Source organism: Lontra canadensis, unplaced genomic scaffold, assembly GCF_010015895.1.
Source record: "Lontra canadensis isolate GAN:19392208 unplaced genomic scaffold, GSC_riverotter_1.0 scaffold1, whole genome shotgun sequence".
NCBI classification, from domain to species: domain Eukaryota; kingdom Metazoa; phylum Chordata; class Mammalia; order Carnivora; family Mustelidae; genus Lontra; species Lontra canadensis.
Genome location: NW_022630995.1, coordinates 164,629 through 308,370, shown reverse-complemented (window position 1 = coordinate 308,370; position 143,742 = coordinate 164,629). Strand labels below are relative to the sequence as shown.

General features: G+C 42.6%; 4 protein-coding genes and 1 pseudogene across 18 annotated transcripts; 1 reads left to right on the top strand and 4 right to left on the bottom strand.

The window, feature by feature from the left end:
* Positions 1 to 47, bottom strand: part of LOC116871442 — a 663-nt pseudogene extending 616 nt beyond the window's left edge.
* A 2,639-nt stretch (positions 48 to 2,686) lies between these two features.
* HPSE (heparanase) lies at positions 2,687 to 30,529 on the bottom strand. The gene is made up of 12 exons (XM_032877414.1): positions 30,252 to 30,529; positions 23,901 to 24,046; positions 22,016 to 22,141; positions 17,282 to 17,455; positions 15,113 to 15,281; positions 14,766 to 14,813; positions 13,964 to 14,057; positions 12,999 to 13,105; positions 11,762 to 11,876; positions 9,078 to 9,196; positions 8,324 to 8,470; positions 2,687 to 3,426 (listed from the first exon to the last, which is right to left on the bottom strand). The coding sequence occupies exons 1-12, from the start codon at positions 30,479 to 30,481 to the stop codon at positions 3,267 to 3,269; spliced, it is 1,635 nt and encodes a 544-aa protein (XP_032733305.1). The 5' UTR covers positions 30,482 to 30,529; the 3' UTR covers positions 2,687 to 3,266.
* Positions 30,530 to 71,550: 41,021 nt separating this feature from the next.
* HELQ (helicase, POLQ like) lies at positions 71,551 to 117,093 on the bottom strand. Of its 13 annotated transcripts, XM_032876420.1 has the most exons (18): positions 116,887 to 117,093; positions 115,397 to 116,090; positions 110,708 to 110,886; positions 109,942 to 110,142; positions 109,439 to 109,511; positions 107,198 to 107,295; positions 105,807 to 105,905; positions 104,168 to 104,313; positions 100,072 to 100,311; positions 97,392 to 97,533; positions 96,914 to 97,018; positions 89,061 to 89,283; positions 87,174 to 87,331; positions 85,912 to 86,010; positions 81,656 to 81,829; positions 79,178 to 79,291; positions 78,130 to 78,264; positions 71,551 to 71,763 (listed from the first exon to the last, which is right to left on the bottom strand). In XM_032876420.1, the coding sequence occupies exons 1-18, from the start codon at positions 117,058 to 117,060 to the stop codon at positions 71,656 to 71,658; spliced, it is 3,162 nt and encodes a 1,053-aa protein (XP_032732311.1). In that variant the 5' UTR covers positions 117,061 to 117,093; the 3' UTR covers positions 71,551 to 71,655. The 13 variants fall into 13 exon arrangements, 12 of the variants coding, with proteins under 12 accessions (XP_032732311.1, XP_032732435.1, XP_032732393.1 ...); XM_032876544.1 differs by lacking the exon at positions 85,912 to 86,010; XM_032876502.1 differs by lacking the exon at positions 105,807 to 105,905.
* Positions 117,094 to 117,407: 314 nt separating this feature from the next.
* MRPS18C (mitochondrial ribosomal protein S18C) lies at positions 117,408 to 122,059 on the top strand. The gene is made up of 6 exons (XM_032876297.1): positions 117,408 to 117,561; positions 118,885 to 118,937; positions 120,114 to 120,197; positions 121,217 to 121,274; positions 121,798 to 121,857; positions 121,941 to 122,059. Exons 1-6 carry the CDS (start codon positions 117,462 to 117,464, stop codon positions 122,015 to 122,017), a joined length of 432 nt encoding a protein of 143 aa, XP_032732188.1. The 5' UTR covers positions 117,408 to 117,461; the 3' UTR covers positions 122,018 to 122,059.
* An 890-nt stretch (positions 122,060 to 122,949) lies between these two features.
* ABRAXAS1 (abraxas 1, BRCA1 A complex subunit) lies at positions 122,950 to 141,877 on the bottom strand. 3 transcript variants are annotated; one of them, XM_032876103.1, is made up of 10 exons: positions 141,743 to 141,877; positions 139,952 to 140,042; positions 135,898 to 135,934; positions 132,532 to 132,598; positions 130,940 to 131,133; positions 130,097 to 130,216; positions 128,837 to 128,921; positions 126,381 to 126,495; positions 125,596 to 125,998; positions 122,950 to 123,660 (listed from the first exon to the last, which is right to left on the bottom strand). In XM_032876103.1, the coding sequence occupies exons 1-10, from the start codon at positions 141,827 to 141,829 to the stop codon at positions 123,657 to 123,659; spliced, it is 1,203 nt and encodes a 400-aa protein (XP_032731994.1). In that variant the 5' UTR covers positions 141,830 to 141,877; the 3' UTR covers positions 122,950 to 123,656. The 3 variants fall into 3 exon arrangements, with proteins under 3 accessions (XP_032731994.1, XP_032731906.1, XP_032732069.1); XM_032876015.1 differs by lacking the exon at positions 122,950 to 123,660 and having other exon boundaries at positions 125,463 to 125,998; XM_032876178.1 differs by lacking the exons at positions 122,950 to 123,660; positions 135,898 to 135,934; positions 141,743 to 141,877 and having other exon boundaries at positions 125,463 to 125,998; positions 139,952 to 140,039.
* Between the last annotated feature and the right edge of the window lie 1,865 nt (positions 141,878 to 143,742).

Here is a 143,742-nt window from a genome sequence, read left to right as displayed (position 1 = left end):
ACAAGCGAAATGGGGTTGGTCGCTGTGATTGCAGTAAAACGAGGTTTAAGTTAGTCCATATTTCTATAGGAAGTGACCTGTGGATGGGGAGCATGAGATGACACGGTCTCACTCTTTTCTCGGGAGAAATGTACAATAAATGCCTGCCATCGTGGCTGAAATCATGTGTACCTGGGTAGAATCTGGATCAAATACACCATTCAGCTTTTCCTCGCAGTTTGAGTAAGCAGCAGAGTACATTGCTCTGGAAGGAGCCACCCCCACTAAATTGGGACCTAATCCTCTGAACAAGGAACAAGGCCTTTCTTTCTCCAAGATCACTTTTAGACAGTGGAGAGGTCCAGGAGACACTACATGGTTGACACTGACTCCAGCCATGGTGTTCAACTGAACTTCAGGATATAAAGATATCTTCAAGATATCTTTAAGATAACTTCAAGATATAAAGTGTCACAGAAGATGACTGCAGCCGTGTTTTTACAACTTCTATTGGATATGTCCGAATAGCTCCTTCTGTACCACCACATCCCCCAGCAAACAGATGCACCAGCGTGTCCCTCTGGGTCACTCTCTCTTCTGCATGTCCTTACCCTCCCTGTGGTGCTGCAGCCAAGCAGCCTCCAGCTCCAGCTGGGTGCCCTCAACCTCAGCTGGAGAGCCTCATTAGAGATAATTTCTAAAAGACCCTTTAAAGGTAACAGACAATACCTTCTGAGGTTCAAATATCATTAACTTATTCTGCGTATTAAAAATCAAAATACCTAAGCTAGTTTCAAATGTGTTCTTTGCTGTCATTAAGGAAACATCTGAGGGATTATTGCTGCTGTGTGCCAGACAGGACTCGAAGCACGGGGAATACTAAGATGACTTAAGCTATGGTACCTCTTTCTTATGCGCCTAGAGTCAAGTTAGAAAGATAAAAGGATACAATTAAAATGCTCCGGAAGCGCCATCGTCAATGTACAACTGCTAAAGGAACAAAGAAATGGGACTAAAACTCCTTAAAGGATAGGGGAATTGTGGAAACTGATGTTCGAGGAGGTCTTAATAAATGTGAAACTTTGCCACCAAGAACGGAGAGTTAGTCTGGGTGAGGAACAGAAGACGGAGCATCACCAAAGGTACAGGGGCCTGGAAGTTCAGACCCCAACCAGTGTGGAGGCAGAAGAACAGATACTTCTTTTTTTTTTTTTTTTTAAGGTTTTATTTTATTTATTTGACAGAGAGAGAACATGAGCTGGGGATGGGTTGGGGGGTAGCAAGAGGAGAGGGAGAAGCGTTTCCCTGCTGAACAGGGAGTCAGATATGTTGTGAGACTCAATGCCAGGAGCCTGAGGTCATGACCTGAGTGGAAGGCAGATGCTTAACCGACTGAGCCAGCCAGGTTCCTGGGAGAACAGAATTCTTGGCAAGAGTAAGAGTTGAGGCTGAAGAAAGAGGCAGGTGCCAGGGTATGTTGCACCTTATTGTGACAATAAGAATTGGAGAGCCATTTAAGAATTTTAAGCAAAATCAGGGAAAACAGTTAAGAGATTATTATAATAATACAATGAGAAATTAGGCTTTAAATTTGTTAAGTGGCAGAGGGGACAGGGAAAAAAAATAGGACAAGACTTTGATCATGATTGAATCTACATGACAAAGGAGGAAACTGTGTGTGTACCTGAAGATCTCTTTTCAAGGTCAACTCTTCTTGAGCAGGGGAGGTGGCAAGGACCTATAAAAGGTAGCAGTTGTTAGCAGTGCTAAAAGAAAATAAGGCTTGTAAATGTAGGCATCTGTAGGCTTAAGGGTTTTTTTTCAGGCTTAAGTTTTATTAAAAGAATAATCATACAATATTGAGGTTATAAAATTATTTTAAATGTGAAAATATAAAAACTGCTTATATAGAGAATTTAGGGGTATTGAAACATCCAAACTCTAGGTTCTGTCTTTAGCTCCTTAGAAATGTACTTAAATTTGATTGGGACAATATTCCTAGCAGGCATAAATATAAAGAGAATTATATTTTTAAAAATTAAGACACAGGTGAAAATAATTCCCTCTGTCACTGATAAAAGCACAAAACTATAGTGGTCAGTGCCATAGAATTCCCAGAACCCTCTCATTCCAAAAGATTATGAGGAGGCAATTATAAAGCTCTCAATGATGTTGGCAGTGACTGGGGAGGATGACCGTGTAACCCATTCCTGACCAATAAGACATGAGGAGACATGAGGAGAGGTTTGCTGAGAGAAATCAGGAAAGGGTTCTTCAAGTCTATGAAGGAGAGGCAGAGAAGTTGCTCATCTCTCGCTGCCACCAGGTCTGAATGGATCCATGGAATAACTCCAGCCATCATGCCACCAGCTTCGACTGAAGCCAACACTAAATGTGGTAGAGCAGAGAGATGCAAGGGACCTGGTTCCTTGGTGACATCCTGAGCCCTCGCTACTTGAACTTCTTGTTAAGTAGGTTTATAAAAGTCCTGATGGTTTAAGCCATTTGCATCATAATTTTCTGCTACTTGCAGCCAAAAGTTTCCCAACTTAAAACAAGAACTAAAGGTAGATTAAAAGTAAACATTAGCAGGTGGCTATAATGTATTGAATTACATTTTCTCTTCCTGGCAAATCAATTTCATTTATAGTCATTGTAAAATTTCACTTGATGTTTACATAATCCAGTCCCTCTGGATTGTCGTTAGTTTTTTTTTTTTTTTTTTTGTACTATCACTTCTAACTGTCTGTTGTGTCTCACAGTATTGTCGACAAAGAACGGAGAGAAGAGAAGCAGCAGCTGAATTTTAGGTAGGAGGATTTTAGTACAATGTTTAGGTGAAAGAGACTGTCTCTCATTTATGGACAATTTGAAGGTTGTAGCAGTAAACTCCTCCCATAGAGACAGCGTACAGAATAAGGAATTCTGCAATCTTTTAATAACTGTTTTTAAAGATAAAAACAACTAAGCACTTTCTTAAAATTAATCATATAGCCTTCACTTACTTGCCTTCTGGCTGTATTGGGAGTGTCCATATACCTTTTTAATAACCTTAAATAAAAATAGAACACGCAAAGCACTAAGCTAGTGTTTGACACAAGGTGTCATTAGCAGTGGTCTACTTGGAACAAAGGGCCATGCACGGAGAGTGTCCCAGGGTCCGTGGAGCTCCCACCAGCTGATTGTCAGGCACCTCCTTGCCTTCCTATAGCTTGGGTTCTGCTTTCCTCTCACCAATAAATACACTCGAAAAGTTCTATCTCAGGGCTAGTGTATGCCTTTCATTTTCAGAGGCAAGCAGTAACTTTGGCATTTCTTATCACAAAAAATCCATAAGAGAAAGCTGGCAAGCCCAGTGAACTTCCTGGACGGAGAGCTTTTTCTGTCAGAGCCGGGAGGGTGTGACCATCCACCATCCTCAGAGTTCGGCCGTTGAGCTGGGCAGATCTGCAAAGGGGAGAGACACACCCAAGTTAGGCCAGTTGTGGGAGCTCCACCTTCTCTACAAAAGTCCTGATGTCTTTTTAAGACCAAAAAAAATGTGTGACAGCTTATATTATAGAACTCGTGCTTCACTGCTATATCGGGTAAATATTTGACCCAGATGATCTCTAAGCTACACCGGGAGAGCTGAGTCATTATGACAGAGACCACATGGCCCGCAAATCCTGAAATACTGACTGGCTGGCCCATCACAGGAAATGGCGCACACAGAATCTATAGGAGGCGCTATGATGGAGGTACAAAAAAAATTAACATGATGTAACTTCTGGATTTGTGGCAGTTTTATCTGATGGCAAATAACGGGAAAAGTTCCTGTAAAAGGCAGATAGGGATTCAGAACTGAAGTAAATTTCAAAAATTTAACATTGAGGATGGCAATGAAATTTCCTCCTCATAACTGTGTCCATAAACCCTCTAACTCCCCATTCCCCGGGGTGATATGCATTCATTTGCATAGCTTATGTTGTTAAGATATTTTGGAAGAATGTATATTGCTGGAGTGAAGCAAAAATAATTCTGTTTCACTAAACCACAGATTCCAAAAATATGTATGTTTTCTTTGAATTCAAATTCAAAACTGAGTCCAAAAAATGTGAAATATATTTTAAGGACAAGTGTTATTTTTGTGCATATTTATTATTATTTAAATCAAATTAATACATGCTCACAGAAATAAATCCAATACAAACATGGGCTTATAAAGAAAACTGTTAGTCTGCTTTTAGTTCCACTGTAGTTAATCCCATAATTCTAAATGATGCTTACATCTCTATGATCTTTTTCTCAAGTGCTTTTTATATAACGAAAAAATTTTATTGTTGAAAATTGGTTAATGTCAGACTTATAGGTATGTCATATGCATAATACATGTATACACATAGATCACTTACAGGAGTGCCTTGCATATAGCGAGTACTACAAAAGTATTATCTGTCATTATCATTATTCTGACAAATAAATATAACAAAAGTAACCTGCTGATTCATCATGACCATTTTTAATATTTTGATATATATTCCTTCATCTCTCTTCATCTCTTTTATGTATATATACTCATATTTTCATTTAAACAAGAATAGGCATACAGTACATGGTCTCTTAAAACTTGATTCTTTTTCCCTGAGCACATCCTAACATTTGCTCACATACCCCCACTGCATCACTTTAACAGCTGGCTGTACGGGATCCCGTTGTGTGAGCATATTAGGATAATAATTGTCTAGTGTTAGACATTTGGTTGTTTCCAATTTAGAATTATTTTAATTTTCATCTTTAAAAATCTCTCAAACTCTATCTTCACTAAGTATCAGTCAGCAGAAAAACTGGTTTCCATTTAACCTTGATTAGCTGCCCAGCTCTGGGCTCTGTGCTTGCAGATGGAAGAGGATAACCATGATTGTGCCAGGGCCCATGAAGCCCGCCCTGCATTTACACTTGGTGCACACGTGCGTGAGTTGTTTTAGTGCCTACATAACACCCATTTTTAGAAGGGATGGGGGAAGAAAGACCATGACCATCATCAGGAAACCACAAACAAAAATAGGCCTTGAAAATATGTCTAAATGCCAGTAGTCAGAGCTGTTCTGCACGCATTTTGAGACCCATTTTCAAGGGTACATAAAAAAGTTGCAGGGGGAAAAAAAGTTGCAAGAATGTTTTAGGACAGGCCACAGAGCTTAAAGGTAATCTCATCATTGTCCATCAACAGCGTTTAGGGTTCAGGGTTCAGATGATGAAATATGGGCAAGATAATACACAAGACCATCTGGCAACATGTTCAATCAACTGTAAAAGTAGCTAAAGCTAGTATCAATACACTGAGAATAAGCTTAAAGCAGTGGATTATTTCTGCGTTGGGCTGGGTAAATCAGGGTAGGATTTTCTCGAGGATAGTATCTTGTTTTGTATTTTGAAGTTAGTAAAATGGTGACAAGAAATAGTAGACATGTTTGCCAAGTTTCAGATGAAACAGAGCTGAAAGGAATTAGCAAAATTTTGCTGTACAAAATTTATCTGAGATAAATATAAAATACTGCTTTTATGTTAAAGATATATTCCCTCAAATATTTACTAAACGCTTACTACACAGGACCTTTTGTAGACACTATACAAGTTGTTCAACTAAACACAATTTTTTAAAAAGGTGATCATTGTTTAACCCTCTGAGGTCATTAGAATGAGTAAGTGTGCAGATGAACACTCAGCAAACTAATCAGGGTTACTTTTGCAACATTTTATTTTATTTTAATTGATTGTTTTTAATTTAACAGACAGAGAGATCACAAGTAGGCAGAGAGGCAGGCAGAGAGAGAGGGAGAAGCAGGCCCCCGCTGAGCAGAGAGCCCGACACGGGGCCCGATCCCAGGACCCCGAGACCACGACCCAAGCCGAAGGCAGAGGCCTAACCCACTGAGCCACCCAGGTGCCCCTATTTTATTTTTTTTACAACACTTTAAAAGAGAGAAAAGTATAAGTGATATATCCTCATCAAAGAAAACTTAGGGTAATAAAACATTATCCTCAATTTCACCAATTTTCCATTACTAAGCATGAAATGTGTGATCAGAATGCAATGGGCTCTGATAAATACAGCAAACAGAAGAATCACTGAAGAAATTGGGCGCATTAAGCCTGGAGAGAACAATCTAATTGTCCTGCAGACACTGGAGCTATTCTGGAGAAAATTAGGAATTTGGCATTGTTCACATTAAGGGTAGCAAACTCAAGTGCCCACAAGAGCCAAGGAATTTATATGTGCAAGTGCAGTAGGACAGAGATAGTAGGACAGAGATAACGGGGTCATGGTGGGACTAAGGAGAACCTGTCTAAACTAAACAAACACAATTCAATTCCATCTGTTTGGGGAAACAAGCCCAGAGTTCCTAGAATATCGATTTAAAAAAATTTTTTAATGATTTGCATATTTATTTGGGGGGGATAGACAAAGGGAGAGGGAGAGAGAGAATCCCAAGCAGACGCCCTGCTGACTGTGGAGCCCGACACAGGGCTTCAACTCAGGACCCCAGAACCTGATCTGAACCTAAACCAAGAGTCAGATGTTTAACTGACAGCCAACCACTCAGGTGCCCCTAGAATATCTGTTTTTATTTTTATTTATTTATTTTTAAAAGATTTTATTTATTTTTCCTAGAGAGAGAGAGAGAGCGAGCACAGGCAGACAGAGTGGCAGCAGAGACAGAGAGAGAAGCAGTCTCCCTGCCGAGCAAGGAGCCCGATATGGGACTCGATCCCAGGACGCTGGGATCATGACCTGAGCCGAAGGCAGCCGCTTAACCAACTGAGCCACCCAGGTGTCCCTAGAATATCTGTTTTTAAAGAAAAGCTAGAAATCCAGACATTCTCTTCATTATCAATTTTTAAATATTGACAACTTAGTAAAGATAAAAATTAGTCTTGAGTGCATGCCAACCTCCCTTACCCGAAAAAAAGGAAAAAAGCCCTCTAAACCCACTTGTGCACAGGCATGAGGCATAGTTTCTGACCTCTGCTCCCAAGGACAGAACTAAACATGGCCAACGAAAGGCAGAGAGAGACGTTCCCCTTGCCAGAGAGGACGGCGGCTGGGATAGCAGATCCAGCCTGATCCAGCCAAGAATCAAGCAGAGCTGAAGGGCGTGAACGTCCCATCTAAGTTTGGACTGAAATATCTAACACTCTTCCAACTCTACAACTATTACTCTGTGACTTCAGAAAAGCTTTTCCCTTGTCAGCATCAGATGCAAAAGTACCCACTTTAAAAAGTCAGAACCCAAATAGAAAAAAAATGTGCTAACCAAATATGCATTATTTACATTAGGGGAAAAAAAAAGGTTTAAATGGCAGGAAAATGGATAAGTAAACCATGGTATTTTATAAAACATGAAGCCCATTAAAGATGTCTACAAAGGCTATGTATGGAAAGACATTTGTGGGTGTCCCTCTTTCCCTGAGAGACTGTATGATTACGGTTGTAGTAAAATGAAGCCCAGGGAAGACATAAGGTTCCAATGTTATTTATGTTTGCGGAATATAGGTCTTTGGGGAAAGCAAGCTTACTATTCTTTTTCAGGTTCTGATGCTAATTATCACTGAAAACCTCACTCAGCAGTTGCAGAGATGGGAGAAGATGGTGAGAATTTTGTAAACTCTTAATTTTTTATGCTCTAGTGTGAGAATAGTCATGATGAAAAACATTCCTTCCAATACGCATTGGCCAGAATCTTAAAACGTTTGTGGTGCCTGACTCTTCAAGGCTCATGGTCATTTTGGGGTGTTCTGTTGAATATGGTCTTTTATAAGACATATCCAATGACTGGCTTTTAAAAACTAAAATGTGCTACAACCGACTTCAAATAATCCACTGAAAAGCTACATTTCTGGACATTTTTTTCTTTCTTTCTCTAACCGGATAAAAATACTACCATCTCACTGTAAGAGAGTCACACTCAGCTCACGTGGTGTAATATGTATACTGACCCCACACCCTTAGTAGCAATTAAAACATAGGTATGTTTTGCTTTAGTGACTGCGTTACCAAGAATTATGTTTCTGTAGAGGAGATAATCTAAATGTCTTGAGGGCATCTTGACCTATCAAATTGTTTCGAAATGCACACTATTTCCTAAGATAACTGCTAATTTGTGTTCATATCCTTCTGCTTTGGACTCTGGGTGAGTTATATGTGTCCTGATAAATATTCATAGATAAACTTCCTGAATATTAGGAATTGTTAGAACTTGAAATAGTTGACTTTTTTTTTCCTCCCTTGCAACACCCTCTATTCTGATAAATACCAATCCATCTGGTGAAAAGTTTGAAATGAAAAAGGAAAACTACTCACTTGGAAAGCAATCCATCAGGGCCTAAAGGTCTCATGAGGTATTTGTCCACTGGTTTGTCGAATAGATGACGAGGTAACTGTAAGCGTTTGGTGACGTTGTGGAGGTTTAAGGCATATAGAGTTAGATCTCCTTCTTTGTACCTTGGGCTAAAAGCAAATAGATTAACTCCCTAAAAATATTTATCGAACTTAAGCAATTATGAACTCAATTGCAAACATAATCATGGATACTAAGTATTAGTCTCTGTAATGATGCTGGGCCTTCTTTTTATCCTTCCTTTCATGATTACGGTAGACAGCTAATGTGGGCCTATTTGAACACACGATTGAAACTGCTGCCCCTCATGCTACCATTTTCTGGGTGAGAACATTCTGAGGTCTTTGCTGCTTTGTCAGGCTGAGTTGCTAGGAAGCTAGTCAGCCCAACCCTATTCAAACCTAGGGAGGTTAAATAATAACAAATTTTGTGGATTCCTAGGAATTTAAATTATAAGCCATGTAAACAGGAGCTTTTCCTAGCCTTACGATAAAACTAAAACAAGTAAGAAAATTAAATCTATGGGCACTTTTCAGAATTTCCATCCAAACCATTCTCCTACTTCCTAGTGGGTCCTCAGTATTTCAAGAGTTCCCACTCACCAGAAATCATGGGTGGCTTTATTTTGACTAGAATTATTATTTTAGTATCATCCTATCAGGAAGAGCATATTACTGAAAGAAACGCTAAATGGTAAAGGGTGTGTCACATACTTACTGATTGACATTAGTGCAATGAAGGTATACTCGAAGTTTACTTCTGTCTGGACCTTTCACACTTGCCATAAACACGTTGGTGCCCACCAATTTCTTGAACAGAAGAGATAGCCAATAATCCTAGTCGTGGTGGTTGGGTAGAGAAGGAATAAAAATAGATTTTTTTTTTAGATTTTATTTATTTATTTGACAGACAGAGATCACAGGTAGGCAGAGAGGCAGGCAGAGAGAGGAAGTGAAGCAGTCTCCCTGCTGAGCAGAGAGCCCGACGCGGGGCTCGATCCCAGGACCCTGGGATCATGACCTGAGCCGAAGGCAGAGGCTTTAACCCACTGAGCCACCCAGGCGCCCTTAAAAATAGATTTTTTAAGAAAAGATTTAATTTATTTATTTGTCAGAGAGAGAGAGAGAGAGCGAGAGCATGCACAAGGGGGAGTGTCACAGGGAGAAGCAGGCTCCCCACTGAGCAAGGAGCCCAATGCGGGACTTAATCCCAGGTCCCTGTGATCCTGAGCCAAAGGCAGATGTTTACCCCCAACTGACTGAGCCACCCAGACATCCTCCAAAATAGACCTTTACTTAAATTTCTTTATTTAACAAAAATAGCATGAGAAAATAGTTAATCCTACAAAGACTGTGTCTATTATCCTAGAGTATTTAAATGACTATATCTTTTTGATCCATGTTCCCACCATGAACCTGGAGGCAGTTCTTGTTGCTACTTTTTATCATTGGAGGACTATATCTGCACAATTCAGAGGGCCATGACCACTAGGGTATATACCTCAGGAACGTAATTCATTGCTGAAGGAGTTTAAATATTCTTTATTGTCTATCACCCAAGAATTCAAAGCAAAGCTCAAAGCAGAACTTTTAGATATACACATGTACACACACACTCACAAAGGCAAGTCTTTACCATAAAACATATACCAGTTTATTTAAGAGATTAAAATAATTTCTGTTTTTTAAGATTTTTAAAAAATTTTAAGTAATCTCTATACCCAACATGGGGCTCGAACCCATAACGTGAGATCGAGAGTCACACACTCCACCAACTGAGTCAGCTAGGCAGCTTTAAAATAACTTTAGAACCTTATAAGCCCCCTTCCTGAGTAAAGTAATGGATGAGGCAATGGTCATTACTGGCTATCAAAAAAAAAAAAAAAAACAGAGAGAGAGAGAGCGAGAGAGGGACAACCAGACATTACGTGCCTCTTGTGGGAAGCATGTGACATCCCCTGTGAAGAACTACTGCAAACCAAAACAAAAACCAAAAATCTGAATGAGCTCAAGCTTCTAGGTCTAACTGCCAGTTTACAAGAAACAGAGGAACTTGCTAAAAGGATAGCATGAGAATGAATTTAACAAAATCCAGAACGTGGGAAACACTATAGGAAAAATTACCTTTCTTTAATTAGCAAATTCCACAGGACAGAAAAGGGGATGGGAGGGGAAACTTGCAAACCAACAGACTTAAGAGATATTTCAGTCAAATGCAACATATGGACCTTGTTTGTATTCTGATGTGAATGAGCTGACGACTAAAAACATTTGAGACGATAAGGAAAATGTGCAACGCCCACTCACTAAATATTCCGTGATACTGAGAGTTGAGTGTGAGTACTGTACAGTAGGATAATATCTTACGTTTGTGTAAAGGAGATACACACTGACTTATTTATGGATACGGTGATATGGCTGAGATTAGCTTGAAAGTAATGCAGTGGCTGGGAGGTGAGGAGTGGGCAGGACTAGAGATTAAACACGAGTGGGGATTTATATGCTTTTCTCTCTACTTTGAAACTTTCCATAATAAAAATTGTGTGTTGGTTTTTTTTTTTTTGTTTTGTTTTTTAAAGAACGCTACTCAGTTTATACCCCAAATCTTCCTTCTTCAGCTGAGGAAATGTAGACTCAACAGGGCAATCACATTTTGTTTCTCTGCTTACGTTCAAATTTTTTGTTCACTGGAGAGGAGTAGAATGAATTAAGCATTTACAAAGGAAATCTAACTTCAGTGTGGTTTGGTGACTGTTAGAGTGGGAAGCATTCGGGCCTCAGAGCTGGGATTTGCCTGGGATTCTAGAGTAACGTGGGACAGTTGTATGACCTCCCCTAATTACCCAACCTTGTCTCAGTTTGAACTTCCTCATCTGAAAAATGGATCTACGACACTGCCTTGCCAGCTTCCAGGATAGCTATGCAAATCAAACACGAAAAGACCTGTAGGGGGCCTGGGGTTCTCATTCAGGTGGGCGTCTGACTCTTGATTTCAGCCCAGGTCATGATCTCAAGGCCGTGAGACGGAGCCCACCTGGGCTCCTCACTCAGTGTGGAGTCTGCCCAAGATTCTCCCTCGCCCTCTGCTCCTTCCCCTTCCATGCCCGCGCCCTCTCAAATAAACAGATGAAGTCTTTAATAAAATAAAATTAAATTGAATTTTAAAATCCCATACTACATCCCAAGTGGCCCACATTAAAAACATTATTCTGCCTCTCAGTTTCTTCTTTTGGGACACACAAGTATGAAAACCGGTGGTCACTAAGGTTTCCTCCAATTCTTCATTCGGCGATGGGCTACCTGCTGAACTACCCAGAGGACTGACTGTTCCTGGGGGTTGGTACCAGGGCTGCTCAGTGTACTCTGGGCTATCGCGGCAATGGGGAGATGACGGTCACTTACGGGGAGAGGTTCGAAGTTTTCATCCACTAAGTGGTAGTTTCCGGCCCCAAAGAGCACTTGCCTCATCACCACTTCTATGCCCATCCTGGCCGACAGGCCCAGTTTATCCAGCCACCTGGAATAGAGTGCGGCCCGGCTCGCTTCAGGTTTGGAAACCAAAAAAACTCAGTTCTAATTACAGGCTATTCTGATAGACGCATCTATGTGGGAGGAATTGACAGGAAGTCAGAAAAGTGCTAATAACTATAAACAAGCCATTCCAATGAAATGGAGACTGCCCTTCCCCCGCATGTTCCCACACCCGAGCATGAGAGCAAACCCTCGAATACTATTAATATGCCACAGGAGTTTCTTTCAGGGTAAGAAAACATCTGCAAAGCAGAGTGAACAAATTCTCACCCTACAGATAGTCACTCTCCATCTTGCCAGATACTCTCCCCACCTCCCCACTCCCAGGCCCACGTGAGGAAGAAAATGTTGAAGAAAAGGCGGCTTGTAGTCACCAGGAGTAAAACATAAAGCAAGTAGAATCACACCTAGACTTTCATGACTATCTCCTTGCACACCCTCCATCTTCGGCTAATGGCAAGACAAACATCTTGATTCTTAACTCTCCTCCTCATGGTCCCATGAGAAAAAAGCATTTGTTCTTTATTCTGGATTCACAAGAATGGGGTTAGGAGGGGAACAAGAAAAAGTCTCTGTGTGAGGATATAGAACTATTGATTAAGACCGATGATCGAGTTATGGAATGTAAGTAAACCAGTTGTTTAAAGGCATCAAGTCTGTGGTGGCTGGATGACGAGGGTGATTTAGTTAAGTCTTCAAACTTACTGGTGGCTCCCCTGGGGTGACCTCACGCTTCAGACTCTAAGCGCCTTGCAAATCTATGAAGAGAGCTGCAGGTGCACTAAGGATCCCCTCAGACTCAAACCTCAAGAGGCTCTGACAGTCTCTCTCAGAGGATGGAACCCTTGGTGTATTTATGGGGCATAATTAAGGAACAGCACTTCTAAAGCAACTCATTCATACAGTGATTAATTTGGGACACCCGTTTGAGATGTCCAACAAACATGCGTAAACATGTTCTTGCAAAATCTGGCATGAGTTATGGGTCTGAGCCATAAAAACCGTCTTTGATCAGCTTTTTGGCCGATAAGCTGCTTCAGCAGAAGCTGTTTGATAAAGGGCCAGGAGGACGTCGCAGCCTGTCCCGCGGTGGTACCGATGCACTCACATGAAGCCGGCCACAAAGGTGTTGGACAGCAAGGGCGCTCCCCCGCCGTACGCAGAGCTCGTTTCTCCTAACCAAACCTTCTTGTGGGGTCGGGTCTCCTCAACAACCTGCGGACAGGAGAGTCCCCATTATATCTGCGAACAAGCCAACCAGCTGTGGTGCTGCAGATTAATGACGTTCAAAACCTTGTACTCCTAGACCGATTTGTCCGATACGGTTACAGAACATGTTCGTGGCCATTCAGGTCTCAGCAGTTTACTTCATTAGAATACTCAGTGTGGAAGGAGTTTGAATCATCCCCTTCCTATGACCTTGGAGAGTTAATTCTACCAAAGGGCTATTGGAAGTGTTTTTCATTTTTAATCAATACACATGGGTGAGGCCTGATGCTCAGGGGACTGAAGGTGAGTGAGTCAAGGAAAACATGGAACCGTGTCTACGGATGGAACGAGAATTGGCAAGACGCGGAATAAAAACTGGCTTCGTGGACGTCCCTCCTCATCCACAGTTTGGCCTTCGGCAGTATCTGTCACCTGCGGTCAGCTGTGGTCTGGAGGCAGACGGCCCTCCTTCCGACCTGTCACCAGGAGGTCACTAGTAGTCTAAGGCCACGTTACAATACATCTGTCATGCGTCTCACTTCCTCGCATCACGGAGGCATCTTCTCATCTCACATGTCCCAAGAAGAGTGCGTGCGGTGCCATAAGGTGTTTGGAGAGAGACCATACTCACGTAACGTCCATTACAGTGTATTGTTAAAATTGTTCTGTTTTATTACTATTGTTGTTATTCTCTTACTGTGCCTAATTTATAAATCAAAGTTTATCATAGGAAGGTACCTGTAGGAAAAAGTATTTATAGGGTTTGATATTATCTGTGGTTCCTGGCATCCGCTGAGGGTCTTAGGCCATATCCCCTAGAGATAATGGATCACTTTCCTTTAGGAAAAAAAAAAAAAGACTTACCTGGAAAATTTTTTGCACAGATGAAGTAAAAGTGTCCAGCACATCAGGGTTTAGGAAATCTTCTTTGGTAGCAATTCGTCCATTCAAGTAGTAGCTAAGTTAGAAAATATTCAGAACAAAATAGCAAACCAGGCTTCCTGCTGTTAAGTTAACCGGCTATCTGGCTCTCCCTCCCACCTCTCCCCACCCCGCGGGTACACGCACGAGTATCTTTAAAAGGCAGCAGTTCCAGCAAGAAGAGACCAAGATGGAAGAGGATCAGTTATTCTTTCCATTTTTTAAAAGATTATATTTATCTATTTGGCAGAGAGAGGGGGAAAGAGAGAGTGCAAGCAAGGGGAGAAGCAGGTAGAGGGAGAAGCAGGCTCCCTGCTGAGCAGAGATCCAGACATGGGCTCAATCCCAGGACCCTAGGATCCTGACCTGAGCCAAAGGCAGAGGCTTAGCGGACTGAGACCCGCCCCCCCCAGCACCCCTCAGTTATTCCTCCTGAAAGACTGGAAGTGCAGGTGCTTGTAGGCTACCTGTCCTTCGGCAAGCACATTGATTTTAGCTACTTACCCACTTCATGATTTCAATGATAGCGTGCCTTGACCTTATAGAGACTACCACATTATTTAAAATTAAGTTTAAAGTTTTGTTTTACTAATATTAAAAGACTAGTAGAGTGTTGCTTGAGAGATTATTTGTTTCTTACTTGAACTATGTCAATTAGCAGTTAAATGGAAGTAAGTTTTTGAAGCTAAGTAGTAAGTAAAACTAGCACTAGCTTCATAGCACTAAGAGCAGGAGACGTACTTACTGGTGCCATGTGACCGAATCAATGACTTCTCCCCCAGCCTTCAGGAAACTAGAAGAAAACGTCTATTATGACCTTTACTTAATCTTCATATGCACAGGTTTTATTTCCTAGATATGGGCTGCTCACTGCCTTAGCCTCAGGCAAACACAAACTTCCTAACTCTGATACAAATTATATTGTAGGTTCCACTGGCCCTCGGATCCTTGGTATTTGGAGCCCGTCAATGTCTCCTCTTTTGGGAAAACATCTGCTTCGGTGCGAATGGTTTATGAAGAGGCTATTGAGAATTCTCCACCAGATAGAAATACTACTTTTACCAAGAGTAGTTCTGCTTCCTCTAGTCCTACCTCCTCAGTATCTTGACAGTCTTTCCACGGGGCTGGCCAACATCAGGACCATAGAGATTTGAAGTTTTGAAAGTGGTTTTTTCTAGAAGTTTATGCAACTTGACAAAATCTTCTCCTAACTGCAATCCATCAATGAAAATACCAGCCTTCTTGCGGAAACTGTTAGGTTCTGAAAGACAGCAGTTCTCAAGGTAGTCACGTACCTAAGAATTTTGTATTTGGAAACAAACTTAAAATGGCATATAAAAGCACAAAAACATTTCCCAGTTACAAAAACTTAGAATTCAAAGGCAAGGGGCTCCTGGGTGGCTCAGTCCTTGAGCCTCTGCCTTCAGCTCAGGGCATGATCCTGGGGTCCTGGGATCAAGCCCTGAATCAGGCTCCCTGCTCAGTGGGAAGCCTGCTTCTCCCTCTCCCACTCCCCCTACTTGTGTTGCCTCTCTCACCGTCAAATAAATAAATAAATAAAATCTTAAAAAAAAAAAAAGAATTCAAAGGCAAGAAAAGGAAAACTCTGCATTATGAAAAAGATATTTCAGTTAAACACAAATGCAATTGACATTACTAAAGTGTGAGGGAGAATTACAACTTATTATTAACTTATTATTATTAAACTTATTATTATTATTAAAGTTACTATTAAACTAATGGATATTTGGGGAATAGTCTACATCCAGTATTTAATAAAGTGATTTCCTTAAAAAGGAGAAAAAGTTTGGGTAGGAGGGGAAGACGTTGAAAAACCAATTTCTACAATGTCATTAAAAGCCTTATTGGGACTGTTCATTCACAAATTGTCAGTGCAGGTGAGCTGGGAAGCAGCCAAGCTGAAGACATGGGAGGGAGGCACAGAAGTGTTCAGTCTGCTTCCCCAAACACCTCATACAGGCTCTCCCTTGGTCCCTCCTCCTTCTCTCTGGAAAGCAGACCTTTTCCTTGCAAAGGGGGCCCTAGGAAGAGGGAAACATGACGGCATGGCTCTTGTACCTTCCTCCGAAGAGCAGGAGTGGGGGATGGGCACAGCGGGAAAGTAGGGAGGGAGGGAGATAGACAGACGGGTAAGGACAGGTTCAGGTGATCTGTCATTCATGTGGTTCCTGTTATCCAAAGTCACTCAACATCTCGCTAAGGTACAATCCTCTCTGCCCCATATTGTGTTCTGTGCTTCCCTTGCCAGTTCCCTTCCCTGCAGAAACCTCGTCCCCAGATCTGCCTGTAGACATCACTATAGTCCATGGCACTACAGACATGTATCTTATTTGTTTGCTATCTTGTCCACCTGGCTCCCTTCCCCTAGAACGGAACTCCCAAGAAAGCGGGGACCTTGCTCTGGAGCCAGACTTCCTGGGTTCAAATCCCAAGTCCTCTAGTTGTTAGACCAGCATCACACAGCTTAAATACCTAACTAATAGCTAAATAGCTAAACTAAACTTAAGTAGCTAACCAAAAATTAACCTGCATCTCTTTTATCATCTGAAAAATGAAAGTCATAATTGTATCTGCCCCAGGGTGGTTATAAAGAGAAAATAATACTTATTAAATGCGCAGAACAGTGCCTAGAATGTAGTATGTGCACATTGTGTTACTACATCTCATTTCCCATTTTAGTTTCCGTTCTATTGGCTCATGTTTAAATGAATGCGGCTAATCACTAGTACTTCAGTTAGAATTTACAAGTTCTTTGCAAAAAGTGAAGAAGAAAACCATCGGGAGCTTGACCCATTCTGTACTAGGAGCTTGTAGCTTGAGCACAGCATGATGGTTGGGAGGGAGTTGCTGAGATTTAACTGACATATGAGAAACAGAGAAAGAAATGGAAAGGTAAGGGCCACAGTGCCTGCGTCCCAGTGCTGCTGAGTGTAGCCTGCCAACCGTAATAGGGTTAAGTGATCCTGAAACTGTCAAGTGAGCCCGGGAGCTGTGGGAGTGTTTGGGTCCCACCAGTTCTCTTCAGCTCAAGCGTGACATAAACTAGGATTCACAACAGGTTCTAGAATACGTAAAGGACTGCTCTGCCATAAGCAATTCCAAAAATTGCGTTGTTGAGCACTGCTACAAGTGTGCCGAGCCAAAAGTATATTTGTTAATATTAAAAAGAACGTCATAAATAGGAACAACTAAGCCAAAGGGGAATCTCCTTGCTAATAAAATGTTCCTAGGGGCACTCACCATTGCCTAGTTCCCAAGAAATGTTATAATTCTTGGAAGAGCAATAGTCCAGGAGCAACTGAGCGTTAGAACTGTTCCACTGCAAATCCGCTGTTCGGAGTAAAGCGTTTAGCCCAAAGATCAAGTCCAGTCCTGAGCAGTTTGCAAAAGAATACAGCATATCCACGGAGCTTTCTAGAAGAAAAATATTGCAATTTAATGGCTGGGTCAGCACTACAATATTGAAGGCCTCTAGATTTGTTCTCCAGCGAGTTACTATTTTGGTTGTTAAACTGAAGGAATTACAGTCCAAAAGAGTGACGACTACAATTATAAATACGAGACAAAAATTGGACAGGCAAATTAAATAGTTAAAAATCAATAGCACTTCATTTACTTCAGCTGTTGATTCAACTTTCCATGCCGAACCACGTAAAGTATCAGAAACTTCAGTCTGGCCCTCAGGTTTTGTTCAAATGAGTTCAAGGGAACTCAAGCCCAAGCCAGACAGTCAGTCATTAGTCAACGTAAGCCACACTGTTCATAACTGAAACATCTCTGCTCACAAACTCAGTCACAAAATATTATGGTAAGTTTAACTATATTTAAAATATTGTTTTTTGAAAATTCATGTATTAGGTTTATTAATCTTAAATAAGTAAAATTTGACATTAAAAAATTGGCCTAGGGCAGCAGATTTGGTTTCCAAACTACGTGCCAAGACATCCTGGCAAGCCTCAAGAAATTTACCACATAGCTGTCAGATTTAGCAAATGAAAATACGGACAAGTAGTTAAGTTTGGGCTTCAGATAAACGAGGAATAATTTTTACTCTATGTCTATGCAATATTTGAGAAATACTTACAGTAAAAAAATTAGTTTTTCTGAAATTCAAACTCAACCAAGCAGCTTATTCACACAGGCACCACAGGATCCTTTAGATGCACAAGGGAAACATCAGCTTTGTTGGACACAACAACAACTATTACTAGTAGGTTCCTGGACCTGACAACTTAATAATTGAAACTCTTAGGTATTTACATGGGGCTAGGTAAGATAAATTTAAAATTTAAAAAATTTGAAAAAATTAGAGTCACTTAAGTGCCATAAAGGTTTGGGAACTTTTGAACTCAGCTTTTCTAACCATCAGCTAGTCTAAAGTCACTTCTTGAGAGTAGCAACGATGTCCGTCTGAATATCATCTCAAGTTGGGTATCATATGCACAATAAGCCTGTAATTTTCACGTATATTTAGAGTTATTTGTTGACTGGAGATCCACTCTTGAGCTCTCCTCGTTTAAAACAATCCGAGTGAGTTACTGAGCAAGCATAGTAGAGCGACCCTCAGTGTAATATTGTCAATGGAGGCTGGCGCACAGGAACATCCCTCGCGAGGCGTTTGAGGTGTGTTAGGTGTGTGCTGTGTCACCCACATCCGCAGAGCCTGTCTGTCATCACGCAGTTATGGACAACAGGGTAGAAAAGCTCTCCAGTCCTGTGGCCCAGCCTTCTACTGGATCCTGAGCCATGGCTGGGAAGGCACAGAGCCTTGGGACTGCTGAGTTCTCCCCAAACTGCCACCCTCATTTTCCCACGAGGAAACTGACACCCAAGGAAAGGAGGTGCTTTGCCCGAGGCCACCGAGCTATTTGGTGGCAGTGTCGTCACTAGAGCCTGCTGTAAAGGGCAACTCGACTGTCCTGTCACAGCTCCAGGTTGGACATTCATCCTGCAAAACCACGCTGCAGAAAGTTTCCCGGATCAGGAATCCCAAGGCCTGAGCTCCAGGACACACTCTCCCACTTACAGACATAGTGACTGCTCCCCCTCAGCCGCGGATCCGTGACCCTGGAACTAGCACCAAGAAGTGTCTACTCACAAAACCGAGGTTGAAACGACATGGATCAAAACTCACTGTGAACCATAAAAACCTTCACAGATATTAGGGACTGTCACTACCTAGTCCCTCTGTGGCATTTTCAAAAAACCTAGAATGCTTGCATTTCAGAGTATTTATTCAACTCATACTTGACTCTTTGTCTATTTCATTTTTCCGAATGCACTTGAAATTTATATGGCTTAAAATTCTATTATATGCTTCCTACAGCAGAATAGTAACATCTCCTAGAATAAGGGCTAAATATTACTGAGCTGGAATCTACTCTAAAAAAAAAAAACCAACCCAGTCAGTCTACTCTGTCCTCAAAATAAGAACAATATGAAAACTCACATCTAAGGGGCGCCCGGGTGGCTCAGTCCGTTAAGCATCTGCCTTTGGTTCAGGTCATGATCTCAGGGTCCTGGGATCAAGTCCCGCAGTGGGCACCCTGCTCAGTGGGGACCCTGCTTCTCCCTCTCCCTCTGCCTGCCACTCCCCCTGCTTATTTCTTTCTCTCCTTCTCTCTGACAAATAAAAAATAAAATTAAAAAGAAAAGAAAACTGACAGCTAATTTTCCAATTCCCAATCATTATCCTTATTGTATAAGAGGGTGGAAAGATCCCTGGGACAAGGATAATCTAAAGGACACACTAAAACTGGCACTGATTCTTTCCTTGGCGTTATGCCACATCTGTTTACTTAAATGTGTCCACTTTCAGTGTGGGAGTGGGTGATGGAGGCGGAGGAGTCAGGACATGTGGAAGAGAGGTGGAGAAGGAGAGCAAAGAATTAGCTCATTAAGTATTTGAATAAGGAAGTTTCTTCCTACAGTCACACCCAGAATTACATCTGTAACATTGCTTCCTTTTCCTACCTAAATAGGCTTACACAGGTTATAGTCTCATGACAAATGTTTTTGTCATCTTCTACTTAAGAGAAACCCATCATCCAATGGGTCGTATAATTGGAAAATTTACCTATATCTTCTAGGACACCTGTTTTAAGGGTGTGGGCCACTGACTAAGCAATTAGTCAGTGCCGTGATAGACACATTTGAGGACAGTGACTGTCCTAGCCACCACAGACTTCTGCAATCTCTTCCATTGGACAATGCCAGCTCAAGCTCCTCAGGCATTACCAACCTCAGCCGTCAGGGCAGAATAATGTGTGGGAACACCTACGGGCTTCTGAGATACTTCTCCCTATAATGAGTTGGTGTCTACACTAAACACAGGACATTCCTATCTATGTTTCTAAGACATGTATGTTTAAATGAAGAATTTCAAACCAGGAGTCAAACGTTTTCAAATATAAATAAATTATCCATATTTGTTAAATATTTTAGCCATAATGATGTACTGTATGGTGACTAACATAACATAATTTAAAAAAATAAATAAATACTTTAGCCAACAGGATGGCTGCAGTTATAATGACCTAATTACATAGTTAGTGAAGGAATTTTCTTCTGGTGTAGGAACTATGAAGGCCCTAGTCCCAGAGGCAGGGTAAGATGTGGAAACCTACCATCTTGATTCCAGAAAGACTGTGTAAGGTAGGAAACTGATAAACTGGTATAACATTTAACATGATGCAAAATAAAGTAGAAATCAATAGATTACCTAATACCAGGCAGTCCTCTCTTACCAGACCTGTATTGTAATGATTTATTATAGGTGACGACTTACTGCTATGGGTCTCTTGTACTCTTGTCATTCCCTTCATGGGATTGAGACGGCCCTGCATTATGCAAAATTCCATTCAATCATAGATCATGTTATTAAAGTGTCAGAGTTGTTCACCTTTCCCCTTTAAAATACAATAAATAATTTAGAGGACTGCATTATCTATTAACATGTAAACCATTTTCTGATTTCTTAGGTGTCACATCTTTTCTGTACTTTATAAATAAAAAATATTTTAAAAAACCCACTGGATATGTTGAAATCCAGATAGTATACAGTAAAACCTTACAAAGACAAATAATCTACTTCCAACAATGTGCTCTTAGAGATGCCGAGTGACTCAAATTAGCTACGAGATAATTTATTTTTCAAAAATTAAAAGACAGTTGTAGGGTATCTGAGCAGGTTATTCCCTTAACTGAGATTTGGGGAACATCATCCCTTAGTTGGGTCTAAAATATCAACTTGTAGATAGAAATATTTTTCATAGTTAAATAAGGATTGCTTGTTTCAGTTGTTTTAAAGCCCTACATGACAACATCATCCCATTCTGAAGACTCGATAACTGTTTCAGTGAATGGAAATAAATTCCTGGTTCATCAAGCTAGTTCTATGTCTGCAAAGCCACAATGGAAAGAAAAAGAGAGAGATGCTCGATGGCCAGCACTGTCTGGTATGACTCAGGCTTCCACTGTCTAATGGTACAGCAACTTGTAATAGGGGTTGCTTTTGGGAGAAGAGAGGATATGGATGACGATGTGTGAATGGTTTTCACAACTTGCTCTTTTTTCCCCCCTCAAGATTTATTTTTATTTTCAAGTAATCTGTACACTCAGCATGGGGCTGGAACCCCCAACCCTGAGATCAGAAGTCACAGGACTTTTGACTGACTGAACTAGTCAAGCACCCCATTATTTACTCTTCATACTTTTGTATTTTATTCTCACACGTGGAATGTATCCGTGTCTTCCCCTGGCTTCCTAGTTGCTCAGAGCAGTAAAGGTCATTATTAGCTTGTGAATGTATGATTTCTAGATTTTACTTCATGGCTAATAGGCAAAGTCAGGGGAAGAAACTAAAAAATCAGAAGTTTTGGGTTCAAGATTTCCCATTAACTCTTGACACAACTGCTACAGGGCTTACATGGTTCAAACCCAAGTTCAAGCTACCCATGTATTTTGGGGGCTTACTTGAGTAAGTGCTGTTCTTGAACTTCTCCTGAAACTGTTCTCCGAGCAGCAATCGTTCCTGGAGGGGCCACTCCATCTGCAGCCTCGTCTCTACATCAGATGGGATGGATCCAGACTCGCAAGGATCTACAAGTGGGAGAAACAGTTTAGAGAATCTCTTTTCACAGGGGTAAGGCTGCAATCCCATACATTTATTTTATTACCTAATTATGTGACCGAAGCAGGATAATTACATTTCTGGTTTTTAGGTATGAGGTCAGAGAAAGATATACTCTGTTACACACGTCAAATTTGCTGGCTAATCAATCACCACACACACGTGCACGCGCGCAAACACACACACACACACACACCAAAGGGCAGTTTTCCTAAGAAACATTAGACATACCCTGGACACAGATACACTGGACATAACTTCAAGTTATTTAACAATTCAGAAGGCTCCTAAGAAACTTAAAATTGCTAGACAACCCCACCGAAGAAAACATAGTTCAATTTTCTTAAGATTCACATTCAAAATACACAGAAATTTGTTTTGCTGGACTCTATCTGCTTTGTGATGATTTCCTCTTGCCATAATGGTGGGACAGGAGATATTGATTTGTTTTTTTTCCCCTTCAGATATGGTATCCTCAACGCTTCTGAGACCACAACATGGACAACTAGACAAGTCAACCACTATGCTGACAGGCAGGTCCTGCTGCTTTATCACAAGGCAGTAGAGCTGCTGGGCGCTGGCTGCCACGGCAGGCTGACCCGCCAACACTTCCTTTCTGGGAAGCTGCACATTCTGGCCTCTGGCAGCCCGTGCCTCGTCCATCCCTGTGCTCAAAAAGATGTTTCAGACGCACTTCACATTCCCCACCACCCACCACATATACACACAGGATGAGGAAAATGAGGAGTAAAGGAGAGTTTCCTGTCTGAACTGGAGACCCTGCAAATACACATGGCTGATGGAAATGGTCAAGTCTAACATAAATTATTCCAATATGTCATTTTAAGAGAATTCTCCCATTTTTTTTCACTTTTTCTAATTACTCTTCTATCAAGTTTAGCCCAATTACCGATGAACTATTCTGGACACTTCCTAACTGAGGAGAATATGTAACATATGAAATATTGAAATATTATTCACTAATATATGTGCATACATCATTATGATTCAACTATATATACAGCATACTTTTCATAATTGCTACAATAATGATTTAACTTCCACTTGATGTCTGCATAGCACTTATGAAAGATGTAGGGCAAATCCTCGTTGCTCCCTAAAGCAGGTTCTCAGGGGGAGCCAACAGGCTTCCAAATATCAGAATCCCCCGAGGAGCTTGCTAAACTCATAACCTAAGGTTGGAACACGGAACCCAAATACTTGAACACACCCCAGGGGACTATGATAGTCGACAAAGTTTGACAATCACTGCCCGACAAATCAAATCGTAAAATCCATTCTAAGAAGCAGAGCGTATCTCCACACCCTCTTCTTGTACCTTCCATTCACATTCTATTTTCAGAATAAATGGGTTTTAATCCATTGCTCGTGTCTTCAGCTGGAAATACTCTTTTCAGTGTGACACATTTCTGTCCCCACGCTCCCACTAAGCAGCCATGTCCTTCAGCTACAATCATTGTTCTATTTACAGCACAATTAACTCTCAGTTATGCCCAGCACAATTTTTTGTGTGAGTCTCACGTTCCTGAAAACATTGGGAAGAGGAAACCTGCCCCCTGCTCCCCCTTTTTGTGAGAGTGCCTCCTTGGGCAGTCGGGAGCCCCGGATGTCTTACTAATTGTTAGATGTCAGCTGGAACACTGCTCTGAGAATACTCAAGACTGACTCAAGTGAATTAGAACGTATTGTGAATCTTTAAAAGTTCACCGTGATTGACTTGAGACTGCCAGTAACTCCTCTCTTCAAAAGTCGCTTCTTTTTGGGGATCAAAAATGAGAAAGTCCGTCTTGGTGCCACCAAATCGCAGGTAAGCGGGAGACAAACCTCTTGCCAAAGTGCGAAGCTTCGGAGAACTGTTAGGAGACAAGCAAGAGACTAAAGGCATGTTTTCCAGGACAATCCAGTCAAACATATTCACTCTTGAGGTGGATCTATCTCTTAACATGTAGCTGTATGGGGCCTGGAGGGAGAAGTCCTAACGCTATACGAGGGAAGTCTTCTCAGTCTGAATCTTTCTCAGGGCAAGGTCACACGTCTAGGTGCCTGTGGGCGACTTGGAGCTCTGACTCTGGCAAGAACTTATATTTTAATTTGACAAGTAGGACAGTGTTCAGAACTTTCAAAACACTCATAACCTTTTATGATTGATGGAGGGAAAGAGATTAAAAGAGTGGGCACTATAGGAAAGAGGACTCTGTGTTTATTTTATTTTTTTTTAATTTTATTTTTCCAGTGTTCCAAGATCCAATAGTACATTAAGAAGATTATCCACCATGACCAGGTGGGATTTATCCCTGGGATGCAAGGGTGGTTCAGCATTCGCGAATCAATCAATGTGATAGAACAAATCAATAAAAGAAGAGAGAAAAACCACATGGTCCTTTCAACTGATGCAGAAAAAGCATTTGAGAAGACACAGCATCCATTTCTGAGTAAAACTGTTCAAAGTATAGGGATAGAGAGAACATTCCTCAACTTCATCAAATCTATCTATGAAAAACCCACAGCAAATATCATCCTCCATGGGAAAAAGCTCGCAGCCTTCCCGCTGAGATCAGGAACACGTCCAGGATGCCCACTCTCACCACTCTTGTTCAACATAGCATTAGAAGTCCTAGCAACAGCAATCAGACAACAAAGAGAAATAAAAGGTATCCAAATTGGCAATGAAGGAGTCAAACTCTCTCTCTTCGCAGATGACATGATTCTTTATATGGAAAACCCAAAAGACTCCACCCCCAAACTACTAGAACTCATACAGCAATTCAGGAACGTGGCAGGATACAAAGTCAATGTACAGAAATCAGTGGCTTTCTTCTACATTAACAATGAAAATACAGAAAGGGAAATTAGAGAATCGACTCCATTTACTATAGCAGCAAGAACCATAAGAACCTGGGAGTAAACCTCACCAAAGAGGTGAAGGATCTGTGCTCGAGGAACTACAGAACACTCATGAAAGAAACTGAAGGAGACTCTGTGTTTCTTTGAAAATAGATTGTCTTCAAAAATGTTATGTTCCCAGGGCCCCTGTGAGGCTCAGTAGGTTAAGGTCAGACTCTTGATTTTGACTTGGGTCATGATCTCGGCGTCTTGGGATGGATCCACGTCAGGCTCCATGCTCGCAGGGGGTCTGCTGCTCAGGATTCTCTCCCTCTCAGCCCCAACTTGCGCTCACGCTCTCTCTAAACTAAATAGATCTTGGGGCGCCTGGTGGCTCAGTCGGTTAAGCGCCTGCCTTCGGCTCAGGTCATGATCTCAGGCTCCTGGGATGGAGCCCTGCATCGGGCTCTCTGCTCAGCAAGGAGCCTGCTTCCCCCTCTCTCTCTGCCGTGTGGACAACTGATGGAAGGACCCAGACTGTGGTCATGTTGACGTGCACAGGAAGGGACGGGCTGAGACAGGGTGACAGCTGTGGGGTGGAGAGAGGGGGCTGCCTTCAAGACACCTGTGCAGGCAGAAACATGGGACTTGGTGTCTAACCGGGGTTACAGAGGAGGCGAGGTTACCCCCGGAGGCAGGTGACACGTGCTGAGATGAAGAACAAGTGACTGACGGGAGACGGGGATGAGGGCCTGGGGGAGGCGCTCCATTTTGTCGAACTGGAAATGTTAAAGCAACCCCTAAAACTTACTGCCATCTGGCCCTGGCCGTGTGTACTGCCCGAGCTGAGGGACACGTCAGACACGCAGAATGAGGAGTCCTCGTCTAAACTCAGTGACTGGTAACCCCCGGCCCCTCAGCCGATACGAGGAGCTTCCCCGGGTCCCTGTAGGCTGGCTCTGGCCCCTGCCCTTGGTCAGGCTCCGACGCGTCCTTGGCACCGTGACTGCGTGTGAAGACAGGAAGCTCATGGAGACGTTCTGTGCAGCTGCCACAGAGACGGACGCTCTCTGGAAATGGAAGGAAGACTGGCACCATGCACAAGGGTCTGTGTCTACCTCAGGACAGTGTCTGCGCCCAGCCTGGGTCAGACCCCAGAGCCCCAGAACCCGCCTCCCAGAGGCAGTGACTGCAGCAGCTCGCACCACCCTGCTCCGACGTTCCTCAAATCACTAGCGTTCTCTGAAGTCCGCTTCCTTACCATTGCTTGGTTCCCTCTCTATCTCCCCCGCCCCAACCCCTGGGCCAGAGAAGCTCTCCTCTCTCAGGCGGAGCAGAGTCTCCTTCCATCCTCCCACCCACCTCCCCACAGAGTCTCCTCCTAGGCGAGAGCCAGGCACACAGCCGGTGCTCAATAAATATTTCTTAAGTGAATGAACAAGCGAGTCCACCCTGACGGAAGGGCAAGTGGGGCCAGACAAAGCTTGTCTGTCTCTGAACACAACCAAAACCCAATGCTACGGCTCCTGCCAAGTAAGGGAAATCATGTGTTTCAAAGGTATCGGTATTAAAGACCTTTTTGTTTGTCCCCTTTGCAAGGGAGCCTATTCTTGTTTTGAGAATATAACAGCGACGCCCTCTGACAAAACCCAGAGCTTAGACAGCTGCAAGACGTGTCATAAATATAGAACTGATCAAAGGTACACTACTTCTAGCATGCGCGGGCGGCTGGGGGGGGCGGTGGGTGGAGGTGAGGGGGCTTGGAGGGAGGTTGGAGGGGAGGTGGGGAGAGGTGGTTGGGGGGAGATGGGGGGGAGGTAGAGGGGGACGTGATGGGGGAGGTAGGTGGAGGTGGAGGTGGTGGGGATCCACTGCCGCCAGGACCATATGGAAATAAACCAAAAGACCCACATCAAAGCAGCCGCAGGTACTCTGCTCCCGGAGCAGTTTGTGAGGGGAAAGCAAAGTCTGCGGGTATTTCAGTTTTACCTTCTGTGTGAAAATAAGCTGCTTCTCTCGGCCCCGAAGCAGGCCGCCTTCTGGCACTGAATGCTGCAGGCTGACAGCCAGTTGTGAGGCTCTGACAAGGAGCTGTTAAACTGCGGGTGGTTTGAAATCACCCAGGGTGGGAGTGTTATACCACAGAAAACAGAAAAATCAGGGAAAAAAAGAAAAGAAAAGAAGAAAAAAATTGAACCCAAACCAGTCCCCCTTCTTCCCCAGAGCCAGTCGCTGAACAGCTCGGAGCGCACAGGGCAGCAATTCACGGCCGGGAAGCAGGAGAGACCCCTCAGGAAATTATGTGATGTGGAGAGCAGGCCCAAGCCAGATGTCTGAGGGACATCAAACATCGAGGACAAACTAGAGGAAGAGGTGACGAGGTGTTAAAGAGGCGGGGAACCCCCCGAAACGGAAGTGACCCAGACCCGAAGGGATGAGAAAGGTTCATGGTCAACCTCGCCAAATGCTTCCAAGAGACTCCAGAACCGAATGCCACAGAGTGGTGCCTTCAACAGGGAAACCTACTCTCTCACGGGAGTGGAGGCGCCCAGGAACCCACCACTCCAGTCTCCACACCCTTTCTCTCTGTGCATAGGCGTCTCCACATTTCCTCTTTTTGTAAGGAGGTCAGTCAGAAGGGATGAGGGCCACCTCCATTCCACTACAACTAGGATTTTCAAAAAATTTTTTTATTTATTTTTTAAATTTCTTTTCAATGTACCAGAATTCATTGTTTATGCACCACACCCAGTGCTCCATGCAATACGTGTCCTCCATAATACCCACCACCAGGCTCACCTTCCATCCTCCCACCCCCCTCCCCTCGAAAACCCTCAGTTTGTTTCTCAGAGCCCACAGTCTCTCATGGTTAGTGTCCCCCTCCAATTTCCCCCAGCTCCCTTCTCCTCTCCATCTCCCCACGTCCTCCATGTTATTCCTTATGCTCCACAAGTAAGTGAGACCATATGGCAATTGACTCTCTCTGCTTGACTTACTTCACTCAGCAGAATCTCCTCCAGTCCCATCCATGTTGCTACAAAAGTTGGGTATTCATCCTTTCTGATGGAGGCATAATACTCCATAGTACTTTTTAAAATGATTTTATTTATTTAGTTGACAGAGAGAGAGAGCAAAAGTAGAGGGAGCTACAGGCAGAGGAAGAAGCAGGCTCCCCACTGAGCAGGGAGCCTGACACAGGATTTGATCCCAGGACCCTGAGATCATGACCTGAGCTGAAGGCAGATGCTTAACCCACTGAGCCACCCAGGTACCCCTCACTACAACTAGTTCTTAACTAATTGTATCTGCAATGGCACTATTTCCAATTAAGCTCACATGCTGAGGTAGAGGGGTGAGGACTTCAGTGTGTGAATTGTGGGGGCAGCACACGTCAAGGCAACCCATGATGGACACCAGACAGAAAGGTGTTCATTGGATTTTGCAATGAAAGGTCACTGGTGATGTTGGAGAGATGGACTTTATGACGCAATGATAGGGACATCGTGGTCGCGTATCAAGGAAGGAGTGGGTGGTAAGGAAGGCCGCCAAGGGTAGACGAGAGGGGCAGTTCCCGCACAAGCACACGTGCGGAGATGGGAAGGACTTGAGGAGGTTTCCACATCGTGAGGAAGGACTCAGTCCAAACAAAGAGGTTAAAGGCAAAGGAGAGAACAGATGACGGACAGAGCAAAGTCCTCAGGGAGGCAGGAGAGGACAGAGAGTAGAGATGCACTGGCCTGAGGACAGAGAAAGGAAGAAAGCTAGACTCGGCCGTGGTATGTGTGCAGGTTTGGTGGCAAGAAGAAGAGGAAGTTCTTGTCCACTGACTTCATTGGCTCTGGGAAAGAGAAACGTGGCCACAGGCTGAGAGTGGTGAGGCGGAGGCTCCATCAGAGCTTGAAGGAAGTGGAGGATGAGAGAGGCAGGGAGATGAACGTGTCCGCGATCAGGCACAGGGAATTCTTGATTGGGTCGTTGATTACTTATCTCCAGGAAGAAGGCAGACTGAAAAGATGCTCCTTTCCAATTCTAGAATGTTCTATCTCTGGCATTTAAGTTCTGTGTACTCTACGTTCTCTAATAGCAAATGTGGAAAAGAGGAAAACCACATCTGTTTGCCATCATGGGATACCAGAACCATGCCGTCTGAGGAAATCTGCTCAGGCCTCCGTTGAACACCTCAGAGGTCTGGGCCCTGATTCTCCTACTCTGCAGCGGGGCGCTGTCAAGCCACTTATAACAACCAAGCCACCCATCTTGGTGGAGCTGGGAATCAAGCTAGTGTGGTCTGACCTCCAGTGTCTTCACCACTAGGCTTCCTGCTTTTCTTTACAGAATTAATGAGCAAAATTAGCAATGGCCCCTGACAGCAAGGGCGTAGGCAGGAGAGCATGCAGGTGTTTGCCAAAGAGGAGATTCTCAGCTGTTTGGGCTGGTTGAGGTGTGGCCATCTCTGGAGGCTCTCGTGACCTAGATGACCTGGGCCTGTCCCTGCAGCATCCCGTCCTGGGATCTCACCGTACTCATGGGGCAACGGCCAGTGAACAAGCACCAGTCTGTCTCTCCGGTGAGAAAAAAAACTATGGCTGGTTTTGCAGCCTCATGTTGGAAAAATATCTTTTTATTCAGGCCCAGGAGTTCACTGCAATCGTCTCCTAAGTCTCATTTAGTTCATACTTAGATTAAAACAAACAAACAAACAAACAAACAAACAGTATAATACTGGAAATCTCTCCCTGTGCTCAGCTTTGCTGAGAACCTAAAACTGCTCTTCAAAAGTTTATTTTAAAATATATAAAATCATAGCTTATACACGCACATTTATTTTCCTTTGAGCCTTTTTCAGCTGACTTTTTTTTTTTTTTCAACCTTCCTAACAGTTTACGAGAGGGAAGCCTGGTCCACGATCTAACCTGTCCTGCACTGCGCTGCGAATTCAAGGGCTCACAGCCCTTCAGGCGCACTATCCTGGGTCCCTCCTCCAGGCGTATTTCTGGGACAGATGGAACGTTTCCTTTCCAAACTGCCGGTAATACCTGGCCCTTGGTTGGCGCTCAGGCAGCACCTGCTGGGTGAACGCAGGCGGGACAGAGCGGTTTGGGGGCGGCAGACCCGGGACGGGGAGCGGGGAGGAGGGAGAGAGAGACGGAGACCGAGAGAGACGGAGGGAGACCGAGCTTCGCGGGCGCGGCTGTCAGGAAGGCAGGGCACAGGGGCGGGCAGGCCGGCGCTTACCCCAGGAAGGCGAGGAACCGCGGGTCCGTGGCCAGGTTGGCGTCGATGGTGAAGGACAGGAAGGCGGGACTCACCCGCTGCACCGGCCGCTCGGTGGCCAAGTCCAGCTCCACGGCGCCCTCGGCCTGCGCGGGTCCCGCCAGGGCGCCCGGGGAGAAAGGGCCGAGCGGCCCCAGGAGCAGCAGCAGCGGCGGCGGCAGCGGCAGCCCCGGTCTCCAGCGCAGCAGCATCTCGGGCTCACCTGGCCGCACCCCTGCCCCGCGGCCCAGACCGCTCGCGCCTCCCGCCCCGCCGAGGCGCCCTTTTCTCCCTCGCGCCTCACCCCTCCCACTGCGCGCCGCACCCCTCCCACCCCTGCCCTGCACCCCTCCCCCGCTCCCTCTCCTCGCCGCCCCGCCCCCTCCGCTCGCTCCCACTTCCTGGCACGCTTGCCCTTGCGGCCGGTCCCGCCCCCTTACGAACCCCCACCCGCGCGGAGCGTGCGGGCCTGGCCGGGGGCCAAGCGCGCGGGAGCGCTGCAGAGCGAGCGCGGGGCACGGACCCCGGAGCACGAGGTGCGACGCCCGCTTCCCGCCGCCCTCGCCCGCGCGGCGCCCGGTCCTCCGACCCTCCGCTGTCGCCGCTGCCGCCCCGTCGGGCTGAAGACACGTCGTCCCGCGTCCTCCGGCCGAGAGCTGCTCCCGGCGTCTCCTCTCGCCCCGCCGCGGAGAGACCGGCCTCCAGGGCCCCCGGCTGGGCGGCGAACGCCTCGGGGCCTCGACGCTCTCCGGACGCGCACCCCGGCTTAGGGCAGCGCCCGTCCCCCGGATTCGGAGCCTTTGCCCGCCCCCGGCCGTGAAGTCCCCTCCCGCTGCCGCGCAGACCCCTCCGCTCCCCCTCGACGGCGCGGGGCGCTGCGCGGGTGCGAACAGCACCTGCCCCGAGGCCGCCCCGCGCGTCCGAGGCCGCCGTCGCTTTCCGTCGGGTCCCCGCGGCCCGGCCGGGTGCGGGCGCGGCTCGCGGCACACTCCGGACTCGGGCTCCGAGGCAGGGACGTGTCCGAGGGCCACAGCTGGGACGTGACGGTTGCACAATCCCGGGCACGCGGCAGCTTGTCTCGGCTCAAGTGCAGCTTCCTCAGCGCGGCTGTGCCCGAAAGGCCCCGCGGCGGCTCTGCCTGCGCCCCGAGCCCGCTGGAGCCCGGCGGTCTGCGGGCGCTGGGGGTTTGCGGGTGCTGGGACCGTTGCCCTCAGGCTGGCCTCGTCTGCGGAGACGGCCTTTGTCGCGCCTCGTGCACTCACGAAAGTTCCGGGCATCGTGCTTGGCACCTAGTGGCCACCCAGTACATCTTGGTGGACTAAACGAAGGACACCAAAACTCTTAAGGTTTTTTTACTGAGTTTGCACCACCTGTAGAGCAATAAATGAGAATGAACTAGGGACACCTGGTTGGCTCAGTCTGTAGAGTATGGCAACGCTTGGCCGCAAGGTCATGAGTTCAAGCCCCACTTTGGGTATAAAGCTTACTTAAAAAAAAATGGGTAAACAAGAATGGATAGTTTTGAAATGTATATCTAATTTGCATAGCTCTATTCTCAGGCAACTAGTTAACTATAACTAGTTAGTATATTAAAAAGTTAACTATATAGGGACAGTTTGGAGTTTGTGTGGGTGTATCAGTTACTATTTTGCAACGGGAATCAACTTTATATCCTGAAACAATACCTAAGAAAAAAATTCATACGGAAACACCAAGTCACCAGGAGATTATGTGGTGGTAGACACAGGGGTGGGAAAGCAGACGCCTAGGCTCTTTCTCTGCCTTTGCCATGACGTTGACCCAAATGCCACCTCAAAAGACAAAACTCACAACAGTTTCTTTCAAATATTTGAGTGATTTGAAAAGTGGATCTTTGCAAGTTTTCTAAACAGTGAGGCCTCATGACATCCTGAGATGTGGGCCAATGCAGTTCACATATAAGTTACTAATGCGGAAACTGGGAAAACAAATGAGGAAGCTTTTCGCAACTTGCACACATGATGATCTGTGGTTGAGATTTGATGAGTGTCGGGCTCCTGGATCTAAGTTGGTTTGATCCATTATGCCAGAGAAGTCAAATTAATAGGAATGATCCTTTCAGAGACACTTTGGTCATTAGACACCCACATTCTTATGGCGAGCTCCAGTTTACACACACGCTAGTGAGAGCCCCTTACATGTATCCTAGCCCACATCTTGAAAGGTTGTGGAAACTTGGCCACTTTTTCCGCCTCCCAGAACCCCATTTCCTCATCTGTAAAGTGGCAATAATGCTGCATATTTCACAATCCTTATTTTGAGAATTAATGTATGTAACACATCTAGCGCCATATACAATATGAAGTAGGTGTTCAACAGATGTTTTCATCAGTAGTAATATTTCATTTAATCTTCACAATAACCTTGTACAGTAGATTTAGACCCAGTCTTCTGATTCCAAGTCCAGGGTTTTCCCACTGTGTCACACAGATTTGGTGACTCCCAAGTTATGTGATGAGAATGAATTAGAAATGAAAATATTCAGGGGGCCTGAGTGTGCAGTTGGCTGCACATGGGACTCTTGGTCTCCACTCAGGTTGCGATCTCATGGTGGTGGCCTCACGTTTGTGAGAACGAGCTCATATCTGGCTCCACAGTCAGCACAGAGTCTGCTTGAGATTCTCCCTCCCTCTGCCTTTGCCCCTCCCACTCGTGTGGGCTCTAAAATCAATCAATCAATCAACCAATCAATATTTGTAAAAAAAGATTCTCTGCTCCTCTCCCTATGCCCCTCCCCCATCAAATAAATAAATAAATAAATGAAATCTTAATAAAAGAAAAATCTTCAAATGAACTAGGACAGTTCACAGTTCATGTGGATCATTTAATAATTATGAAGTGGTATCATTTCCATGTGGCCTTTGGGTTGATTTTCTCTAATGACATTGGGTTTTGAGGGACTCACACAAGGTCAACAACTGGTCAACAGTTACTCAACTAGAAACACTCATGAGGACAACAGGCTGATTTTGGGGTGTCTTCAGAAAATAATCATCGTTTTACTCAACCGTATAGAAAATTAAAATTTTTTCTTAATGTAGAAATCCCTTGGTGGGGGTAATTTCCTAAGCATTTTTTGTTCCATTTAGGCTGTCTAAATAGTTCACATAAACTGCATTGTTTTAGATATTGGGTTAGACTTATTAAATTTAAATTTTAGTTTGAATTTTTTGGTTCTCAGACTGTACTCTAAAACAAGGGAAAACTGAAAGCAGATATGTGCCGGAGTCTGGAGAGAAGGATGTTAGCCCACCTGGTGCCAGCTGCTCCTCGAGGTGCTTGCACATATTTTGTCTACTCGTCTAGTCACTCGAATGTTTACTGGGTGCCCACCGTGTGCCAAGCGTTCAGCTAAGCAGCAGTAACTTACATTCTCTGCTATCAAGTTTATATCTGGGGGTTCCTGTATGGCTCAGGCCGCTAAGTGCCCAACTCTTGTTCGGCTAAGTTGCCCAACTCAGCTCAAGTCACGATCTCAGGGTGGTGGGATCAGACCCCACGTCGGGCTCTGGGCTCAATGCAGAGTCTGTTTCTCTCCCTCTCTTTCTGCCCTCCACCCGCTCACATTCTCTCTCTCTCTAAAATAGATAAATCCTAAGAAAAAAAGTTTATGGGGTGCTTGGGTGGCTAAGTCTGTTAAGTGTCTGCCTTCAGCTCAGGTAGTGATTTCAGGGTCCTGGGATCGAGCCCCTGGCAGGGCTCCCTGCCCAGTGGGGAGGCTGCTTCTCCCTCTCCAGCTGCCCCTCCTCCCTGCTCATGCTCTCTCTCTAATAAATGAATGAAATCTTTGTAAAGACTTTGTGTTTATATATATCCTATAAATACGTATTTCTCTGTGTCTGTAGGAAAATGGCTCCTTGGATCCAGTAAGTGAGCCAGAGGGTGTCGGAGAAAGCAGGAAATGTCCTTAGAATAAGGACTCACAAGTTCCAGAGGTCACACACACCCACAATCATCAGGCAGGTTATTATGGTGTAGGCTGAGGGATTATCCAAAAGTCCCCAGAGGAGAGCTGACTGCCCAATCTTGGTCTCCTGTCTCTGGGATGATGAAGGCCCTGGAGAACCTATTAAAAAGGCACAATAAAGTGAATTAAGTGGGACATTATTTACTGTTACCCCCAGGCTCTGTAAACAGTGTAAACAATATAAACATGGGGCAGAAAAGGAAGAGTTCCAGGAAATGCATTGGAAATAGGGGAGTGGTTGGGGTGGGGAAAGAGGGAACAGGAGTCATACTAGTGTTAGGTGTTACAGAATACACAGTTATTCCACATATCCCATAATGCACTTATAGGCAAGATTCTCTGTTTTTTACTTTTGACCTGGCATCAGGTAGTTTCCAACTCTCTTAAGAAACAAGTGCTATGGGGGTGCCTGGGTGGCTCAGTGGGTTAAAGCCTCTGCCTTCAGCTCAGGTCATGATCCCAGGGTCCTGGGATCGAGCCCCACATCGGGCTCTCTGCTCAGCAGGGAGCCTGCTTCCTCCTCTCTCTCTCTGCCTGCCTCTCTGCCTACTTGTGATCTCTATCTGTCAAATAAATAGATAAAATCTTAAAAAAAAAAAAAAAGAAACAAGTGCTATGCTACTTGTATTTACCCAAAGAACAACAAAGCACTAATTTGGAAGGATATGTGCACCCCTATGTTTATTGCTGCATCATTTACAATAGCCGAATCATGAAAGCAGCCCAAATGCCCACTGATAAATGAATGGGTAAAGAAGAAGTGGTGTGTATATATATACACAACAGAGAATGACTCTGCCACAAAAAAGAATGAAATCTTGCCATTTGCAACGACACGGATGGGCTAGAGAGTACAATGCTAAGTGAAGTAAGTCAGTCAGGGAAAGACAAATACCACGTAATTTCACTCATATGTAGAATTTAAGAAACAAAACGACGAACAAAGGAAAAGGAGAGAGACAAACCGAGAAACAGAGTCTTAACTTAGAGTCTTAACTAGAAAACAAGCCCGCGGTCGGGAGGGGAGGCGAGCTGGTGGGGCGGATGAAGGGAAGAGGGCGCTGACCTCGAGGAGCGCCCAGAGATGGACACAATTGTTGAGCCGCTACATTGTACCCCCAACGCTCGTCAACACTGTATGTTAACTTCACTGGAATTAAAATTATGAACTTAAAAAAGAAAAAAAAGAAAGAAGAGCTATAAAGTGAGACGAAAGCATTTCCTGTTCTGTTGGCTCCAGATAAAAAGGTGAAGGAGGAAGGTGAGATGTGAGGAGCCAGTCCCTGCGGTGGAAGCGATTTCCTGGGGGCGACTGGGGCCCTGTAACGGCGAGGGTTTGCGCCCAGGCCGCAGCTGAAGCGCCTGCTGAGGCCCACGAGTGGCAAAGCAATTGCTTCTACGACTTTTACTGGCAGTGGGTGCAGGCTGGAGTGTGCAATTACCTGATTATTGCCTGGGGCTTTGCCATTAGTTCATAAAACGAATAGAAAACGGAAAGTCCGTGGGTGAGTAATACGGGTCTCCAGCTGTCCCTTCAGCTGGGAGCAGGTGGCGTCCCCAGGGGCGCTGACAGAGACGAGCCTTCCCTGGTCTGGGTCTTCCGCGGACGCGCCCGGCGCGCGTTTACTTCTGAAGGAGAAACTTGCATTAAAGAACCTATTCCAAAATGCTAGAAATGGCCTCATAATTTCAACTTAGACAAATAAACTTTGGTAAAAAAAAAATGACGAAGGACTTGGGGAAGCGGACTGACAGTTACGGTATCAAACCAGCTCTTGTCAACTTTCTGAAGGAGGGACAGGGCCCGGTGGCTCTTTTTCCCGGTTCCTGACCTTCCAGGGGGAAGTGGCGCGCGGGGGCGAAGCCAGACCCTCCGCGACGGAGCGACTGTCGCGCCAAAGCGACAGGTATCGGATGCCCGTGTGTCCTGAGGAAGGAATTTACGGAGGAGTATATTCTGCACCGTTCCCTTGAAGACCGTTGAAAGGTGAATTTTATGTGACATTTTTTCCACAATAAAAAAGTTTTAGCTAGTACATACAGAAAAGGGTTAGAAAAGGAAGAAAATATCTCCCCACTATTACAGCCTAGAGACAACCAGCATTAACTGACATGCATTCTTTCACACATTTTTCCTGTGGATACACACACACAGTCTTAATTAAATTTGGGATCATACCCACTTAGCAAAGAAAGGGTAAAGATGGTATCTTTCCATTTAGTAAATATGTTCTCATGCACCATTTCAATGACTGCATAGTTTTCTACCATATTACATGTGTGGCCGAATAAAACTTTGGCAGTCATTCTCAAAGTTTTTGGTCTCAGGACCCCTTTATGCAATTAAAAATTACCGAGATTACCAAAGAATGTGTGTGTGTGTGTGTGTGTGTGTGTGCACGCGTGTGTGTATCATGTCTGTGATATTTAATGTACCATATATTAAACTGATAAATCAGGGGCGCCTGGGTGGCTCAGTGGGTTAAGCATCTGCCTTTGGCTCAGGTCATGATCTCAGAGTCCTGGGATCAAGTCCCACACTGGGCTCCCCGCTCAGTGGGGAGTCTGCTGCACCCTCTGTCCCTTCCCTGGCTTGTGCTCCCTCTCTCTCTAATAAATAGAATCGTTAGAAAACTTAGTAAGTTAAAAATATTTAATTAATTTAAAAATAACTACAATGAACTCATTTGATATTAATATAAACAATCTTTATGAGAGATAGCCATATTTTCTCTCCTATTTATTTATTTATTTATTTATTTTTAAAAAGAGAGCGAGCGAGCACAGAGGAGAGAGAGAGAGAAAGAAAATCCCAAGCAGTCCCCACACCCAGGGCAGAGCCTGATGCAGGATCTCATGACACTGAGATCATAACACAAGCAGAAATCAAGAACCGGAGGCCCAACTGACTGAGCTACCCAGGAGCCCTAGCTACAGTCTCTGAAACAAACACAGTGTGGAGGGCGGCATTGTTCTACATTCTGTTGGTCTTTTTTATATTTAGCTTAATAGGAGACAGCTGGATTCTCCTATCAATCTCTGTAATCAATGTGTTGTGACATTACATACGTAACTTCTAGAAAACTACTCTGTACTCTAATGCGAGAAGGAAAATGGAAATTATTATGTATTATCGTGAAAAGAGTTTTGACCTTGCAAGGCTGTCTGGACTTTTCATGGACTGTGGACCACAGTTTAAGAACTGTTGTTTTATAGATATTGCTTATGTCCTTAAAAAAATTTTTTTTAAGATCTTATTTATTTATTTGACAGAAATCACAAGTAGGCAGAGAGGCAGGCAGAGAGAGAGAGAGAGAGAGAGAGAGAGGAGGAAGCAGGCTGCCCGCTGAGCAGAGAGCCCTATGTGGGGCTCAATCCCAGGACTCTGGGATCATGACCTGAGCCGAAGGCAGAGGCTTTAATCCACTGAGCCACCCAGGCGCCCCCTTAAGTTTTTTTTTTTAATTTCAGCATGATTGAGGTATAGCGACAAAATGATAAGGTGTTGAAGGTACACAATGTGATTTCTTAATATGTGCATACATTGTGGTAAAATTCCCCCATCTAGTTAATTAACACATCCATCACTTTATGCATTTATCTTTGTGTGCGTGTGTGTGAACATTTAAAATCTACTTTCTGAGCAGATTTCAATCCTACAATGCAGCGTTATTGACTGTAGTCACCGTGTTTCACACTAGATCCTCAGACCTCGTCATCCTATACCTGAACATTTGTAACCTTTTAGCAACCTCTCTGTGTTCGTTTTTCCTTTCTGGTCTTCCCTTTCGAACAAGTAGTCAGTCAGGCTCATTGCGGGGGGCTAGGGGTGGGGATGAAAAGGCAAGGGAAAGAAAAAAACGCTTTCACTTCCGAAAGCCTAACCCTAAATCCATGAAGGAGATTGTAGGAGGTGTATGAGAGGTAACATTTCCTCCGGGCGCAGTCTCCGGACCTGGCACGCATCGGGACACACACAGACTACTACAGCATTTGCAGGGCACTCTGGGGGAAGCCAATGCTTCGGAAGAAATCTATATATACACTTGGTGAGAAATGCTTTACATTTTGTATGTTGTATAATTACGATAAGAAAAATAAATGCAGAGCATATGTTTGCTAAATAACTTCCACATATTGTCTCTTCCATTTTTTTAAACAAAAGACTGGAGTTTGATTTCATGAACAAAACTTTTTAATATCCATGGTTGTGTCTCAAATGGCTGTTTTCCATCTTGATGAAAAATTTCAAATGATAATCTCTTCAAACCCTTTTTTTTTAAACTTGAGATAGAGCTGACATTCAGTGTTACATTAGTTTCGGTGGTACAACACGGGGATTTGACAAGTCCGTATGTTACACCGGGTCCACGGCAAGGGTAGCTACCACTTGTCACCGCGCGGCACCACTAGAACACCACGGACAACATCCCTGTGCCGAACCTTTTATTCCTGAGACTTACTCATCCCCTAACTGGAAGCCTGTAACTCTCTCTCCCCTTCACCCATATTACCCATCCCTCTACCCCCAAATTCTTGATAAAATTTTGCTCACAAAAGTAGATAATAAGCAATTTTCAATTTTTAAAAAGATTTAATTAATTTATTTATTTCGGTGGGGTAGGGGCAGAGGGAGAGAGACTCTTCAGGCAGATTCCCCGCTGATCGTGGAGCCCATCCTGGGGCTTCATCCGAGCTGAAATCAAGAGATGGCAACGGAACTGACTGAGCCTCCCAGGTGCTCTGGCAATGTTTAAATTTTTTTCAAGCAGCCTTATTGTATTAAAAGACTCTCACAGCAATTCTTTTTCTTCTGTGGCCAAGATAAGGCTGGAATCTTCTGATGCAGTGAATGGATTTTTAGATATAACTAACTTTTTCACAGTAAGTGTTTCAAAATAGTGATGAAGCTGTAATGGGCAGAGAGAGCTTGAGGTCACCAAGGGGCAGAGGGACCAATGTCAGTTCCAGCTGACATGGGGGGGGCGGTGTCTGGAGGACTGCTGCCGCCCACCCCTTGCCTGCTCCCTGCATGCAGCCCAGAACTCAGATCTGACTATAGAAGAGGGAAACGTCTTCATCGACTGAGATTGCATTTACCCCTTCTATGGAATGGGCTCAAAATAAAAATCGTTGTGGAAAATGCTCGTGAAGTTTTATATTTAGTACATACCTCAGTGTACGCTTTGAGATTCCTTTCTGTCACAGTGTCCATTTCATTTATTTCCAAATGTTTTGTTATGATAAACAACATTTTGGGAACCTTCTTTGCACACACTTATTTTTTTCAGGTAAGGTATGATTATTTCCTTAGAGTAAGCTGCTGCAGCAGACTTACTGGATCAAAGGCTTATGGTACCTGTCATCTGTCATCTGTCACCTCTCCTCTGCTTATACTTTGCTTTTTATTTTTTTAAAAAAGGCCTTTGCTACTTATTGGTAGACTAATCTTAAAAGTTATTAACTGCTCATAATTTTTCTATCGTTTTATTATAAAATTTGCAGATACATAGAAAAGCTGAAAAAATTGTACAGTGAACACCTGTATAACCATCGTCTAAATGCTGCAATGAAAATTTTGCTATTTTGCTCTGTCATATTCTATCCATCTAACCAACCCTCCGTTGATCCATCCTATTTTTTAATTGAGATATAATTCTCATATCGTAAGTTTCCCCTTTGAAAGTGCACAATTCAGTGTTTTTTGGTGTGTATCACAAGATTGTGTAACCATCACCACTAATTCCAGAACATTTCATTACCCCATTCAGCAGTCACTCTAAATCACTGTCTACTTTCTGTCTCCATGGATTTGACCATTCTGGACATTTCATACCGAAGGAATCATACAGTATGTAACCTGTTGTGTCTGGCTTCTTTCACTTAACACTTTTCCCCCCTCCTTTTCATGGCTGAATAATATTCCACCGGATGGATATACCATGTGTATTTGTCCCTTTATCAGCTGATAGATATGTGTGTTGGTTCCTTTTTTTGGTTATAATGTATAATGCTCCTGTGAACACTTATGCAAATTTATTTTTTTAAAGAAAATGCATTGATTTATTGAGCTATACTTTTCTTTATAGAAGGTAGCACAATAGCTATAGCATCTTTGATTTTTTTTTTTAAAAGATTTTATTTATTTATTTGACAGAGAACACACGTAGGCAGAGGCAGGAAGAGAGAGAGAGAGGGAGGCAGGCTCCCTGCTGAGCAGGGAGCTGGATGTGGGGCTCGATCCCAGGACCCTGGGATCACCACCTGAACTGAAGGCAGAGGTTTAACCCACTGAGCCACCCAGGCGCCCCCACTTATGCAAATTTTTGTGTGAGTATATGTTTTCAGTTCTTGGGAGTGGGAGTGGGATTGATGAGTTGTATGCTAACTCTATGTTTAACATTTTTTTAAACTACTTTTTTAAATAAAGATTTTATTTATTTATTTGACAGAGATCACAAGTAGGCAGAGAGGCAGGCAGAGAGAGAGAGAGAGGAGGAAGCAGGCTCCCTGTGAAGCAGAGAGCCCAATGCGGGGCTTGATCCCAGGACCCTGAGATCATGACCCGAGCCGAAGGCAGAGGCTTAACCCACTGAGCCACCCAGCTGCCCCTGTGTTAAAATTTTGAAGAACTGCCAAATTCTTTTCCACAGTGACGTTATTACATTCCCGCAAGCAATAGCTGAGGTTCCACTGTTTCCACATCCTTTTGAATACTTTTATTTTCTGTCTTTTTGGTATTTTCATATCAAAAGATATTTTCTTGTGGTTTGCATTTCCCTAATGACAAGTGACACTGAGTGTCTCTTCATGTTCTTACTGGCCATTTATATATTTTCTTTGGAGAAATGTCTATTTAAATTCTCTGCCCATAATCTTTTTTTTTAAAGATATATTTATTTATTTGAGAGAGAGAGAGAGAGAGAGAGAGAACACAGGGGGAGGGGGCACAGGGAGAGGGACAGAGAAACTCAAGCAGACTCAGCATTGCGTGCTGAGCCTGACTTGGGACTTGATCTCAGGACCCTGAGATCATGACCTGAGCTGAAACTGTAAGGGCCTACTTAGCCAGAGGGAGCCATTTAATTGTTTATGCAGTAAACTTAGATTGAACCTGCCCCTTCCCCCAAGAGGAAAGCGCTTAGAAACAGAACTGGTGAAATATGGCCAAATAGCCCCCGATAACGGAGCACAGATACCAGGACATGTCCGGCTGGGCAGAGATAATGGAGCCCAGATACAAGGACGTGTCCGGCCAGGTGGAAACGTCCAATCAGTGAAAGTGCACGTATTACCTCCCTACCCGCCAAGGATGAGCCAAGCCAGGTGGAGACATCCAATCAGGAAAACATCTCCCTAACCACCCAAAATTGTGGGCCCTGCCTTTTGGGCGCCAATTCTGACCAGAGTGATAGGCTAGTTCAAATAACTACTATAGGGTAAATTGTAATTCAATTGGCTACCTGTGTGTGGCCAGGCTCAACCACATGGCCTTTACTCTATAAAAGTCTGTGAGACTGGGAGGGGTCGCCTCTTTGCAAGAGACGGCCCTGGCCGGTCAGTTTGATTCTCGATGCTTGGTGTGAAATAAAGCTTTGCTTGACCTTCGCTTTGTATCAGTCTCGTCCTTTTGTCCACGGACCCTTTCAAAACCAAGAGCCAAACACTTAACCAACTGTGCCACCCAGGGGCCCCTGCCCATAATCTTTTTTTTTTTTTTTAATATTGCAATGTAAATTGCAGACTGTATTTTTTACTCTTAAACACGCATTATTATTACCTCAAGTTCAATATGTGTTCATGGTTCTTTTTGTTTTTAAGTAAAATTTACATATGGTGTATTAAAAACAAGACCGTAGGCCCCAAGTGGAGTCACTTATGCTAAGTTCCCGGTCACCAAACCTAAACTTAATCACAGTTTCAGCTCTGCAGAGGCGGAATCTTGAAACAGTTGGGAATCACGTGGTTGGTACTAGTTAGGTAATCTGTTTAAGGGACCCCTGCTGTCCCCTAAAGAAAAGTGACCTTGCGGTAATTAACTCACTGTTTCCTTCTGTCTTTACCTAGGGTAACCTCCTCACTCCCACTCTGTTCTGTCCATCGTCGTTTTGTGCTATGCCTGGGGCTCCTTTCACCCTGTTAGACTGGTTGCTGCCTGATTCATGAATTGCTGGATAAAGCCAAGAAGATCTTTTTTTTTTTTTAAGATTTTATTTATTTATTTGACAGGCAGAGATTACAAGTAGGCAGAGAGGCAGGCAGAGAGAGTGGAGGAAGCAGGCTCCCTGTCGAGCAGAGAGCCCGATGCGGGGCTCGATCCCAGGGTCCTGGGATCATGACCTGAGCTGAAGGCAGAGGCTTTTAACCCTCTGAGCCACCCAGGCACCCCAAGCCAAGAAGATCTTTAAAACTGACTCGGTTGAATTTTGTTTTCTAACAAATGCATAAACCTTGAGTGTAACATTGGGTGAGTCTTTACAAATGTGTGAACCCGAACCTCTTTCACTTCAGAAAGTTTCTTCAGAGCCTTTCCCAGCGAACCCCTGCTCCCATGCCGGCAGGCCATCGTTCAGATGTTATGCATCTTGTGTTAATTTAACCTGATCTAGAATCACATATTGCACAGTCTTGTGTAAAGCGCCTTTCACTCAGAATTCTGTTTTTGAAATTAGTCAGGCTGTGTTGTGTCCCAAGGTTCATTTTTAATGTTTCTTTTTTTTTTTTTTCTAAGCAGTTTCCATTAAATGAATGTATCAGTTTGTTTATCCATTTTCCTATGGTTGGGCATTTGGGGTTGTTGCTGGTTTGAGCTAATATGAATAAAGCTGCTAAGAACACCATTATTTCAGCCTCTTTGTGAACATGTACTTTCATCTCTCCAGGGTAAATAGCTAGGAGTGAGCTTATTGGGTGGGTCATAGGGTTGTTAAGAAATCGCCAAAAGTTCCTTCCAAGCGATTGTATCATTTCTCACTCCCACAGACAACATATGAGAGTTTTGGTCATTCTACATCCCCACGAACATCAAGTCTTGTCCAGTTTAAAAATTGTTGCTTTATAATATGCAGAGGGGACAGGCATTTATTCCTATCTCATTGTGGTTTAATTTTCATTTCTCTGATGACTAATGATTTTTTTCTGTGCTTATTTGCCATTTGAATAGCTTCCTTTATGAAATGACTGCCCAAAATTTAGTTAATTGTGTAGCATTTTAACACATGTAAAGATTGTATGCCCTTCCTGATAGTAAAAATTAAAAAGAAAAAAAAAATACATAGTGCTGTGAATTCAGGTATTTAAATATCTGAAGAGCCAGAGAAATGCAAAATGTATTGGCATGATGGGCCAGTCTAGGTGGGGTGTCAGAGTTCTGTAAATTCATGTAAGAATCAGGGCTTGACAAAATTCACACCCAAGGATGTAAACCATGACCTGGGTTATATTATGATGCTCAGAGTCTCTGGGGTCCTTTTGTTTGTGAGAAAAAAATATTAGGAATTGTATTCTACTACAGCATTGGTATAAAGAGGAATATAATCCAAGCTTGATTTGGCACAATATATTTACTATTGTTACATTAATATTTTTCTTCTGATTTTAAAAGAAATTCAGGGGCTCTGGGCTGGTTCACTCAGTAGAGCATGTGGCTCTTGATGTCGGGGTCATGAGTTCAAATGCCATGTTGGGCATGGAACCTACTCGAAATTAAAAATAAATAAATAAATACAACAAATAAATAAATAAAAGCAATTAAAATTGAAGTATATTTGTGGGCACCTCAAAGTGTCATAGGTCCTACACAGTGTACCACTCTCAAAAATGAAGGTCATTTCTGTTACTGACCTCCTCCTTAAATCATGGCATAGAAAACTATAGTGATTAGAAAAGGGACCTCGCCCTAGGTCTGAGTTGTGAGAAAAGCAGACCTTGAGGTCTGTAATCGAGGTTCAATGTCCAGGCTGAGTCTTCTGATTGTTCTGCAACCTTTCAGGCATCTGAGAAGGTAATTTCTCAAAGTGTGGGACAACGTGTTCTTTCCCTGGTGGAGAAGCATTGCTCGACATCAGAGAAGGCCAGGTATAGGGATGTTTAGGAAAATCAAACCATATATAAATATTTTGGTGGAAAAGAAACTGTGCATACTTGTTACTTAAGGGCTTCAGAGATTTGGGTCTGTTAGAATAATACTTCAGCTTCGTGATTTCCAGCTAAATGTGTAATTGAGCAACTGATTCAGCCCATGATTTTAAGTTCGGGTGTTAGAAGTTTAATCTGTTAGATTCTAACTTTCCTAAGAACATAAAAAGGTTTGTATGTTTAAGCAATACTTGAAATAAAAATTAAATATGGTAAATGTGTAAATATAGTTGGAAATATGTAAGGGAATCGACTCACTTTAAAAAACCCTTCTTTAGGGACGCCTAGGTGGCTCAGTGGGTTAAGCCGCTGCCTTCAGCTCAGGTCATGATCCCAGGGTCCTGGGATTGAGTCCCGCATCGGGCTCCTTGCTCAGTGTGGAGCCTGCTTCTCTCTCTGCCTCTGCCTGCCGCTCTGCCTGCTTGTGTTCTCCCATGCTCGCACAATCTCTTTCTCTCTGACGAATAAATAAATAAAATCTTAAAAAAAAAAACAACCCTTCTTTAAGGTGAGTGCTAAAGTTGTCTAGATTTGTCAAGAGAGTTATAACTTTTTTAAAACCATGACTTCTTAAAAGCTTAAGAAGTAGATTTTGAATGCTAATTTTTAAAATGAAAATAACTCTATCTGTGCACAAAAACCATACACGAGGACATTAAAAAATTGGTGTAGTCAGTGTACATCGCGACAATGAAGGAAACGTGCTTTGGATAAGCGACGAGGACAGGCGACGTAAAGCAGGGATCCCAGAAACCAAGTGCGAATAGGAGCTCCTCTTACCCAAGCTTCATATCTGCCACGTTTGGACCTCGGTCCCACGCTCAAGCAGGTGTCTGAGAAGTCATAGGGCATATGTCCTTGATGTTGACACCCCAATGTCAAAGCCCTGTGTCACCTTGCTATGGTCACCTTCTTGCAAAATACACTTTCCATCCTTCCATCAATACCTGGTGTCTCAAATAGGGCTTCCTCCTTGGCCCAAAATCTCTGCTTTCGCATTATTTGTCTGGCTATTTATTCCCTCTGGATTCTTCTTTTTATTCCCCAGGTGCAAATGAGAGCTTTTGGAAGCAGCCTCAAATTTTTCAGTCACCAGGGTCCTATTTACCCTCATTCAACTGAATAATAATTCCTTAAATGCTGCCCTGGTGGTCTGAGTAAATAGATATCCCCTTTCAAATGGCCCCATTTGCATCCTGAGGATGAATTAGCCACCAGGCAACATCTAGAATTCTATTTTTATTTATCTCACTAGTTAACTTCCTAGTTAACTCCGGGAACTGTTCTCAGAGTGGCCATGTCATGTTGCTTGGATAAGGGAAATAGTAAAGCCACTGAGTTCATGTGGATTATTTTAAGTTGCTATCTGAGGAATAACATATATGCATAATAGATACATGTTCCTATGTAAAAAGTATCGTTTTTTAAATGTGAAGGTGATGATATTCTGATAGACAGGCCGTTTCAGTTATATTAATTCCACATTAAAGCACTTGTTCCCTGGGGTGTTGTTGCGTACACACTGCCCTTCACACCTCTGAGAACAGCTCCTCCCACCTGTCCACAGAGTGGGTTCCGGGCAGAAAATCTGTACTAGGTGATGGCCAGTGTTTCCTGCCAGCGTTTCATTCCTTTTGGGGAAATATAGAGATCTAGGAGAGTGACTGCTGGGAGGCAAGTGGGAGACCCCATGAACAGGGGTCAGAATCTACTGCTCTGGGGCAGCCAGCCTGCCCCCCGTCTGTAGAGCCCAGGGTGGGGGGAGAGAGAGAGAGAGAACCAGATGTGCAGAGCGAAGGAAAGGTAGATAAGGGCAAAGCAGCAAGGGAGAGAGACGGAGTAGCTAATTTCTGATGGCTTCATGGTTCCCGCTCCAGTCCCTTGTGAACCTGAGTGCACATCCTGCCCTTGGACCCTGTAAAGTGACCCTGCATTTTATAACAGACCCTTATGTCCATCCAAGGTTACTTTGTTTGGGTTTCTCTTACTTGTGAGCCAAAGAAGTTTGACTACAAAATAAAGGCCCCCTACTAAATAATAGGTACAGAATCTAAATTTTTTTTTAATTAACTTATTTAGGAGAAGAGTAATGCAGTCTTTTCCTGTTTTGTTATTTTATTTTATTCCAGTATGGTTGACATACAGTGTTACGCTGGTTTCAGATGCACAATGTAGTGGCTCAGCAGTTCTGTAGATCACTCAGTGCTCACCCTAATGAGGGAACTCTCAGGCCCCTTCACCTATTTCACCCCTCCTGCCCCCCTCTGGTGACCGTCACTCGTTCTCTGGGGCTGAGAGTCTGTTTAGAAGTAATATATCTTAAGTGAAGAAAGACCATGATCCAAACTGTTTTATTCAGCTCTACTGTTGTTAGGATTTCCCTTCCTACCTTAACGTAAACAAACTGCACAGTAAGTCCAACCAAACATACTAGCGGGAACGCAGCGTAAAAACAGGCTCATGGTCACTTCCCTTTGATTTCCTCAGAGACTTTCCCTTTCCGGTGGAGATTTGTGAATTCTGTGACAGACCCTGTTCAACAGCTCAGTTCCCACCTCTCAGCAGACATGTGACAGGCATGTGACAGAGTCTGCCAATACTGGGAACTCAAGACGACCAAGACTGGCTCTTGCCCCCAGAGCAGCTCCCGGCACGTCAACAGGGACAGCCGACACATGCAGCTTCCCCTCCTCCCCTTCCTCTGCTGTGGGAACATGGGGTGAGGCCACCAGGGTCTGAGCTGGCAGGAAAGCATTGAATAGGGGCACCTGGGTGGCTCAGTGGGTTAAGTATCTGCCTTCAACTCTGGTCATGATCCCAGGACCCTGCGATCGAGTCCCCTGTCGGGTTCCCTGCTCAGCAGGGAGCCTGCTCCCCCTCTGTCTGCCGCTCCCCCTGCTTGTGCTCTCTCTCACTTTCTCTTTGACAAGTAAAAAAATAAATAAATAAATCTTAAAAAAAAAAAAGCCCTGAATTAAAAACCTGTTTAAAAAGCTGGGCTTTGCCAGTACTAACACGGATCTGTGAAGCCTTTTCCAAAGCCAGTTTCCTTGTTTGTTTTCACAGCTGTAGCCGGGACAAAGGGAAACTGAGAAGGGCTCATGCGGGTCGGCCACTCTGTACCGGTCGGCAAACAGATGCCGTTCCGTGTGTGTTTTCAGAAAGGGATTTTCTGAAAAGGTCAGAAGAACTTGGGCCATCGCTGCCCGGGCCGTCGAGAGGGCTCCAGGCTGGACCTGCGATGTTCTCAAGAACGTGCTGCCCAGCTGGCCACGAGGGAGCCCCAGGCCGAAGCGGGGCTTGTGGCTCTCAAAGACCCACTTCCACAGCCTCGGTCCGGGACCAGCTGCCTGCAGACGCCCACGAAGCTCCCCACGGCCATCAGAACCTGCTGCGGGAAACCCGGGACGCACTGGCCGAAGGAAGACGGCCTGCACCTCGCTTCTGCCTTCAGGATGGCAACAGCGCTGGTTCCACGGTGGCCGAGCCGACGCTGACTGCCGCCATGTGCCCGTCTCAGCAGCGCGGGGTCTAACCCCGGAGTCCGCAGAACAGCCCCGTGAGGTCAAGGCCGTGACTGGCCCCATTTTACAGACTGAGGAGCCTGAGGGAAAGAGAGCGGCCGGGCCGGGTCACGGCGGCGGCAGAGCCGGGAGCGCCTCTTCCTGGCCTGGCCGAGTTCCTGCTCAGACCCTCGCTGGGGGACGTCTGGGAGGCCAAGCACGACTTCGGCTTCTCCCAGCCCTGCAGCTCTCGCCGGCGCCAGAAGGGGGCCTGGAGGGCGGCAGCAGGCTGCCTACCACACGCACCACACGCACCCCACAGCCGCGAAAACGCCGCAGCGACAGTGACTGGGCACGAACAGACTCGACGCACTGAAGCGGTCCTCGGCGACCAGAGATGAGCTCGCCACCAAGCCCGTCACAGGGACACGGACGCTTCTAGATGGTACCTGACACGACCCCTGTTTGAACGAAGCTTCATTTAGTGTGTTGTCTGGGTTTGCTTCATTCCTACAAAATTCCTAACTAAAATGTAGTGTTTCGAAGTCACTCATTTTTGGTAAAACACGAAGTGTTTTTCTTTAAAAACAAGCAAACCAACTCTAAAAAATATCGCAGGCTCGTTGGCTGTCCATGATTCCCCTTCATTTCTCAGAACCAAATTCCAAAGTCACCTCTGTTGTGAGGATCCCTCTTCGGCTTGGAGTCCTTCGCGTAATTCTCTCTTCTGAGAGCGCGCTGTGCGTGTCTGCATGAGCCGCTAAGGTGGGAGTAACCGTCACCACAGACCGGGTGCCCTAAGAACAGCAACCTGTCTCCAGACCGTTCCGGAGGCTGGAGGTCTGTGATGAAGGGGCTGGCGGCGCCGCTTCTGCGGAGGCCTCTTCGTGGCTGGGGCCAGTTGCGTCTTCGGGCGGCCTTCCCTCTGGCTTCTCTGCCCTAATCTGCTCTTCCAGAACCAGCTACACTGGATCAGGGCCCACCCTAATGACCCCATTTTAACCCAATTACTTCTTGAAATCCCCTTTCTTCTAATGCAGTCGTATTCTGAGGTACTGGGGATAAGGGCTTCAACACATGAATTTAAGGGGACACAGTCAGCCCATAACAATGTCCTTTGCCGATTAACCAATGAACTCTCAGCATCGTTCATACCAAACACATTTGTTTCCAAATCCTAGTTTTATTTTTAGATGCAGGAGTCAAATGTTTTATGTAGTCAAACAATGCCCGTCTTTCTTTCGTTCAATTTTTAATTATAGTTTTTGAATTCTTTGTTCTTTTTTTAAAAAAGATATTATTTTCTTATTTGAGAGAGAAAGAGAGAGAGAGAAAGCATGAGCGGCGAGTGGGGAGGGGCAGAGGGAGAGGGACAAGCGGACGCCCCGCTGATCCTGGAACCCAGTGTGGGGCTCCACGCGGGGCTGGATCCCGTGACCCTGAGATCACGACCTGAACTGAAATCAAGAATCTGATGCTTTAACCGACGGAGCCATCCAGTTGCTCCTTAATTTTTTGTTCTATTTACTTATATAACTAAAGACTCTCAAGCTTATTTTGGTATTATTCAAGTGAGAACCTAAACGGTTTTTATTTCTCCAAATTTTTAACTAATAATTCCAACATCACCTTTTCTGGAAAAAGATATTTATTTATTTATCACTTGAGAGAGAGGGAGAGTGTGAGCAGAGGGACAAGCAGACTCTGCACCAAGCACAGAGTCCTTCATAGGCTCCATCCCAGAGTGGTGAGATCACGACCGGAGCCAAGAGCCTTGGCCAGGAGCTTAAGTGACTGAGCCCCCCGGGCACCCCTCCGGCCTCAGCTTCTGGACTTGCCTTCCTTTTCTCACGCTCTCTGTGGTAGTGTCCTTCCTGGACTGTTGTAAATGTCTTTGTGCAACTCTGTTGCTTTGCACCCAGACTTACGTGCGGGTTCCAAAGAGCGCCAGAAGGAAGGAGGCCCTGTTCTTCCAGGCTCGGCTGGGGCATCCCTGGGCCTGTGAGGAGGTAGCGTAGGCGGGTCACTTGCAAATCTTCTTCCCTCCTTGCCCCGGAGTCCTCTGTCTCCGGAGGCGTGCGCAGAACCTGGGGTCTCCACCTCTCCTGCCCCAGCGCCTTCCCTCTTCTTGGGCAGGGCAGGGTGTGGGGGGGGTGCGTGCTGGGCTCCCTCGGTCTGACGCTCCCCGGGACTCAGAATCCGGGACAGACAGTTGCTCTTCACAACTGCGGAGACGCACTACAGCAGCGGCAGCAGTGCCTGGTGTCACAAGGTCCCTCCCAACTGTCATGGCTGAAAGATGACTTTATGTCCTTCCTTTTTGTTCCCTGGAGTGTCCTTCCCTCCAGGTGGTTTTCCTGGCGTGGCCCGCAGGCCCCAGGCTGCCTGATAACCTACACTGGGCTTCTACTAGCCTCCTCCGTGCCACTTCCTGTCACTTGCAACCGAGGACTCTGTTGCTTGTGGGGGGCTTTAGACTTGTCCCCGGTACTAGTTTGTGGTCTTGGACAAGAGGCTTAAGCATTCTAAGCCCTAATTTTTCTCGTTTTATGAAATAAGAATAAGAATCTATGCCTTGGGGCGCCGGGATGGGTCTCAGCCAGTTGGGCTCGGCCTTTAGCTCGCTCAGGTCATGATCTCGGGGTCCTGGGATCGAGCCCTGCATGGAGCTCCTGGCTCAGCGGGGAGCCTGCCTCTCCCTCTCCCCTGCTCATGCTCTCTCTCACTCCTTCTTTCAAATAAATAAATAAAACCTTTAATAAAGAAAAAAAGCAGAGTTGTTAGAACCAAATGAAATAAGTGTAAAGTATCCTCAGCAGCCCAGCATTTCTGTAAGATCTTGAGAAAGAAGAGTCTCCCTTTTATTGAGTGTTTTCCTATGCATGATCTCATGTGAGGTTCGCACAAAGCAGGACAAAGATCCCCAGTTTACAGATTTGAAAACAGGTTCGGAGAGGCCAGGTGACACCATCGAACGCACACGGGTTTACATCTAAGGCTTCTGATGTTGGTCCAGTTTTCTTCGAGCCCCGGGCGGTGAGCTTGTAGATGGATATGAAAGTTGCATGCAGACCCCTGGAGAAAGGTAATTTAGGGGTGTGCATTTGGAGCTCAGAACCAGCAAGATGCAATTTAATGCCATGATCGTAGTGAAGAGGACAGTGGGCATGGTCTGGCGAACACCAGCTCAGAGGGGTAACAGGTGCAAACAGAGGGTAGAAGGAGAGAATCGGTTTTTAAATTTTTTTATTACGTTCACTTAGCTGACATATAGTACACCATTAGTTTTTTATGTAGTGTTCAGTGGTACATCAATTGTGTATAACACCCAGTGCTTACCACAACCTGCGCCCTCCTGAACACCCATCACCCTGCTTCTCATGGCTCGTCTCCCTCTCTGGTTTCTTCCTGTTCAGTTTTCTCTCCCTTTCCCTGTGGTCCTCCGCGCTATTCCTGTGTTCCACACATGAGTGAAAACAGATGACGATTGTCTTTCTCTGAGGGACTTGCTTCACGTAATGCAATCCCAGTCAGTGTTTTGATAGCCCCTGAGAACAGTAAGAGCAGGGGATGGGGGACAGAATTAGGCATTTAACAGAATGAATACTGAGAACAGGCCATCGGATGTGGCTACAGAGAAGTCACCAGAACTCGGAGCTCCACAGTGTTCTGCTCCACTTGGCTCGTCAAGCTGACCTGTATCAGCAAATTGACAGATGTTTTAAAGTATTTGCTTCACTCATGAAAGTAGACACAATAGAACATCAAGGACATTTTCATTAAATATATTGTATTATGGTATTCACTAATTACCACTAGTGCTCTAAATGGCAGTGTTCCCGAAAATGTAAGAACATAATAATAATTTCTAAAATCACCTCGTAAAGATGGAGGCATTTTCTTATTTTCAGTACATTTTTTATTGATCATTAGAAAGAAAATGAATAGCTTTTCTGATACATGTAAGTGCACAATTAAAAGCTAAAAAAAAAAAAAAAATCCAGCTACCCAAGTAATGTAGAACTGTTTCCTAATGCCTAGAGATAGGAAGTGTGTGGGGCGCCTGGCTGCCTCAGTTGGTAGAGCGAGTGACTCTTAATCTTCAGGTTGTGGGTTCAAACCCCACACTGAGTGTAGAGATTACATAAAAATAGTAACTTTAGGGGCACCTGGATGGTGCGGTCAGTTGGGTGTCTGCCTTCGGCTCAGGTTGAGATCCTGCGGTCCTGGGATTGAGCCCCACAAAGGGTTTCCTTCTTGGTGGAGAGTCTGCTTCTCCCTCTGCCCTTCACCAGCTCGTGCTCTTGCTCTCTCAAATAAATAAATAAAATCTTTCTAAAAAATAATAATATCTTTAAAAAAGAAAAGGAAAAAAGGAAGTGTATAATACCGGTGTGCAGTTTTGTTTTTGTTTTTGCAAGGTTGAGTGTAAATGAGTTCTGTGCCTGACAGGTTCATTCAGCTCCAACATCCTAAATTAAGGCTCTGAGTACATGATTTGAAACTGACTTTGGAGGACAGAGAACAGGATGGGAAAAGACCTTGCCTGAAGCTTTGCACAGTCCTCTGTATCTTCTGGGGACAATAATGAAAAATTGTTTTCCTTATGACAATGAAAAAGATATTATTTGGAAAACAGACTGTTGTTCCATTTTCTTTTGTTAATTTCTTGGAAATTTATTTTCAAATATATTTTAATAGAAAATATGAATATAATTTTAAATGTTTTTATGAAAATGTATTAATACCCCATTTGCATTATGAAAACTCATAAGAACAAAAAAGAGACTCTGGCTACTTGACGGCCTGAAGGCAAACTCCATAATGTCCCCAACAGCATGAACTTTGAGACCAAATTCAACCAGAACTTCATCATTTTTCTCACCAGGTTTGAGCAGCTGTATCTGCTTGGACAATGCATGGCAGAATCTGGCTCTTTGGCTTTGACCCCTATTTTTTCCAGTACCCGCCAAAGGAGCTGGCCTCCAGGGCTGTGCCCCAATGGGTTTTCTCCTACTGTTTTTCAGGCCACGCTGGTCCTATCTGCGCCTCAGAGCTCCCTGGCAGTGGGAGACTGAGCACTGGCCTAGCTGACGTTGCAGGCTCAAGCGGAAGAGTGAGGGGGCACAGGTTCTTTTGCTCATTTTTGGGGTGAATGTTCTAAACATGCAAAAAGAATGGAGATAAAGAAGAAAAGCCAAAGGAGATGTGATCTCGGTGGCTACACCAGCTATCAGTTTATTGATACTTGGCTCGAAATCTGTCCTTCATTGTCTGCTCTGTGATAATGGGCTAGACCCTTTAAGCACTTCTTGTTGGCAGTGAGCATTTTGTTAGACTTTGTCAATGGAAAGTGCTAGAAGGACACTGCAGGAGGAAAGCGCTTGTCTTTCTGGTCTGGTTCTTTATTTTCCCAGATTAGACACACTTGCCCACCCAGGCAGAAGAGCACAGGGCCACAGCAGGCTCCCTGTGCTAGAGGTGGTTGGTGTGAGGGGGACCTGATCCCTTTTGCCGAGATGTCACCCCCTGCCCTACGGCTGCTGTGGGGGGAGGGGTGCTGATAACATGCACTGTTGCTGCCCTAGCTAGAGACTGCCCTCAGCCACGGAGGTGCTGCCTCGGCCTGCCCAGGAGGCTCTGCTAGCCCCTCGCCCATCCCCGAGTTGTCCAATGACTGACCCATGCAGAAGGGTATGAGCAGCCCCCAAGGACATTAGCTCCATATCACAGCTTGTGCTCCAGACTGTCTCCAGGTTATGAGATGAAGCCATGCTTCTGCGGAGACCGTATGCGTGCCTCCGCTTATCCCCCTATTCTGCTCTGCTTCCCCCCTCTGCTCCTCCTGGGACGCTTCCCCCTAGAGCACTTGAACATGAACTTGCATCTCAGGTTCTGCATCTGGGGAACCCAACCAAAGACCCACCCCAAAGGGAGGCCTGTCCCACTAACATTCATAACATGGGAGAGCTGGGCAGGATAGAGGCTCCGTTAGGACAGGGTCACTCCTAGGAGGAAATTGAGAGAAGGCCTGTAGACACGTTGCCCCGATCTCTGCCTCTGCCGTGGCATCCTTTCCTGGGTCTTCACATCGTCTTCTCGTAGGACATTGGTCATATCGGACTTCCGGCCCACCCCACTCCACGATGACCTTGTCATACTCTTGCTACAGTGACCTATTTCCACATAAGATTACCTTCTGAGGTCCTGGGGTTAGGCCTTCAACATATCTTTCTGGAGGGCACAATCCAACCCATAGTGGCCAGGTAGGTCAGCTAAGATACCTGGGAGGCCAGATTTGCCGGAGGGCTGTCCGCTGGCTCATCCTGGTGTCCCTCCTCTGTGTTTCCATAGCGCTTTCCAGCTTCCACCTGTGGGCAGAGAGCCCGTCTCTATCACAGCACCTGTTCAGCACTAATCACCCCTCTGCTTTGATTTCCCCTTCGACTGCAATGCCTTGAAGGGAGGAGCAATTTGTTATTTAGGATCCTCGGTCCCTCGCATCAAACCTGCCACATAGGATTCACTCGCTAAGTGTGTCGTTGAATAAAAGTAGGATGGTTCTAGACTCTCAAACACAGTTTGGCTCTGATTACGGGGCCCATTACTTAGCTCCTCTGGGCTCTGGTGTGCTATTTGTCAAACAGAATGAATCAAAACTAACCTGTGGAACTGTGTGAATAAAGGACTGTGCCCAGTGCCATGGTTCAGAAAGTGCTAGCTTCCGACCCTTCTGTTGCTCTTTTGTCTTTGAAGGTGTAGGAACTTACTTGGATCCCCCAGAATCGGTATGAAGATTAGTTTAAGTTGAAGATATTTGAGATTCAACCAATGTAGAATAAAGCCTTCCTGGAGCTTCCCTTATCTGACTAAAAGCAGAAACTCCTAAGCAATGAGGCTGCCATAAATTCTCTTTGGGGTGGTTTCTACTTCCAGGAGAGGGGCCAAGAATAAACCTGCCCTGTATCCCCTCTCCAGGGAAGTCACGAAGGAGACAGAAAGACCACTGGCACCCATATAAACAAACCATGATTTTCTTTATCTCCCGTTTGTGTTGTTAAAAATCCACTTGTGTTTGCTAAAGGAATCGATTTCTTCTTCTCTTAGAAGCTGTTGGATATACAAACCTTTAACCATTTAACCAGCCAGCTACTTCTTTTACCAGCTCCCGTGTGCACACTGATAAATCTTCTCCTGTAGCCCTGTTTCTTGTCAGGGTGCCTGGGTGGCTCAGGATGTAAGTGTCTGCCTGTGGCTTAGGTCATGATCCTAGGGTTCTGGGATCGAGCCCCGCATCTGGCGAGCAGGAAGCCTGCTTCTCCCTCTCCCACTCCCCCTGCTTGTGTTCCCTCTCTCTCTGTGTCAAATAAATAAGTAAAATCTTAAAAAAAAAAAAATCTAGTTTTGTCTGTTTAATTCACAGGCCATGGGCCCTACACCTAAGAGAGTAGAGGAAAAAGTCTTTTCTGCTACAAAACCTTTGGAAAAGAGCTATTTTTTTTTTTTAATCTGTAGCTGTGCAGCTCCACTATGTACAAATGCAAACATCTTGGAATGTTATCTTGACAAGGATGGATGATTCTGCCAAAAAACCCAGTGTGATCGCTATTGCTCTCACCTGCTTCTAGCAACTGCTGAACCATGTCTGAACCACAGACATCCACAGCGACCCTTCTCTCCTGTACACAGAAGGAACAGGCAGTGCGTTTAATTACATCGTGAAAATGCGTGCCTTTGCAAGGAAAGAAGGAAAGAATACATACCAAAGTGTTAGCATGAGTTATTTCTGGGTGAAAACATTTTAAAATGTCTTTTCTTAGGGGGTTTTCTTTATTTTCTAAATTTCCAGCAGCAAATATTAATTTTATAATACAAAAGCTCTTTCCTCCTCAATAAATATTACTTAAAAAGCAAAACTAAGTAATGAGAAATACAAGACAGGCAGTATCTCCTAGATCACTCTTGTTTGCTGGGTTTATTATTGTTGTTTTGTTTTTTTGCTTTTTTACCTTTAATGCAGATTTTTTAAATAACATAAAATGTATTATTAGCCCCAGGGGTATGGGTCTGTGAATCACCAGGTTTACACACTTCACAGCACTCACCATAGCACATACCTTCCCCAATGTCCATAACCCAACCTCCCTTTCCCTACCCCCCCTCCCCCCAGCAACCCTCAGTTTGTTTTGTGAGATTAAGAGTCTCTTATGGTTTGTCTCCCTCCCCAGTCCCATCTTGTTTCATTTATTCTTTTCCTACCCCCCGAACCCCCCATTTTGCCTCTCAGCTTCCTCAAATCAGGGAGATCATATGATAATTGTCTTTCTCTGATTGACTAATTTCACTCAGCATAATACCCTCTAGTTCCATTCATGTCGTCGCAAATGGCAAGATTTCATTTCTTTTGATGGCTGCATAGTATTCCATTCCATTCCATTCCACATCTTCTTTATCCATTCATCTGTGGATGGACATGTAGGCTCTTTCCATAGTTTGGCTATTGTGGATATTGCTGCTATAAACATTCGGGTGCACATGCCCCTTCGGATCACTACGTTTGTATCTGTAGGGTTAATACCCAGTAGTGCAATTGATGGGTCATAGGGTAGTTCTATTTTCAACTTTTTGAGGACCCTCTATACTGTTTTCCAGAGTAGCTGCACCAGCTTGCATTCCCACCAACAGTGTAGGAGGGTTCCCCTCTCTCCGCATCCTCGCCAGCATCTGTCATTTCCTGACTTGTTAATTTTAGCCATTCTGACTGGTGTGAGGTGGTATCTCATTGTGGTTTTGATTTGTATTTCCTTGATGCCGAGTGATGTGGAGCACTTTCTCATGTCTTTTGGCCATCTGGATGTCTTCTTTGCAGAAATGTCTGTTCATGTCTTCTGCCCATTTCTTGATTGGATTATTTATTCTTTGGGTGTTGAGTTTGATAAGTTCTTTCTAGATTTTGGATACTAGCCCTTTATCTGATATGTCATTTGCAAACATCTTCTCCCATTCTGTCAGTTGTCTTTTGGTTTTGTTAACTGTTTCCTTTGCTGTGCAAAAGCTTTTGATCTTGATGAAGTCCCAATAGTTCATTTTTGCCCTTGCTTCCCTTGCCTTTGGAGATGTTCCTAGGAAGAAGTTGCTGTGGCACCTTTAATGCAGATTTGACATGGCTTTTTAAATTGACGTATATATTCATCATTCCTTGTTCACTGGTTACAGAGAAGATAGAAGACTCATTTCTTCTAGGATTTTGTAGTTGACACAAGTGTTAAAGAAAGAGAGAGCAGCCCCCAAATGGAGACACTTGTGCAAGTCCACGTCACCAAACCAAAATTTAATACCTAACTTAATGTCACCACAGTTGTAACTGAACTCACATGAGTTTGTTCCTGGGTGGGTTACAGGTGGGGACCGCCCCAGGTGAAGTTGTCACACAAAGGAATTCTATTTGCAGCAAATGAGATCACAAGCAATAACTTCCAAAGCTGTGGCTCCAGCAGCAGGGGTGAGTGGTTTCTTCTCTTTGGGTTTAGGGTAAATCTTCAGAAAGGGTATTTTATCATCTTACGTAGGGTTATAAGGTTATCATCCTATGTAGGGTTATAAGGTTATAAGGGTTATAAGGTTGGGCATGCATCTTAAGGATACATCACTGTACTACCTTCCTTGTAAGTGATGTTACGGAGGCCTGTGCTCCTCCTTGTGTGGAGATTATAACCTTATTATGAAGCAGAGGAAACTTGGACAAGGGGAAGGGGCTAGGGGTAAGCTCCAAGAGCAGGAATGGACTGAATAGGGTCTTGGGGGCCTTATCTTAGGTGAGGCGTGTAGGGCCTTGCTTACTTTAGAAACAGCACTGATCTATTGTCTCTGGATCTAGTAAGGCTATTTCTAGACCTTGGAGAGACTAATAGTTCTTGCATTCCCTTGACACCCTTCACAAGGGAGGTTTTTTGAGTTTCTTTGTAATTCCGTATCTCCTGGGAAGTTCTGCAAGCCGTGTGCTTGGGCGATCAAACACAGACCAGGGAAAATCGAAAATGACTTCTCTTGTTTCACAAAAGCTCTGTCTCATTTTTCTTTTTCCAGCTCACAAACCTCCTGAGAGCTTTCCCAGTATAACCGAAACCAGCCCCTGTACTCACCGGGCAGGAAGAGACCAAAGGAAAAGGCAGGCCATACCAGGTTGGCAGGGGGCAATTTTAATATTAGCAAAGGGAACTTACTACATAGAGAGCTTGTCCTGAAAGGCACCGAGATGAATGGATCACTGCACCTGTCCTCCAAATCCAGGAGCTTATAAAGAGGCCCTAAGCGGGCTCGGTCAAGCATACTGTGCAGGAGTTTTCAACATCACATCACCATCCCAAGGCTACGTCCTTGGAGCAGCCTCTAGGAGTGGGAAAAGGCAAGTGAAACCCACATTCCAAGGACAGGGGAGCAGGTAGGGAGTCTTGAGTGCCCTAGTCCAGCTGTTGGAGGTCACATCTTTTTGATGATGTCACCCATCATCTGGGGAACCCTCACCCTTCCTGCTTACATCATAATGTCTCAGCCTCTCCCTGGAATGGAGTTTGAGACCAGTCAGACTGGAGTCACCTGATGAGCTCTACAGAGGTAATCTGCCTCCCAGACCCTTGCTGGCCACCAGAAATCCACTTTCTGCTGGTAATTTCCTTGTCCTGCCTCCTCCTGCCGAAAAAGGTCTTTCGTTCTGTATAGCTCTTTGGAGCCCCTTTCTACCTGCTGGGTGGGATTCTGATCCATGAATTGTTGAATAAAGCCAAAAAGATCTTTAAAATTTACTCAATTAAATTTTATTTTTTATCTCGGGGTTTCAGTATTTGCCCCCCAAACTGGAAACCACAGCTCATTTTATTTTATTTGCCAAAAATGCCTGGGCTGGTCACTGCTTCTTACTAGAGCCCAGTCCTGGGAGCTGTTTTTATCAAGCAAATCTCCTATTCACAAAGGAAAGGAAAAATTAAAAAAAAAAGAAATGGGTAGAATAATTTCTTGGAAAGGAATTATGAAATAGTGAAACGTGCTTTTTAAAACAAAGTTGATTTTAAGATCACATACAACTTATTTGAAAACAATACTAATGTTTATTATCATTTGGTTAAGGACAGGTTATAAAGACACTTAAACAACAAAGAGTTTAATCTTGAACCGGATTGAGATAAAATGTAAATAAGAATTAATGGGTGTCAAACGGCCTTATTAGGAAAAGGCAAGAAATGTGCGTCCGCATCTCAGACAGATTTTGCTTTTTAACTATTCTAATAAACTGGCATTTGTTGGGAAATTATAATTAAAAATGAAATGTGTTAGTAACTCAGAAAACCTGTCTACAAAGAAGAGAAAGAAATCATCTTTTTACTGAATAAGCATTAGGCCAGAATGTGATACGCATCTCGGGCCATCTGCTAACAACGGCAAAGACAGAAGGAAATCTTCCTCTCTCGCAGCTCAGTGGCTGCACCCGTGACATTTGGTGGGTTTTGCAATTTGAAGTCAGATGATAGTTGAAGTTAGGTCCATCCTGTCCCAGCAAACTGGGAGGTAGGGCACGATCTTCCCTGATGATTACATTTCAGAGAGATGGCTCCTGGTCCTAGGTCCTCCTGGGAAACATTCCTGAGTTGTGAGACCGGCAACAGGCTTATTTAGCCACTAAAAAGATTTACATCTTTTGCTTGATAAAACAGAGAAAGAAATTCTGAAAGAAAAGGGAAAGGAAGGTCTCTTCCCTTATTTCCAAAAGGCAGAATTAAGCCCTTATCTGCCCTTACACACACCGTGGGTGACTTCTCAATTCACTTACTGTGTGAGCACCAGAGAACCAGGAGACAAAAGCAATTCAGCAAATGTCAAGTATGCAGTTTTTCCTTTTTGGCAAAGCAGCAGAAGCATATTTTTTCCGATTGCCTAGACTGAGGATTTTTTAGCTACGGCACTGTTAACATTTTGGGGCCAGATGATTCCGTGTGGTTGGGACAGTCCTGTGCATTGTAGGTTGTCAAGTTCCACTCCTGGCCTCTTTACCCACTAGATGCCAATAGAATAAGCCCCTCCCCAACCTGTTGAGTAAGGAAAGGGTTAAGGTACAGGCAGGGAGAGATAGGAGGCTAGGTTAGGCTCGTGCAGGGGCTACGTGACCAGGCTCACGGAAATCCCAGATGGGAGAGATGCTGAGGCGCACAAAACCAGAGATAAGAGAACGTAATGAGACTGAGAAGACTACGGCATTTGTCTTCAATGTCGGAGATGAGATACCACCGTGACACTTAGAGCTGGACCACTGGAACTTACCCAACATCAAAGATAAACAAATATGGTGCTCTCAGTGGTGGAGGGGTCAAGGAGATTTAAGTTCCCTCGTCAGTGCTCAATAAAAGATGCCACTAACAGCCTTCAGCGGCAACCACCCGGGAGCCCTCTCCCTCAAGAGCGCTGTTTTCTTTCCTTTCTGTTCTCACCGTCACTTAGTAAATTTTCACTTCGCTTCACCCTTGTGTGTCCTCGAGATTCATTCTTTGACTCTGTAAGACAGGAGCGCAGTAACCTTGGAATACTGTGGCAACTAAAAATGTCTTCAGTCATAACCAAATGTCTGCAGCGGAGTGAGGGTGGGGATTGCCCTCCGTTGAAAACCACTGGCTTAGGCAAATGATCTAAACACACAGCCCTTGGGGTGCCTGCGTGGCTCAGGTGGTAAAGCATCCCACTCTTGGTTTTGGCTCAGGTCATGATCTCGGGGTGGTGAGATCAAGCCCCCTGTGGGCTCAGCACCCAGCGGAGAGTCTGCTTAACATTCTCTCTCTCCCTCTCCCTCTGCCCCTCTCTCCCACCCCGCACCCCGTCTGGTGCAGGCACGCACACACACTCTCTCTAGAAACAAAAGAACAAACGACTTCTCCCCCCACCACCCCCGCAAAACAGGGATGCCTGTGGGGCTCGGTGGATTAAGCATCTTGCCTTGGGCTCAGGTCATGATCCCAGGATCCTGGAATCGAGCCCCACGTTGGGCTCCCAGCTCAGCGGGGACCCTGCTTCTCCCCCTGCCTTCTACTCACCCTGGTTATGCTCTCTTTCTCTCTGTTAAGTAAATAAATAGAAATCTTAAAAACAGCAAATACAACAACAAAACTACAGCCCCACCAGGTAGTTGAGCCTCACCGGGGCAGGGATTCCAACAAGTCCTCAGCTCTCCCTACCTGAGCTACACCCATCTGAGGCGCTCTGTGTAGCGTTTGGTTGTGCACAGTCTGAGCACTGCTATTCCAGAGGAATCCACGGCCAGGCCCCTTAGGAGGACACCCCTGTTTGCACCACCAGCAGCCAGTCTCCCTCACCTCCCCATGCTCCACCCCGACAATATCTTTAGTCATCTTTCTCAGTCCTTACAACGCAGGAAGTGGGGACCAGCAGGCAGACGGAAAGGGAGAAGCAGGGTCCCGGTGGAGCAGTTGAGCCCAACATAAGGCTGGATCCCAGGCACCCAAGATCATGACCTGAGCTGGAGGAGGATGCTTAACCTAAGGAGCCACCCAGGTGCCCCTTAACATCCCCATCTAATCTCCCCCAGACTGGGCTCTACCTTCGTTCTAAAGCTCCTCTCCTCATCACTTTTGCTGTGGGTTATTTATGAGAAAGCCTTCTCTGATACTAAGCTACATGTTTCTTAAGGTCCAGATCCTGTCAGGTTCATCTCTCTCTCTTTTTTTAAGATTTTATTTATTTATTTGACAGAGAGAGATGGAGAGAGAGCACAAGCAGGGGGAGTGGCAGGCAGAGGGAGAGGGAGAAGCAAACTCCCCACTGAGCAAGGAGCCAGAAGCAGGGCTGGATCCCAGGACCCCAGGATCATGAGCTGAGCCGAAGACAGTCACTTAACCAACTGAGTCACCCCAGCGCCCCCGCATTCATCTTTATGTCCTCTGCGGCAACACCAGACACTCGGAAGTTTGGGCTACATGAAGGAACTTCAAGAGGTACCAAACTCAGTGATCTACACATGTCTTAAATTGATGTCCCGGTGTCCGAAGTGAGGTTAGGGGAGAGTTTAGCAATGTTCAGATTCTGGGAGCTGGGACCATTTGTTTCCCCTCAACTGTCTGGACTCCATCTTTCCTTTCTCATAGCTAGGGACACATGCCCGGGCTAAACAGCTCGATTGTCCCTCTCTTTACCAGCCAGTCCATGCTTCCTGAGTTCCTGCTGTCTTCCAAACACCAACGGATTCCCTGTTCCTGCAGAGTCTAAGCATGGCAGGCGTTGGAGGCCCTGATGGTGCTGAGCAGGACCAAGCCGTGACTGTCTGTTTATCGGAGAAGGTGCAGTTTGGAAACCAGAGCCCATCCTAGATAATTCAGTTGAGGGAATATGATTCAGGCAACTGCTTACAAAGTGTTGGAAGAGTTGAAAAGTCAAAGAAAGGATGGGGGAGGGAAGAGGGAGAAGCAAGCGTCTATTAGTAAGAGCAGAAAGCTGCCGTTAGGGAGAAAAGGGTATCAGGAGGTCAGGAGCCAGAGCCACCACCATCTGTGGGAACCATAGGGGCCAAGGGCAGGCCACCTCAAGGTGGGCCACTTTAGCATAAAGCTTGTTTTTAGTTAAAACAATGGAGACCCAGCTGATTCCGGAAAAGCTCTTTACCTTCCCCCACAACTCCCTAAAAAGAATTTAGATAGAGGACCTGCTCCAGGTAGAGAACTATCACCGTAGACAATTACCTACCTACACTCTGAACTACACATGGTAGACAGGGAGGAACCTAGCAAGGCCTGTTTGACCCAAGTCCTCTGTGTCCTGTTGTTTCTGAGCAGTTTAGCAAATATTTGCTTACCGTTGACTTTTTCCATTCTTCCGGAAGATTGCATTCCTTCTCTTTGAAGACGCAGACTCCTACTCCCTTCTGCTTAGTTCAGAATGACATATATGTTTCCTTTTGACTGTCTTTGGAATTTCCATGTCTATGTGGATTCTCTGTAAATATGTTATTAAATTTGATTTTTCTCCTGTTAATCTGTTTCAGGTCTATTTGATTCTTGGTTTGGCTGGAAGGACCATGAATAGGACAGGAGTTCTTGCTCTCTGACAGAACCACCCACACTGGAAGCTCCCAGAGGAGCTGGGGCCGAAGAGGGGCTGCCGGGCAGAAGCTGGAATCTCAGGGGAGCCATGGTCAGAGATGCTGCCCAATTCCCTACTAGTGTCTCTCATGCGAGAAACTGGAGAAGAAAAACTTTCCTCTACCCTCTCAGGTTCAATAAGGGGGGGGGGGCTGCGAATTTAACTGACAAAAGGCGGATTAACAAGAGAAAAGGCAGAGTTAGTTTGTGTGGGCCATCAGTTTTACACACCAGAATGCTGTGATGAGTAACTCTGAGGGGAGATTAGAATTTGGGAATTTATATGCCCAAATTAGTAAGGGAAAGAGAAGCTGGAGAAAAACCTTCAATTGGGAGAACAAACAGTTTCTCTAAGAAAGATGGATGGGTTTTAGGAGAACAAATAGGAGATAAGAAAATGTGTGGTGATGTCTGTCTGTACAGGTGCTGTTTGTTCTCTCTTACCTGTTCTATTTCTACGCAACTGCCCACTCCTCATTCAACCAAGCATAAAAATACTGAGGTTTAACTGTTTCTTTGGGCATGACGTAAAACCTATATTAAATAAATTTGTGTACTTTTCTCCTGTTATTCTGTCCCTGTTGGCTTAATTTTCAGACCCAGCCCAGAACCCTGGATGGTTGAGGAAAACTTCTTCCTTCCCTATGGTCCCCACAGGTTTAACCCAAATGAGGGCCAGTTAGGCAAGAGAGCCTGGGAAATGGAAGTGTCCAGCCTCCAGGCCCTGAAATTCAGAAAAAAAGGAAGCAGGGAATAGTTCTTTTCAGCAAACAACTGACCCATCTCTTTTTCTGTGGTCAGCTGTGATATAGCTTCACCATTTGCCTCTCCTCAAGTCCTCCATTGTGAAGGCAACAATGCCCAGACAGCAAGCCCAGGGGTTCACTTTCAGGTCTACTTAGTGGTACTGCCTAAATAGCCCTCAGAGCTTTGCCTCTGAGAGACCTCCACCACGCCCCCAGCAGTCCCATACATGAAAACTACCAATTTACGTTGGTGTATAAGCAGCAGCAAACTGTCCAAATAAAACACCTGAGTAACACTGGGAAACCTCTTAATTCACAACGTTGATGTGACAAGTGTTCCCAGAGATATGGAATAAGCCATTGCACCTAGGGAACAACTGACCGGAATTGTAGCAGAGACCAGCCAGGGCACCTGTTTCGAGGGTGGGAGTCAACCTTCTCTTTCTCCAGAGATCACTGAAGTTCATGGCAGAAGAGCAGAAATCTGGGATTCTTTGGTCTTAGCCTGCTTAGTGGCTTGTATCAGATGTAGGAATCCAATCAGCCACTATTTATGAATGAAATCACAAGCCGCTATAAATCAGAAACATAAAAAAAATCAGAAACATCCCAGTTATGCATTTGGAATAAAAAAAAATTGTCAAACTGACAAGAAAGAGGTTTTGCAGCATCTGCTAGAATCTGCTCATTTGGCAGGAAAAGGTAACAAAGCACGCACTGTCCTCCGTAACAGGACAGATGCAGCAGGCCAAGCTCGTGCCTCCTGCTCTTCTCCTAGTCAGAGAGGCCTCACAACAGTCTTACCTTTTCTCTGTGGGGATGTGGACTCACGTTCTCTGCGCTTCTCTCCAGGACTTTGAGCTTCTGTAAAAACACATGTTCCTCCAGCCCAACATCTTGGCACAGGCGAGTCTTTCTGGGAGCAGGGTTATTGATGATGGTGGGATCTGGCATAACTCTAGGAAGCTGAGGCACAGGGGAAGGCAGCTGTCACTGACAGCTGTCAGAGGCTCGTTTCTCTGCATTTTAGTTTCCCCAGCACAGTGGCACAGACACCACCATCATTAACATTTAATTTTGATTTCGTATGTCTGCGCTGGCTGGAAAGAATAAGGTAGACTGTTGCCTATAAAAGTTCAAGTCCCTTTGAGGTTATTCTGAACTGCACCTGGTCGGGCCCAAGCGAGGGGTAGAGGAAGATGTTCAAGGTCATTTCAGCTTCTTCCTGCTACAGGACTCTTGAAAGATGAACTTAAAAGCTATGTGAAGGGGCGCCTGGGTGGCTCAGGGGGTTAAAGCCTCTGCCTTCGGCTCAGGTCATGATCCCAGAGTCCTGGGATCGAGCCCCACATTGGGCTCTCTGATCAGCAGGGAGCCTGCTTTCTCCTCTCTCTCTCTGCCTGCCTCTCTGCCTACTTGTGATCTCTGTCTGTCAAATAAACAAATAAAATCTTAAAAAAAAAAAAAAAAAGCTATGTGAAGAGTGGGGACTACTTACACAAACCCCTCTTCCTACACCCTTGTGATCAGGCTGAGAAAAAGAACCAAAAACTAAGGTTGTGTAATATAGATGGAAGGAAAACAGGTATCAGCCTTGGTGATGGAATTTTTTTAAGTCAGCTATGTGATGCATTTTGAATAAAACTAAAGAGTGACGAAGGTCCTTTCCTTGACTAAACTTTTTTTTTTTTAAACCACATTTTAGATAGTCTCCTCAGGGCACTCTTTTGGACCAGGCCTCAGCTTGGAACTATAAAACCTGCAGACTCTCAGCATGAATGATTTCATCCATTCTGTAGCCCCCAGAAGGCCCTGCTAAAAGACCTGAGCAAACACTAACATGATTTCTTTTTTTTTTTTTTTTTTAAGATTTTTTTTTTTTTAATTTATTTATTTGACAGAGAGAGATCACAAGCAGGCAGAGAGGCAGGCAGAGAGAGAGGAGGAAGCAGGCTCACCGCTGAGCAGAGAGCCCGATGCGGGGCTCGATCCCAGGACCCTGAGATCATGACCCGAGCCGAAGGCAGCGGCTTAACCCACTGAGCCACCCAGGCGCCCCACTAACATGATTTCTAATTGCTCAAGGTTGCACCCTTAGGATGGCCCCAAATCTCTTTAAAGTATCTGCCTGAGAAAATTGCCCAGAGAAGTACTATTTGTTCCAGCTAGAATGTGGTAATAATGAGGCCCCAGAAATACCTCACCCAAAACCTTCCACAGCTACTTCAGGAACCTTGAAGTTGTCCATCTCGTCTCCCCAGATTTTTGTTTTTTGTTTTTATTCAATCTAGTTTACATATACGGTATTATTAGTTTCAGGGGTCATCAGTTGCATACAACACCCAGTGCTCATTACATCAAGTGCCCTCCTTACTCCCCATCACCAGTTATCCATTCCCCCCATCCACCTCCCCTCCAGCAACCCTCAGTTTGTTTCCTAGAGTTAAGAGTCTCTTATGGTGTGCATCCCTCTCTATTTTCATCTTATTTTATTTTTCTTTCCCTTCCCCTGTGTTCATCTGTTTTGTTTCTTAAATTCCACAGAAGAGTGAAATCATATGGTATTTGTCTTTTTCTGACTGACTCATTTTGCTTAGCATAATACTGCCTCAAAATCAATAACAATAGGTCAACACCTCAATATATAATAGTGAATTCGCAAGTTTCAAAGATAAAGAGAAAATCCTGAAAGCAGTTCAGGACAAGAGGTCCTTAACCTACAAGGTTAGACACATAAGTCTTGCAGCAGACCTGTCCACAGAGTCCTGGCAGGCCAGAAAGGACTGGCATGATATAGTCAACATGTTAATGGGAAAAATACGCAGCCTTCTACTACCCAGCCCTGCCTTCTCAAGAACCTGGAGCCTCCTGTTGAAATGCAGATGTGCAGGGCACTTCTGGCTCCCTGACCCAGGCAATGGGCAGCTTGCTCTAACTCACACCACTACCTCCTGTCGCAAAGATACTAGAAGTCTGCTTCTTCTCCAGATAAGCACTGATGATTAAACCCAGTCTGCTGGGACTCCCACTTGTTGCCCTCCTTACTCCTTCATTCTGGTTTTAAAACACCCATCCCCTCTGCATGGATAGAAGTTGAGCTCTATTCACACTGGACCCTCTTCCCCACTGCAGTGGTTATTACTGAATAAAGTCTATCCTTGCCCCTTTAACCAGTGTCTGGATTAGTTTAGTTTAGTTTAGTTTAGTTTAGACAGATCACCATGTTCACAGGGCTGAGGTTATGAACTTGATCTCCACATGGCTCTGTCCATATGGCCACAATGTGCGCACCTTGGTCAGGTGTCATCAGTGCCTCTCAATGATCAGGAGGGAAACCAGATTAGAAAGTAGAGAGTAGTCACCATTTGCTGTTTTGTTTGTTTGTTTGGGGTTCTCATTACTATTTTAAGAGCTCAAATATCCAGATGGTGTGGGATATAGTCTTCACTTTGTTTACTTCAGCTAGAAGACTATCTTCATGTCTGCCCTTCCCAGATGTCCTTCTCCCTTTCTATCTCAGACATTCCCAATTCCTCTGCCCTGTTAGCAACTAGTTCACGGCAGACCTCTTCTACCAGGTCTTTCTCAAAAACTCCACCTCCCACTTCTCTCTCTCTAGTGTCCATAAGCCCTAGTCTTTTGTACCCTGTTTCATCTGTTTCATCAGTGGCTCACAGTTCATGTTAACTAGGCAGGAAACAAGAACCAAATATCCCAAATTTGTTTTCCATCAGTTATCAAGCATCAGGCTAAATATATCCAAAACCTTCAGTAAAATGCATTTGGATACTTTCATGGAGCTTTCAAACAGCTTTGGGAAATTTCAACAAAATGATGTTGAATTCCCTCACCATTTCTAGGATGGGCAATGGGATGTTATCATAATTCTCTAAGTGCTTACACATTTATTCAGAATCAAAGTGGTGTTACTGCACTTTATACAGAATGAGGAGTCAGATTACTTCCTGTGCATCTTCTCTAATTTTGTGTGTGATCAGACAATATTATATTTTATCCAAGGAAAAAAAATCGTTTAGCATACAGCATTATAACAACTAGTTCTTTATCCCTTGTTGTGGGCCCACATTTTCATAGTTTTACACAGACCTCTTTATTATTGTAACACACTCTATTCCCATTTAAGAGAGGAAAAAAAAAAAGGTGTGGGAAAATTTAATAGACTAGATGGCTTGTAAAACTCCTCAGAGTTAGGGATTCAAACTTCCAGTGTCTGTGGTAATTAGATTTTTTTTTGTTGTTGTTCTTTTGTTTTAATCAACCAGAGGTAGGACTTTTATGTTTTACTTAAGCTGTTGTTAACAGGATAAGTAAAAAAAAAAAAAAAAAAAAAAAAAAAAAAAAACCTTTTCACTGGAGAAAAGTGCAATTAATAAAAATGGTAGGCAGGGCACATGGGTGGTGTGGTTGGTTGAGCATCCAACTCTTGGTTCCTTTCAGCTCTGGTCATGGTCTCAGGGTTGTGGGATAGATCCCTGTGTCAGGGTCTGTGCTCAGCATGGAGTCTGCTTGGGACTCTCTCCCTCTCTCTCTGGCCCTCACCACTACTCTCCCTGTCTCTCTAAAGTAAAAAAATCTTTCAAGAAGTGGTAGGCATTTGTTGCAGTTAATTTCTACAATTTTCAGGAATATAAAACCGTCCTTTCAATGGGCAAAATACGTTTAACTTAGAATGTTCATATGTTGTGATCCAGAAGGGGCCCTCTAGAATGGTGGTTTTCTAATTGTGTTCTATGCTATTTTCAGATATATTAGTTCCCTATGGCAGCTATGACAAATCACCAACAAATCACTGGCTTAAAACAACACAATTCTATTATTTTACAATTCTGAAGGTCAGAAGTCTCAAGAGGGTCTCAGAAGGCTAACGGGTATTGGCAGAGCTGAGTTCTTTCCTGAGGCTGTAGGAGACAATCTGTTCCCTGCTTTTTCCAGCTTGTAGAGGCTGCCTGCATTCCTGGCTCGAGGCCCCCGTCCACCCTCAAAGCCAGTAATGGTTCGTTGGGTCTCTTACATCAGATCATCCGACTGTTTCTCCTGAACTTCTTTCCTTTATAAGGACTTTTGTGATTAGGTGGGGCCACTAGATAATTCAGGATAATATCTCCATCCCCAGTTAAGTCTGCCATCTTGATCAACTCCTTCCCAAACATGTGCAGGGTAGCTCATAATGTAAATAAACACAATAATGATAAAAAAAAAAAAGTTATCAGCATGATGCAGGTGTGAGGCTCTGTTACTTAATGGGGTGATCCAGGGCAAGGCACACTTTGTTTGTAACATTTAGAGTAAAAAATAACATATACCTCAGATGGCTGAGAGGAATTATCTAGATAACACATGGGCAAATGTTTAGTAGTCCTGGCATGTGACAAAACCCTCAATAAATGATAGTTTCTTGTCATCCTTATTACCATTAAGAGTTACAAAAGAAAATATACACTTATCAATGTAATTATGAGTAGAAATTGTCAAAGAAAACCAAGTATGGCAATGCTTACATATCCTTGGTGTTTCCCTTGTCATGATGGGATGTAGAGCTCTTTCTGCTTGGGTCTTGAAGCTGGTAAGTGCAGAGTTGCCTGAGGGGAGGTGGCAAGTCCCCCATGGTGCTGAGTCTCTGGTGCTCCTCGTTTCAGGCCAGTTCTATCCCTGCTCTGGCTTGAGAATGTGGTCACTAAATATTGCTTTTCGTGGAAACTAGATATATGTGGATTTCTGTCACATGAACTGGAAAAACATTTCTGATATATTAAATTCTTAAGTGTATTTGAGTCTATTTTTATTTTCACCCTGTTCCCATTGACCTTTTTCCTTCTTCTGTAGAGCTGGAATGTTCATATTTCTTTACATTTTAAAGTCTTCTAGGGCTAAACTACTGCATCATTACACTTCACATAGCCTTTTAGTTGAACTTACCTAGAGAAACCTTGATTGAGGGTAGGGGGAGATGGTCCTGGACTGCTGATGGAGCTATTTTGGTTTCTGTAAAGGTAGCTTCCCCTCCCCTCAATCTTGCCATCTCTAATCTTAAATTAAGTTGGTCAACTATACTTCAATTAAAAACAAATAAATAGAAATAAATCAAGGTTACTACTCAGTTTCTTATAAATTGGTCAGCAAAAATCAGCACTCATCTTCAGCTTGCTTACTCGGGTGGACTCATGAAACTGGGGTTTCTAGATTTAAAAAAAAATGAAGACTGAACTATGAGCCACTGTGAGCACACCTCAGTGGCTGGACCGAGCAGCCAGCAGGCTAGCCAGTGGCTCTTTCACAACTTTTTTAGCTGTAACAAGTGGATATGTGCAGGGAAACCCAAGGTCTTACTGAGACATTGGATGCCATACTTTGGCTCGTACAAAGGGCTGAGTGTCAATGAATGAGATATGGTGCTAGGGATAAGATCAAGGCCAGGGGAAAGGGACACGTAGGAGAGGATAAAATGGGCGGGTTCTACTAAGACAATACTGGATGAACGTTAAGTGCACACACTTTAGTTGGGAGAGCCTGGGTCTGAATTCCTCCTGTGCAACTAACTTGTACGTGACTTTGGGAAAGTTATTTTAATTTCTCTGTGTTTCAGTTTACTCATCTATAAAATGGAAGTAATAATATTATGGGCCTTATATGTTGTCGTAAGGATTAAATCAGACACATGAAAGACTTACAACAGTACCTGGCACATAGAAATTACCAGGGAAATGATGGTTATGATAGTCTCGTCTAAAATGTTAAGGAACAAAGAACTGAGACTGTGGATCTCTTTCCATGTTTCCAGTGGGTGTCTCAGACAGGGGAGTAAATCTTTAAGCCAGTCCAGCCCTCAAAAACATTGCTAGTTATTACTTTTCCTATAATCGACATTTGAGCTATAATCTAAAAAGGGATGGGGAGAGGCAATATTTAAGTTGTGTTTAAAGAATCTTCGAGTTGCTAATTTGGGTACTTCTTTGCACAGGTCCCTACTTTGTGTGATAGACTGGGCTAAGTGCCACGTGCCATCCAAAGATGACAAAAAAGGTCTTGGCCCTCCAGGGGATTTCAAACTAGTGGTATGAATAAAGACATGGGCGTAATGAAGGGCCCAGAATACTCACAGGAGGGAAGAACCCACGTATGGGGTGGGGAGGAGCACGTACTTGGACAGTTTCATGGAGGAGACCATACTTTAGAGTTTGTAGCTGACACCTGAAGCACACGGTACATTTTTTAAATACGATTTTTTATTTATTTACTTGAGAGAGTATGTGTGTGTACAAGTAGGGGAAAGGGCAGAGGGAGAGGAGAGAATCTCAAGCAGATTCCATGCTGAGTATGGAGGCTGACGTGGGGCTTAGGCTTATGACCGGAGCCAAAACCAAGAGGTGGATGACCAATCAGCTAGACCACCCATGTGCACCCACACAGTACATCTTAAAGATAACTTTTCATGCACTGGGGCTAGCAAAAAAAACCCCCAAACAAAAAAACAATTAGGAAATGAAGGGTCTGGAAATCCCTTCTGGGGGGATTTCTGGGATTTCAATTTCAATTTCGTCTAGTTTGATGAAAAAATGTGTAAGAGAATAATACAAGGTCTGGCTGCAAATGCAGGCTGGAGATAAGTGGAAGCAGTTGGATTTCATTGTGGTGGTGGACACTAGACATCTGAGCAGAGAAATCATGTACAAGTGTCAAAGAAGATGGATTATTAATGGGAAGGTGAGGAGCATATTCAAACATCATCCACAGTTCTTCATGTATAATTAAAATGTATTTTTTATTGATAAATTATAAGGAATCTTCAATAAAAATATGCACAATAAATCATTACTATTTGAAAATGCTCGTCAGACAGCTTCATGCCTTTTCAGTGGAAGAGGCCTCAACACTGGGGAAATCAGAAGGCGGCCTCAATAACTCTTCCACTTCCTCTTGTAAAGCCTCTGCTTTTTCGTGCAACAGCATCTACAATAAAAACATCAAGACATGAGGCCAGAATATGCATTGTCAGAGAGCCACTGCCTCTTTACCACTGTCTATTAGATCCTTGAACCCTTACGCATCAGCAATCCAGACACTAAGACCAATAATGAGAATGAAAAATAGCCACTTAAGCACAAGTGATTATAGTAAATGAAACTGAAGCATTTAGCTAAAGCCATTTTAGCTGATCAGGGCACTTGGTATACCAAAAATAAAGGAGCTTTATTACTCTCCAAGATCTGTTTTATTGAAGACTCAGCTACTTAAGAATTAACTTTCATGGGGCGCCTGGGTGGCTCAGTGGGTTAAAGCCTCTGCCTTCGGCTCAGGTCATGATCCCAGAGTCCTGGGATCGAGCCCCACATCGGGCTCTCTGCTCAGCAGGGAGCCTGCTTCCTCCTCTCTCTCTCTGCCTGCCTCTCTGCCTACTTGTGATCTCTGTCTGTCAAATAAATAAATAAAATCTTTAAAAAAAAAAAAGAATTAACTTTCAATCTGTAAAATTTAAGGCAGTTTTGCAAAAATTTAATTAGCTCTTGAAAATGTTATCCTTTATATATGCTTTTTATTATTCCTCAAGTTTAGTATGCTATCTTTTAAAAATGTCTATCAGTGTTTCAAAGAAAAATTTTGTTCAAGCTCCTAAAATTAACATGGCTAATTTCAAAAGAAACATAATGAGTCAAGAAAATATTTCTGAATGTGGCACATAGTAGATGTCAATGAATATTTGCTGAGTAATGATCTTCCCTCTTTCTTTTAAAAACCGGAAAAAGGGGCGCCTGACAAGCTCAGTTGGTTGAGTCTCTCAGTCTTGGGGTTGTGAGTTCGATCCCCACAGTGGGTGTAGGGATCACTAAAAAAATAAACTTTAAAAAATGAAAAACCGGACATACAGTTTTGGTGTTTGCTGCAGCTAGGTGTTGGGTATCCTGGGGTGCAGAATTTGCATTATTCCTGTTACAGAAGTTTTATAACAAAAAGTTCAGCAAAATCACATGGAGGAAAAAAAAATCATAGGACACAAAATGAAAGTGGAAAACACACTCTACTCATTTGACATAAAGCATAGCATTGCATAGAATTATAGATAGAAGAGATTAAAAGGCAATGAGGCAAGCTTTCCAGTAGCCGACGTAATGGTGACCATGTGAAACTAATCTCCCAACGCGCCCTTTAAAACTACACTGACCAAGAAGAAGAGCAAGTTCACTGCTCAGAAGCCATGTGCTAGCACCGCCGGAGTACAGAGAACACCATCATCTTTGTACTATGGTAAAAATACCTGCTAAATTGCAGCAGAACCTTTTCTCAAGCTTCCAGTCCAAGGGATTGCAGAGATGGTGAGATTGAGAAAAAAATACATGGGAAGGAGAAGAGGGAAACAGAAGGTTTTAGATTCAATATAATCACCTCCAGAGAGAGAAAGCCTACCCCAAGTATAAAACACTGAGAACAGACTCTTGATAGATCAAAGCACTTCCTATAAGAAGGGACTGAAAGCTCAAGCGACTCTGGAAGGAAGTCTTGGAAAGGCAACCCCTCGGGGGGAGAAGAGGAGTAAAAAAGGAGAGGAGCCCTTTAAGCTGCACCGGGCGGCGGTGGGGGAAATAAGAGGGTAAAATTTAGGATGCTGTAGGACAAAAGGAAATACAAAAAAATCAAAGAACACACTTTTCTTTGCACTCCCCTCCCACCCCAAGCCGTTCATTAAACTATCCTTTGCTACTTGGACAGAAGAGACTTTTAAACCAGAATTCTCATCAGTCACTCCAGATGGCTGACTCTGTCTGAGACGTGCAGGGGCACAAGCAGTTCTTATTATACTGAATTACTGTATAAAATAAAACAGAAAATGAGAATCAAAGCTCTTCAGCTCATGAAAATTTATTCTCCTGAAAGCAAACTATGAAGCAGAAGAACTGTAATGCAACATTCCAGACTGAATTAAATATTATTAAATAAACTATTTAATATAAAATATAAAATATTAATAAGTATTATTAAATAAATAAATATTATTTGGAGATACAGGGGGAAACACATCTGAATAAGTCCCAAACTAGGAAAAGAGATGGACCCAGAACAGGAAGAAATGAAACCAAAGTTGAGTAAGCTCAGGTAAGAAGTGGAAGAAACAGGCAAAATCATATTAGAAATAAAAACCAACAAAGTGATCAAAGAAGAGTAGATTATAATAAAACTTAATTAGGGTCATGAGAGCAGGAATGGGTGGGACAAGAAAACAAGATGATGAAATGAGATAAAGAAAAAAGTAAAGGAGCGCCGGATGGCAGAGTTGGTTAAGCATCTGGTTCAGGTCATAATCTCAGGATCCTAAGATAGAGCCCTGCATTGGGCTTTATGCTGAGTGCAGAGTCTGCTTAAAGTTTCTCTCTCCCTCTCCCTCTGTAACCCCCACCCCTACTCTCTCAAATAAATAAATAAATCTTTAAAAAAAAGGTAAAAGGGTCAGAGAGATTGAAATGGAAGATGGGCAAAGAAGATTCAACATACATATAACTAGCATTGCTAAGAAAGAAAAATGAAACAGTGGATCATAGTGAACTAATATTTAAAACTACAATCTGGGGCGCCTGGGTAGCTTGGTCAGTTGAGCATCTGACTCTTGGCTTCAGCTCAGATGGGGATCTCATGCGTCAAGGGACCAAGCCCCAGGTTGGGTTCGTTCCATGCTCAGTGGAGAGTCTGCTTGAGATTCTCTCCCGCTGCACCCCCCGAATCACATGTGTATGTGAGTGTGTCATGCTCTCTTTCTCTCAAATAAATCAATTAATTACAAAAATAAAACTACAGTCCAAGGAAACTTCCAGAAATAAAAGAAAGTAAAGATATCCTAGTAAAACTACTTCAATTTAAAATACAGAAAATACATTCATGTTTTACATACTAAAAATTCATAAGGATGGGGGGGAACTAAAATGGGATACAAACAGAATCTAACTGCTCTTCAAATGAATTACATAACCACAGTGAAGCAGATTTAAAAAAAAAAGTGACATTTGAATACATTATTTCAGTTACATATTCTCAGACTAAAGACAAAAAGAGCATATATAATACTGAGCTCATTAGTTTTTTTGTAATAGTATGGTTTAACAATTCTGAAATTATTTTCAGTGCATTCTAGGATTGAGCAAAACAGACAAGTATGCTGATGAAGACAGGAGCTGGGTGTCTCACTGTTGGACAAAGGAAGTAAAAATAAGAGAAAGGGTAGAACGACAATGAGTCCTGTAGTGGGATCAGTGTGGATTAAAGGTGACTGGAAATTCTTTGATGTTTACATTGGCAGGTGGGATTTGATTCTTCTCTTGAACCTGGATTCACTTGTAACCAATGGAATGTAGTGGAAATGATGCTGCATGATTTTCAAGGGTAGTCACAAGAAACCGCAGTTTCTGCATTAGTTTCTTGGACTGAGACCATTCCAAGAGCTCCTGAATGTTCCCGCTCATAACCCAGCCTCATGCTGTAAGAAACCCAAGCTAGGGTGGCCGGCTGCTCAGCTGGTAGAACCTGCAACTCCTGATCTTGGGGTCATGAGCTCCAGGCCCACGCTGAACGTAGAGCTTACATACGGGGGAAAAAAAAAAGAAAGAAAGAAAAGAAACCTAAGCTATAGATAAATAAGAAACACACAATATTTTAAAACAAATTATACCAGACTGAATAAAAAGTGGCAGAGATGGTACAAAATAAAAAGAACCTTTGAGCCCTTGAACTTCTATGGACAGGTAAAAGACTGAGAAAGCTACCCAGCTGCAAACATGGGCCATTCCTTATGGAAAAGAAGGAATGATTCCGATGAGTGATTCAAAGCCAGGAAGAATCATTCCCAGGGAGAAATAAGTCCTAACCAAGCAACTAGCCACACGTGCCCGGCTGGATACCAGAACTGCTTCTATGTGTGGCACACGTTCCCTCTTTGGAATGGCAGTACACGGTGGTTCTCCTGTCTCTGTTCACCATTGTATGTGTGTCTCTTTAGTTCACAGCTCTTCAGAGAGGAACATATCTGTAAAACTGTGCTCAAGAAGCATCACCTACACCTAGACTTGATTTAGAAGAAACACTAGACCTTGAGCCCGAGTCTGATGCCACAAAGGGATAAATCTTTTAAGGATGAGTATATTTTGCATGTGGGAGGAATGTAAATAATCTGTGACCAGAGAGCAGACATTCAGATGACTACAAATTATTTGGTCCTGCCCTCATGTGGAGCTGGGATCTAATTCCTCTTCTTTTGGATCTGGGCTGATCTTAATGGTCTTCTAGTAACCAACAGGACCCAGCAGAAGTGATACTACTTAACTTCTGAGGTTAGTTCAGAAGATTTCCTGCCTTTTCTGCCTTGATCTCTCAAAATGCCCACTCTCTGGACATTTCCTCTTGAAACTTAGCTGCCATGCCATAAGAAACCCTAGCCCCATGGAAAGGCCATATGTACTTCCTCCAGTTGAAAGCCCCAAATAACAGCCATTTTCAACCACCAGCCATGTGAGTGAACCATCTTGGATATCCAATTCAGTCCAATTCAGATGACTATAGCCCCAGTCAAAATATGACTGTAATTGCATGAAACTCCAAGTAAGAATCATGCAGCTAAACCTTTCCAGAATTCCTAATCCACAAAAACATAAGCACAATAAAATAGCTGTTTTAAGCTGCTAAATTGTGATGTAAAACTTTGTTATGCAGCAGTATGTACCTGGAAAAATTAGAACTGGAGTTACTGAACGAATTCATGGCCTTTAACAATTTATGTGTAAGTAGAGAAAAATATACATTTCTCCACATATGGGCTCTCTCTGCTAAAAGAACTTAGAAACAATGATATCTCTCTCTGGTTATGAGCATACTTAGATGCTCAAACTTGGGTTTCTAAAATACCACTCTTCACCAAAAAGAACTACAGCTCTTTGGAAAAATGGCTGATTCCATGACTAAAGCAAGCTGAACCTTGACTATCTTGTGCGAGAGCACTGGTTATCAATTTTACTGTCTCTTAGCTCCAAATCCATCCCCCCCCGTCTTGTAGAGAAAGACACTAGAGGTGGATCCTGTAAACCCAACCCCTTTGCCAGCTGGGACAACGTTCAGCTTGGTCAGTAGAGGGCACTGGAGGGACTGCCGGAGGATGGGACTTCTCGGGTTTGGTGTGTCTTTCCTTACGGCTCCTGCAGTGCTACTCTGGTACCTGAACACCGTATCTGCCGTCCAGTCCCGGCAGCTGTGGCCACACCCTCTCTCCAGTGAATCCCCTCCTAAGCGGGTGGTGTGGGTGGGGGCAGACGCTCTTCTCCTTACTCCGTCTCACGGTTGCTGAAGTTGTGTCTACCCCTTAGAAGTCAACTAATAACCTTGTTACAATATAAACCTTGTTTATATTGAACTTTCCTCTTCAAATTACTGTGTGCTTTCTGTTCCTAATAATTAGACTCTAATAGATATACCCCAAAAGTAAGAAAGCCCAACTATGATGGGGACAGGTCCAAAAGACAAACTGGCGCATGTCTAGAAAAGGACAACTAGGAGGACAGTAACTGCCTAAAGCTACATCATTTAATATGGATGAAGAAACAGAAAAGAGAAATGCTTGGACACAAAGAGAGCTGTTTTCAAATATGTGAAGAACTACCATAGAAACAAAGAAAACAGACTAATTCTAGAGGGTAGAACTTATGACGTAATGGTAGATATTGTAAGAAGGCAACAGTTAGCCTCACTACTGGGGTGCTTTTTGGAACACAGAGAGTGTCCAGGTAGAACTACCTAATTTTTGAGGTCGTAAGCTCCTTGTCAACAAAGGTGTGCAAAGGTGGGAAGACCAGATGTCAGGGATGCTGAGGAGGGGCCTTCTGTGGAAAGCATGAGGAGGCAGAATTCTGGGCGTTCCAGCATTCTCTGTACCTCAGGGGACTTTTGAGACTGCCTAACTTTTAGCAGGTGCTTTTTCTGCTTTACCGAGCCTTGTAGCATAACAGATGCACTATTTTATCCACATATTGTAAGTACATACTTTTGTGTCTATAGTTAAATGTTTTTGCTTCTATGTCCAAAGTATAAGGAGGTAACACTACAAAATATCATGAAGGGTAAAAAACGGTCTGTTTGCTTACTTTTTTTTTTTTTAAAGATTTTATTTATTTATTTGACAGAGAGAGATCACAAGTAGATGGAGAGGCAGAGATAGAGAGAGAAGCAGGCTCCCTGCTGAGCAGAGAGCCCAATGCGGGACTTGATCCCAAGACCCTGAGATCATGACCTGAGCCGAAGGCAGAGGCTTTAACCCACTGAGCCACCCAGGGGCCCCTGTTTGCTTACCTTTGCTGATGAAACGACTTGCTTGGCCTGGCGTCTTGATAAATGATCAACTGTCCTTATGAGCACTTCCGGATTTGCATTAGCTAAGTGAATCAGACTTTTATAGCCTGCGTTGTATAACTGTTTTGCTCGACCCTAAAAGGTATTACACAAATCAGCAGGGTCAGAATTTGGGATTAGAAAAAATAATCAAGTGTCTTATTGAAGGAAAAATTTCACATGCAAGAGATAGAAACAGACTAAGGTAATAATAAATATGAAGAGATAACACATCTGAATCCAGAGAAATTTTAAAATATGAATTTGGGTAGTCCCAATCTGACTGCAAGAAGCTTTCTGTGCAGCTTAAGTCAGCCAATGCGTGTTGCCACCAGGAATGAGAAATTCACTAAGGCACTAAGGTGAGGGGCATTATGTTAGATGCCCAGTCAAGATGTCCTAGTGCAATACCCTTAAAATGTTTTCACCATCTACTCAGGGGCCTGCTGGGGTGCGTGCGTGTGCGTGCATGTTCGGCCTGTTGCCAGGCAGAAGAACGCTTCTGACGGAAGGACTGAATAACAGAACAAGCTGAAACCAACAGCTGGCTAAAAACAAAAAGTTGAGAAACCAGGTGAGGATACTTGGTTTTCACTCCCTTAGGAAATGGAAGTAAGCCTTGTTGCCCCCGAATCACCACTTCCTGAGCCAAGCACTGAGTTTACACCGACAGGAGGCAATTCTCCGCTGGAGTGGAGGAAGGAGGAGACACTAAGGACCATATACTCGGGGAGTCTCATGATGATCCCTACTGTTGTGTTTTCCCACAAATGTGATTTTTCTCTTCAGAACATCTTCCAGATCGACAGGGGATTTCTGGGAGGCCATGACAACAATTTAATAAAGAAACACACACACCCACACACACACACACACAAAACCAACCTCTCATGATAAATGAGGAGTAAGACCGTTGTTATTTACCTTGTGATAAGACTTCACAAAACAGTCAAACCTGACTTTTCTTTAGTTGAAATCATCTCAGTTGGGAAACTGGGAAGCCACTAACCTCTAAAACTCCAGTCACTTCCATGAGAGGAATCAGCTCTGCCTTGACACAGTAAGTCAACTTCTTGGTAAGTTCTACCAAAAGGGCTCTATAAACCCAAAACTCCTCAAGTTCCTACAAAATACAAAGAAATACATAGAATTTAGATCTGTAAGTCATTTCTAAGCTTGGTTGGCATAGTAGGAGCCCAGAGAGGGTGTTCCCTCATGTGAGTTCTGAAACTTGGTAAAAACAGAGACAAACATCAATTCCACACAAAGTTATCATAAGGAAACATGGGCAGAGACTGAGGGATTTGATTAAGTGGTTCTGGGATGAGGAAGAAGACGGGAAGTTGAAAACGAGCCACTGAGAAGAGCTCTGTTCATTTTTTTATCAAAATGCCAGCAAGTGAACGCGCAGTTTCTTTCCCAAATAACTGAAAACAATCCCCACCTCTGGGAGTTCATCCTGAAGACAAAACATTATGTATGGAAGGATTCCAATGCAAGATGTAGCAATATTCAAAACAAAAAAATCCTGGAAGCAATATTTAAGACAGTAAAAATATTGGAAGACGTGGTCAATCACGGTTAAAGGTGGGTGGTAAATGGGCATTTACTATATTATTTTGTCTTATTTTATGTCTGAAAATTTCTGTCGTAGTTGTTTTTTAAAGGTCACTTTCTAACGGCTGGGTGTCACTGTGAGCACACGTGGTACATGAAGTGGCATTAGCCAGCTACTCTGTGACCACCAGGAGAGCAGCCAATGCACTAGAGATGGCAGAGTGAAGAGAAGAAGACCTTGACCAGGACAACCAGTCCACCAACCCTGAACTGCTTTGGCTCCAGCTGTCCTGTTACACGTGACCATCCTGGTTCGCTGTTGTTTAAACCTCTGTGGGGTTTTCCCGTTACTCGTAGTTGAAGGCATTTTAACTAATACTACTGATGTACTATTTCATACCACTTACATAGCTTTCTAAAAAGGAAAAAACACTCTAAAATACTGAAAATACACTCATAAGAGCACGAGCTGTTGGGCAGACTGTGTCTAGGATCAACCATCAAGTTATAGTTGTTTTTCAAATTTGATAGTTTCTTTTACTTGAACAATTCTATAAGGCTGAAGTCCTTATAATCCTAAGTAAAACAAAGGGATAGAATCTTAGGGGAAGTACCTTTAAATATGAAGAAACACAAACACAGAAAACTTAAGAAAATAAAGGCTAGCTTCTTACTACCTATAAATTTTGTCTACTGCTTAGCTAGCACATGATTAGGGAATGTAAGCTAATATTTAAAACTTAACATAAGTAGGAGATATTAAGAAATGCAAATTTGCTAAGATAATTATCATTCAACCCAAAGTCAAGTATTCTGGATTATTTACTCACTAATACATATGACAGAATTAATTGCCATATACGTACATAGAATATGGAAATTTAAGATGGGGAAAATGAAGATTTCAAATTTAAAAATAAGATTCATGAGAGAAAAATGTTTTTAAAAAATTGAGTATAGAAACAAATATGGAAGGATTATTACACCATTCAATTAGAAGAAATTTAAATGCAGCCAAAAAGGGCTTATATTATCAATTCATCCCCAAAATTATCCTAGTAGAAAGTCTGGTAAGATTCGCTATGCTATTTAAGGAAACTCTGAAAGCTGGTTTTAGTAAAGTCTTAAACAAATGCATCCCAAATGCAAATGGCCAAAATAAAGTTTTTTCTTGAGTTAATTAAACTGTACATTTGACATAGAAACCTAAAGCAGCTGCCAGACACTGGGATCAAAAATGGCAAAATACTGTGGCGATCATGAGAGCATGGTCCCAGGAGTGACAAGGTGCCTGCTGGGTGGGTACTGGCGAGGCACTCATCGGACACTTTCCATGGTTAGCACCAGGGGAGAGATACTCCCACAATCTGTATCGATGGAGAACTGCGGTTTTAAGAGTTGATTCCAAAGACTTGTCACTACTAGTGGTGGTTCTATGAGTAGGGATAACCGGGTGCTCGCTTTTTTTTTTTTTTTAAGGTTTTTTTTTTTTTTTAGATTTCATTTATTTTTTTTGAGAGAGAGAAGATGAGCACAAGTGGGTTGCGAGTGAGGCAGGGAGCGAAGCAGACTCTCCACTGAGCAGGGAGCCCGATGCGGGGCTCGATCCCAGGATTCTGGGATCACGACCTGAGCTGAGGCAGACAGACACTTAACTGACTGAGCCACCCAGGGGCCCCATAACTAGGTGCTTTCTACTTGTTCGCTAAATATTTTAAGTGATTTTGCCATTTTTGTATCTTTACCATAAGTTAGTATATAGGACTTTCATAAGCAGAAAAAAACAAGTATATTTTAAATACGGTTTGAGTGCTTAGTATTAATAGAACAAGTCAACAGTGAGGAAATAATGACTAACCGGTTTATGAGTTTAGCAGCAGTCAAAACAGAAAGATGCATGAGGCATGTGTCATGTAGTCAGTGGAATTACCTCACAGAAATGCAGCACACAAGAGGAGAATGAGGCAGCTCCGGCAAGAAGACTTTGTATATAGCCTCGAGGCATATTAAATTTTTCAGACACACTCCAGATGTTGGTCTCTTTGAGCAGGGTATAAAGAACAAAAGACAGGTATAGTCTGTTGACAATGTCCTTGTCCACCTTCTAGAAAGACAAGCAAATAAATTTATGTCCTGGACCTGCTAAAAATATACATTATATTGAAATTGGACAAAAGGCAATCTGAATGAAGTTATACTACAGAAAAGCCAGAATGAATGATTCCACAGAAATAAAACTAAGTTTCTACCATAGGTACTTCAGACTAATTCAGGTGATCATTTTCCCAAGTATTAAAAAAAAAGAAAATATGCCAAATTACTTCCAATTTAAACTTCCTTCTACAGGGGAAGCTGTAGTGGGTTGAATCATGTCTGCCCCCACAAAAAGATATGTTTACTCCTAACCTGTGGTACCTGTGAATGTGACATTATTTTAGAAATAGGATCTTTGCAGATGTAATTAATTGAAGATCTTGAGATGAAATCACCCTGCTGTATACTGCCCACTTAGGGCTCTGTATTCAGTGGCCAGTGTCTTTCTAAGAGGAGAGGACACAGAGTGACACAAATATGAAGCAATGTGAAGATGGCAGTGTTCAGTGGAGACACTGGAGGGATGCATTTACAAACCAAGGAACACCAAAGATTGCCAGCAACCACCAAAAGCTAGGAGAGAAGCAAGATGCTTTCTTCCTTAGAACCTCCAGAGGAAGCCATCTTGATTTCGGACTTTTGGCCTCCTGAACTGCAAAAGAATAAATTTCTGCTGTTTTAAGACACTCGGTTTGGGCTAATTTGTTGTGGTAGCCCTAGGAAAAGAATATAGGAAAGGAAGGAGTTGGGAAGACCTTTACATTTACTGTGGTATTTATAGGTTGTATATATTTGTGAATGTAATTAAACAAATGCATTTATTTGGATAGGTATGTTAATAAGCTTATCCATATTGTAGACTAAGTAAACATTAGATTCTATGATTTCTACATGGTCATGATAAAAAATTAATGTTTCTAAAATTAAAACACTGAGAGAGAAAAACCTACCTAGAGCTGTGTACCTGCTTCTGCCCGCAGTATCTAGTGACCAGTTCTTGTGTAAAGTATCTCATAACCAATATCAAGCTAACTTAGAAACTGCGTAACTGATGCTTAAAACCAGAGGAAAGACAGGATGAACTGGAAGGAGAAAAAGTGGGTATAAAATATAAAATTGTATCCCCTATGGTGGTAAAAGAATGGGATGAGAATTTACAGTGGCATATTGAAGACTGTTTGAATTACGGATTCTACATGTTGATACTTTTAAAAAGCATCAAGCTGAAAATCATGATAGTTGAACTGCCAGTAGGGAGAAATTGCTTTTCAATTTCCCAATTTTGGTGCACCTTCATTTGAGTCAATGTAGATTTTGCTTAGAATGTATTTTCTAAGCCAAGAAAAATGATACAATTTTATTACAAGGTAGGAAAATATGCTTTATACCAATTTCAAGATCTTTCATAAGAAATATCTAAAGAAAAATGGGAGTATCGTTTTCAATGTAGAGAAATAAATTTGATTTTAAGTAAATTTGTTCTCTAGAAATTAAATCAACTGAAAATTTATAGATTATATTTCATTAACAAAAATAAATTCTCATATGATCTCTCTGATATGAGGAATTTGAGAGGCAGGGCAGGGATTATGGGGGGAAGGGAAGGAAAAAATGCAACAGATGGGATCAGGAGGGAGACAAACCATAAGAGACTCTTAATCTCAGGAAACAAACTGAGGGTTGCTGGGGGTGGGGGAGGGATGGGGTGGCTGGGTGATGGACACCGGGGAGGGTATGTGCTATGGTGAGTGCTGTGAAGTGTGCAAGCCTGCCGATTCACAGACATGTACCCCTGGGGCAAATAATACATTATATGTTAATAAAATAAATAAATTCTGATCCAAGTTTAAAAAGATGCATTATTCTAAAAAGATTTTGTAAATGTTTATTATTTGTTAATGAGTTTCAAATTTTTTTTTTTAAAGGAGGACTCTTCTTTTTTTTTTTTTTTAAAGATTTTATTTATTTATTTGACAGACAGAGATCACAAGTAGGCAGAGAGGCAGGCAGAGAGAAACGAGGAAGCAGGCTCCCTGTGGAGCAGAGAGCCTGATGTGGGGCTCTGTCCCAGGACCCTGGGATTATGACCTGAGCTGAAGGCAGAGGCTTTAACCCACTGAGCCACCCAGGCACCCCTCAAATTATTTTGATTTTTTATTTTATATGTTAAAGTTGTGTGTAAAACGTTTGTTTTATGAAAAATTTTTTTTTAAGATTTTATTTATTTTATTTGACAGAGAGAGATTACAAGTAGGCAGAGAGGCAGGCAGAGAGAGAGAGGAGGAAGCAGGCTCCCTGCTGAGCAGAGAGTCTGATGCGAGCCGATCCCAGGACCCTGAGATCACGACTCGAGCCGAAGGCAGAGGCTTTAACCCACTGAGCCACCCAGGTGCCCCTGAAATATTTTTATTTAACATTTTGAATGTCTAAGCAGCATAGGCATTTCTGAGGTAAAAGACACAATCAAAATATTGTGATAACATGAACACTCAACAACTAAACATTCAATTCTAATGTGAGTAAATACCATCTTTCACTTTTCAAAATGAAATTAGTAATATTTATGTAATTAAAGATACAGGGAAAATGACAGGTAAGATAACTAGGTTTCAATAAAGATTAGATTACCGATAAAATTAAAAATGAAAAAAAGTGTATTATAAGGCAGAAAATGAAATTAACTTTAGGACTTTAAGGCATGTTTGCCAAAAAATTATTTCCATTCTTTTTTTTTAAAGATTTTATTTGCTTGAGAGAGAGCACAAGCTAGCTGGGGGGGGGGGGGGGGGGGGAGGGCGATGGCGAAGCAGACTCCCCGCTGAGCAAGAAGCCCAATGTGGGGCTCAGTCTCAGGACCTTGAGATCATGACCTGAGCTGAAGGCAGACACTTAACCAAATGAGCCATCCAGGGGCCCCTATTTCCATTTTTCTTGAAGTTAGTGTATTAGACACTTGCTTTATATTTGTTGACTAAACTTCAAAACACTGTAACATAAGAATATTACACAAAAAAGTATTAATTTATCAACTTCAACCTTCTACAGAATTTTATGTAGTTGAAGTACTAACTAGATTGGGAGTTCTTAAAGAACAACAAACGACAACAACGATGAAAACCTCAAACCCATTTTATCTTAGACTCTCTGACATCAAGCAGAATGCCTAATAGAGTTTCTAGGTGTGGGGGGGCACCTGGCTAGCTCAGTCAGAGGAACATGTGACACTTGATCTTGGGGTCATGAGTTCAAGCCCCACATGAGGTGTAGAGATTATGTAAAAAAAAAAAAAATGTTCTAGGGGGGTGTCTGGGTGGCTCAGTCGGAAGGGCATGCGACTCTTGATCTTGTTATAAGTTCAAGCCCCATGCTGGGTGTGGAGATTACTTTAAAAAGAGTTTCTATGGGACGCCTGGGTGGCTCAGTTGGTAAAGCGGCTGCCTTCGGCTTGGGTCATGATCCCAGCGTCCTGGGATCGAGTCCCACGTCGGGCTCCTTGCTCAGCGGGGAGCCTGCTTCTCCCTCTGCCTCTGCCTACCACTCTGTCTGCCTGTGCTCATGCTCTCTCTCTCTTTCTCTAACAAATAAATAAATAAAATCTTTAAAAAAAAAAAAAGAGTTTCTAGAAGATACATTTTCCTCCCTTGAACTGAAATTATTTCAGGATTATATACATTTTATAAACATTATATATATATATATAAAATATATATATATATATATAAATGTTTATGTACATTTTATAAAACATTTTATAAAAACTTTACAATTTTTATAATGTAAGCCATAAGTAGCCCAAGAAAAAGAGATTAAGAAGGTTTACCTTCTCCTACGTTAAGAAGCTTATATGTGCTTGACAGTGTTTCAGAAATGCAAAGGTACACATACAAAAAAACACATCACACCATCCGAAAATACTGTTTTTAAAAAATGCCCAAATTTCTGGTCCTCACGTTTTAAATAGCAAAATGGAAATCGTATTAACTTAAAGAAAAAAATATGAAATGAAAAGATCGAATCAACAAAAGAGATGATACAATAGCATTAATTTTGCTAAATCAACTTACTTAGGAAGAGAAAAAAAGACTATGGTACCTTTTTTATAGCTTGACCTGATGCTTTCTTCCCAATAAAGTTTTCAGAGACTCCAAGAAGAGCAGCTACGTTTTGTTCTGCTGGACTGAGCTGGCTAAACTATGTTTAAAAAGAGTAAACACAGAAAAAAATCAAATTTTAACTTTTAAAAAAATGTTTATTTATTTGAGAGAGAGCAAGAAAGTGTGTGTGGGAGAGCAGAGAGGGAGGGAGAGAAAAATCTCAAGCAGAGTCCCTGCTGAGCGTAAAGCCTGACACAGGGCTTGATCTCACAACCCTGAGATCACCTCCTGAGCTGAAATCAAAAAGTGGGACGCTTAACTAACTGGACCACCCAGCCACCCCTCAAATTGTAACTTTAAAAATCTGCCTTTTGAACCAAATCCAGTATTTGCTGGTACCACATTTTCATGCTTTTAAAGGATATGAGAAAAACACCACCAATTTATTTATATAAATTGTAAGCTTAAACATGTATTATTAAAATATAACATATTTTAGCAGAACACTTAAAGGCATGGTCACAAGCACTGTGGTTTCCACTAGGGTTTCCACAGATTATGTGGTTATGTTTAATACTGAGATGATGTCTGGTGGGGAGGAAGAGGGAAAGCTTTTGACAGTAACTGCATTATATAGTACCACTTAAAAAAACTTAGTAACAATTTTAAAATAGGACATTAAAAGAAAGGTAATTTCCTGCAATTAAGAGCTGCATACTGCTTCCGCCTAACACACGTTCCTGCGTCTGCCGTGCTCACAGTAAAGTCCTAATAGACTACACTCTACCGCCTGGTTTTAGAGAAAGCAGGACCAGCTGCACCTTCCTATTATGATAAAACTGACATTCCTTCTCAGTATTAACATCACTGGGCTTAGTCATCAGGCTTGGCTCTCATAGAGCGTTCATGTAATTAAAGTCTCCAAAAAAACCCAGCTTTCACGGTTTTCTTCACACTGTAGGCAACATAAAGTGGAGTGATCACCAAACTGTAACAGTAACTATCTTTGCGGAATGGGAACAGGGATGATCCTCTTTTTTTTTCCTGATAATGAACATGTTTATATTTAACAGAAAAGTAGTATTTAAGTTAAATAAACTGAAGATGCTATTGTCATAATACTATTTAAAAAAACTGAAACATGAAAGACCCAATTTCAAATACACTTTAGAAGATACAAAAAGTGAATAATCACTTGACAAAAATTCCATCGTCATTAACAAATAAAATAGCCTATATTGAAGAACCTTATAATCTTACCTGCCTGAAGTATATCATCCAGTCTGGGACACACTGAGAAGCCATATCATAGGGAGTTGTTAGGTAAATTAGATGAAGAAGGCTTTCAAGCACAAGACCTTCGAGACCTTTCTTCAAATCTCTGTAGAGAATGTCACAATAAGCCAAATCTATAGTTCCTAAAAGAAAGATCAAATATTTCATCTTTCATAATTACCAAAAGGGAAACAACGTGATTTTTAAAGCGTCTTATTTAGAAGTTACCTAAATATAGCAAAAAGTCTTCAAAAGCTCTCAAGTTTTTTTAACTCCATTATAGTTAACATACAGTGTTATATTAGTTTCAGGTGGACAGTATAGTGATCCCACAATGCTGTACGTCACTGAGTGTTTATCATGATGACTGTACTGCTAATCCCTTTATCTATCTCACCCACACCCCCCCCAAAATCTCTTATGTAATTTCGCATAACAATTTTGGAGGTCATTTTGATAGTATATATCAATATTTCATAAGTACACACCTTTTGACCCAAATACTTTGTTTCTGGAAATCTAACCCAGAGAAACATTTCCACATATACTCAAAAATACATAAATAGTGATGCCCATTGCAGCTTTGTTTATAATTGAGAAAACAAAAAACCTGTGCAAATGTCCATCAGTAGGGGAATGGTTAACTAAATTATGGTATCCAGACTACGGATGATTACAGTAGTCAAAGAAAAATGAGGTAGATTTAAAGGGACTGACATGTTAAGATGCTCCTAATATTTCAAGTAAGAAAAGCAAGCCAAAAAATACCCACAACTATGATTTCATCTGAAAAAATAAAGTATAAAACATATATAAATGTATATGCATGATATATAATAAAATCTATACACATACACATATACACAAATGTAAATACATACACATATTTATCTATAGACATAATAACATATGGAAGGATACACATCAAATTGTTAACAGTGGTTGCCCCTGGGAGAGTGGAAATGGGATAGGAGAATGGGATTTTCCTTTACATAATTCTGAGTTCTAAGGATTTTTTTAAAACTATAGACCTGTATTATTTTTCATTAAGTAAATTATGATGTAGCCATTAAGAAAAAACCATTCACTGCTGTGGAACAATTTTTAAAATATTAAGCAAAAAAAGCAAATTCTGGAACAATACAAATGATTATTTATTTAAAAACAAAAGCTAAAAAACCTCAAACTTGTATACAAGTATGTATTATGCATTGAAAGGAAATGTACAGAAACTGTCTGAAAAGACATATGCCAAATTGTTATTCTTGGTAGGATATTAAGATTTGCATGATTGCTAGGGGAGGGGGTGTGTGAAGGGGGATTACCATCTATTTCCCCAAATACTTCTACAGTATCTTAAATTACTTGTAATCCAAAACATTTTTCAGGGTGCCTGGGTGGCCTGGTTGGTTAAACGTTCAACTCTCGATTTCGGCTCAGGTCATGATCTCAGGGTTGTAAGATCAAACCATGAGTCAGACTCCTGGTGGATGTGGTCTCCTTAGGATTCCCTCTCTCCCTCCTTTCTGCCCCTTCCTGCTCCCTCTCTGAAAAAAAAAAAAAAAAAAGAAAACAAAAAACCAAAAAACCCCAACATATTTTCAACTTATTTATTTACAAAAAAACCCTTTTTTTAAAGAAAGCTCTACACACAACGTGGGTCTTGAACTCACGACCCCGAGGTGGAGTCGCATGCTCTACTGAGCCAGCCAGGCGCCCTGATTTTTCAACTTTTAAAAGCTAAAGTAGTCTAATAGCTTATAAGATTAATGTTATTAATACGAAATTACAGTTCCAATTTAAAGAAAGAGAATGATTTAATTTCTATTTCTTCCCCAGCACATTTCCTTAGAAACGTAGGTAAACTCTTACCCTTAAAAGAAGCTCGTCCCAGTTTTGTAATATGAAAGCTGTATTCCATCTCTTCTTTGGACTTATCAACAACGTCTTTCTGTAGAAGTCCTTTTTCTGTCAGGTATCTAAGCCATTCGACAGTTATTTCCCGCAGACTTTTTTCTTTCAACAAAATCTTTTGCTGAACACCAAACAATGTACCACCCATAAAGTGACATATGTCATCAAGACTTGTTGCAATCTGAAACAATTCAGGATGTCACTGGAGCATACTTCAAAGATACTGAAATAAATTAGTATGAAATTGACATGTTCACGTATGTAAGGATAATTGTATAGTGATGTTTTAAAATTAATGAGAAACAATTTAATGAAGTTATCATATTCATACTTCTAATGAAAGCATGTACATATTTTTCACTCAAAAACTCCTCAGATTTTTGAGTAACTTTTCAGTCTCTCCAAAGCTGTGCTGTTTATTCTCCAATTATCACTAATTTCCACTCAGCCTCCTTCAGAAGTCCTCCCTTCACCCCTTTCCACCCACCTGTAAAAGCATTCTTTAGCAATAGAAATGATATTAAAACACACACACACATACACCCATGCAAAATGCAACCGAAAGTCTCCAATGAAACAGGAGCAGGCAGTATTTCCTGCTTATCACCTAAAAATGAAGAGCAGTCTTCTTCTCTTTCTGTCTCTCTCATTCCTGTTCTTCTGCTGCCTTCCCTTTCCCCCTCTTAGTCACTATTTAAAACCTATAACGGCAATCGTAATACTTAACCTTCCATTTGGTATTCAGATGTAGAGATGATGCTGAATTAGAATTTTGTATTAGCTAATTTTAATGAAATCAGCATGTTGTACTAAAATATAGTCAATAAGCATATTTCTCTCTCTCACAGTTCTGATGATACTTTCAACTGGAAAACATAGTCATTTGATACCAAACCCAAATAAGGGTTAACAAAAAACATGATGAGGCATAGACATTTCCTATTGCTTTTCCTCCTTTTAGTAAAATTCACTTTCTTCTGAATGTTCTGATATTTTATTATTATTATTATTACTATTATTATTCTTTGAGAGAGAGAATACTAAGCAGGATCTACACCCAGTGGGGAGTCCGACGCTGGGCTCAATCTCACAACCTTGGTATCATGACATGAGCTGAGATCCAGAGTTGGACCCCTAACTGACTGAACCACCCAAGCACCCCAAAATTCATTCCAAATATAATATTCAATTAGGACAAAATTACAGTTTTAAGATACTCTAGACTGATTCTCAGTGTGTAGATTATCAATGAACTGAGTCGCTGAACTGTTTTCTACCTGGTTGATTTCCGTTAACCCTGGGGATACTTGATCCTTCTAGCTACCATCATGTTATCTTTCTATCCCTCTGCGAAAATCTTACAGCATAGTGATTTACACCCACTGGTCTAGCCTCTGTCTCTGGCCTCCACAGCTTCTCAAAGCTAGATTCTCTACTGTTGCCCCAACCTTCAGGTTCACCCATGCCTGACTCCAAAGTCAATCCATTCATTTGTTCAAGTACTGACAGAGCACCAACCACATGCCAGGAACTGTGTTAGGCACTGGGAGTCAGGGACAAGTAAAAATAAACGTGGACTCTGTTGGCACAGGGCTTACATTCCAGCAGGGATCACTGCACTAACCAGCATATAATTACAAACTGATAGGTTCTACTAAAGCAATGTGGTTCGATCAAGCATACAGTAAACTGACCGGACGTAGAGGCACAGGGGGGCTTCCCTGAGGAGGGATGGTTAAGTGAAGCCTCCAGGTCGAGTGCGTGAGGGTGAGACGAGAGATGGAGTGGGGAAGATGGGCGAGTCCCAGGCTTAGTGAGCACTGGTGTGGAAGGACCGAGAAGGCCAGTGTGCCTGGACTGCAGATTGCAAGGAGGCTGGTGAGAGGACATTGCAGACAGGCAGAGGCCAAATCTACCATGTAGACCATGACAAGGAACTTGGGCTTCCTAAATCCTAAAAACAATGGGAAACCAATGGGACAAATTTTAAGCAGAGATGGGCAGCACATTCTGAGTTTACATTTTAACAAAACCAATCTGCGTGAATGATCATTTGGAGGGGACGTGGGAAGGCATGACAGAACGGACGCAAGGCAGTCAGACCACTGAGGGGACAACCACACTGACCCAGACAGGAGACACTAGGAGCACGGACCCGTGTCCAGGTGCGGGGATAAAGCTACAAGCAGCCTACAGAACCTGCCTCTCTTTGCCTCAGTCTTTTTTTGTACAAGGGGAATTGCATTACTTAACCCAAAGGTATGCAAGGACCAGAGATAAAACACATTGTGTCTAACAGTGTCTGAAACATGGTTGTGATAAATAAATTACTGGAGGCTCCCCAAATCCTGTGGCCCAACTTGTTAAGTGCTCTCATTAATTCCCAGAGTTTCCTTCTCCTCCACCAAAGCAAGGACTTAGTTTCTCCAGGGGTGCTCATCCGTATCCTCCTGCCCCCAACCTCACTGCCCAAGTCACAGACCTTGCCCTTCTTGCTTCTCCCCTCTCTTCTACCTGCGTGTTTCTGTCCAGAGGACTTGACTGCTGCTTTAATTCCAACTCCAATGGTCTTCCTACTTTCCACTGTGTTTAGAGTTCCAGCCCTCTTCCATGACTACAGCCCCGTTGTGAGCCCTTACCCCAATGTGTAAGAGGAACCCTAGTGGCCTGACCTCTTCATGGATGGGTCCAGTTTCTTGAGTTCTGCCTCCTGTGGGTAGGCTTGGAACAACAGCTGCCCATCTGCTAATCTCCTGCCTAGACTTCTTGCTGCTGTACTTCAACCGTTAAAACAGAATTTAAATGCAACTGTTATGCCCCATAGATCTTGGACTGCCAGGCCCATGAAACCATACCCCTGTGGCCAAGTCCATCCTCCCAGTCTGTTACCTGAGTGCTCCCATCTTAAGTGAGTCCCAACTCCCTCCCAATTCCACTACATTTTTCTGAGTCCTATCTCATATACATATTTGTCAGATGTATGTATTATATGTCCTGTGCCTTCTCATTTCAGCACTCTTTTGAAGATAATTTTTAAAATTATGATGAAGTCTATTTGATAGATTTTTCCCTTCATGGTTTTTGTTTTTTGCTTCCCACATAAGAAATAACCCAAGGTAACAAAAAATTCTTCCCTATATGTTCTTCCCTTTAAGTTTAGGTCTATGGTCCACTTTGAATTAATGATTTTTGACAAAATTAGTGTAAGAGTACAGGTTGGTTTTTTGTTATTGTTCTATATAGATATCTAGTTGCTCCAGCCCCATTTATTGAGAAAAACTATCCTTTGTCCCTTTAAATATCCTGACACCCTTTGCTAAAACCTGATGATACATAGGGATGCCTGGCCGGCTCAACTGGTGGAGCACACAACTCTTTATTTTGGTGTCCTCAGTTCGAGCTCCATGTTGAGTGTAGAGACGATCATTTTTTTAACTGATCACATACGTGGACCTAATCCTGGACTTACTGATCTGTTATTGGTCTATATGATCCTTGTGCCAGTATCGCACTGTCTTGATTACTCAAGCTTTATAGTTAGTTCTTGAAATAGTGTGAACACTCTAAATTTGTCATTTTTTCACAAAATGAATTTTGGTTAATCTACTCCTTTGCATTTCCAAATAAATTCTATCAGACTTCAATTTCTACAAACAAACCTACTGAGATTTTGGCTGGTATTGCATTAAATTTATAGACCAATTTGGGAAGTAACATCTGATCAAAACTGAATGTTCTAATTCTTGAACATGGTACCTCTCTCCATCTACTTAGGTCTCCTTCAATTTCTCTCAAGTTTTACAGTTTTCAGTGTACAGATCTGACACATATTAGTTAAAGTTGTCCCTAAGTATTGTATGTTTTTTGATGCTATTGTGAATGGAGTTGTTTTTCCAATTATTTGTAGTGAGTATACAAATATAACTGAGTTTCATACACTGACCCTGTATCCTATTACAGTGCTGATTACACTCTAGTTTTTTCCCCTACATTCCTTTGGATATTTTTCTTGAACCTAGTATCAGCAAATAAGACAGTTTTGCTTCTTCCTTTCTAATCTATATGCCCTCGTTCCTGTCTTGTATGGGCCAGGATCCCGATATATGCTGAAAAGTAGGGTGAGAGCAGACCTCCTTTCTCTTCCTGATCTTAGACGGAAAAACATGTAATCTTTCACCATTAAGTGTGATGGTACCTATAGTGGTTGTTGTTGTTGTTGTTTTTAAAGATTCTATTTATTTATTTGACAGACAGAGATCACAAGCAGGCAGAGAGTCAGGCAGAGAGAGAGAGAGGAGGAAGCAGGCTCCCCGCTGAGCAGAGAGCCCAACGCGGGGCTTGATCCCAGGACCCTGGGATCATGACCTGAGCCAAAGGCAGAGGCCTTAACCCACTGAGCCACCCAGGCGCCCCAGTTTTGGTTTTTTTTTTTTTAAATAAACTTCCTTTACCTCTTCTCCTCCTAGTTTGCTGAGTTTTTATCATGAATGGGTGTTGAATTCTGTCAAATGAATAGTAACATTGAATTTTGAGTGTTAAATTAATTTTGCATTACTGGAATAAACTCTGATTATGTTGCTGGATTACTAATACTTGGATAGGATTTTATCTATTTTTATGAGATACTGGCCTGTAGTTTTTTCTTCTTGTAACATCTTTGTCTGATTTTGGTATCAGAATAATGCTGGTTTCATGAGATGAGCAGTATTCCTTCTTCCTCTACTTTCTGGAAGAATATGTGTATGATTAATATTATTTCTTCCTTAAATGTTTGATAGAATTCACCAGTGAAGTCAGGTCTGGAGTTTTCTTTGTGGCAAGTTTTAAATTATAAATTCAATTTCTTTAATAGATCTAGGACTAGACTTTTTACTTCTTCAATTTTGGAAATTGTGTCTTCCAAGAATATTTGTAGTTGAATTCATTTTTTTAGCATTCAAGGCTATAGTATTTCAAGGATTATTCCTTACTATAGCTTTACTATCTCTAGGATCTTCAGTGATGACCCTATTAGGAATGACCCTAATATTGGTAACTGAAGTGTTCTCTCTTTTCCCTCTGATGAAATCAGTCAATAATCTTACTGATCTTTTCAAAGAACTAGCTTGTAGTTTCATTATTTTTTCTCTTGTTTATTTACTTTTTATTTCATTTGTTTTTATTTGTATTATCCCCTTTATTCTACTTTGAGTCTCTGGTTTGTCGGTTAGGTTCCTAAAGTAAAACTTAGACCAGTGAATCTGGATCTTTCTTGTATTCTAACAAGGATTTAAAGCCATAAATGTCCTTTTAAGCACTTCTTTGGGTTCACGCCAGTAATTCTGATACATCTTTTTTCATTTTCTTTCCATTCGAAATATTTTCTAATATCCCTTGTGATTTCGGTCAAAGTATACTTATTTAATTTCCAATATTTGAGTAATTTCCTAGTACCCTTCTATTACTGCTGGTATACTATAATTGCTTCCATTAGATACCGTGCTATATTTGATTTCAATCCTTTTAAATGTATTGATATTTGTCTATGGTCTCAGAATACGGTATACAAAGGCCAGCAAGGCAGGAACCTAAATTATAGTCCAATCTAAATCGTAACTCACTGAATGATGCTACACTACTCACTGACTCTGAGTCTATTACCTTATCGAATATATAAATGTAGTAAGACTTGGTGATCTTCATGAGCTCTCCCTCCCTTACTAATTCCTTGGCAACCCTCCTATTGCAGGTCTCATTACATTATATGTGGATTACTACAATTGCTCCTAAACTAGTCTTTCAATACTTCTCTACCCTATTATCCCCATTTTACAGATAAGGCAACTGAGGGAGGTCTAAGAGAGAACTAATAACTTAAGCAGAGTAGTAAGAGACAGAGTTGGGACTGGGACACAGCCATGTGTGATATCAGAGCACTTGCTCTCAACCACCACATGTCACTAATTCTCCCCTGACAAGTGACGTGTCACAACTTTATAGTTTGCAATTTAAACACGCTCTCCCATTTCACCCAATTTACAGCACACTTCTGGCCTACCTTTTCCCACCCAGTTTTCAACTCTTCAGCATCTGCAGCCCTCATCTAGAGCTACACAATCTATTCTGTTGACTGTCACCTCACATCGCCTTAAGCTTTCTCACCATCAATTCTACGTGAAGTACTCTGAGCGTCTTATTCCTTCCCTCTGCAGATCTACAACTTCTACCTCTTTCACTACCCAGCACTGATTCCTTTTCTTCCTTATAACCTTTCACTATTCTGAACTGCCAGGGAATGTTACCACTATACATCTACAAGGTAATCAAAACTTACGGTATTTTTGTTTATTAATCTCTCCTTTTATTTTCACCTAAACCGTTTGGGTTAATGAAGGCAGACTGCATGACAGGTTAAGAGCACTGGTTTGTTGTTGTTGTTGTTTTTTAACGATTTTTATTTATTTATTTGACAGACAAAAATCACAAGCAGGCAGAGAGGCAGGCAGAGGGGGAGGGGGTAACAGGTTCCCTGCTGAGCAGCGAGCCTGATGCAGGGCTTGATCCCAGGACCAGAGGCTTAACCCACTGAGCCACCCAGGTGCCCCAAGAGCATTGGTTTTGTCGTGGAACAACAAATTCAAACCCTGGCTTTGCCACTTTACGGCCAAATGACCTCGCACAAAATTAAAATTTACTTAAGAATAACCACAGAGGTGCCTGGATGGCTCAGCTGGTTAGTGATTTATTTTTTTTTAAAGATTTATTTGAAAGAGGGGCGCCTGGGTGGCTCAGTGGGTTAAGCCTCTGCTTACGGCTCAGGTCATGATCTCAGGGTCCTGGAACGGAGCCCCGTATCGGGCTCTCTGCTCATCAGGGAGCCTGCTTCCCCCTCCCTCTCTGCCTGCATCTCTGTCTACTGGTGATCTCTGTCAAATAAATAAGTAAAATTATTAAAGAAAAGAAAAAGATTTATTAGAGAGTGAGTGAGCGAGCGAGAGAGAGAGAGCACAAGCCAGGATGGAGAGGCAGAGGGAGAGGGAGAAGCAGGCTCCTCGCTGAGCAGGGAACCCGAGGCAGGGCTCAAGCCCAGAACCCTGAGATCATGTCCCGAGCCCAAGGCAGATGCTTAAACGACTGAGCCACCCAGGTGCTCCAGGCATCTGTCTCTTGATTTCCGAGCAGGTCATGATCCTAAGACCATGGGATCGAGCCCTGCCGAGCTCCGCATTGGGCTCTAGGCTCAGTGGGGAGTCTGCTTGAAATTTTGTCTTCCCTTGCCCCTCCCCCAGCTCATTCTCTCTCTCTCTCAAATAAATAAACAAATCTTAAAAAAAAAGAAGTATAACCATAAAAAAGAAGTTTAACTCAAGAGTAACCCTAAAAGAGAGAGCTAATTTCTAAGAAAAAGAGTGTTTTCCTGCTGTGCCTTTTTCTTTTTAAATTTTCTTCCTGATAAAGGCTATACTAATCTCCCAAATGTTTACAATATCCTAGAATGATCACAGGACTACCGGTGAATCTTATTCTTAACCAGGTTAGAGATGATGGATAATCCCACATCAGGACCTATGTCCTTATAGCTTCTTATATCCCCCAGCGTATACAAAAAAGTCTCTCACTTGTAATAATGTGTAGTTATGATTTGCTCATTTTTCATATTTCATAAAACTCAAAGCATTAAAATGGACATATAAATCTAGATTCAGATTTATGTCAGATTTTTCTTTTCCACATTAGAAGTTAGCATTTTTTTCATACTTACAGTTCTCATAACTTTTAAATTGCTATTATCTCAGATAATGATAATAAGATTTAAAAATAATGAAAAATACCTTCAAACCAATCAAAGAGAGAAACAAAGTTTGGATTCCCTTGGTGAATTCTTGAACAAGATGGCTATAACAATTTTCCAATGGTCTGCTTATTAACTCTGATACCTACAAAAGTTAAAGCAACATTATGTTTTGTGTTGTTATAAGAAAATTAAGTGTTCCATATAAAATTTTATATTTTGCACAGATCTTGTGGAAACAGAGGGTGTTAAGGCCATAAAGAGAAACAAATAAGAATTTAGCAGGTGTCCTCATGAAAATGGAAGAACGATAAATAAGGAAAATACTTTTCACTGCTTGCCTGAACTACAAAAGTATTCAAACTATTCTTTGTCATTCCTAATCGTAGAGGAGAATGAAACATTATTGAAAGAAATATTAATAACTAATTTTTAAAAGATGATATCATAAAAGGGCTAGACCAAAGACCAAAAAAAAAAAAAAAGATAAAACAACAAACCAACAGCCAGATGATTACCTGTTGCTTGTCTTTTTCTTGCAGTATAAGGATACTCTCCCCAACAGAATCTATTCCAGCACGGCCGGCTCTGCCAATCATCTGCTTATACTGACTCCTCTTTAAAAATTCCTTCGCAACATAGGGAGCTCTTAAAATAACTCTATGGAATTGATAATATTAATTAAAAGTGATACTCCTTCTATAATACTGCCTATTTTTTTAATTCTTAGTTTCATTATATGGTGATATTAAGTCGAATGACATGGTAACTCAAAGTAAGTCACTGCCATTTACGTCCTAGATTCTTCAGGTACAGTATCAGCAATTCTTACAAAATTCTTGGTAACAACGTTCTTTATTACTTCACTTTAATTTTCACGAAGGGGCTAAGTGAAGCACAGACAAACCAAGTGGTTCACCTCAACACACACACGAGTAACTACCAGGACCATGCTTTGAACGTGCTGGCTGGCCTACAGAGCTTGACTATTACTAGAGCAACAGCCTCCGAAGACTGATTCTACACCCCATAAATGAAAAATAGGATCATGCATTGCCAACATATGCATATTTGCTAATTTATGTTACTGTCAACTATGTAACATTGCAGGTTTCGACTGTTTCTGACCCACAAATACGGTCATTTCAATTCTGCTAATGTAGCTGGAAGGCTGCAGCCAGCTTTCCTGTTCAGAAGCGCTAAGCAGCCTTCTCCTTACGAACCTCAGGAGACAGCAAGGTCACAAACACCTGGAGGAAACTAAGGGCATAAAGAAGAGGCAGAATGCACAGAACATCTGACAGAAACAGGGGACGGAAAGAACCTTAAGAAACTTTAATTGGGGGGCGCCGGGTGGATCAGTCAGTTAAGTGTCTGACTTCGGTTCAGGTCACGATCTCAGGGTCATGGGATTGAGCCCCGCACTGGGTGCTGCGCTCGACATGGAGTCTGCTTATTCCTCTCCTGCCCCGCCCCCCACTCATGCGCTATCAAAAAATAAATAAATAAAATCTTAAAAAAATAATTATTCAAGGATGGCAAAATAAAAAGTAAATCATAGAAGGAAGACATGGGATATACGAGGCAGCAGTAAGCCAAAAAACAAGTATAATTTACAGGAGGTTTAGAGAATTACAGACTATAAGATGAAACGCAATTAAAAATCTGGCACTAAAACTCCAGATAGCTGCAACATACATGAGGCACTACAGGAGAATACGCAAGGAGTAAGACTACAGTTATGTTCCGGAGGGGGAACAGTCATTGATTAATTCTAAAATGGCAGAAGAACATGTTTGATTACAGCTGTTACAATTAAGAGTAACAACTGGCATAAGAGAAATAAGACATTTAACTTCCTTTTTCATTCTCCAATTGTCTGAAAAATGGAAAATTTAAACTGTGACAGATGAAAATAAAAGAGTGAAGAAAGATATACTTTGCAAGGAAAACGTAATCCTAGTGTTCAAAGTGAAAACAGTGAGAAAAACAAGGACCAATTATACTGATAAAAAGTAGATTCAGCAGTAAGATAGTTGAAATGAACCTTTGTATACCTAAACAGTTTTGAAATACAAAGCAAAAACTTCTAGAAATGCAAATAGGAGAAAGGCAACTCCATAGTAACAGTGGGAGACTAACACAATCCCTGAGATGGACAGATCAAAGAATCACAGATAGTAAGAAGATCAAGGGAGCTGATCACACAATAAATAACTGTGATCTCATGGAGATGTATAAACTGTGTATCCAACAGAAAATACATATGTTTTTTAATGTGGATGATTTTTAAAAATCACCCAAGCTTTTGAAAAAATGTCACAAATTTTAAAGTCAAATTTTTAAATAAAAATTATAAAGAGCAGACATCAGTTATACAAGCCCATAACTTGGGTAATAACTGAAAAGATGGTCAAAGTTCTACTCAGGAAAAGATACTAGACCAGAAGTCTTTATGGATGAGTCCTCTAAGCTTTCAAGAAAATACCTATGTTAAATAAACTCAGATCATAAAAAACGGTAGAGCTTGCTGTTTGCAACTAGAAAAATAAACCCTAACGTTGAACCAGATAGGAAGAACACCAAAGAAGTAATTCTAATACCAGGAAATCTACTGGTTACTTTTCATTAAAATAGTAAAGGAAACAAATGAGGGGCACGTGGGCAGCGCAGTTGGTTAGGCAGCGGACTCTCGGTTTTGGCTCAGGTCCTGATCTCAGGGTCACGAGACGGAGTTCCGCATTGGGCTCAGTGTTGAGTGAAGAGTCTGCTTTAGTCTCTCCCTCCCCCTCCCCCGACTCTCAAATAAATGAATAAATCTTAAAACATAAATAAATAAACTGAAGGAAACAAACCAAACTATCAATTCAGCAAATGATGAGAAAACGTCTGATAAATTCTCATCCACTCCCGAGAAGGAAAAACAACAAAAACTCCTGGCAAAGGGCGCCTGCGGGGCTCAGTGGGTTAAGCCTCTGCCTCTGGCTCAGGTCATGATCTCAGGGTCCTGGGGTCGAGTCCTGTATTGGGCTCTCTGCTCAGCGGGGAGCCTGCTTCCCCCCACCCTCTGCCTCTGCCTGCTTGTGATCTCTCTCTCTGTCAAATAAATAATTAAAATCTTAAAAAGAAAAAAACCCACACACACTCCTAGCTAGCTAAGAATTAAAAAGTTTCGAGTCTGGCCAATGGCTACCTTACCTTCGGGCTGGTAGATTCACACCCGCTGCCAAGGTGGACGTGCAGGTGAAAAGGCACAGAGCTCCCGTGCAATATGCCTCCTCCAAGAGCCGCCTTTCGTCGCTCGTTAAACCACTGTGGTGGTAAGCAACACCAAAGGGGATGGTGCGCTTTAAGACGGGGCACAAGTTGCCACCGCCGGTACTCTTCAAGTTCTCAATCACCTCACGTTTTTCTTTCTCCCTGTGGTTCAGATACTCCCTAGGGAAAAAGATCTGTTAGAAATATAAACCCTCAACCTTACAGTGACAAACTGCCTACTGTTTTAATTTTAGTAGATTCATGTAAACATTCTTTATTAAAAAATACATTACTTTCATGAATCTCAGTATACAAAATGTTCTTAGAATTTGATTCTGATTTCATTAACTATTGGGCATTCTCTCAACCTTTTTGTGGATCACAGAACCCTATGAAAATCTGATTGAAGGAAGGAAAAAAAAACCACAACATAAACATAACACTTTGCTTATAAGTTCATGGACTTCCTGACGTTCATTCTTATACTGCCTATGAATCCATGGATGCTAGGGTCGGAGACCTCCTGTAGATGTTACCATTATTTTTTTCATGAGAATATACATTTTTATTGATGATTTTTATAGAATTTAAAAAAAATTCCAAGTCATAAATGTTCTTCTCTCAAGATGGAAACCTACTTACAATCAAATCACATGTATTAATGTAAAGCACAGACTGTCTAAACACTAGTATTTTAGAACCGTCAGTCATATCCCACAATGTCTCTGCATTTAAAAGCACCTATTAAAGTTCCTTTTAGAAAAGAGAGAAAGGACTGAAAGAGTAAGTGCAACGAATAACTCACTCACTTCGAATACCAGCCACCAAAAAACACAGTCTACGACATGCGCTCTGTTTCAGGGTGCTTTGTGGAAATAAGGGAGAGCCCTGGCTCTCTTACTCTGATGTTACCAACAGGAGGCCAGTGACGTCACAAGAAGCCGAGAAACAGGGTGCAAGGAACACAAGAAGAACAAAGAAGAACTGGGAAGAGCGTGGTCAGGAGTCGTGGACGTGGCAATGAGAAGTGACGGCTGAGGAGGGAGCAGCAAACTCTGTTACCACTTCCCAGTCAGTGTGTGGGGTCATGAAAGGGATGTACACGACGAACTCCTCTCAAGAAATTACGTCCTACGTGGGATGAAAATATGGATGATCACCACATAATGTTAGAGTAGGGAGACACTACTGATAGCTGACCGGGTAAGCCGTGGTTACACGGCGAAGGGGTCACGGCAGAAGCAGAGGTCTGAGCTGGCTCTGGAAGAGGGAGTGTCAGAGAGGTGCCGGTGAAGGGGCAGGGGAGCACCCTTTCCTGGCAGAAGGGGAAGCATGATCGAAGGCACAGACACAACAAGTTCAGAGCACAGACAAAGGGAGTCGTCCGGGGGAGCTGCGAGGGGAATGCGGAGTAAAGCAGTAAGGGTGCACAAGTGAGCTGGACCCCAGCCTGAATTCTACACTGAGGGAGCACAGTGGTATCATTTTTGGGGAGATTGTTAGGGAAACTGATATGACTAGAGCTTTGGCAGTTGTCGGCAAATGGTGTTTAAAAGTCATTCTTTTTTTTTTTTTCCAAAAGATTTTATTTATTTATTTGACAGAGAGAGATCACAAGTAGGCAGGGGGTGGGGGAAGCAGGCACCCCACAGAGAGCTTGATGTGGGGCTCGATCCCAGGACCCTGAGATCATGACCTGAGCCGAAGACAGACTTAACCCACTGAGCCACCCAGGTGCCCCTACTTGATACTTTCTTAAAGAAATAGGACTTAACACTTTCTGAAGGAAAATTTCCTCTAAAATCTATTTTGCATATTACTTGCTGCTTTCATAAGCGGAATATTCCAAGTATAGTTTAGCACCCTTTTTTATGGCTATCGATTAAGAAATGGTGAATCATGTTTTACTCATATTATTTAATACTATTCTGTAATTCACATGTAGCTGAAGTAAAATCCTGAGCTAAATGGCTTCTGACCCAAGCCATGTCTGTAAAGCATGATTTCTTGAGCGTCCTGGGATGTCCACTGCATCCTGTAGACGTCCTGTGATGTCCTCCTTATCGTGAATGGCGTGAGAAGCTGTTGCAGAAAAGCCGCCTGAGCAGTGGAACAGGCGCTGTGTCTGCTTAAGTGCAAAGACTGAAACAGATTTTTCCCAAGTGACTGTCTCAATCGCAAGGAAAATTATCATCTTTTTTAAAGTTGTCACTACCTTTGACTTCTAAGTCAAGAATGACTTTTAGGGGCGCCTGGGTGGTTCAGTGGGTTAAGCCTCTGCCTTTGGCTCAGGTCATGATCCAGGGTCCTGGGAAAGAGCCCCACATTGGGCTCTCTGCTCAGCGGGGAGCCTGCTTCCCTTCCTCTCTCTCTGCCTGCCTCTCCCCTACTTGTGATCTGTCTGTCAAATAAATAAATAAAATCTAAAAAAAAAAAGAAAGTATCAAGTATTAGGGTGCCTGGATGGCGCAGTCTGTAGAGCATCTGACTCCGGATTTAGGCTCAGGTCATTCAGGGTCATATGACTAAGCCCTGTGTAGGGGCTGCACTCAGTGGGGAGTCTGCTTGAGATTCCTTCCCTCTGCCCCTGCGCCGGCTCAGGCACACTCTCTGATAAATAAATAAATCTTAAAAGAAAAAAAAAGTATCCATTACAATTTATTAACTAAGGGTCCTGGAAAACCAGATGTTTAAGTGCTTCAATGTTAAATATCAACATTTATGATCCAAGTAAACTATTATCATCAACAAGCAAAATTATTCAAGGGTATAACTAATAAATTGCATGTCTTCCAGTCAAATGTTAGTCTCTAAATCTCCACATCACTTAGCCAGTGCCAAAATTCCCTTAGTCTATGAAAACAAATGACTTACTGAGACCACCTCAATGACAATTTAATTTCCTTACGTTTCTATAATCAACATCATCATTGTAAAGGCAGACTATTAGTTACCAAAATGGAAAACTCCTTGACTCTATCCCAAACATCTAGATCTCTGTGCTGGTCAACAAATTTAACTCTATCAGACCAATCCATGACAGCAGGTCTGGAAGGGGAGATGGGAGCTGCCTAAATTAGAATCCAGGGTAATAATGGTCCATGGTAATACAGCACTGGTTAGGGGGCCAAAAAGAAGTCTGAAAAATCCAATGAAACTACACACGGCACAAAGGTACAGAAAAAAACTCAACTGTTCATACTCAAGGTCACTTTACTCTTATCTCTATGAATATAACAGAGCCAATATTAAAATACTATCAAATTACAAACTAATAAATTACCTAAGAAATTCAATTTAAATGTCCACGTAAGTGTGAAGTTTACTAAGAAAACAGAAGCAACAGTACTTAATTACAGAGAAGGTTAAGCTGAACTATGATTCATGGGGCACCTGGGCGGCTTAGTCACTGAAGCCTCTGCCTCAGGTCACAGTCTCAGGGTCCTGGGATTGAGCCCCTAGTCGGGTTCCCTGCTCAGCGGAGAGTCTGCTTCTCTCTCTCCCTTTGTCCCCCGCCCCCCGTGCTGCTCTCTCTCTCTCTGCTTCTGTCTCTCTCAAATAAATCAGTAAAATCTTTGAAACAGACGATGACTCATATCTGCAGTGATTAGTGACTGATCCTCTGCTACAGCCAGTTCCTGATCTTGGCTGGATGCTGAACCTGCCCGGAAAGTTCTATAAAATAATGACACCTGGGTCCCGCCCGCAGAGAGTCTGATTTGTCTGGGATATAACCTGGGCCCTGGATTTTTAAAAGCCCTTGAGAGGATTCATTTGCAGTCAAGATTGAGAATCACTGATCTAAGCCATTATACTGGTCAGCATTCTCTCTCACGTAGTCTTGGAATTTTTCTTTGGCTATTTCACAGACATGAATTTCACGGTTACACTTTCTTCAGGGTTAGGGCCCTTAGAATCTAGTACAGCAACTTAATGTAACATTCGACAAGAAATAGTAAGTGCTTGTTGAATGAACAGAATACACAGCATGGAAACCACAATAAAATAAAACAATATTTTTTGAAGATTAACATACTTGCTTAAAAATTTGCATATCATTTCTGCTACGTTTTCACAGTTCTTCTTAGTGGGACAAAAAACTAAGCAGGAATAATTGGGAACGACTTCTGTCACCAATGCTACCAAGTGATCGGGATCCATCTTCTTCAGGGTATCAGAATACTGTACAACGGGATGTAGGAACAAGGTAGTTAGTTAGCAACCATGAAAACCTGTCATTTACCAGAGTGCTCTGTGATTTTGAACTTCTCATCTAATAAATCTGATCATTTAAAAGAAAAGATGAAACCCAGCTGAAACATCAAAATGTTAAGTCCCACTTTTAGGTCATTAAGGTTTTGTTAGGTGTATTTGGTTTTAAATTAAAGAAGTGAAAATAGCAAATGTTATTAATAACCCCACTGCATGTTCATCTCTATCAGAGCAAAGCAAAGAAGTCCACAGAGAAAATCTCAGATTGGTCCTAATAACAGCCAAAGGACCACAAACAAGATATACTTTTACTAATAGTTTTCAAAAACATAGATTCAATCATACTACGGTATAAATTTTCAGAAATAAAAAATGTATTTGTCAAGCAGACACATGGAACCCAACATATGGAAAAATATAAAAATACAAAATTATTTAACAATACAATATTAAAAATACAAAATTATGTAAAAATCTCACTTCCGGGGTGCCTGGGTGGCTCTGTGGGTTAAGTCTCTGCCTTAGGCTCAGGTCATAATCTCAGGGTCCTGGGATTGAGCCCCACATCTGGCTCACTGCTCAGTGAGCAGTGACCTGCTCATGTGGATTTAATTTAAACTCCCACCACCGGCCTGCCTCTCTGTCTGCTCGTGTATCGTCTATCAAATAAATATATAAATAATTTTTTAAAAAATTTTTTTAAATTTAAAAAATCTCACTTCCTTCAACTTTATTGGAAACCAAGATACAGATTTAGAATAATACACCTTTACAGAATTCTAAAAATATTGTAAAATCCCTTTCTCCCCTTTTTAATATCCTTAATATAAGTCATAGAACATTAACACGGCAGACATTAACATTCTTGTACCCAGTATCTGAACTACATAGCCCACAAAAATTTCTTCTCGTTTTGTGCTTATTGCTGAATGAATGAACATTTAAGGGGGAGGTCTGCAGATTTTCTTGGTTCATGGAGCTCCAGGGCCAAAAGAAATACCTAACAGCTTTGATTCTTAGGTATTTAGGTACACACAACTTAAGTATGTATTTCCTCACAATTCAGTAGCCGTTTGAATAAATAATATGCATCAGTTGAAAGAAGAAAATATTGTCTCATTCTTAACCATAACAGCCCACTGACAGGATGTGCGCACAGCTGGGCACTGCACTGTCTTTCAGATCTTAGAATCAGATTGGAAACGGCTACTCTTTTTCTATCCCACATTGATTTTCACATGGTATTTGTTTACAGTGACTGCAAAAAACAAACCAACAAAAAACTTCACTAAGACCTGATATCATAGAAAGTAACACAGTGTGATCTGATGTCCAAGCTGGAAACTACCTTGAACCAGTAGTTTGTAGGGTTTGCAACAGATGTCAGGCACCAGCTGCTTCTCGTAAATATCTCTTAGGGCACCAAGGGTGGGAACCTCATATTCAAGGATTATCAATGTTACCTGACAATTAAGGAGACGTGAGAAAGTCATGCCGTTCTCAGCTTTGCTGTCAACCTCATATATGGCATCGTTTATTTTCAAATATTCTTTTAATTCAACCTTGGATTGGAAAGACATTTGCAATTAATACCACATACAAATTCCTCTTTCCAGAGTTTTAAATTTTATTAAATGTTCTAAAAATGGACAACTACAGAAAAACTGTAGCTTTTCTAAGGTATGTAAAACATGCTTCAATGTAAAAGTTTTTTCTCTACCACTTCTTTAACTTTCTTTTTCCCTTTCAATCAAAGTGGAGATTATTATCCTTGAAAAAAATACTTTTGAACAGGCACTGTCTAAAAGGAAAGCAGACACTTCCGTATTTGTCACAAGAAGGATAAATAAGTCAATGTTCACATTCTTGTGTTATTCCTCAGATCTAAAATTTTCTGTCTTATCAGTCATGAGTTTTAATTGTAAATATCACATTATTTTTAATTTAAGTATTTGTAGACAAAAAAAATCTTCTTAAAGATTTTATTCATTTGGGAGAGAGAGAGAGAGTGTGTGTGTAAGCAGTGGGGAGGGGCAGAGCTGGAGGAGAAGCAAACTCCCCGCTGAGCAGGGAGCCCAATGCTGGCTGAGCCAAAGGCAAATAGTCAACCAAATGAGCCACCCAGGCGCCCTATAAAAAATGTTTATAAATACAGTTCATTGCATTTTTAAAAGAAGTCAGCAAGTATCTGCTGAAAATTCTCTTTGGTGCAAATGCAAAAACATCCAATTTCAAATTAAAATTTGGTGATTCTCAGTATTATTTTCTGGAAAGCTATCTGGACACTGACCATGCATGCACACTAGTACCGCACACAGAGTATATGTTCATTATAAGCTACTTTCAGATAACTGCGAATTATATTTATTTACTTTAAGTCTTTTGGGAATACCATTACTAGGGAGTTTAAATTAAATCCACATGACATTTTAACTTATTAAAAGAGCATTGTTAACTACCAGAAGCATAAATATCTGAAAACATCTTAACTTTCAAGATAAATGGTTTTATGTGCTAATAACTCAAAACATGACTGAATTTTGACCAAATGAAAAAAATTTACCTTACAGAATTCAGAAGTGGAAAAACAGAATGGTCTGGAAAATTTCACTCAGTGAGTTTTCATTGAAGGGCCATGGGCCAAAGCATTGTTCCAGGTGCTATAGACACAGTAGTGACCCGAGCCACAATCCCTAACCCCAGAGTTTATATTCTCTATATACAAACTCTTATTAGCGTACAGCCACGGTTGGGGGAATTATGCCCCTTCCCTACTCTCTGGTACGTTTCCTCCTTTCTTTCTGAGTGAGATGATAGGTAACAAATCCGTACAGTGCAAACCTTAGGTACATACTGGTCTAAACTGACTGGTGTAATATTCCGCTTGAAGAAACTCTTGTAGATCTTCAACATTGTTCAGTGTTGCACTCATGCCAATAATCTGAGTTGTTTCTAAAAAAAATCCAAAGGAGCAAGGAAAATGTGTTACTTGGTGTAACATAATAGTAAGTTAGTAACCTTTCTGGGTTCAGGACTCTTCCTGAGTGATCTGGGAAAAGGAGGGAGTGACTAGGAGGTAAGAAAAATACAAAGATATTGGTAGAGTATTATTCTGGCAAAGACTGAAAACTTGCAGTGACCTGAAAGTTACTATTTGGAATTCTACAGAATTTCACACTTGGCAAAAAGTCCCATCTTCAACAAGACTTCTAAGCAACAATAATGAGTATGAAATACGCTTGTTGCTGGCTCTCTGGACCACTGCCATGAAGAGCTAAACAGGTCCTGAACACTTGCCAAATAAAGCCCTTAATGGGATCTTGCTATCAGGTTGTCAACTTCTTTTTCTTTTTAAACCAAGGTGGAGTAAAACTCATGAATCTACATGTCCTCTTGGGCAGTATGAAATGGCTGCCTTCCACAGGAGAGCAGTTCAGTCAGGCAGGACCTATTACTATCATTCTTTTTTTAAAAAATGCTTTATTATGGCGGTATAGCTGACATGCAGTGTTGTATTAGTTTCAGCTGTATAACACGGTGATTCCACAATGCTGGATATGACACGCTATTCACCGCGATAAGTACAGCTACCATCTATTATCATACACCATTATTACAATATTACTGACCAGTACCCTAGGCTGTACTTCCCAACCTCGTGACTTATTTTATAACTAAGTTTGTACCTCATACTCCCCCTCACAAATCTTGCCCATTTCACTATCATCTATTTTGATGCATAAGGAAACAGAGGCCCAGTTGCGAGACCTTGCTCAAGGTCACATATGCAGTTAAAAGCGAGTCAGGATTTTAATCCAGCTCGAGCCCGTCCTCAGCCATCACGCTATGCTATCTCTCATGGTAACACACGATCCCCACAGAGTGCTTCAGCACTCAAAGGAAAGGAAATTGATAAACAATCAAATGCTGAATGAAAATAAGACAAGGACTGTCAGTGTGCACTGGATTTGACAAATAGGCAACGCTTCTCCTCTTTTCCTCTGCTTTTTATTTTTCCATAGAATTTGTCACCATTTGACACACTGTATGTTTTCTTGTTTATCTCCTATTGTCTGCTCACTTTCACTAAAATACAGGTCTGATGAAGGCAGGGTTATTTTTTTGTGTGTTACGCACTGCTATATCCTTAGCACTAAAAACAGTGCCTGGCACAAAGTAGGTACTCAGTAATTTTTTTTTTTTTTTTTTTTTAAGATTTTATTTATTTGTCAGAGAGAGAGGGAGAGAGAGCGAGCACAGGCAGACAGAATGGCAGGCAGAGGCAGAGGGAGAAGCAGGCTCCCTGCAGAGCAAGGAACCCGATGCGGGACTCGATCCCAGGATGGTGGGATCATGACCTGAGCCGAAGACAGCTGCTTAACCAACTGAGCCACCCAGGCGTCCCAGTAATTTTTTTTTTAATGAATCATTATAAAGTGCCACGACCTGTCTAGATACCATTGCTATCAAAATTTTAAAAATAATTTTAATATTTGACCCTTATAATAACTTTTCCATAAATAAGCTATTGCAATATATAACTTAGTAAGTTATTGCAATAGTGTATCTATAAATAGGAAAGAAGACATTCAGAACAAATATCAAAAGACCATCCGATGTTGCAAAGAGCTCTTCGAGTGACTACTTGCATTCGCTGCTCTACTGGTCTGACCAGGGTGAGACTGATGGCGGCGGCAGCAACAATCGCGTATTCAGTGCTCCGTGCTAAGCAAGGGCTGACTGCTTTACACTAACTCATACGATCCCCCCAGCAATCCCCTCAAGGTGGTACCATTATCCCCATTTAGCAGATGAAGAAATAGAGAGGTTGAGTCACATGCCTACACATGCACAGCTGGTAAGTGGAGGATAACATGGGATGTCCAGATGTTAATCTCCTTCATATTCACGGCTCTGCTCATCTACCCATTTTTTCAACCAAAATTTCTAAATTTGCTTTAGAAATAAAAATCCAAAGAAGGAAGCTTAAGTATCTTACCCAAGGGTACATCGTCTAGCTAGTGATAAAACTAAGTCTTTCATAGGCCTCCTGAGGATAAATCAGTTAGGGACCACATTTGAAAAAAATACTTACTGCTAGTGTAGAGGATTTTTGCTAGGGTCATTTCCAGGATAGCCCCACGGCTCCCTTCACCAATCATGTGCAACTTTGAGATTTAAAAACAGAAGGGAGGAAGAAAAGTAAATTTGCATATAATGCCTACATAGAACATGCATGTATTTATGTGAAATGAAGTAATCTTTGCTTTATAACTCTTAAGCATTTTGGATATAGCAACCAGAATACATATGCACTGTATCACTGATATTTTGGTTAATGAGGTTTGGGGGCAACATCCTGACATATCTAGAATTCATAAATACCATTATAAAATTGAATACATACAGACATTTATTCACTCTTCAAAAAACACTTGACACAAAACTGAATTTAAGATTACCAAACATGCATGAAATGTATTCATCTGTATAGTCTATCTACTAAAACAAGTTACTTATTTTCATAGAAGTACTAAGGAGATACACATGATGTTAGTATAATAAAAATGTTGATAAATTATAAAAACAGTTACCAACCTCATCTACAACAACCAGACCCAGATTGCCAATCCTTCCAGTTTCAATCAAGGAGTTTATCAGACTATGTCCTTTTTCAATAGTGGCAATATATAGAGATTTTTTTTCCCTTCTTTTAATTGGAGGAAATTTTCCTTTGCTTCCAGCATATTCTTCAACAAAGAAGCCCAGTTCTATACCAAAACTTGACAAACCTGAAATCTAGAATATTAGTTAAAATAAACATACAAAAAAATCAGATAATTAAGAACTCAATTACCAAGTGCTCATGTTGATTTTTTTTAAAATCTAAAATACTATATAATACCAATGAATGTCACAGGTAAGACATCTATATCTAAGAAATGTCATAATTAGTATGTGTGGCTCTTTGCAAAAGGAATGTAACTTTTAAACTACATAATTGATGTGGAAATAAATTTCAACTGTCTCCTCGGTTGTAAAAACAAACAAACAAAATAACCAGAATAATTCACTTACTTTGATAATAATTGGTTACTTTCTGCTTGAAAAGGCAGGCTGAATATCAATATATTAAATATCAGTATTAAAATGGAATTTAATCTGCCAGTTTAGAAAAAAGAATAAAATTCTTGTTGTAATTAGTATTAGAAGTGATTTTTGGTAGGTCCTACACTTGCTTTTGCACATCCTAAGAATATCCTCTACCTCTTCTCAGTCAATGAAAAGGTGTTACATTTATGCTACTTTTTATATTTTAATGTGAAAATGTCAGCAAATGCTATTTGTTAAAAAACAGTCACACCTTTTCTTGGACAATTGCCACATATGGTAGGATCATTAGAACATCTCTTCGCCGGCAAAGCAGTTCTTGCAGCATTAAAATTTCCGCCACAAGGGTTTTTCCACCACTAGTTGGCAAGGAATAGATTAAGTTTTTTCTTTCTTGCACAGAATTCAATGTTAAGCAAGTATGTTGCCATTCTGTGGAGTTAAAAAAAAAAAAAAAAAAAAGGCATTTTTCCCCTCCTGCAATTCAGTCTCAAGAAAGTTTCCTAAGAAGGAAAATTCAAATCCCACTCTGTAGATCCATCTTCTCATAACGTTAAGTGTAATTATACATACATCAACATTAATTGTAAGCATCCCCAGTGCACCGTGGACACAGCCAGTTAGAGTCTAATTCTAATTCAAGTCTGGGTAGCACAGTGGGTCACTAAGTCATCTATTTGCCAGATGCACACTTAGGTCTAAGATTCCAATAGTGGCCTGAGACATGATCTGAGACATGAGAGGAGCTAAAGGACAGTACGAGGATCTGTGTGAATGTTTAGGCTTTCCTCTTTTGTTCTGCAAGGAGATCAGGTAAGCTTCCTCTCCTCTTCTACACAAACATCCTAGAGAAAAAGGGGGAGGAGGAAAAGAACATCTATGAGGTTTTATACACACTAAGAAAGACTATTCATTCACCTGGCTCTCGTGGGGAGCTGAACTCTGGTCTGAATGCCATTTTGAAGTGTTAAGAATATTTAAAACATAAAAGGCTAGGATTGGGTGCCTGGCTGGCTCAGTCGATAGAGCATGTGACTACTGATTTCAGGGTTCTAAGATCTCTACACGTTGGGTATAGAGATGACTTAAAAATAAAATCTTTATTTTTTTTTTTTTTGAAGATTTTATTTATTTATTTGAGAGAGAGAGAGAGCGCACAAGCAGGGAGGGGGAGAAGCAGACTCCCCGCTGAGCTGGGAGCCCAATATGGGGCTTGATCACAGGATCTTGAGATTATGACCTGAGCCCAAGGTAGATGCTTAACCACCTGAGCCACCCAAAATGGCTTTTATTTTTATACCCCCAAAATACAAATCTTTAAAATACAAAAGACTAAGATTATTAACTGGCCCATCTAGGAATTCCACAATTTAGCAAGGTGGAATTCATAAAAAGGAAACCAGACCCAAAACATAGTGTGAAATCTAGTGTAACTACTCTGTAGGCTAATCTGACAATGTGGATCATCGAAAGTCTTCAAAACGCACATTAGTATTTCATCACTAGAAAAACGGGCAAAAGATAGGATGACATTTTACAGCAGAGAGAAATACACGAAAAGATGCTCCACTGTTACTTACTGGGTTGGCAAAATAAAGACACAAAGTACAAGTAACTACTACCACCAAAAAACACAAAAGCTTCACACATGGAAAATACAGAGCTGACTTGATTGGGGACAAACAGACATTCTTCGGGTGGTCGATGAGAGCATAAAGTACTATAATCTTTTTAGAAAGCAAACAGTATTCAAAATAAAACTGCACACCGTCTTTGAGCTAGCAGTATTACTTCTAGGTCTCTACACCTACAGAAATAAAAGCAAGGACATAGAAAGATTATGTGCAAGAATGTTCATCACAGCAGTGTTTGTACGTAACAAAGAGCCGTGGCGTAAAAGTTGAATGAATTTTGCACAATTGTATCATTCTTCGCAGCCTGAAAACAGGTGGTTGACTGCTCAATGTACAGTTAAGTAAAAGATCATAAATGTGAATTGGATCGTATAAACCCAATTATGCACAGATATTAGAAACAAATATATAATAGAAAAATTGGATTTGAATGTATTATGTTTTCCAAAAAAATTAAATAAAAAAAATGACTAATAGGATGTATTACAATGGTATTAAAAACAGTTATGTCTGCGGGATGCCTGGGTGGCTCAGTTAGTTAAGCGGCTTGCTTCCGCTCAGGTCATGATCCCAGGGTCCTGGGATCTAGTCCCACATCTGGCTCCTTGCTCAACGGGGAGCCTGCTTCTCCCTCTGCCTGCCTGCTCGCTCGCGTGAGCTCTCTCTCTCTCTAACAAATTAAAAAAAAAAACTAAACTAAAAAAAAAAGCCAACAACAAAAAAAGTTACGTCTGAATGACAGCCAAGTGACATTAATTTCTTATATTTTGGTGATTCCCAAATATTTGCAAATGACTTTTTTTCATTTTAAATATTTCAAAAATACTTAAATACTTAAGCTTAATATTTAATATTTATATATTAAAAATATTTCAGACTGGTATCATCCATTAGCTATGGAACTTCAGAGGTCTGTAAGAAAATACAACTTGAGGGGCGCCTGGGTGGCTCAGTGGGTTAAAGCCTCTGCCTTCGGCTCAGGTCATGATCCCAGGGTCCTGGGATCAAGCCCCCGCATGGGGCTCTCTGCTCAGCGGGGAGCCTGCTTCTCCCTCTCTCTCTGCCTGCTTGTGATCTCTGTCAAATAAATAAAATCTTAAAAAAAAAAAAAAAAAGAAAATACAACTTGACCATTTCTGCATTTTATCCAACTCTAATTTTTAAAGACTACAATAACCAAAATAGCAAATATTTGGTAATATCACTTATCTTCACACATTAAAAAAAGATATTGATTCTGAACATTTATATAAAACACATTAACCATGCAACTCTGTAATAAAAAGGCAAAAGTAACAGTATAAGACTGAGGTTCTCAAGCTCAGTGGTTCTCAAAACTTCTGGCACATCAGAATCCCCTGAAGGGCTCGTTAAAACCAACTGGCAGGTCACAACCCATGATTCAGGAGGCCTAGAGTGGAGCCTGAGAACGCCTATTTCAACAAGTTTCAGGGGATGCTGATGCTGGGGTCCAGGAACTATACTTTGAGAACGACTGCTTTAGTGCAATCAAAGGTGGCACATACACTTGTGCTTTAAATTGGTCATGTTGGGGCACCTGGGTGGCTCAGTGGGTTAAGCCGCTGCCTTCAGCTCAGGTCATGATCTCAGGGTCCTGGGATCGAGTCCCGCATCGGGCTCTCTGCTCAGCAGGGAGCCTGCTTCCCTCTCTCTCTCTCTCTCTGTCTGCCTCTCCATCTACTTGTGATCTCTCTCTGTCAAATAAATAAATAAAATCTTTAATAAATAAATAAATAAATAAATTGGTCATGTCATCAAGCCAGATTTATAAGTAAAAAGAGATTTAAAGACCTGTTATTTACTGAAGTTCTTACTTAAAGCTGCCAATATAGTTACAGTCATTACCACAGTTTAATTTGGCATGTCCCTGATGCAGAACATAACTTACAAAACAATCATTATTGGTATTATTATTCCTTTTTAAGAGATCAAGAACTGAGACTCAGTGCAAAAGCTGTGTTTCAGTGGCAGGGCCCGAGTTCCTAACTAGCTGACGACCTCCAGCAGTTGAGAACCGACCAGAGTGTACCAGGCACAGCGCTAGTTCTGTAAGAAAAAGCTGAGCTGGACAGAGCCCTGACCTCAGGGTACTCAGTCTGGGAGGAGATGCAGCTTAAACAAAGAACAAGGTACTAGGAGAAAAGCAGATGGAAGAAAGTTAACACCTACTTCAAGGGCAATACACACCTTTAGCTCCTTAACTGCAAAGCTCACAATTCAGAATTTATTAGATTCTTGTAGTCTTACATTACTTTGTTTCCTGTAGTTCTACTTCTCCACCTGCTTGTCTTGTCCCCGAGATGAGAACCATGTTTTCACATGGCTCCTAAGGCACTACCACAGGAGTTTCGGAAATACTGATGAAGTACCTAACGGGTCAACAGGCTCACCTTTGAGGGTACCAGCAACTGTACCTTGTCTAAAATGACACATAGCGAAGATATATGCAAGGACCCAGGATTTTTGAGAAACAGTACAATTTATGTTGTTACTATCTCTTGCACTTAACTCTTAACTTCTGCTATCTTTAAAGATGTTTAGTTTTAATCAATGGTATCACTAACATTGACATCTTCACTCAAGCCATGAATAGTCAAAGGAAGTTCCAAGTTTTTGTACAGAAGACAGAGTCAGCCAAAGACACACCAGCTAAGAAAACTGAGAAGCAGCTAGACAGAGAAAAAACCAGGAGAATGTCAGAAAGTCAAGAAACAGGTGTTTCAAGGGTCTGGTCAATTGTGTCATGTAAGCTACTGAGAAGTCAGGCAAGTGAGAACTGAAAGTATCAATGGATTTAAGACACCCTTGTCCTTGCATCTTATTTTTTTTTTTTTTAAGATTTTATTTATTTATTTGACAGAGATCACAAGTAGGCAGAGAGAGAGGAGGAAGCAGGCTCCCTGCTGAGCAGAGAGCCCGATGCGGGGGCTCGATCCCAGGACCCTGGGACCATGACCTGAGCCGAACGCAGAGGCTTTAACCCACTGAGCCACCCAGGTGCCCCTTGTCCTTGCATCTTAAATGAGAGCACAGAACCCAAAGTGGGCTGGGAATTATTTGAGGTGAGGAAAGGGAGACAGCAACAATAATAGATTTGAGAAATGTGACCATGAAAGGAAGGAAAGAGGTTCAGTAGCAGGCTGTTAGGGATGGAAGGTTGAGAGGACCGATATTTTTATTTCTTAAGATGAGATATAGAACCGAAGAAGCATCTGATTTCTATTGACTTGCAATGGTATTATGGTAATAATGGTAAATTTTTTTTCATTTCAGCAAAAAGCATTTACCATATAATTTTTCAATTCCCTTGAACTGAACATAAAGGTCTCTCACTTTGCTGGGTAATGAATAAAAAGGACCAAGGTCATCTGATGATGACTCAATTGTTTTCTTAGCAACACTAATTTCTTCAGATAGGAGAGTCTCTTTGAGCTGTTTAGTTCTAGAAAACACTGGTGTTTGGGCCCTGGCATTTCCAGTCATGGCACTTTTTAGATGTTCTTTAAGACTTTTTCTCCTATTTTCTTCTGAACCACTTCTGACTTTTGAAGAGGAATCACCAGTTTGCTGGTGCTCTTCTTTGCTATTCTGGGGTAATTCCTCATTCAGAGTCTTGAGAGAGGATGCGTTCCAATCCCTCTCTTCAGTACACTGGCTGCCCAAATCATCTGCAGAGTTCTGCACATTTTCAAAGTATAACACCTGTGAAGAAGGTACGTCATCCAAAATGCCAAGTTCAGCAGAGACATCTTCACGCCTGCTCCGGTTCCTCACGGGCTCATCCGTTTCCGATTCCCCGAAGCTGCCTACAGCAGTGGCGCTGCTTTCCCAACGAAGACCTTCGGTGCTAAACCCTGCGGCACGTTTTCCACGTTCAGAAACTTGCATATATTGTTGTTCCACGTCGTCAACTTGAGCTAAAAAAGAATTTTCAGCAAAGCTGTCATAGTCCCCGAACATGTCCTCTTCACTGTCATTATTCTGGAAAGAAAACGAGAAGATCTACGGTCAGTTCTGGCTTCGTTAAGGACAGACGTTCCAGCCTGGAGCTATCCAGGCACATAATTACCTAAACCCAAGTCGGCTACGGAACGGATGTCACCGTCTCGGTTGCAAAGATGAAGACGCACAGGGCCAGAGCGTGGACGTGGTCTGCGCTAGCGGCGGTCCCGGGGTGCGGGGTGCTGGGGAGCGCTGCCGGCTGCCAGGACGCAGCGAGACCCGCAGACCCCCGCGGGAACGCCCGCCGTCGCACCGCGCTCCGCAGACCCGCACGCGACGGGACCGCGCCGAGGAGACTGTTCCCGGGAGTCGGGACCGCAAGGGCCCGCACCGCGCCTGCCACGGTCTCCTCGGCGGGAGAGACGGGAATGTGGAGGAAAACGGACAGCGAGCGGCGAAGGAAACGGGACCCGCAGTCGGAAACGGCGGTCTCGGGTCCCCGCCGACCACGCGGCCTACGAGGCCCCCAGCCCGGCGTGCGGCAGGGGCCGTCGGGCGGGCAGTCTCCGGGACCGGGTCTGCGTCCTTCCCGCCCCAAGCTCCACCCTGGAGACCGACACGAGAAAGACACGGCGAGGCCCCGCGAGCAGAGCTACCGGAGACCCCGGAGTCGAGGCCGACGAGGGCCGCGGACCCCGGACGCGACCTCGGGGTCTCTACGCGCACCCGAGCCGGCCTGCGGGCTCCTCCCGGGGGCGCGCGCCGGGGTCTGCGTCCCCCCGACGCGGGCAACCAGCCGGGTGCTCGCGGAGTCCGTGCGCGGCGCGGGAAGTACCTCGAGCGGCTGCACCTCCGCGGTCCTCCTCCGCCGGCTCCCGGCCCCCGGCTCCTCCTCCCGCTCCTGCCGGGGCTCGGCCGCGCTGCCGGCGGCCAGGCCGCTCCCTGGGCTCGGCCGGTCCCTTTTGCGGATAGACACCCGCCGGCGGAGGCGGGACCCGCCCTCATCCATGGCAGGGGCCGAGGACCATGACCAAATCCCGCCCCGCGTGACCCGGCCGCAAGACCCCTGTGGAAGTGGGAGCGCCGGGCAGCGCGGGGGCACCAGATGCAGGACACCGCGCTCGCCCCTCCATCCACCTCAGACCACAGACCAATCGCGCGGGCTCTCAAGCCGGAAGCGGAAGCACGAGCGTAGGGACCCGCCTTTTCCTTGTCCAATCAGAGGTGTCCCAGGCTCGCGGCCGGGAGCGTCAGAGCGGAAAGGAGCTGCGCAGGCGCGTCGAACACCGGACCGGCTTCGTTCGCCCGCGGAACCTTTGAACCGAGTCCTCTGGCCAACCGGGGAAGAGCCGCGGCGGGACTCGTCAGGACGGCTTGGAGAGAGGAGCGGAAGAGGAGGGGCGAAGACCCATGGCGGCCCTGAGCGCTGCTCGCGGTGGTCCGGGGAGGAAGCCGTGGACGCACTTCGTGAAGGCTGCTCTGTGCCTCACGGGCCGTGGGACTCGCTCGGGTACGGCTTCCGTGTCCCAGACCCTTCCGTGGCCGTCGCCGCAGCGCTCCCTGGGTGCGGGCGTCGTCCTGTTGGCCGGAGGACGCCGGCTCTTCGCGCAGTAGGAGCTTCCCCGAGAGGGACGGGATCCGTCGTGGTTCCTGACGCGCGTTTTCCTTTATTTCTATAAGACGTTACTTGAGGCAGGGAGGGAGCGCGAGCGGGGGCGGGGCAGAGGAGACGGGGACGCGGGCTCCCCGCGGAGCAGGGCCCCAGCGGGGTCGGTCCCGGCAGCCGGAGACCGTGACCGGAGCCGCGGGCCGAGCTTACCCCGCCGAGCCGCCCGGGCGCCCCGGTTTGCTTTTCCGAGTGAGGAAACGGGGTTTAAGCCGACCGTGGAGAGCGGAGTCGCCTTCCGGGACTTCCTGGTCTAGAACGAGCAGCTGCTGGATTTGGGAGAAGCCCCTGCCCCCCGCCCCCTCTGGCCTGGTTTCCGTCTCCGTCGCGTGGGCTCGGGCTGCGCCTGGGTCGCTCGTTTTCGGAACCTTCCGAGTCGCTTCACTGGCCCCGCCCCCGGTGACCGGTGTCGTCCCCCGAAGGGGACAGGGATGTCCCCCAGTCCTTCTCTCCCCCCCCCCTTTCAAACGCGCGGAAAGAACGACCGCGTGACTCTCGAGCAGCGGCAGGGACTGACTTGCCTCGAGCTCCAGGCGCAGCTGGCAAGGACGGAACTTGTCCGGAGGCCCGGGAAGTGCACTGCGGTCGCCCAGAGTCCCGGATGCGGGCCCGAGTGTGACGGGGGCTCTGGCGTCTCTCCGGCGCTGATCTTCGCCGCCGGTGACTGCTCCTCAGGGGCCCCCGCTGGCTGCAGTCACGCACGATCCGCGTGGGGTTCTCCAGGCTCTGTCCTCGCAGCAGGTCCCCCTGCGGGAGCGGCGGCCGAAGCGGACCGTCCACGCTGGGAGGGCGCGGGGAGCCCCGCTGCAGCCCGGCCGGCGGCCGCCCAGCCGTCCTGTGCTCCCGGGGGTTCCTCCTGCTTTCCCCTCCAGTGCCGGCCCTAAACTCTGCCCCTAACCGCGGAGCGAGGGAAAGTCAGTCTCAGGAAGGGGGCAGGCGGGAGGTGCGTGGGGCGGGGCGCGACGGGCGCTTTCCCGCAGGCCTCGGGGCGGTGGGTCCCCGGCCTCACGCTGCGGCTCGCCCGGAGGCGTCTGTCCGCGCGCCGCGGGTGTGAGCTTAAAGCGGGTCTTTGCGCTGTCTCCCCGGGTCCGCTGCCTGGAGGACGGAATCCGGCCGTAGTTGCGAGCGGAGCAAAGACTTGGTTTGTTGCCGTTTGTTTGATTGCAGTGCCCTGGAGAGGTTGTTCGCGGGATCAGCGGGTGGCCGGCCACGACGACCTGGTAAGACTTTTCTCCTTCCTTTTTAAGGCATTTGCGAATAGGGCCACATTCTTACATTTTAGCTGTTGGAATGGAGTTCAGCTGAAGGACAAATGATGAACATGCTCATCAGTTTGAGTTTGAAAACGGTAATTTGTTGAATTGTCACTTAAGTGAGCTCTGAAGTAAGAATTCCTAGAGTCCTACCAGAAGCATCGCTTGTGGGACACCACATTTTTCTTCTTAGATCCCAAATTTAAGGATACACGCTTCGGAAATTAAAAAGATAGTTTTGGCGGGTGCACAGAGGGATTACAAAGTCTGCCAGTACCTTGGCTCTCTTCCCCATGTCCTCTTCATTACCGGGGGTGGGCACGGGGTGTTTTCGTAAATGAAGGGTCAAAATTAAAGTTTGTACTGGGACATTAAATCGTTTCATTTAGCCCGTAGGTGTATCTTTATGGGTTTCAGGCACTGGCATTGGGCTTAGTGTAAATTTTCTTGCTACCTGCAAAGATGACGTGACACTCATAAAAGCATACAGAGCGCTTAGCGCAGTGTAGAGAAGGAGCGTCGCCACTGCGTGGGAGCTGCATGCAAATTGGACTAAGAAGGTGTGAGGAGTTGCAAAACACGCGGCTCTTCCAGTCCTTGCGCGTCCTTCTCGTCATCTAATGCTCACCCTAGTTCAGGGGAGTAAAGGAAATTACTAGAGCTCTTTTCTAGGTTCGAATGAAATGTGGGCTCCCCGAAAAAAGCTCACAGTCTCAGTCATTTGAAAATTTGCATACAACTCCAGGGGGTTATGGACTTGGAAGCCATTCTAGATTAGGAGTCTAGATCTGGCATAGATAACGCAGCCTGGGACCACAAGTTATCCTCCCATAAACCTTTGTTTTCCCAAGGATTGTATTTTATCCCAGAATCCTCCTCCAGGATTTAATTCCTCCTTAGCCAAACCAGAGTACTTGGACAAAATGTGTACGAACACACTGAAATCTTTAAAATGGTGACTCCTTTTCAGATACACTGAGTTTTCTTATATAAGCCAAGCTGTTGTATTTTTTCTTTTTCATAGTAAGAAGGGTACAGCTAATCCTTTGGATAGATTTAAATGTGGTAGCCTTAAGATTTAATCTTTTTAAATTTAACACATTAAACTGTATTATCAGATTTTTTTCCTTTCCTTTATCATAGCCCGTTCCAATGGAAAATCCTTATAAGGAGCCTCTTAAAAAATGCATCTTGTGTGGAAAACGTGTAGATTATAAGAACATACAGGTGAGATACGGTTTTACTTCGCTATATTTGATTTTAGGATTTGCTCCTTTGTTAGTCATAATTAAGGAGGATCAACTTAGTTCTATAACAGGCTTTGTATAGAGGCACCTGTTTTAGTAGCTTCATAATTTCAAATCTGATTTTCTATGTATAAGGCATCTCTGTTTTATTCTAATGAGAGCCCTTTGGCTCTCCCTCATGCACTGTTACTTCAGGTCAGTGTTCTCTTGTCTTCCCTGGAGGTCACCAGTAGCTCACTGGGCAGTGATTCTTAGTTGGTAGAGTTGAATGGTTTCAAAAAATTGCCTCTGGTGAATTTGGACTCCATACTAATAACACTGCCGGTATAACTGCTTCAGATGTAATTTTATCTGTTGTCCAAGGCTCAGCAAATTAAAAGTGGCAAATGTAGGGGAGAGGATGATGCCGGAATTAAGTATACTGACGGCAGCAAAAAGTGGTAGCTACCTTAGATGAAAACTGAGAAGTTGAAAGATGGATCTTATCAGAAGGATTATGCATAGTGCCAGGAACAGTGCCTGTTACCTGAAAAGTACTAAAGAATTTAAATGAATAAAACATAAATTATGGCAAGTGGCGTGATGTACCTGTACCTCTTGAAGACCTTACTGTCGTCTGATACAATGTGATAGTCTCTTGTGACAGATGAAATGCTTAGTGCCTTACTAAAAGCAATAGTGTTATAGGAAAGGATCTGTGGAAAAGTTCAAGAAAACAGTTTTAGCTCTGAAAAAATGTGTACATTAATCTGTTTTGACACACTGGATAAACGAAGTTAACTTTAGTAATCAGTTTTTTCATTTAAAAATTTAATTAAAAAATTTTTTAAAATGACCTATTAATAGAATGAGCATAGTTCAGTATTTTTAAGAAGTTTGTCTAAAATTTATTAAACCTTTACATAACTTGACAGTGATATATAATTTTTTAAATTTACATAAAGTTGAACAGATGTGTTGATAGAAATTTTTTTTCTTCTCCAAATAAAACTCATACAGCTTTTGTCCCAGTTTATTTCTCCATTTACTGGATGCATTTATGGAAGGCACATAACAGGTACTTTGTTTTCTATTATAGCAGCTTATTAAAAAAATTATACAAATCTACTTCTGTTATTTAAGAAAAATGTCAAATTTTCAAATTGTGTTATAAATCGCTAGATACTACAGGTACTTTGAAAAAGCCTCTTCATAGGCCAAAAGGATTATTATTTTACATGTCTCCTTATGCTCAGAGTTAACTATAGGCAGACAACATGTAAAAAATGAGGGCTTAAGAAAATTGCATTGATGTTTTGGAGTATACTGTAGTCATTCGTAGACTACTTATTTAACCCAGGGCCTACTGCCTATAGGCCAAGTCATCTCCCACCTGTTTTTCTCAGTAGCTTATTTCATAGTGCCTATGGCTGCTTTGTGAACTACATCACAGTAATTACACAGTGGCTGTATGGCCTGCAAAGCTTATGAGATTTACTGCCTGGCTATTTACAGGTTTTCCAGCCTTTCCTTGACTGAAGATAGTTGCTATGCATTTTGAGTGTTGACATTTTTATGAATATGAAAGCATTTTTTTATAGGTCTTTGTGGGAAGAAACAGAAAGAAATCACAAAAGCAATTAAGAGAGCTCAAATAATGGGTAAGAGCACCTGAAAAACTGAATCAGGCTAATCCAAAGTTTGCTTGTTATCGTTTGTGAAGCATTTTCATTTTCTTTTACAGGGTTTATGCCAGTTACATATAAGGATCCTGCATATCTCAAAGACCCTAAAGTTTGTAACATCAAGTATCGGGAGTAAATTATATGAGTCTTATCATCAATAAACATATTTTATAATAAATGGTCATAAGATTCTAATACTGACTCAAATTATAAGATTTAATAACCTTTGGGTAGAAAATCGGCTAAATCTTTTGAAACTGAGTATTGAGTTTTTAATTCTTCACTGAAATCTTTCAAGGAAAAAGTAAGGCTTCCTCTCCATTGTTCTTTAATGAAAACAAGTTATTTCAAATGTTAATACACATTACATTTTATATACATACATACAAATTTTAAAAAACTGGTACTGTAAGATGGTCCCCAGTAGGCTCATACAACTCATTGGGATTTCAAATACGGAAAGGATGACTTCTATTGGAATTTTACTTTAGGCCCAGATTCTGTCTTGTAAATGGGATTTTAGGGATATTGGTGCATGAAGGTAGAATGCTAATGTTAATGTACAAATTCCATATGGCAGGGTATGGATTTAAAATTGATTTTTTCTTTTTTAAAGTATTTTATTTACTTATTTGACAGAGAGACAGGGAGAGAGGGAACACAGGCAGGGGAAACTGGAGTGGGAGAAGCAGGCCAGAATCGGGCCAAGCAGGGAGCCTGATGGCGGGGTTTGATCCCAGGACTCTGGGATCATGACCTGAGCCGAAGACTCAGGCTTAATGACTAAGCCACCCAGGAACCCCTGCTCAGATTTTCTAACTCGCAAAGAGAAGTATGCCTGGCTAGGACATTGGTTCTTTCCTTTGTAGAGATGTTACATGGGGATGGATAGTAGAGCAGTCATAGGACCTCAGATTTACTCCTGGGCTCGTCGGTCTTAGAACTTGGTAGCGTACTTTAAAATGATCCATAGGCAGATGGTCTAGAACTGTCTTACTCCAGTGATAGGCTAATCACCAAAAGATGAGAATTGGGGAAAAATGACCTATCGGGACCCTTTTTCTTCTTTTCATTTAATACCTTGAAACTTGGGTCATCAAACTTAATTATGGAAGTTCAGCTGGTACTGACCTCAGCAAGATTCTCTGAAATTTAGCATTTCTTTCTTCAAAGATGATGGATCATTGTGCACAAGTATAAGCCAAATGCATTACCTCTCTGTAGTGTTTTAGCAAATTGAACTTTGTATGAAGGCATTTCTTTTAAGCAGCCTTTGAAAAATCTATTGTCCTCAGGAGATATCTATTCACATATGTCTAGCCTGTTTTATCTGTTGGCTCATAAACTGGTACATGGAGGGCAGGGAGAGACTGAAGGGGCAGGTAACTCCAAGATCTCTAAGTTTCCCTTAGCAAACAAGGGAACTTAGAAGTTTGTCTTGGGTGGCCATAAGCCAAGTAGATCTCCGCACCTGCCTGCTAGTCTTAGTTTATATTAAGGCCTTAACTGTGTTCAGTCACACACACAATCCATATGGTGTCAACACCTTACTTTCTCAAGGCTATGTCCTTGCAACAGTTTCCACTGTGGGAACAGTAGGCAAAATGTACAGTCCAAGGATGGGAGTGGGTGAGGAACCTTTGCTTCAGTCCAGCTGGTGGCCAACCAGCAGTCTTGTGCTTTCAGGGACTTCCTCCAGTAGTTCATTTGTTGGTTGCATTTAGTCTTTATCTATGTTTTAGGTGATGTTCTAAATGCTCTAGTGATGTTTGTGGTTAAAAAAAAAAAGATTGTATTTATTTATTTGAGAGAGAGCACAAGGTGGTGGTGGGGGGCGGTTTAGAGCGGAACAGAGGGAGAGGGAGAAGCAGACTACCTGCTGAGCAGGGAGTCTGATGCGGGGGTCGATCCCAAGACCCTGAGTTCATGACCTGGGCTGAAAGCAGATGCTTAACCAACTGAGCTGCCCAGGTGCCCCTGTTTATGGTTATTTTTAAATTAGGCTTTAGACTGCCAACCTATTACCCCTCCTCCTGCCCGTTAAGACACCACAGTGCTTCTTAGGTAACCAGTTAAAAGAATCCCAACAGAAACTCAATAATTGGTACAGAGCATCCCTGCTGTTAATGTGGGCTTCATTAGCACCCCATGGTAACTAAGGCATGTTATAGATAAAAGATAGTCTTGATAATAGCTATGAATTTGTTCTGTTACTTAGTAAAATGGTCAAAGTGTGTGTTCAGCATTTCATCCAGTGAGTAAAACATGAAAGCTTCATTTGATGTATAAGCTTCGTGGAAAATTCTCACAATTAAGGAAAAGACGAATACAAAAAACAATAAAAGCTCTCTATGCCAACTTCCACTTAACCAACTCACTGGGTTAAACTGTGAGTTAAACTCAAAATCATACTGAAGTCCAGGACTCTTCAAATCTGTTGAGTTTTGCATTGCCAAGAGGCAGATGTTCTGTCTCCAGACCTGTGTTAGTTTTGTCTGTCACTGTACTGATGAAGTATGAGAATTAAAGTTATTCTTGCAATGAAAATGAAGTAAATGCTTTTGAAAGACTTGCAAAAAAGAAAAGAAAAAGAGTCAGATTAGGTGTGGTTAGGACAACTGAAGAAAGCTGCAAGTAGGAGGGTGCCGTGAAATGAAATGAAAAAAAAAAAAAAAAAAATTTTGTACTTGGGTTGCTTTTCAAAAGTTTCTTTAAATTCTTCACTCTTAAGAAACTAAAACTGGGAATTGTAAAGGTTAAATCATGTATGTGATTTACACAGGAACACCAATATTCCCACAGAGAAGTTCCTAGTCCTACAACAAAAGGTTGACAAATGAACGTACAGTTCTGCTTCATGTTGCAATGAAATCTCCGTGATAGACGTATGTATACCGATACACGTATGTACCATTTTTGAGTCCCATTTTAACTGGTCTTTTCAGCTACTTGACCAGCTGCTGATCTCAGACACACTGCATTACCAGGCTTGTTCTGTACTCAAATTCTGGATTCACTCAATTTTGTGTAGAGGGATCTAGACTAGGGAGAGAGATTTGTGCTGCATTACAGTTCTGCCGTAATTAGAACTACCAGATTTAGCAAATAGAAATATAGGGCATGTAATTAAATTTGAACTCCAATTCAGATTCAATTACTCATTTAAACAGTAAGTTTTTAATGTTGTTCAGCATTTTATCTGGCAACTCTAGCCATTTATCATAACTTAAAGAGCAGGAAATGCAATGACTTAGATAAAAATGAAATACATTTCATATTAACTTTAGACATCTTTTTTCTGTTGTGAAAATAAGGCTAGTCTTTCTTTCCCACTTCTAAAGAATGCTATAGAAGTTTAAAAGTATCATTTAAGCTTTTCCCTCAACAGTTTTGTAAAAGGAGCAAAAAAGGGTGGGGCGCCTGGCTGATTCAGTCGGTGGAACATGCAGCTCTTGATCTATGGTTGGGGGTTCAAGCCCCATGTTGGGTGCAGAAATAACTTAAAATCTTTAACAAAGGCGGGGAAGGGCGTGGACAAAAAAGGTTATGGTTTTAAAATAAAGTGCTTTAAAAAATAAATGTACCAGAACTTATGTATTACTGCAAATACCTAAACATAGTATAAACAATATAAATGGCTTTACCCTTCAGCCAATTAACAATGTCCTTCTGGCCTGAAAGGATCAAAACGTAGGAGACTGTGGATATTCACCGGAACCCTTCATTTTTTCAACGTCTTCATCTGTTTCAGGGCTGCTTGTTGTGGATGCTTTTTCTTGATTACTACTATCAGTATCTGTTTTAGATGGTTGGTCTTGTATCTCCAATGGCCGTGACTTCTTGAACTGCCATCCATCATCGGGATCTAAAGCTTTACGTTTAACCATTTGCGGCGCACCACTAGCCGCACTGGCTTCAGGAATGTCCGCGTATTCTACCGTTAAGGTCAAGTTGTCTATCACATCGAGTTGGTGGTTGGCAGTACAGCTACTTTTAGAAATATGCCTATTTTTCAAGGAGATAACACATGAATGAAGAAATTCACAATCTGGAAAAAAGGTCCGTAAAGCTTGACAAAGAAAAATGTTCTCCTGAGGGTCTTTTTCGATGTTCTCTCCTAAACAAAATAAAACAACCGTTCAACATACAATATTTGTTCTACAAAGCTTTTGTAGCAATCTGTTTTTCAGTAAAGTTAAAAAGACTTTAACTGAATGGTTACATCAAATCCTCTAAATTGAGAAAAATGGCGTGCATAATCCCAAATTCTAATTTGTACACCACTATATTTTAAAAGAAAGTTTAAGTTGTATTTTTTAATAGCAATATAGTCTAGCTACAAATACCTTTATTCAGTAGGATTTAAGAGTATTAAGAAAACAATTATTTTTAACCCTAAGGCAGATGATCAGTTAGCGTAGTCAGCTCACCTGTAATTCACATCAGTGAGAATTTTTTTTAACGCATGGAAGGTAGTGATGTGTGAACTTTTTACTTACGTGCTGCTTGAATTTGTGCCTGTTTTCTTTTTTTAATTTCCCGTTTCAATCTAGTTACGTCCTTTAGTAGTTTCTCTACTGCTCGCTCACTGTGTTCTACTTTCTTGCATATACTCTGCCAAATAAAAGAATTTAAGGGCATGGATAAAATTCAAGTTGTGTACTACAGTCTAGGTTCACAAAGTACAGGAAATCCTTTGTGGTACACAGTATCAAGTATTATTAGCCTTTATAAACACTTTATTTTGCTATTTTCTGAAGGAACTCAACAAGCATTTATATGGTGCTTTATAGGTTATAAAATGTTTTCCAGATGTAGTAACTTCCCATTTATACACAGCTTTATCACACCAGTTATCTGCTTGATAAGACACAAATAAAAAAAATATTTCAGTCACTTTGGAACAAAAAATACTACAGTATTTTGAGAGATGCACATTTACTGCAAACATTTAACATTAAGAAACTGACAATAAGAAAAAGTAACTTATTTGTTATGAAAAAACTGTTACAGATTTTTAATTAGTATATAAGAAATGACTTTTGAAAAGCAGACTGCCCTTATCAGTTATTAAAGTACTAGTTAAAATACCCTCTGACTCTACGATTTCATTTTGGGAATGTATTTTAAGGAAATAATAAAAATTTATATAAGATGTTTCTTGGTATACTTCAAAAGTAACTAATTTCTAATTATAGGGTAATATGTTGTTGCATCTAGTTTTAGAATGTTACTTTTTTACTTCATGCTTAGTTTTAAAATGGATATATTTTAGGATTATCTGCCCAGCCTATTTCTCACCATCTTGTGCACCATGTCATAAAAGTTTAGCAGTAACCCCTTTACCAACTTTCACCCTAACTGACCCAAGCAGAGAGAGCACATAGCCAGCAGACAAATCCCAATCTTCTGAACAGATCTTAATGTTTTTCTCTGGTTAGCCAGTGAATGAACAAACAGATCTGTAGGTACTATGCAGGAAACCAATGTGCAGACACAAGGGGAAAAAGTAAGTTCTAATTTAAAAGTTCTAATTTAAAAGTAAGTTCTAAAAAGTAAGGTACTAATTCCTTCCTGAAGCTCGGCTGTTTTCTGTCTACAGTTCCTGTAACATACCTCTGCATTCCTTGTTTTAGGCCAAGTTAGTACTTTGACATAAAAGTTCTAATATATTGCTGTATGAAATACATAGCCATTAAAAAGAACTAAAGAATATGTAACAAAAATGCTTATTAATGTTTTTGAAATGAAAAATGCTTCATGACGTTAAATAAAAATCATGGCAGAAATTTGTAAGTTTCCATCATTGTCGACTATGTAAAAGCATTTATATATTAGGGAAAAACTAGAAAATATGGCAAAGTGAAAATAGTTATGTTACAATGATGGGATTCTGGATGTTTCTGTTTTCTAAAATTCCCATATTACCATTCACATTAAAAAATAGTGAGCAATATTAGTAGTGTAAAATGTATTAACCTCACTTCTCTTAATTTGCCTTATCGATGAATGTGGTGGCCAGGGAATATACTACTCACATCTCCATTTGGGAGAAGCCTAGTTGACTAAAGGCCCCAGCTACCATCATTTTGGGTCCATTACTGAAGCCACGCTTCCCCTAGGCTGCTCTTAACCAGTGACTGAACACAGTGGGCTATTAGTACAAATCCATTCCAGTAGGAAAGCTTTGCTCGGAGTCCTCGGCAACCTGGCTGAAACCACTCTGGCCCTGCAGTCTAAAGCTCTCTCTACCCAAATGTCTGTCTCCTTTCTCCGGTGTCAGACTCAGCATTACAACTCTCTTTGCCTGCTCCTGCTCCTCCCCCCTGTTATCTTTCTCAGGCCTAATACATCTCTTACATGTCTAATCCCATCTTGAGGTCTACTTCTCCAGCTGATTCAATGAGATAGAATTTAGCACGGTGGTAGATTATTTTGTTCTCAAATACTGCTTCCCTTTTTAGGGAAGGAATTATATATAATATATATTAGGGAAGGAATTATATATTCTATTTATATATATTTATACATATATAAAAAGGATTATATGTATCCCTATCTATTGCCATGAAATAGGGATACATAATCTGGCCAATGAAGTGTGAGTGGAAGTGACCTGCCAGCTCTGAGGAGTTTTAAGAGCTGTTGTGAAATGACTCCGCTCTCTTGCTCTCTTCCCTTGTCATGAGAAGAGCACGGCCCTCATGTGGGTACTCTTTCAGTCTGGATCCCGAATGAAGACAGCACTTAGAAGAGTGCAGTTGCAGCCAGGATATAATGTAAGTGAAACTAAACTTCAGTTTTTGTAGGCCACTGACACTGAGGTCTTGTTACTGAACCTAAACCACTATAAAAATACAACCCTAATCAAATGCCAAGTTATCCCTAAAGATCTCAGTTATCGATTTGATAGGACTCTCGAAGTAGTCCTTAAGTGTTTGATATGTTAACTTACCTTTAATTCCTCTTGTAAAGAAGCATACATTTCATTTATTTTATGTACCTCCTTTAAAGATCCATCTTCTGTAAAAAATTCAGAGCTGCAAAAATTAGCATTTTGTCAGGCAAATATATAGAAGTCACTTTAATGCCACAATGAAACATATATCCGTAGTTGAAAAGATTCTTTTTACTCATTTTGTAGGGACCATATTTCGTGAACCCCCTTGTTCACGGCAAAATCAATCAGAAAACTTAGTTCATTTATCTTCCCATTAGCAGACTTCAAAGTCTTTTAAGTTCTATTGCCAGGACTCAAAAGAAGGTAAGTAAAAATAAAGACTGAAAGGGGAGGGGGGAGAAAACGGTTTCCTTCCTGGCAATGGGGACTGGGGACCAGTCAATTTAAAAAATATTTTATTGAATTTAAGTCATCACTGATTGAAAGAAACATTATTTTATATAACAAAAAGGAAAAAAAGGAAAGAGCTAAGGCATAGTTTATAAAATACCCCAATTTGAGACGTAAAACTCTGCATCTCAGAATCAATGAAATGTGGTATTCAGTTTCTATAAAAATGGTTAATCCTTGTGGGGACACAAAAGTAAATAAAAATTGAGTCCCTTATTCTCAGTTTCCACTCTCCGTTTCCACCGGGACTATAGCACTCTATAGTCCCAGTGTAATTTCTGACATTATTCCCTTAAAGAACACAAAAAATTGGCGTGCCTGGGTGGCTCGCTGGGTTAAGCCTCTGGCTTCGGCTCGGGCCATGATCTCAGGGTCCTGGAATCGAGCCCCATGAATCTCCGCTCAGTGGGGAGCCTGCTTCCCACCCCCTCTCTCTGCCTACCTGTGATCTCTCTGTCAAATAAATAAAATCTAAAAAAAAAAAATCCACAAAAAAGTTACAGTTCAGTAGCCTATACAGTATGAGTGAATCTTGGCTAAAGCCTCATATTTTTGTCATTATTTAATATTCAGTCTAATTTCATGCCTTTATAATCTAAATCGCGGCCTTAGAAAATTATTTTGAGACGCTGTTTATTCTTAGAGTACATATGTGGACTTGCACAGGATGTGAAACACCCTCCTTTTTTGTATATTATAAATGGACAAGTGCTAGAAGGAAATACGGAGAAAGTAAAAACACTCTGGTTTACGTGTGTAAGGTGGTCATTAGTTCTCCTTTCGTTTTTATTCTGTGTAATAAAAAATAAATTTCAAAACATGAACAGGAATAAGTTTAGTGGGAAAGCAGCTGAAGAACCTCACCTGTGTGTTTTTACTGCTCGGCTAAAACCAGTGGACTCACAGGAACCTGACACAGTTTTATAACCCAGCTGTTCCGACATGCCCAGATTGGCCACCACTAACGGTATCCTGTGAAAAAGTCTGAAGAAATAAAATTTTAACTTAAAGTGAAATATTAGCATCCACCTATTACATACCTATATAAACTTACACATATTATATACAGAGTACCTTTCCCCTGTAAGATTAAAAAACAACAAAAAAACCCCATTCTAAACCACTTACCTGAGATAGAATGTATTGACTTGAGGCAAATGCCTTTTAAAAACCGTGAAATGTGCATTGCGTAAGACAGTTGTGTGAATGGCTATTTTAACATGTAAAAATAGGCAGAATTGTTGAGATTTATCCTGTCTTCCATTAATAATAAAATTAGTTGGTATTCTTTTACTTAATCCTCATATTCCACGAGAATGTTATATAACTTGGGGCCGGTGTTAACTCATTTTGGTGGGCCATCAAGAATGACCTTGCTTCCTTGCAGAGTTAGAGAAAAGCTGCTCAAGTACCTAGGCTTGGTTCCACGTCATGTCCTTCTGCAACCAGTTCTCTACCTCGTGGGAAATAATAACAAATCCTCCGTGCCAAAACGCATGTCAACGTTCCATACCGGGCTTCTAATTTCCTTATCTAACCTTCATTTTCCCATCTATAAGAGACACGGCAGACCAACTTTGGAGGGTTATTGTGACAAACTAATGCAACAATATTTGAAAATGTTTGGTAAGAGGCTAAAAGTAAAATGAAAGCATTGGGTATATTTTTCTATTAACTTAAAATAGCCAGTGAATGGCCAACACTGACCCCTTCTGAGGCTTATATAAGGCATGCTCCAGCCGGTGAGTAGAGCAGCTTTCCGTTATTATGCTTGGTGTTAACAGCAGGAAAACAAGTTCCTGGCTCGAGAGATGATTTTGTAAGTTTTTGTGAAGCAGTCTCTCTCTGAATGTCATGATCTGGTCTGAATGACGTCGGAATTTGTACCAACCAACCACAGCCTGAGAGAAAATACAAAAAAATAATCAGGTGTATACCTTAATGGTTATAATTACTGTGTGTCTTACTATCATAATTAAGCAATAAAGTTGACAGCCTTACAAATGGCTTTCTTAAATTTAGCAAGATTTGGGGCATAGATAAAGCACAAACTTCAATATACACTTTACTCTTTTTTCTATTTATTTTTAAAAATATTTTATTTTTAAAATAGCAAATACTCACCCAACTGGACTGAGCCACCCAGGCATCCCTACACTTTACTTTTAAAGTACGCAAACTGATTTATAGTCATTCAGTTACATTATAGTCCATTCAGTTACATGGCTACTATTTTAGTCAATACAGAGAAAAAAAATTCCTAACTTCCTCTAGCTCCTAGAGGTATTTGCTATTTTAAAATCTTAGTTTTCAGTCAAAATTTAAATGAAGAAAATGTCAAGGAAAACAAGTTAACGCCCTGTTTGGGTACTTGGTTTGCTAAATAAGTAAACTGAACCCAACAACTTTTAACTGAAATTTATATGGAAATGATATCCCCTCCCCCACAGAGCAGGTTTCAAAACTGAGTAAGATCCTATGAAATGGTTTTATAAACTGTAACATCTGCTGAACAAATTTGTAAGTATTACTAAATTTTTTTAAACTGGAAAAATAAATCTCATTCGCTGAGAACTTGGTAATTATAAGATGAAAGCAACAGCTTTGCTTCGAGATCTGTGTATGACGACTTTAGCAACTAAGTGTTGTATCTGTACATTTAAACTGAGGAAATTAAAATGAGTTCTCTTCTTTTTAAAACCAAAAAATTTTTACAGGTACATTTTAAATGTAAAATATAATGTAATTTTATAATAAAATGTAAAGTAAATATTAAAAAAAATTTTCATCAAAGGATGGTTTTTAAATTTTACTGAATCTACTTTTATTTTCAACTCAGAGATCAAAATGTTTTAAGAAGGGAACCCTCCCTTCCTCACCATTTTGTATTTGGAAAAAAACCCTATTTTGATCACTCAACAAGTCTTAACACCAAGTATGTGTAGAGGGTTCAAATGAGGTTCTATATAGCAAAGTGCTAGTAACTCCAGCTATGTAAAATAACAGTAATGAGTTAGGTCCTAGAATAAATGGTACTGGGAAGGTGTGTGGTAGGAATATAGAAGAGGAAGAGATCAATGCTAATTAGAATAGTTGAGGAGGAGAACAACAGTAATACTTTGAATGACTAGTTCTGCTCTCAGAGCACAATTTTGAATTTCTGAACAACAAGACTTTCCTCACCTGCTTATAGGACATTGTGAAGATAACTGTTGCTTAAAAATTCTGTTAAAGTATTAGATGTTTTTCAGGCTGAAAATAATACATGTAATACCAAACAAAAGTAAGTCAGGGAATACCTTTTTGACACTTGATAATATTTTCTTCAGTGCTTGCTCATTTAGTTCACCAGAAGAATTATAAAAGCTGTAAAAGCCAAAATTAAAAGCATTTCAAATAGGCTAAAAATATGATTTTACTAGCACTTTTAATTTTAGTTACTCCTTACCCAACCAAAATCCATATACCCACTTGCTGGTCAGATCAAGTTCTAAAAATAGTAACAGAGAAATTTCTCAAATTAACAGACTTAAAGTGGTAGAAATGTGAGGCCCATAAACAACAAGAAAGGAAAAGGAATGGAGAAATTTCAAGAAATAAATTTGGGCATCATATTTTCTTAAGCCTAAAACAAGCTATCCATTAAATATAAAAAGTTTTAAAGTCTACATAGCCAGTTCACAATTCATTCACAATCTGCTTATTAAAACTTTTTTTTACAATATTGATACATACAAAAGAACGTATGAGTAATGAAACACAACAACACAAAGTTTATTGCTAATTCCAAAAGCTATACTTCTATTAAGTTGAGAAGCACTTTAGGTGCTGGTCGTTCTGGGATTTTTTTGAGTGGGGGGGGGAACAAGGTGTTTAGATATTGTTTTAGTTGTCTTTGTTCTGTTGGAAGGTCAAAGATGTAGGAAGAATTGGAAGGATAATTCTAAAAGATTCTAAAGTGTTTACTTTCAGCTTTCTTCCTTCTCCAATAATAGGGGTTGCAGATAATATTCTCCTCTTTTAACATTCACTGAAATCAAAAATATTCTTTTCTATGATGGTGAAATACCCGTTATGCAAACTCCTTTGTAAACAATATTCACTGTAATAAGGCTTTTACTGGTGGTTCTAATCTGTACTGAAAAAATTTAGGTATGTCAAACTGAAAAAAATATATTCTAAATATAAGCAATGTTTTTTGTTTTTGTTTTTTTAAAGATTTTATTTATTTTTATTTATTTGACAGATAGAGATCACAACTAGGGCAGAGAAGCAGGCAGAGAGAGAGGAGGAGGCAGGCTCCCTGCTGAGCAGAGAGCTCGATGCGAGGCTCGATCCCAGGACCCTGGGATCGTGACCTGAGCTGAAGGCAGAGGCTTTAACCCACTGAGCCACCCAGGCACCCCTAAGCAATGTTTTTTTAAAAAATTTACGACTTACATTAAAAATTTTCCACCCAAAATTTTAATGGGAAAATAGACAAAATGGAGTGTTCCAGCTATCAAAAGGGGATTTCCACTGATCAAACAGATCCCTGCACTTTATCTGTTATTGTAACATGAATACTCTAAATACAAGAGTTTATTCCTGTTATTTCTCTAGCCTGGTCCACTTCCCACTTCTCAAAATGGGGCATGAGGCAATACACCAGGTATATAAGAAACAACAGGATAATAGTATATACTCTGTGCAAATACTGATTTTATGTGAAATTCCTGGGGAGGAGAGGCACATTTTTATATAGAATGATACTGTGCAGAATTCATGTTAAACTGCATAATTTTTTAAGTGACTGAGTTTTAGGCTTCAGTGGACTGTTTTCCAGATGTTTCCTCTTGATTCTTGGTAAGTGATTCGGTGTTTTTCAATGGAAACCTTTGAGAAACAATGTTATTAGAAAAGGGTTGGCAAACTTCTCTGTAAAGGGTCAGAGAGTAAATATTTTAGGCTTTGCTGGACACAGTCTCTGCTGCATATTCTTCTGTTGTTCTTTTTGTTTTTAACAACCCTTAAAAAATACATTAACTATTCCAGATGGCCCTATAAAAATGGGCCATACTTTGCCACCCTCTGTATTAGCACATAAAAGTGGGCATTAAAGCTTATCCAGCTGGGAGTCCAAGAAGTATGGTATCAAAATGCTTTAACATGTTTAGCTCTATTATTCAAAACAAGGAAGCGACACCATGGTATGCTGTTGGGAGCAGAACTGACGAAATCCTCATTCTTCTAGTTTCTGCTCTACTGCTAACCAGTTCTGCGGCATTTGTTCTATCATGAACTTTTTAGGCCTAATGTTTTGCTAAGGAAAAATGAAGTGTGTAGAAAACTTAACTGAGTGACAGCCTTTTCTGGTGGTTCTCCTTATGTCTCCTTCCCCTTTACAAGGCGAAAAGGCTGAGGCATGGGTTTCTCATCACTGGATCAGACGGGCTTCCTCCATTATAAGGCTCTATTAAATTGTTATAATTATTTAGGGCAGTTGCCAATAGACACTGAATCACTTTTCCTTTTCACTCTTCATTCCTAATCTTTTTGCAGGTCAAGAGTCCTTAGGGAAGTACTTTTTATGAGTCTCCACCAAGAATCCCTCATTCAGCAAGTATTTTTGTATGTCCACTGTATGCAAAACACTATCCAAGATCTCCCTCTTTCTGGTGCAGCAGTTTAAGACCACAAGAGGCCTTGACTTCTGTCATCCCCTATCACAGATCTTCTTCACTCTTACCGTATGCTCCACTGCCATTCTTACACAACCTCAGTGTATGTACACTGTGACCATAAGACAGTAACACTGATTTTTCAAGTACAGTTTATGTAAATCATAAAGTTATTTCATTACAACTACACCATGCTGTGATTATAGGTGTTTATGAAAATTCACTTATGTGTGTACTTTTCTATATGTATGTTATACCTCAATAAAAAGTTTTCAAAAATACCATAGCCTAGCGGCGCCTGGGTGATTCAGCTGGTTAAGCGACTGCCTTCCACTCAGGTCCTGATCCGGGAGTCTCAGGATCGAGTCCGGCATCGCGCTCCCTGCTCAGAGCAGCACGGAGCCTGCTTCTCCCTCTCACCCTCTCCCCTCTCATGCTCACGTGCTTTCTCTCTCTCAAGTAAATAAATAAATAAATAAAATCTTTAAAAAAAATACCATAGCCTATTAGAGCTACAGTACTATTATAATCTGTGTGACTAATAACAAATTTTCACTGTAGGAAGGCAATGGGAAGCAGGTTAGATAAAGAACCTAACCAGTTAACAGACAAAAGATGACATTAGATATGCGGTAAGTGAGAAAACAAGTGATGAAACAGGCTGAATAACAGAATAGGAAAAAGGGCTGCTGCTATATGAGAACGAGTCAGTGAGCTGACACTATGCAGTGAGGTGACTAAGTGTGAGAAAAGCAACCTTCTTGGTGAACGGGCAGCTGGGAGTCAGTGGAGACCGGCTAATGCAAGCACACAGCAAACACAGAGAAACAACTATCAGACAGGGCTGAAATGAACAAGTGGATTTTCAGGTATTTTTTAAAAAGCCTTTTCATTTTTATCATACCACCATGTGTAACTGATAATTAAAATGTTTTGTATGAAAAGTGACTTCACTTGCAGAGGGTAATTTTCACAGTGGATCATTTACTTGCTGTGACTACTTACCTGAAAAGCTGATAGCATGGAATATATTTCTGGATGTCTGGAAAAAAGGAATTTTTTGCTATGATTACATTAATATTCATTTGAATAGCATATATTAAATGAAGTACTTTAACATTATCTCATTTAATCCTCACAACAAACCTATGACACAGATGTTACATCATTCCTTCCGTTTAAAAGATGAGGTAACAGGCAGAGAGAATGGTGGGGCCAAAATTCAAACCCAGCGCCTCAGTCTTAACTTGAACACTACATTCCCTCTAAACAGGTTTCATAATGAACGGCAACACGAGAGATGAATTTAAAGTCGCTCTATTTTTGTTAAGTTCTAAAAAGGTTATATTCTAATTTTACCCAGTTGACAACAGCAGCAGCTAAAGGGATTATCTTCTACTATTCCAAGTAGTCACTTCATAAAAGATTCGTTAGCGCTAGCTCCAGACTAAGAAACAAGAACCCAGTGTCTTTTAGGAAGCGAGTTTTATTCTCGCCAATAAAAATACACCTAAATTCTGGTAGCTGCACATACTGTGCAAGAGAGAGAAAATTCTATTGCATAAGACATCACTATAAATCTTGTAGGAAATATCAAGATGAATATAATGTTCCCTCTAGCAGTTCAAACCATCAGATCTTCCAAAATTATTGGAGAACGACAAGAGGGAAACATCCACACCCGGTAACACAGCAACCTGCCAAGAGAACAAGTTCTGGGGCGCCCGGCTGGCTCAGCTGGCAGAGCATGCGACTCCTGACCTCAGGGCTGTGAATCGGAGCCCCACTCCGGGTGCAGAGATTAGTTTGAAAACAACAAAGAGAATATAAGTTCTTCCAGGCTTCCCACTCTTAGGGGTCCCTTCTGTCAAAAATCAAATCTTACCAGACAGCACTTACTGGGCCACTCTAACAACCATGTATTTCAGATAGTTTCCGTGACATGTCCTATTGTGTGTCAGATCATAGCCAGAGTACTAGAAATTTTTTTAGCCACTTAAATCAAAGACATCAGTTTGATTACAGAGAATCTGTGACTCTTCAGCTAGACGAGGAAAGCCGTTATCAGACTGCTACTGAACAATCTCTTCGAGTAAACATCTGAAGGCTGGAGACATCTCTGCATGTTTGTACCTGCAAGTGCCATCTTTAAAGAGAAAACTACATGAAATCATCATCTCTATGACTTTATGTGTATATTAATAAAAATAATTCAGTCTATTTAAAAAAGGGAAAGTGACCATCCTCTTTAGACAATTTTCTCCTAGCAAATGGATGTTACCCTCAGATAAACTCGTCTGAAAAAAACAAAACAAAACAAGACTGAACAGAAATAGTCTTACTGATAACTGACCAAACACACTCTGATGTATGTCTAAAAATGTGTATGATGAAAATCTCATTAACCAAAGCAGTGTAGTAATTTGCAGATCTTGGATTTTATTTGTTAGTCATCTAGTAATCCAACATTTTAAAATAATCTGAGCAATTACTTAAGTGTTCCTACAGCACTTGCCTAATAATACCCTGAAGTTTAACACTGGTCCCAGCACAATGGAGTTGTTCAATAAATGGTTGCTTAAACTCCTTAAAATATGTCTGGTTACCTGAGGCAGCATGTCACTTGCAATTAGGTGATAAATGCCCCAAGAGTTTGCTTTTAAAGTTTGTGTCTGGAGGCACCTGGGTGGCTCAGTGGGTTAAGCGTAGGACTGTTGGTTTTGGGGTCAGGTCATGATTTCAGGATCCTGAAATTTAAGCCCGCATGGGTTCCACGTGGAACCTGCTTAAAATTTTCTCCCCCTCTGCCCCTCCTCCAATTAAATAAATAAATCTTTTTTTTAATCATTATTTTTTTAAAAAGGTTTTATTTATTTACTTGTCAGAGAAAGCACAAAAAGGGGGAGCAGCAGGCAGAGGGAGAGGGAGAAGAAGACTCCCCAGGGAGCAGAGAGCCCAGTGTGGGGCTTGATCCCAGGACCCTGAGATCATGACCCGAGCCCAAGGCAGATGTTTAACGACTGAGTCACCCAGCTGTCCCTCAAATAAATAAATCTTTAAAAAGAAAGAAAGAAAGAAAGAAAGAAAGCTTGTGTCTGAGCTGAAAAAAACACCATTAACAAAGTAAAATTACAAACTGTATAAACATGTGTAACACAGGACAAAAGCCCAATTACCACACATTATAATGTAATTTACAAATCAGTAAGAAAAAGCAAAATAGCTTAGCTGAAATATAGTCAAAGCATGCAACAGGCCTGTCTTTTTCAAAAACAAAAGCTGCCCCCAAAGAAATAAACAACCTCATTTGTAATTAAGAAATACAAATTAAAGTTGTTTTCATTTATCAAATTGGCAAAGATTAAAAAATTGGACAATACTTTGTGGTAGCAACAGTACGTGCACCCAGGCACTTTTACATATTGTGGAGGAATCTTAAGATGGCATGACTTTTCCAAAGGCAGTGGTCTATAAGGAATCTGACTTTCCAACAGACTCAAGCATAGAGAAATATGCACTACAAAAATGCGTATCATTATACTGTTTTGTATTAACAAAAAAATAGGAAGTCATTCACAGCTGATTATATAAATGCTGGTATGTAAATACAGCGTAAATACAGAGCCATTAGAAAGAAGGGCAAATTATACACATTCATACTATTGTGGGCTAATAGAACAGTATCAGTGGAGATACTTATCTTGGAAATATTTATCCATGTATAGGATAATCCCATTTGTATATATATATATACATATATATTCACACATTTATATACCTGTGTATTGTTAATGAGCAAAAAGATACTTGTAAAACAGGGGATGCCGCAGAGGAGACTCTAAGGAGACTGAATTTACTTTATATACTTACTTCAAATAAATATGCTACATTTACATACACATGTAAATTTACATATATACTTCCATTTTTAACCTTTTAAAGTGGCAAACAAAAAAATGACAAACACGACTATAAACTGATACACAATCTTTCTGGAAAACAATTTGCTATTACAGATCAAGAACCTTAAAAACGCTCATACATTCTGACACCGTAAAACCAGCCCCAGGAATCTATGTATTATCAATGTAGAAAAGTGTTTAAGGATGTTCACTGTGGTGTAATTTATGAAAATGAAAAACTGGATAATTTATTTGAAGGACTGCTAAAGTCCCACAGCGAATATAATGCAGTTACCAATGATGATACTTAGAGACTCGTTTAACATGGGAAAGTGGTCATGAGACAATCTGATGTCATCATGCCACATCTTTTATAAACCACACCCCCAGTTTTGTTTTTCAAAATATGCTTAGAGGGGCGCCTTGGTGGCTCAGTGGGTTAAGCCTCTGCCTTCAGCTCAGGTCATGATCCCAGGATCCTGGGATCGAGCCCCACATCGGGCTCTCTGCTCAGCGGGGAGCCTGCTTCCTCCTCTCTCTCTGCCTGCCTCTCTGCCTATTTGTGATTTCTGTCAAATAAATAAATAAAATGTTTAAAAATATATATGCTTAGGAAAAAATCATACATTAGGTAATCAGAAAACCCCCTATAGATTTTTATGTTTCCTTTTCCCTTCTTCCTGAAAAAATAAGCTGCCATCTGCTGCAGATGATCCACCGCCCATCCCTCAACCTCTCTGCGGGTGGGTCTTTCCCCCAATACACTCTGCAAGCTACTTGGGGTTTTCAGTGATCTAATCAGTATTTTTTCAGTTCTTCTCTTCCAACTTTTCTGCACTATTTTATGTTTTTATCTGAACTGTTTTATATTTCTGGGGGGGGGGATTGCTTGCTGGGCCACCTTCCTGCAACTTAAATATAAACAGGAGCTATACCATCCTTCTTCTGCAGGGTAGTCTTACATACATCCTATGTCGCACACTCTTTCTTGCTTTATAGTAGACCATGGTCATAATTTTAACTGAAAAATGAATGCAACAAAATCTGCTTTAACATGCTTTATCTGTTTCTTAAAACAATTTAAAAACTCATTTATGCTGATCCCGTTCGTTCAGCATAAATCACCAAATATAAGAGACACAGAATAAGTGACTCACCAATTGTATAAATAACTTCAACATCATCCATTTGGGAATCAGTAATACTATTCTTGGCTTCACCTTTCACTTCCCCAAGGAGAAAACCTTCCTAGAAGGATAAAAATAAGCAGTATACGGAATAATGTGGTTGAATTAACTACTCAGTCACTTATCTAACCAATATTTCCCCAGTGTTTCACAATGCATACAAAATGTGGGAAACAGCCTCAGGTACCCAAAAGCAAGCCCAGGTGCACTTCCAGAATAGTTGGGAAACAGGAACAGCAGAGAGGCTGTAAATACCCCACCGGGAACACAAAAAGCTTAAGGCCAGAAACGAACACACAATATTTGGAGGAGGAGGAGGAGCAGTCAGCCTGGGGACAGACAGAGAAGGCTCCCGTTTCTGAGGAATGAAATCCTAGATGGGAACAGCAGCTTGACGTCCCCAATAACTAGTCAAAGACTGGATTCTGGAAGCCAGTGGCTGCTTCTGAGCTATGAAACGACACAACGGTTAGAGTCTGCAAATTAAAAACTGTACAGAGTATTAAAGGTCTGGAATTCAGCCTGATTTCTAAACGGGGAGCTGTGGGTCCTGCTCGTTTTTAAAATGCAGGCGTTTGCCACAACAGCAACGATGTCTTTGAATTTGGGGTTTTTCAATCATTTCACTTGGCACATTGAAAGACCCAATACGCTCAACAGACAATAAAGTATTTGTCTTCGTTCTAATGAGTCAAGAACGCCCCCCTCCCCTCCATCAACGAAAAACACAAGGAGAAGGTTTCAGTGATGAGTCTTGACCGGAGTCTCCGGGTGACACCCCGCAGTTCCACCGCGCGGGGCCGCGCACAAACCCCGGGAGAAGACGCGGGACCGGGCCCGGCTCACACGGCGGACGGCCGGCGGCTCCCGCTTCAAGCCGCAGAGACCCAGGGGCACCGCACTCCGCGGACACCGCGGTCAGGCGCTCCGAAGCGGTCCGCACCGCCGAGCCGCCCGGCGCGCGGTCCTGGCGGGGGTCCTGCCCGGCCCCTGCGGCTGCGCGCGCGAACGACACGCGTCCCAGCCTGGTGGGGACTGTGCCCAGAAACGGCCCCTGCGACAGCAGACGCCGAACCGCAGGCTCTGCCCGGGACGGAACTCTCGGATGCTGCTGCTCAGGCTCAGACTTCCCGGGCTTCTCGCAAGTTTCCGAGCCGCGCCCCGCCCTTGAGAACCCGCTTCGCCACTCGGCACGGGGCCGCGAGCCCGGCACAGGCACGACCCAGCGGCCCGCACCGGAGGAGACACGGAGGCGCTTCCGTCCCAGGGGCGCGTCCGGAGCGCCCCGAGGCCCCCGCACCGAGCGGACGCACCAGGTCAGAGGTCCTCCCGCCGGCGCGCACCGCCCCCGCGAAGCCCTCCCCGGCTGCAGCCGGCAGCGAGGCGCGTCCCGCACGAGAACCCCAGCGGCCAGCGGCCGGCGAACGCGCAGAAACCTCCGGCGCCGGGAACCCTCCGTGCGCTCGCGAGTGAGCTGCGCCCGAGGAACGGGGACCGCGGGGAGCGCGGAACGGGGCGCGGGACACGTCGGTCGGGCGAGGACACAGACATGGGTCAGAGGGGGCGGGGCTCGTCCCGCCAGAGACCCGGCGGCCGGGCGCCCCCGGGACGGGCCCGAAGCGGGAGAGGGCGGGGCGCCGAGAGCCCGCGGGGCGCCGTCGGGAAGCTCGTGGGCGGGGACCCGAGAAACGGCGGCGGGGACGCCCATGCGCGGAGCCTCTTCCGAGGCGACGCCAGAGCCCGCCTCGCCCGGCGGCTCACCGTGTCGGAGTCGGTGTTGAGGTGCTGGAAAGCGAGCGCGCCGAGCACAAAGCCGGAGAGCACGGCCGACGTGCTCTCGCCTTCCATGCTTCCGCCGGCGCCGCGCCGCGAGGGGGTGCAGGGGCGGGGCGCGCCGAGCCCGTTCCTCTGCGTCGCGGCGGCAAGGCGGGGCCGGGCGGATGGGCGGGGCCGGGCGAGCGAGCGGGTGGGCGGGGCCGGGCGAGCGAGTGGGTGGGCGGGAGCGGAGCGGGTGGGCGGGGCCGAGCGAGCTACGGAGCGAGCGACCGAGCGGGCGGGCGGGGCCCGCGTCGGCGCACCAGACGCTGCGCTCACCGCGGAAGAAGCGAGACCTTGGAGGCGCGGGCGCCCTCTGCCTGCAAGGGTGCGGCCAGGTGGAGGGGGTGGGGGTGGAGGGGGTGGAGGGGGTGGAGGGGGTGGAGGGGGTGGAGGCGGTGGAGGGGGTGGAGGGGGTGGAGGCGGTGGAGTCGGAGGGGCTTCTTCCCAGGCGGAGCGGTCGCCGTCGCGGTCGCACCGGGGCTTCGGCTTCAGACTCCGCGCTCAAACCGGACACGTGTTGGGACGCGGCTGCGCAGCACCGTAACGCGCGTTTGCGTGGCTGCGGCCGGGCGACCCGCGGCGCGCGTGCACACTGCGCGGTACGAGCGGCGCGGACGGGATGGACGCTCTGCTGACGGGATGGACGCTCTGCTGACGTCATGGCAAAAGCCCGAGGGAGGTGTCGTGCGCACAGCCGCGGAGTCCGTGACCGTCTTTTACTCCCAGGGGCTTCGGCCCTGGCCCCCGTTTCAGAGGTCGCGCCCGCGTCTCCTCCAGAGCCTGCCCCGATGTGCGCCTGTGGGAGCGCGACGGCGCGGTTTCTCCGCAGCTTGGCCAACTCGTAGAGCATCAAGGCCTCGGCGTGCTTTCCGGAGCTGGCGGTGACGGTTCCGACGGCGTCTGGCCGCGGGAGCTGCCTGTGGGGTGCGGAGGCGGTGGCGGGGGAGGGCAGACGCGGACTGGGCGACACGCCGCGCGCGGGTGCGTGAAGCTGCGTTTCCTGAGGGCGGAGTGTCAGACTCAGCTGAGGGGGTGCGGCTCGGTCCCGGGTCTCGTGGGCGTCCTGTGGGCCGAGTCACACCACGCGGCATTGTGTGTTTCTTACGTGAAATTAAGTTTCCTGCCTTCATTTTAGCAAACCGCTCTTCGTATGAAAACATCTTTCACATAGTTTCTGTCTTACGAATGGTCACAATCTAGAGGATTGAAAAATAAAACGGAAGAGTTTTCCACGAGACCAGAAATAAACCCTCAATATAAAGTCAAATAATTACCAATAAAGTGGCCAAGACCATTCATTAGGGAAAGGACAGTCTTTCAACAAGTGCAAAAGAATGTTAGACTCTTGCCCGACACCGCAGACAGCAATTAGCTCAAAACGGATCAAAGATGTCAAGGTAAGGCCTGAAACTGTGCTAGAAGAAGACATAGGGGGAAACTTCACGGCATTGGATTTAGCGATGATGTCTTGGATGACACCAAAGGCACAAAGGAAAAAAAATATGCAAATTGTATTTCATCAAATTAAAACCTTTGTCAAAGAACATGATGGAGAGAGAGAAAAGGCAACCCGCAAAATGGGAGAAATATTTGTAAACCATATATCTGATACGAGATTAATCTGAATATATATAAAGAATGACAACTCAATGACAGTAAAACAACCCAATTAAAAAAGGAGCAAAGAACGTGAAAGGACATTTCTCCGAATAAGATATACAGATGGCCAATAAGCACACAAAAATACACTTAACACCACTAATCATTAGGGAATGGGGGCGCCTAGGTGGCACTGATCATTAGGGAAATGCAAATCAAAACCACAGCGGAGATACTGCTTCACACGCGTCAGGATAGCAATGGTATAATAAAAAGTATATTTAGTTTTTGTCGCTGCCACCAGGAACAGTGCCCCTAAAACTCTTAGAGTCTCCAAAGTGTTA

Coding starts and splice junctions, on each gene's coding strand:
- HPSE (XM_032877414.1), bottom strand. CDS start 30,481: ATGCTGCTGCGCTGGAGACCGGGGCTGCCGCTGCCGCCGCCGCTGCTG. Junction 24,047..30,251: donor CGGTTCCTCGCCTTCCTGGG/GTAAGCGCCGGC, acceptor GTCTCCTAACAG/TTCTCCGAAGCTTCGCACTT. Junction 3,427..8,323: donor CCTGATGGATTGCTTTCCAA/GTGAGTAGTTTT, acceptor TCCCCTTTGCAG/ATCTGCCCAGCTCAACGGCC.
- HELQ (XM_032876420.1), bottom strand. CDS start 117,060: ATGGATGAGGGCGGGTCCCGCCTCCGCCGGCGGGTGTCTATCCGCAAA. Junction 87,332..89,060: donor GGGACGAGCTTCTTTTAAGG/GTAAGAGTTTAC, acceptor TCTTTCTTTTAG/GAACTATAGATTTGGCTTAT. Junction 79,292..81,655: donor GTGTGCTGCATTTCTGTGAG/GTAATTCCACTG, acceptor TGTATTTTGTAG/GAACTTGAGGAGTTTTGGGT.
- MRPS18C (XM_032876297.1), top strand. CDS start 117,462: ATGGCGGCCCTGAGCGCTGCTCGCGGTGGTCCGGGGAGGAAGCCGTGG. Junction 118,938..120,113: donor TGGCCGGCCACGACGACCTG/GTAAGACTTTTC, acceptor CCTTTATCATAG/CCCGTTCCAATGGAAAATCC. Junction 121,275..121,797: donor TTATGGAAGGCACATAACAG/GTACTTTGTTTT, acceptor ATTTTTTTATAG/GTCTTTGTGGGAAGAAACAG.
- ABRAXAS1 (XM_032876015.1), bottom strand. CDS start 141,829: ATGGAAGGCGAGAGCACGTCGGCCGTGCTCTCCGGCTTTGTGCTCGGC. Junction 131,134..132,531: donor TATTATCAAGTGTCAAAAAG/GTATTCCCTGAC, acceptor ATTTTCTCTCAG/GCTGTGGTTGGTTGGTACAA. Junction 126,496..128,836: donor CTTTACAAGAGGAATTAAAG/GTAAGTTAACAT, acceptor TTTATTTGGCAG/AGTATATGCAAGAAAGTAGA.